This window comes from Periplaneta americana, chromosome 2, assembly GCF_040183065.1.
Source record: "Periplaneta americana isolate PAMFEO1 chromosome 2, P.americana_PAMFEO1_priV1, whole genome shotgun sequence".
Taxonomy (NCBI): Eukaryota; Metazoa; Arthropoda; class Insecta; order Blattodea; family Blattidae; genus Periplaneta; species Periplaneta americana.
In genome coordinates this window covers 201,854,841-201,999,019 of record NC_091118.1, presented here as the reverse complement: position 1 = coordinate 201,999,019, position 144,179 = coordinate 201,854,841, and the positions used below count along the sequence as shown (strand labels likewise).

Genomic DNA, 144,179 nt, shown 5'->3' with positions numbered 1-144,179 from the left:
AATATGTTAGGAGAAAATCCACAAACCATTAGGGAAAACGCGGAAATTCTAGTTGAAGCAAGTAAAGCGATAGGGTTGGAAGTAAATCCCGAAAAGACTAAGTATATGATTATGTCTCGTGACCAGAATATTGTACGAAATGGAACTATAAAAATTGGAGATTTATCTTTTGAAGAGGTGGAAAAATTCAAATATCTTGGAGCAACAGTAACAAATATAAATGACACTCGGGAGGAAATTAAACGCAGAATAAATATGGGAAATGCGTGTTATTATTCGGTTGAGAAGCTTTTGTCATCTAGTCTTCTGTCAAAAAATCTGAAAGTTAGAATTTATAAAACAATTATATTACCGGTTGTGAAACTTGGACTCTCACTTTGAGAGAGGAACAGAGGTTAAGGGTGTTTGAGAATAAGGTGCTTAGGAAAATATTTGGGGCTAAGAGGGATGAAGTTACAGGAGAATGGAGAAAGTTACACAACGCAGAGCTGCACGCATTGTATTCTTCACCTGACATAATTAGGAACATAAAATCCAGACGTTTGAGATGGGCAGGACATGTAGCACGTATGGGCGAATCCAGAAATGCATATAGAGTGTTAGTTGAGAGGCCGGAGAGAAAAAGACCTTTAGGGAGGCCGAGACGTAGGTGGGAAGATAATATTAAAATGGATTTGAGGGAGGTGGGATATGATGGTAGAGACTGGATTAATCTTGCTCAGGATAGGGACCAATGGCGGGCTTATGTGAGGGCGGCAATGAACCTCCGGGTTCCTTAAATGCCAGTAAGTAAGTAAGTAAGTAAGTAAGTAAGTATAATAATAATAATAATAATAATAATAATAATAATAATAGTAATATTAGCCAAGTCTCCTTATATTTTAGAGAGCTTCGATACTGAAGGATTGCCTGTATTGTAGTCACCTTTTTCCACGACCTCAAAAAATCTGTCCGGAGTTGAACCCCGGCCCTAGTTGCCCGAACCCACACACAATGGTGTTTTGTAACGGCAGTGAATGGGAAACATTCAATTGTGCGAATGAAACGATTATCCAATTAGAGCTGCTTGCTATAACATAAAATGTAATGGACGCTGCATTGTTGTCATCTTTTTAATGGCCATACTGCGGTTGCCTTGACTACCGGATTATCATTACAAATATCTTCTCTTTAAACTGGTGTGATGCAGTTTCCGCTCATCTTACTGCTCGATAAATATCGATTCCCGCGTTACGTTGTCAAGCCGTGGTGGGCGTTGAAGACCGCAACACACACTGCGGAAATACGCACAGGCGTGGGAGGAAGTAGTGTGGGGGGGTTAAGGGGGTTGCAGACGCCCACGGGGACATGTGGAAGAAAGTTCACAGCTTTAATTAAACCCTTGCGTTTTATGTCTGGAATGTGTAATAACTTTTATGCAGGAACCCATTACAAACTCCGAGGAGCTAGGTTCAATTACCGACATGGGAGGAGAGATTTAGTAGTAGTAATATAATATGGTGATAGTGATAAAAGTAAAATAATTTATAGTTATAAATTAACAATTTTAGATAGTAGATAATCCGTAGAAAATCGCAGTTAATTTTAGTTTGATTCTCAAAATGGAAATGAAGATTGGAGAGGATGGTCTTTTTTAAAACTTTTTTCCTATTTGGTGTAAAATATTAATTTTTTGTATGTAGAGAGCTCATAGCTGTAGCAACTCAACAAAATATAAATATTTTGAAAAAAAAATATTTGGGGACCCAGATTTAAAAAAAAAATATACCCAATGTAGGATTTTACTAAAAACGATATGTCTAAACCATTTTTAAAGATAGATTCAAACAATTTTTTACAATGTACTTGCAAAAGCATGCTCTGCAATCTGTTTGTAACAGAATTTTGATATTAGTCCCTACGTTTGTAAAATAAACAATTAAAATTTAATAACACTTTTTTTATTTCCTTTTCGCAAACAAACGGGCATATTTTAAAAATGAAATCTATTAACAAAATTCTGTTACAGAGAAACGTTTCCTAATAGTCTAAAGAATGTGTGTTCTAAATTTCATGCATGTATCTTTAATAGTTCATAAATTATATCCATTTTTATCTGGCAATGTGGCAAAAAAAAAGAAGTTACCGGAAATACCGATAAAGGGGTCGTGTGACTTAAAAATCCATAGCGCAGATAGTTTAAAAATTGCGTTTCAACATCCGATAAGGGCACAAATACCCATAAAATGTTATGCAATGCATTCCATACATATTAAAGAGTATTTTAAAGACTTTTTTCTTTTTTGAAAATTTAATTTACCGGAAACAACAATGAAAAGGGACGTGTGATTTAAAAATTCATAGCGCAGGAAGTTTAAAAATGGCGTCTCAACATCCGATAAGGGCACAAATACCCACAAAATGATATGCCATGCATTCCACACATATCACAGAGTATTCTAAGGATTTTTTTTTTAATTTACTCATTTTTCACCAAAAAATATCGAACTCTCCCTTTAATAGAAATAATAATCATGAACAATAATACTGCGAGAAAAATTATGACCATAGAGAGGATACTTGAGGCGTGTAGTTGCAAAATCACATACATCACTTTTTTTTCGAAATGAGTTAATGTTACATTTCATATCTTCATATGATTCTACAACTGCCATAGCACTGTTATGCTCCAAAGCCAGATATATCACATGGATTTGTATGATGAAAGAATAGTATTGGTTGCAAATCCTTGGTTCCCTACAAACGATTTTCCTTCATAGTGAAATATTATGTTTAGTGATGTATCTGATTTTGCAACTAAACGCCTAACTTATCCACTGCAAATCAAACGAACCTGTGTGTTAAATTTCTGACACAAAGAGAAAGATGCAATAATAATGATGATAATAATAGTAATAATAATAATAATAATAATAATAATAATAATAATAATAATAATATTGCGAGAAAAATTAAGTCCTTAGAGAGAATATTTCTTTGAGCGCAAACCCAGCCAGTTTGTGTTAAATTCCTGACAAAATTTTCTTTTTATATTTTTTTAGTTGGTTATTTAACGACGCTGTATCAACTACGAGGTTATTTAGCGTCGATGAGATTGGTGATAGCGAGATGGTATTTGGCGAGATGATGCCGAGAATTCGCCATAGATTATCTGGCATTCACCTTACGGTTGGAGAAACCTCGGAAAAAACCTCAACTAGGTAATCAGCCCAAGCGGGGATCGAACCCGCGCCCGAGCGCAACTTCAGACCGTCAGGCAAGCAGCTTAACCGACTGAGCCACACCGGTGGCTCCTTACACAAAGAGGGAAATATAATAATAATAATAATAATAATAATAATAATAATAATAATAAATATGGCGATAAAATTTAAGTCCTTAGAATATTATCCGAATACAAACCGAGCAAGTTTGTGTTAAATTACTGACAGAATGAGGAAGATATAGTAAAAATAATAATAATAATGATAATAATAATAATAGTAATAATAATAATAATAACAATAATAATAAATATGGCGATAAAATTTAGATCCTGAGAATATTATCCGAAAACAAACCCAGCGGGTTTGTGTTAAATTACTGATAGAATGAGGGAGATATAATAGTAGTAGTAATAATAATAATAATAACAGTAATAATGATAATAATAAGGGGAAATTAAATCCTTAGAGATAATACTTATCCGGGTACAAACCCAGGCGGTTTGTCTTAAATTCATGAGAGAAAAGTGAAGATATAATAATAATAATAATAATAATAATAATAATAATAATAATAATGATAATAATAATAGTAGTAGGTGTAGTAGTAGTAGTAGTAGTAGTAGTAGTAGTAGTAGTAGTAGTAAATTTGTGGCATGAAGTTAAGTTTACGAGTTACATTTCTAATTGGAAGTAAAGATAGGCTATATCTGCCTTTCATAGTGGCACCAGGTGTGCGTTCCTCAGTCTTAAGACGTAGCCTTTCGCCGTGTTGACCACAGGATCACTTCTTATGAATGTTTAATTTTGGTTCAATAATTTAGTACTGGATCCATTCTCTGGAGAGAGAAAGAAGGCATTGAAAGTCCAGCCGTAACTATGAAATAACGGGACGGAGGTAGAACGCAGTTGTTGCTATGGCAATAATTTTCCTTGAAGCTGCTGAAATCAGGAAAGAGCACATGACAAAAGACGATAGCTGATCTAAAATTAAGACGAGAGCCGATCAAATATATGACTCAGGGACGGTCTAAGTTTATGGCGGTAGCTTCAGGGAACCCACTCGCGTACCCTTGAACTGAATTCCGCTACTACAGGGAAGGGGAGCGTGAAGTATTTATGTGTGCAGCTGCAATTACCCTGCTAGAGGAGAGAAGGCGCAGCTTAGAGACCCACAGTGGCTATTAATGTAAGAGAAAGTAATTAATAGTAGGCCTAAACATAGATTCTGGAGCTATGAATACTGAGTCTGAGCTCATATCAATGCCTGTGTCTTGTACAGAAAATCTGCGTCGTGTTGACCCCATGTCAGGCAGTCCTGCCATGTATTTGTCATACGAGGCTAAAATTATACCAAAACTAGTGGCTTGTGCAGCAAATGCTGCGAACTAAGTTCATTAATCGTTCAAATAAACATTTTGCAGATTTATTTTCAATGAAGAATACCAGACATTCTGAAAGTTATTTGCTTCCATAATAATGAAAGATACTCTCTCTCGAGCCAATACTGAAGAGAACCAAGCATATAAATATCTACACCACACCGCTATTAAATATATGAAAAAGACCCAACCCCACTTGATTAATAACTATAAAAATATTTTATTTTTAATAATATTATTATCTTACGTAAGTTTTATAGCTTTCAGTAACATATACTATATATACTATATAGCCGCCACTCAGTAAAATATAGAAATCAAAATCTAATTTAAGTTATTCTCTCCATCTACTTATATAACCCCAAAACATTTCACTTTCATATCATGAATATAGCATTAATATGTATAATTAATGAAAAATAGTCACATCATGGCATTAACTACAATAATATTTCATTTCTAATAGTAATAATTTCATCAAACCATCTCAAGTTTTGTAGTTTTTAATATCCAATACACAGCTGTACCCAGAAAATTACATACCACAGAATCGAACCTGTAAATTATTTTAGTAAGTTAAGTTTTTAATAACCAATTAATTTGAGCTCTAAATACGTAAGCATTCTTGCAGAGCATGGCCTTCGTGTAATATTGTTTACTGTAGTGTGTGTTTTGTTTTATTCTGAAATGCAATTAGCTAGTTCTCAAAACTGACGACAGATGGGTTTTGGAAAATACGAAAATTATGTTGAAAAATTGACGTTTCACTGAAAACTACTATTTTTCTGAAAAACTTTGAGTTCCAAGCTTCAAAATGAGGGGTCATTTATTAAAATCCGTTCAGCCGTTTTCCCGTAATTTCCATTACCAGTTCAAATTATATATATAGATGTTAAAGCTAAGAATTTTTGTAACATTTAAAGGCTGCAGAAAAGGTAGAAAAGGAAGCTAGGAAGGAAGGCAGGGAAATGAAGAATCAGAAAGAAAAAGTTTACAAGTGCATAGCTTTACTATTCAGCATTTCTTTACGTAGAATTACGTGTAGTTGCGATCACCTGTCGAAAGTGCTTAGTTTATTCTTTTTCTAGTCCACTTCTTCGCCTTGTGGTCTTTTTGTTCTCCTGGTTTTCCTCTCGTTTTCCTTCTATTCCACTAGTTCTCCTCGTATTCCCTTGTTCGCCTAATGGTCCTTTTATTCTCCTTCTCTTCTCCTTGTTCTCCATGTGTTCTCCTTTTCCTTATGGTCCCCTTGTTCTTTTTATCTTCCTCTCGTTCTCCTACTGTTCCTATCGATATCCTTGTCTTTCTCTTATTTTCCTTGTATTACTCTTATTATCCTTGTTTTTCTTATCTTTCTCTTATTTTCCTTGTACTCCCCATGTTCACCTTATGGCCCTTTTATTCTCTATATATTTCCTTTCTTTTCCTTGTGTTCCCTTATTCTCGTCTTTCTCTTGTTTTCCATGTAATCCCCTTGTTTTCCTTATCTTTTCCTTGTTCTCCTATTATACCCAGTATTCGCATCGTTGTCCTTGTCTCCCCTTATTTTCGTTGTATTGTCCTTGTTTTCCTTGTATTCACCTTAGTTTCCTTGTCTTCATCTTGTTTTCCTTGTATTCATCTTGTTTTCCTAGTATTCCACTTCTTCGCCTTGTTGTCCATTTATCCTCTATATATTCCCTTTGTTCCCCTTATGTTCCTTTGTTATCCTTGGCTTTCTCTCGTTTTCCTTGTAATCCCCCTGTTCTCCTTGTATTCCTCTTGTTCTCTTTGTAGTCCCCTTGTTCTTCTTGTATTCCCCTTGTTCACCTTGTGGTCTTATTATTATTATTTACTTGCTTATAAATGGCTTTTAGGGAACCCGGAGGTTTGTTGCCGCCCTCACATAAGCCCGCCATCGGTCCCTATCCTAAGCAAGATTAATCCAGTTTCTATCATCATATCCCACCTCCCTCAAATCCATTTAATATTATCCTCCCATGTACGTCTCTGCCTCCCCAAAGGTCTTTTTCCCTCCGGTCTCCCAACTAACATTCTATATGCATTTCTGGATTCGCCCATACGTGCTACATGCCCTGTCCATCTCAAACGTCTGGATTTAATGTTCCTAATTATGTTAGGTGAAGAATACAATGCGTGCAGTTCTGTGTTGTGTAACTTTCTCCATTCTCCTGTAACTTCATCCCTCTTAGCCCCAAATATTTTGCTAAGCACCTTATTCTCAAACACCTTTAATCTCTGTTCCTCTCTCAAAGTGAGAGTCCAAGTTTTACAACCATAAAAACAACCGGTAATATAACTGTTTTATAAATTCTGACTTTCAGATTTTTGGACAGCAGACTAGATGATAAAAGCTTCTCAACCGAATAATAACAGGCATTTCCCATATTTATTCTGCGTTTAATATCCTCCCGAGTGTCATTTATATTTGTTACTGTTGGTCCAAGATATTATTATTATTATTATTATTATTATTATTATTATTATTATTATTATTATGACTATACAGAATAAATATGGGAAATGCGTGTTATTATTCGGTTGAGAAGCTTTTATCATCCAGTCTGCTGTCAAAAAATCTGAAAGTTAGAATTTATAAAACAGTTATATTACCGGTTGTTCTTAATGGTTCTGAGACTCGGACTCTCACTTTGAGAGAGGAACATAGGTTAAGGGTGTTTGACAATAAGGTGCTTAGGAAAATATTTGGGGCTAGGAGGGATGAAGTTACAGGAGAATGGAGAAAGTTACACAACACAGAACTGCACGCATTGTATTCTTCACCTGACATAATTAGGAACATTAAATCCAGACGTTTGAGATGGACAGGGCATGTAGCACGTATGGGCAAATACAGAAATGCATATAGAGTGTTAGTTGGGAGGCCGGAGGGGAAAAGACCTTTAGGGAGGCCTAGACGTAGATGGGAAGATAATGTTAAAATGGATTTGAGGGAGGTGGGATGTGATGGTAGAGACTGGATTAATCTTGCTCAGGATAGGGACCAATGGCGGGCTTATGTGAGGGCGGCAATGAACCTCCGGGTTCCTTAAAAGCCAGTAAGTAAGTAGGTATTATTATTATTACTACTACTACTTCATTATCTGTTAATGAAATTTTCGTATTAAAATTTTCTGCTAGGTACATTTTGAAACTTGAGTGGAGAATAAGTTCCTTCTTGTAGCAAGCCCTTCCATGAGCGAATCTGTTTTGGCACGCACAAATAAGTAAGCCGCTGAGAGCGTAAAATGTGATTACGAACGCGCCCCAGTACTCACACGTCAGTGCGCGGCGCTAATCCGAAAGGACGTCGATCTCTTCACGGAGAAAGCTTCGAGTATGAAAGCATGTCGGAAGGCCGAACAGGCATCCTTCAGAGCCCCTCGCACTTCGCAACTGTTTGCGATCCACCTATTTTTAAACAGGTTAGGCGTAGCTCAGTCAGTCTGGTTACCGAAGCTGACAGGAGTTCGATTCTAGGGAGATCCTATGAGTTGCAAACCGCCGAAAAGGAAGGCTTTTTTCTCTGCTACTGTGATTCTAGCATAGGGTTACCGGACATCCGTGTTGTCCTTGGAGGTTCCCTAGTTTTTCATGCGTTCGAGCACGTCCCGGGGGGATTTTACTAGACCGACGGATTATTTTTTTCCATCTATTAGTCCCCATTTATTAGAGGCCACGAAATGGGACTGTCTTCGCACGCAGGCCGCTCGGTTGGATCCATTGTACTACCTTGGATGGAATGGTGTGCATGCCCAATACCCCTCGCGTTACAGATTCCCCTATGCGCCGCCTCCGAACTGCCCAACAGCCTACATGATCCCCTTACTTTTCCACGTAGGCCTCATCACGGTCTCTCAACCCCGGTTCCACGAGATACCATGAGCCCAGGGGAAATACCACGCACATTTTTATACCACATCATATAGGGGAGACTCGGCTAATTCCGCAATATTAAGAAGTAAATCTATCATAGTTTTATCAAAATGTTTATTGAAAAATATTATCAAGGTATGTAGACGTGGACGAAACCTTTCATTACCAAATGAGATAAAGAGACCTATTAAAATGCAAATACATTTAGTTGTACATACATTACAGTGGAACGGAAGACTATCTCCTAGGGGTTTGGATGACTCAGAGAATGAAGTACGGAAGACCGTCACCAGGGAATTATGTTAGGATATAGATGTCTGGAGAGGAACATGTGATATGGCGCTGGAAGAACCAGCTAATAAACCAGATGCACACAACTAACATGCAGCTCATTGCACACGCGTGTACAATAAGCCTACTTGGATTATTGTAGTAGGTAAAGGATGGTCACGTCGAGGTCTGTAATGTCATAGGTCACGAGAGAATGTGAAGAAAAGAAAGAATGGGAAAGGAATGAGGAATAAGTACAGGGAAAGGAGAGTATAAAATGGAAGAGTAAGTGGAAGGATGTGAACGAGAAGAAACAAAAGTAAACGAGGTTATAGTAAAAGAGAAGAGAACGAAAAGGATGAAGAAGAAGAAGAAGAAGAAAAAGAGAATGTAGGAAAGAGAAAGGAGCAAGGAAAATAAAAATAAATGAAGATACGGAGAAACTGGGATGGAAGAACAGGAAAGAAATCAACATGAGATGAAGATGAAAGGATGAGAAGAGAAAGAAAGAACAAAAAGAAGAGGAAGAAGAGGTAAAACAAGAATAAAGAAAGAGGTACAAAGAAATAACAAGAAGAGAGGTGAAAGGCTAGAGAAGATAAATAGGAGGATAGAAATACAAATAAGAACAAAGACAAGATAGAAATTTGTTAAATGTTATGTTTTATTCAACGACGCTCGCAACTGCAGAGGTTATATCAGCGTCGCCGGTGTGCCGGAATTTTTTTGTCCCGCAGGAGTTCTTTTACATGCCAGTAAATCTACTGACATGACCCTGTCGCATTTAAACACATTTAAATGCCATCCACCTCGGCCGGGATCGAACCCGCAATCTCGAGCATAGAAGACCAGTGCTATACCGACTACGCTAGCGAGGGCGACTCACGAGAGAATGTGCAGAAAAGAAAGAGTGGGGAAGGAAGAAGTACAGGGAAAGAAAGGAGTAGAAAATGGAAGAGTAAGTGGAAGGATGTGAATAGAAGAAACAAAAGTAAAAGAGGGAATAACAAAAGATAAGAGAACGGAAAGGATGAAGAAGAACAAGAAGGAGAAGAAGAAAGAGAGAAAGAAGAGAATGTAGGAAAGAGAAAGGAAGAAGGAAAATAAAAATAAATGAAGAGACGGAGAAACAGAGGGAAGAACAGGAAGGAAATCAACAAGATTTGAAGAAGAAATAGGAAAGGATGAGAAGAAAAAGAAAAAATAAAGGAAAGAGAAAGAAGAAGGGTAAGACAATAATAAAGAAAGGGGTACAAGGAAATAACAAGAAGAGAGATGAAAGGCTAGAGAAGAGAAGTAAGAGGATAGAAATACAAATAAGAACAAAGAAAAGATAGAAAGGCCACCGGCGTGGCTCAGTCGGTTAAGGCGCTTGTCTGCCGGTCTCAAATTGCGCTCAGGCGCGGGTTCGATCCCAGCTTGGGCTGAGTTGGGGTTTTTTCCGAGGTTTTCCCAACCGTAAGGTGAATGACAGGTAATCTATGGCGAATCCTCGGCCTCATCTCGCTATCACCAATTTCATCGACGCTAAATAACCTCATAGTTGATACAACGTCGTTAAATAACCAACTTAAAAAAATAAAAAAAATAGAAAGAAATACAAATTGGTATAAAGGAATAGAATGGGCTGGAAGAAACCTACGATAGAGAAGAAGGGAAGGAAAAACAATAAAGAAAATGTAGGAGAGAATAAGGAATGGAAAAGAAGAGCTCGGGATAGGAGAGTAAATTTAATAATAAAGACAAGGAAAGACAACAGGATATGTTGAGGAGTAAGAGAAAGGAAAAGATGAGAAATAATGAGAATAGAAAAGAAAGGGATAATAACAGAGCAAGGAAAGAATCAGCATCAGATTAGAAAGAACAAGTTACTGCGATTTACTACTGTGACGTCATGATTATATTTTCTGAATGATGGAATTAAATAAAATGTCACAGGATTATTTGTCGGTGTTCAGATCAATTGAAATATCAAATTAATAAACACTCATTCTGGTGCAGGCTTCCTGTGTGACAGGGAGCTTGTCATGTTATGGAGGTACCCGGTTCGAAACAATGGGGATCATCAGACGTGCTGACAGCGATAATTGCCTGACAAGCGTCACTGCTGATGCTAAACTTCCCTCCTCGCTATTCACGTGTCATTCATTCCGCCCGCCTGTGGGCAGAACTGCGTCCTTAAAAGTGAAAGAATCAATCAAGTTACTGCATATTGTAGCAGTTAGGCCTTCTAAATTGCTATTGTGCGTGTACAGTTTGTGAAGAATAGGGGAAATGTAATGTTTGTAACGCCAAAGATCAGTTCCGTAAAAGAGATGACAACAACAGTACTAGCCGAATATAATGACATTATTGTAAACGCAAATTATATTTGTTCAAAGAGGTGAAGTAATAGTACTAATGACATATTTATTTATTTATTTATTTATTTATTTATTTAATCTGACAGGATTAAGGCCATAAAGCCTTCTCTTTCATCCTATCATATAGCACATATAAATACAAAAAATAAATATAAACACTAATGAAAATAATACAAATTAAGTTAAAGCCCTGTAGAGGGTCAACAGAGTCAAAAGAACACTATAGAGCTCTCATCGAGCTAATACAAGAAAAAAGAAAGAAAACAGAGATAGCAATGATGATAGTGATAACTGATAACTGATAATGATAATAATAATAATAATAATAATAATAATAATAATAATAATAAATGCATTACATATTAATTGTCAATTTTAGAACAGCATAGTTACAATATTTACTATATTACATGGGTTAAGTCGAAGTTGCCAAACCTGACAGGTGTTCAACAAGCAATTCCATGAACTAGAATGTGATTTTTTAATTTAAATTTGAATTTGAATAATCAATTTCATGAATATTATATCTAATATGTCATTTTCATAAGAAATTTTCATGGTTCGTTATGTAGCTATATGAGATTTATTGCCTGATATGTCTAGCACATAACCCTGTTTGCATTAGCTGTTATAGTTCTGGATTGAAGAATTAAAAAAAAATCATATCTCGAAAACTAGGCCCTTTCCTTATGTAAAAATTTATAGGAAGGTTTCTTATTTCAAATGAAACGTATGGGGGAAAAATCGTTGTGAAAATCCATTATCACTTGGTGAACCTTCCTTGTCAGTAATTCTTTGCTGTCTTGCAATTAGTAGCATCACTGATGAATGAAATGTTTTCATTACAGGTTATATAACAACAAACGTTTCTTTTCACCCATAACAACACTGCAGGTGAATTTATAATGTCACCATCCAAAACTTATTTCCAGGATTGCAGATAATAGCTACGAACAGTATAGTAAATTCATTTAGACTTCCTTCCGTCACCGATGCATTAGTTTCTCTTTGAGTGGAATCTGATAGGGACGGAACACTGCATAAAAAACGTTCTGTATTTTAATAGCACAACTTTCTATGTAAGGTGGGTACTCCTGTTATGGCCATGTTCCTGATATGGCCACCCCCCTATTCTGAGTTAGTTAACCAAAAAATCCGCTAAATTGCAGCAGCATTCAGTGAAAGGGCATCCTGGTATGTCACTTGATCGTTTTCCATCCAGTCAGGTTGAGCAATATGGCGTCAGTTGCCTGTTTTGCGGTTTTCATGTGACCTCTTCTTATTTTTCTCTGTTAAGTCTTCTTTGTTTTATGCATGTGTTTCAAAAACTTGTTTCATGAAAACCATCGTACTCCATTCAGTTTTTAATGTTCTGTTGATTGGTGTTGTCATTGATGGCGTATCTTTTACGAGTTCATAATCAAACGATTTTCGTGAAAGCTTACCTGCTCCTGATATGGCCATATCAAATGCACCATGGCCATATCAAGTTCATTTCACTTTTATTTTTTCACCTGACAAATTTACATGCCTTATAACTGGGATTACGCAAAAATGTTGTATTTGAAGAAAAACAACTTAATTTTTTATGGAAAAACCTGTTTTGACTACACTTTTGAATTATAAAAAAGATTATTAAGTGCCATTTTTATTAATTTCACACCAAAATTATTTAATTTTAGCACAACTGCGCTATCAAACTGAAAACAATCACGATTTGTAGAACATGGAACAAGGGTGACCATATCATGTGCACATGTTCCTGATATGGCCACTAGGTAGACTTTTGGAATTTGGGACTTTTTGGACAATTAAAGCTATTTTTATGGGGAAAGGAAATTGTTTTAAGAAAGTCCATTAGACTGAGAACGAGTAAGAAAAAAGTGGTTTACATTTTTTTTTAAATGGCGGCTAGAAAAATTCTCAAACCTTAGCATGGCCACATCAGGGACACCTACCTTAGTATAATAGTTTGTAACTACTTTCCATCGTGATGACAAATAAACAAATGTAACTGGTATTATTTTATAACCGTTACATTGGTGAGCTTGGAACAGGCAAAAGATTGCAGTTCGTATAAGCAAATGATGATACTGTAATTAATATTCAAACGTAGTGCTGTCGTATATGCAAAGAGAAAGTTTCTAACGGCACTAAATAGTTTCGAAGATAAATAGAAGGTCAGGATCTACAAACACGTGATGAATTTTTTAAAATGGACGAGCGTCAATGCAAAGAAACAGTACGTTCGGTTGTTTTGTACGAATTAGCAATGAAACTGTATATTTCATCACGCGTTGCCTAGCAACGAGCTGAATAGAGATTCAACTGTCAACTGTCTTAGATTTCCGCAGTGTAGCATAAACGTTGTATGTAAACCACGAATGTGGGTCTCACTCTCGCCTAAGGATGAGTGTTTGTTAGTTCTATGATGTTCTGTATTGTTTTCGATGGAGGCTAACTCCACAACATGGGAGATTCTGACCAAGTGTGCGTTCAGTTACGGGTTGAAAGATTCCAAGTAATAGAAGTGTGATATATTCGATGCATATTAATTATCAACTGCTTTAATATGAAGTACTAGAGAAGATAGTACATTTATTTACTCAAATTGGGAGTGGACTTTCGAAACTTGTAACCAATCATCTCATTACATGTTTCACGTATTTTAAATTGTTCAACATGTTAAGGGGAGGCAGAGGTGAAATTTTCGAACAAAACTGAAGAAAAAATGAAAATTTGGTTTTTTCCATTTTTATTATCTTTATTTTCATATTCAGTTGTTAGTTTTTGATTTTGTGCCCTTAAAAGTATGAAATTAAAACCAAGATAACTGTATTACTATATTATTCCCATAATAAACTAATACTTATCATTATTTATATACCTTCTCTGAACATATAAATAAAAAGAAATATTGAAAATTTCTTACAGTATGGTGCATGGAGCATTTTATATCAAACGATATAAAGTTTTATAAAATTATTAATATTTACAGAACTATTGTACTTGGAAAGTTGAAACTTGGTTTGTCCTTTACTAATAACATACTTAGTATCCATGATCAATTTCAAAGAAATCGGATATATTTTGTGGATTTTGAAATATTCACCTCTGCCTCCCCATAACTTCCATTGACAAAATACGATCTCGCTGTTGATATAGCATCGTTAAATAACGGATTAAGATGAGAGATACACCTTTTCAATTGTAAATTTAAGTGTAATTTAACATTTTATGAATGAATCATTCTTTTTTTTCAAATGTTATCGAACAGAAATCAAGTAGACCTACTTTATAAATCCATTGTTTTTTTATGTTAACATCTTGACCTTGTAAACAACTGTTCAAAGTGTTTAAATGTTAGAAAAAATGTAAAATATCAGCAAGGAAGTCCAGTCTAAGAAGCTAAGAAGATTTTTGTAAAATAGATTTGCATATTGCCAACTCTCTTCTTGCAGATACCGGTACATTTAGGAGTTGGATGATTTCTAATGATTTGGGGTAAAATTATCGTTGGTTTCGATTTTATACGGATTTGTATTTTTCGAGGAGGGTTAAGTACCGGTACGGTAATGGGAGATCGCAAACAAATGCCTCTCTCAAAAGTGGTTTGCGTCTTAAAAGGTTTGTAAAAGTAAATAAAAACCTGTTTAAAATAATTCAATAATAAATGTCGAAGAGCGAAAAGAATGTTGACAATATGCAGTATATCCTGTTTATGAAAATGAATGAAACCTAGATACTGTACTGATCTAATCTCCTTGTAAAATGACACCTGAAAGTTGTCATTGTGAATGTACAGGGTGGGCAAAATAAAACTGACCCGGAAAATCTGTAATATTTACATTTATATATATTTATAGTTATAAGACTGTCTAACACTGGCGTTTGTTAATAAACATCACAGAAGATGCATCAAAATCACGGTTTCCTGCATTGTCAGGGTCATTTCCGCTTCAGTCTTATACATATAAATACATATATTTCATATATATTTTCTACGGGCCAGTTTTATTTTGACCACCCTGTACAATTGAAGAATGTATTGTTATCCCAAAATTCGCTCAGTCCATTTGGCAATTTTTATGATTTATACACATAATATATGATAATATTTGAGACCTCTATCATATGTTTTTAGGCTCGTTTTCTTCTAAAACAACCCCAATCCCTGTCCAAAAGTTTGTGTTATTGTGCATTGTGTACTTGAAGCTCAGTTCGTAGACCTGTGGATGAAAAAAACTAGCCCAGTCCTTTCACAAAAATGGACTTAAGGAAGTCTGTAGACCGAATTTTGGCAAAAAAAAAAGAAGAAGAAATTTTGGTTTTTACAGTTTTTTGGTAGTTTAATATGTGTAAAATGGTAATATGATTTTATTTATTCTTTTAGTTCTATCTTCAGGAGAAATAAAAATATAATTTTTAGTAATTCGTAATGCAAAAGAACTATTTTTTTCTACATCTGTATCTTTCATAACTCCTGAGAAAAATGCGCCCAAAATTGAGAAATTTAACATTGTAAGATATGGAAACTTTGACACCTTTTTTCCGCACTTTCTTATTTTTGTGACTTTACATTTACTATGATCGTAATAAATGTAAAGTAATAACGCCAAATTTCGTACTGACACAGTTTTTGACTGGGCATGGAAAATTCGGGGAATACTTAAATAGATTCTATATTAAAGACGATGCAACTTGCATTTGTGGGGAGGAATCTCAAGATGTCAAACATGTATTATATGATTGTCCAGTCTTTTGCCGTGAAAGATACGAGCTTGAGTTGTAAGTCTTCAATTTCACATATTAAAATATTGTACTATTGGTTTTAATTTTTATTTTAATTATGCATTTGATTTCTAATTTTGAGCCATTTCTTGTAATACCTGATTACTGCCAATTGTTGTTACTAAATAATGTATTTAATTCTTAAATTTTAAGCCATCTCTTAGTATAGCTATTTATTGCTTCTAAAATAATATGTTCAATAGCTATTTTATATATATATATGTACATAAAAATATTTCTTCCTATAACCATTAGATATAAATATAGAGACATGCATTGAGGCTTTATGAAACGATCCATTCTTTCATTAAGGTGCATTCTTGTACAAAATTCATGTGAATTGTAACCTTGACAACAATTTTGTATTATAATTTTATTATTGTTTGTTACTTATAAAATATATTTTGATGCCAACTACAACCCTAATATACCTCAGGGTGAAATAGGGGTTATTAAATTGGATAATAAAAAAAAAAGAAATGTTATCAAATACTTCTTTTTGCCAACCTCTGAGTGGAATTTTAAATTTATTTTGTCGGTTGTGTACATAAAGGTATGTTACATATGCCCTCTTTTTTTTACACCTATATCTTTCATAACTTCTGAGAAAAATGCGCCCAAAATTGAGGAATTTAACATTGTAAGATATGGAAACGTTGACACCTTTTTTTTTTTGCACTTTCTTATTTTTGTGATATTGGTGTGCCTTTTCTCAGAACGTATTGTACCCAGGAGGCTGAAATTAATATACAATATCAATGTGATGGCATTTTAGACTATAGGCTAAAAAAAATTAAGATTATTTCCATCTTCAGCAAAAAAAAAAAAAAAAAAAATTGTAGTGATTCTTAATGGATAAAATTTTATCAATGATTATTTTTTGCCAACCACTGAATGGAATTTTAAATTTATTTAGCCGGTTGCATACATAATGACATGTTACATCTGCTCTATTTTTTTCTACATCTGTATCTTTCATAATTCCTGAGAAAAATGCGCCCAAAATTGAGAAATTTAACATTGTAAGATATGGAAACGTTGACACCTTTTTTTTGCACTTTCTTATTTTTGTGATATTGGTGTGCCTTTTCTCAGAACGTATTGTACCCAGGAGGCTGAAATTAATATACAGTATCAATGTGATGGCATTTTACATTGTAGTCTAAAAACATTAAGATTATTTCCATCGTCAGCAGAAATAACAAATTATTTATTTATTTAACTAGCTAGCTAGCTAGTGCGTACAAATTAAAATTATAAAACAAAAATGTTCCTAGCCACTACCGTAAAAGCCAGGCTCGTGTACGGTGTGGTCTTAGTCAATAATATAACACAAAATTTACAAGGAAAGTTTACTAAATACAATAACTAATTTAATTCAGAGCAATAAATAACACACAAGAGCAAAAAAAAAAAAAAGGAGAGAAAAACACATCTATATATATAATTTGAACTGGTAATGGAAATTATGGGAAAACGGCTGAACGGATTTTAATAATTGGCCCCTCATTTTGAAGCTTGGAACCCAAAGTTTTTCGGAAAAGTAGTAGTTTTCAGTGAAATGTCAATTTTCCCACATAATTTTCATATTTTCCAAAATCCATCTGTTGTCAGTTTTGAGAACTAATTTTATCGAATCACGGCCGGCTTGATTGAATTTCAGAACAAAACACACACTACAATAAACAATAGGCTATTACACGAAGGCCATGACCTGCAGGATTGCCGACATATTTAGAGCTCAATTCAATTTGTTATTAAAAACTGATTCTGCAGTGTATAATAATTTTGAGTACAGCTATGTATTGGATATTCAAATCTACGAAACTTGAGGTGGTTTGATGACATTATCATCATTAGAAATTAAATATTATTATAGTTAATATCATGATGCATCTATTTTTCATTAATTGTACATAATACTGATGCTATATTGATGAAACGAAAGTGAAAAGTTTTGAGGTTATGTAAGTAAATGTAGAGATTATCTTAATTTAGATTTTCATTTTTATAATTTACTGAGTGGCTGCTATATATAACTACAAAACTTAAGTAAGATAATAATATTGTTATTAAAAAGCAAATATTTTTATACTTATTAGCCCAGTGGGGTTGGGTCTTTTTCATATACTTAATGCCGGTGTAGTGTAGATATTGATATGTGTCGTTGTCTTCAGTATTGGCTCGACAGAGCGCAAAAATTACAGTTCCTAAGGAAAGATCAAAAGGTATTACTTATTGATAAAATAAGAGGCCTAGAAAATTTTGTAGTCTCCAGATCATTTCAGCAAGATCTCTTAGTAGGATAAAATGATTTTACGTTCTACATTTCAAGTTCTACATGCAGCAGCTATACGAAAATTCTACTGTTCGAAAGCTTAGCAAACCTGACATTTTTTTAACTTCTGCCTACAATCCACAATGACCTGAAATAGCTACTGCTATCGTCCTGACATTGATACTTGCGTTTTCGCGTTGAAACTCAAAAACGGAAGTTGGATAGGTTCAAGAGAAGTATTTGGCCTAAAAAAATCCATTCAGAGGGAGTATGTTTCATTATTATGGAAGCAAATAACTATTAAAAAGACGAGTATTCTTCATTGAAAATAAATCTGAAAAAATTTTATTTGAACGTCTAATGAATTTAGTTTGCAGCATTTGCTGCACAAGCCACTAGTTTAATATAAATTGACAATCCGACAGAAGCCAGTGATATTCAATAAAAACATGAATATAGTCGACAGAAATAAAAAGTAAAGAAATACACAAAAATAGTAATTCTTAATGCATAAAATTTTATCAATTATTTTTTTTGCCAACCGCTGAATATAATTTTAAATTTACTTTTAGTAGGTTATTTTACGACGCTTTATCAACATCTTAGGCTATTTAGCGTCTGAATGAGATGAAGGTGATAATGCTGGTGAAGTGAGTCCAAGGTCCAACACCGAAAGTTACCCAGCATTTGCTCATATTTGGTTGAGGGAAAACCCCGGAAAAAACCTTAACCAGGTAACTTGCCCCGACCGGGAATCGAATCCGGGCCACCTGGTTTCGCGGATAGACGCGCTAACCGTTACTCCACATGTGTGAACTTTTAAATTTATTTAGCCGGTTGTATACATAAACGTATGTTACATATACCCTATTTTTTTCTACATCTGTATTTTTTATAACTTCTGAGAAAAATGCGCCCAAAATTGAGGAATTTAACATTGTAAGATAGAGAAGTACAGATTCCCATGTTTTCGGATCACACTTTTCAATTGTATTTTATGTATATCATTCCCGAAAGCACATATTAGTAATCATATATACTGAACATCAACAAAACCCGTCTAATAAATAATTTATAAGGAATCGTTGTAAGCATTGTCTTGCTGCACGTAGAACCCTCCTTTTTTTTAATTAATTAAAGCCAAAAACTTGTATTTCCATTAAAATCTCGAAATGTAATTTTTAAAATCGCTAAAATTTCTTTTGATACACCGTGCAATTAGACGTGATGGGGTGTTAACCCCCCTGGAATGTGCGCTACTGCAGCATGTGTTGAATGTCATTACTCCAGACATGCGCGAGTGATCACTTATGAATAATTCCTAAAGAAAATGTTTTGTACACAGCAAAGGAGGCGTGGGTACCTTACCTTGTGTGCGCCTGGCGTTATTCCACACACACGATCACACACACTAGCACTCAAACAAAACAAAACAGAATCACCTTGCGCGACACACGAGGGGGTGTAGCACTACTGAAATGGTTCGCAGCAACGGACCCCGACGACGACGTCGTTCAATTTTCTGCGGCACCAATGCGCAGACGCCATGTTTGTGACGTCAGAGGAGGGTGGGACGGCCAGACTGCATGGCGCCCAGGCGCCACCTCGGAGGTAGAGTCAGGTGAACTGTAAGGTAAGACTGAGACCGGAAGTGTGAAGGAGGTGCTCTTTGTTACGGGAAGCGAGTGTACAGGTGCATCTGTGATGCGAAGAAAATCGAGCAAAGGCGGCGAGTTGTTCCATTGCCTACCTCAAGTGCAAGTCTGTGGGGCTGTACCGCCCGGCAGCCTGACAAATGGGATGACGGATCAGTGACACGAACCCACGGCTGCCGTGTACAATTATTAAAAAAACAACAACGAAATCCGTACACACGTTTTGAGTTTCATGGGGAAATGTCTATTCTTATCCTTCTACTGAAGAATTTTTATAAAATTCGTCTTCTTTATTATACAGGATGAATCAAAAGTTTGGAACCATATAAATATCTTCCATATGCTTGATTTTCGATTACTATAGGTAATACATGGGCACAATTTTCGGTTACGTGAGGAACTCGATTTGAAATAGTTTGTTTACTAGGAGAGGAGACTGCAGAGTAGGATGGGAAATATAAACAGCTGTGACCTGCGTCACCTTATCGTAATCGCTAAGGCGGTCAGTGGCGAACTATTAGGAAAGCGCTTGGTTATTTACATGGGCACAAGTTTCGGTTACGTGAGGCACTCGATTTGGAATAGTTTGTATACTAGGAGAGGAGACTGCAGAGTAGGATGGGAAATATAAACTGCTGTGACCTGCGTCACCTTATCGTAATCGCTAAGGCGGTCAGTGGCGAATTATTAGGAAAGCGCGTGGTTATTTACATGGGCACAATTTTCGGTTACGTGAGGCACTGGATTTAAAATAGTTTGTTTACTAGGAGAGGAGACTGCAGAGTAGGATGGGAAATATAAACTGCTGTGACCTGCGTCACCTTATCGTAATCGCTAAGGCGGTCAGTGGCGAATTATTAGGAAAGCGCGTGGTTATTTACATGGGCACAATTTTCGGTTACGTGAGGCACTGGATTTAAAATAGTTTGTGTACTAGGAGAGGAGACTGCAGAGTAGGATGGGAAATATAAACTGCTGTGACCTGCGTCACCTTATCGTAATGGCTAAGGCGGTCAGTGGCGAATTATTAGGAAAGCGCGTGGTTATTTACATGGGCACAATTTTCGGTTACGTGAGGCACTGGATTTAAAATAGTTTGTTTACTAGGAGAGGAGACTGCAGAGTAGGATGGGAAATATAAACAGCTGTGACCTGCGTCACCTTATCGTAATCGCTAAGGCGGTCAGTGGCGAACTATTAGGAAAGCGCTTGGTTATTTACATGGGCACAAGTTTCGGTTACGTGAGGCACTCGATTTGGAATAGTTTGTATACTAGGAGAGGAGACTGCAGAGTAGGATGGGAAATATAAACTGCTGTGACCTGCGTCACCTTATCGTAATCGCTAAGGCGGTCAGTGGCGAATTATTAGGAAAGCGCGTGGTTATTTACATGGGCACAATTTTCGGTTACGTGAGGCACTGGATTTAAAATAGTTTGTTTACTAGGAGAGGAGACTGCAGAGTAGGATGGGAAATATAAACAGCTGTGACCTGCGTCACCTTATCGTAATCGCTAAGGCGGTCAGTGGCGAACTATTAGGAAAGCGCTTGGTTATTTACATGGGCACAATTTTCGGTTACGTGAGGCACTGGATTTAAAATAGTTTGTTTACTAGGAGAGGAGACTGCAGAGTAGGATGGGAAATATAAACAGCTGTGACCTGCGTCACCTTATCGTAATCGCTAAGGCGGTCAGTGGCGAACTATTAGGAAAGCGCTTGGTTATTTACATGGACACAATTTTCGGTTACGTGAGGCACTGGATTTAAAATAGTTTGTTTACTAGGAGAGGAGACTGCAGAGTAGGATGGGAAATATAAACTGCTGTGACCTGCGTCACCTTATCGTAATCGCTAAGGCGGTCAGTGGCGAACTATTAGGAAAGCGCTTGGTTAACGTGAGACTCTCGAAAACTTTTATTCAATTTGGCAAATTAATTCGGCAGCTTTAATTGTAAACCTCTTTACTATTTCTCCATCATTGAATTGATTTAAATCACAGGCGAGAAATTGCGTAACTGGCCAATAATATTCCATCACGTTGTCTACGTTTATTTTGTTGAATATTCTGGCGTTTATCACGATTACTTAATAGATTTGCACGTTCTTGACCTAAAATAATTTCAGAAAATCATATTTCGTTTTCTACGCACATTTGATAATTTTTTTTATAAATTTCTTTTGGAAATAATACGTACAAACAACATTTAATTCCTCGTACCTTTTAATGCAGCGTGTTTAAGGTATAATGTCGTATTTAGTATGCTATGCAAATGTTAAGATCATAAATTTTCTTCGGAATAGTACGAAAAATAACATTTAATTTGTCTTACCTTCTAATTCAGCATGTTCTTTATGACATAAGGAGTAATGTCGTTGTATATTAAATTTATTAATGCCTAATAGGATTTTCGAGCATAACATACATCGTATGTTTTCCCATTCTAAACAGCAAAAAAAAAAACTCTTCCTCCCATTTCTCATGAAATAATCGTTTTCTAACGCGTACACACTGCTTTGATAATGTCATTATGCCACCACTGATATTGCTTATGGAAGTGATATAGAACTTGCTCACGCCTAGGAGCTGCGTGAGGGAGGAAAGGGGTCTGTGAAGATGATGTCACTCAGAGCGATAAGCTCTGTGAAGGTCACTGAGGCACTAATTCTCAAGTGAGGCACGATGCCCATCTATGCTATAGGTGTTACCAGTATTTGTAACACCAAATGCTCTATCAGTGACACATTCGATTCTAGCCCTCAGCTATCTCAAAAGCCGCCATTTTGGATGCAACTTTGACATTTTAAATGGAAAGGTGGTAATGTAGATACTCAAAATCATGTGAAATTTTCTGAAAAAAAAAAAAAAACAAAAACAAAAACAATAGTGCAATCTGTTTTGAGATATCTCTAATCGTTTTCAATGCATTAAATGATAACTTTCATAATGACAAAATGAAAATTCTACAAAATATGCTTAATATGTTGTCCATTTTCGACGATGCACATTTGTAGACGGATTTTCCAGTCAGAGAGAACATTTTGTAGCATTCCGGGGTGACTTTAGCACAGGCTTCAATGATACGGTTCTTTAAATGTTCCATATTCTCAATTTTCTCTTCATATACCAAGCTCTTTATGTAACCCTAAAAGAAAAAATCAAGGAGTGTTAAATCTGGAGACCTGGCCGGCCATTCTACTGGTCCACACCGACCAATCCAATGTCCAGGGAACTGTTATTCCAGTCTGCTGCAATATTTCTGTGGCTTAACTCACCAGAATGAAGAATGATATCAATTTTTTCCTCTTTGATAATGTCATCACGAAAATCAAGAAATTTGTCATAGGAAAGCTTCAAATAATCACAACAATGCATTGAAACTGCTACAGGTTAACCAAACAGTAAAGCAGGAAAAGTTAATTACCAGAATTGCATAAAAATACCTTTTCCAAAGCCTCCTTAGTACTGTACCATGTTACAAAATATCTGTAGATGCAGTAACTAAAGTTTATGTCATTATGACAGTTATGTTTAAATAATTTGAAAACGATTAGAGATATCTCAAAACGGATTGCACCATTGTTTTTCTCAGAAAATTTCACATGATTTTGAGTACCTACATGACCCACTTTCCATTTAAAATTTCAAAGTTGCATCCAAAATGGCTGCTTTTGAGATAGCTGAGAACTAGAATCGAATGTGTCACTGGCAGAACTTTTGGGTTTACAAATACTGGTAACACCTATAGTAATCGAAAATCATGAATATGGAACATACTGCATTTATATGGTTCCAGACTTTTGATTCACCCTGTACAAACAAGGATGTATCTGCTATAATTTAATATTAGTCTCTGTTAGAGTTGTAGACTACCATAGAATACGAAATTGCAGCGTAGAATGCGATAGTTTTTCCTAGCAGCATTCGTAGAATACAATGCAACTAAAGATGCACCAAGGCACTGCTAGTTGCATATACAACAGGCGATGTTATCTGTCAGTGGTATTAAACATGACGATATAATAAGCAGATTCTATAACACACGGCTTCGTGGTCTAGCGGTCAGAGTTCGTGGCATTCGTGACTAAAAAACGTGAGATCTCCGGTTCGATTCTCGTCCTGAGGGTGGAAATTTGTCCTTAACGAGACATTTTAATACTTTCACTCGTAAAGATCTGGAAGCTAAGTGAGTGTATATAAAACGTTTCTGTAGACAGGAGCACCTCACTGTTCAAGAAAAGTTTAGTAAAAGTTCTCAGAATGCGTCCTACGTTTGAAGTATGAGAACTGTACGATACAAAAACCATCAACAACAAGAAAGCCAAATGCAAATATTGCGTATCGATTTACCATAATGTATTAACAACTAAACACTTAAGTTATTATTTAAAAAATGTAATAAAAAATTTAAGAAAGTTAATTTGAACGTTAAATCAAATTATGGGGCTGAGATTGAAAGTAAAATAAATCCAACCAAACAAATAAAATTACATGGAACATTTTTGTCACGATCCAAAGTATAATGTGTATAAATTTAAGTCTTCAGTTAAATGAAATTGAATATTAATTCGTATAATTTAAGCTGAAGGGTCTCCCAACAAGATCGTCGAATTCAATAATTTCAATAAATGTTATGTAAGGTTTGTGAAAAGTCAATCACGAAAAAAAGTATTTTATGCTCGACCATGCCGAAATGTAGTAATTATACACCTGGTAGCAGCCCTTTAATGGACCTCATTAAAGTACACCTGTTCATTAAAGTTCAGGTGTTCCACCAATCAGAAAATACCATTGTAGCAATTTGAAAGCGCAAGTATCGATTATTCTCGGATATGCAATCGAAAGACAACTAGCGCGATATTAGACAATATTAAACTCAGTCGAAAAAAAAAAAACACACAAATTAACATCAATTCACTGTCATCTTCCAGCCTTTCACAAAGCACATTCCCGCAGATTCATTTCACCAATTGCCGGAAAAAATCAATATGGTCGAGCATAAAAAGTCATATGAAACTTGACTATAACGGTAATTAAGACGCTCGTATGAAAATTATGAAACTCGCTTGCGCTCGTTTCATAAAGATACTCGCATCTTAATTACTACCATTATAGGCTCGTTGCATAATGTACTAATATAAGTCAACGTGCGTGACCTAAGAAGTAAATATGTGGTATAATTAAAATTTATTGCTAAAATATAATATGCCTGTTTAAAATTTATAATGCCTTTTTCAAAATTTATTGTGCTTTTTTTTACGTTTTATTGTCTTTTTTGCCTGCCTATTTTAACTGTTGTAAATGCCTAAACCCCCGGGCTCTAGTGATGATGATGATGATGATGATGATGATGAAGATGAAGTTGAATTCTCCTATTGATTTTATACTCCTTCTCTTCTTCTTTTTCTTTCCATCGTCTTAATATTTTCGTTCTTCTTGAAAATTATTCTTTCCGGTCTTTTGCTTCCAGTTCTAACATCCCTTACCCTTCTTTTTGTCTCATTTTTGCACCAATTCAGCTTTTCCCTTTATTATCAATTGTGCAAGTCTCTGAATTTTTAACTGAGCTTTCTACAGCTACTATGAACGTTTCAAGCGCCACATTTCTTTTTTGTCTTACCGCTCATTTTCCTTCAGCTCTCTCTGTTTTTTTATGGCGTCACTATATCTCTATTCCAGCATTCCATTTTCTGTTGTCTCAAGGGAAAAAAGTGTAATAAAATATTGAACATTATTATTGCCTGTTCTCCGCTGTGACTCGAGTAATAGAAAATCTGATCGCATACTCAGCAGTCTGTAGTTCGACACCCGACAGCAGAATAGGAATCTGTCCCCCTTCCTTGCGCAGTGTCCCACTTCTCTTGTGTTGTTCTGTATTGTCTGAAGCAGTTGTCTTGTGAATTATGCCTTGCTAACCAGGAAGTCTCGGTGTTCTTTAATATCTAGTGCTGTGATATTCAACCGGGGGCCGCAGTCCTTTGGATTTTTTCCGAGGTTTTCCCCAACCATAAGGCAAATGCCAGGTACTCTTTTGGCGAATCCTCGGGCCTCACCTGATCTCCCTACATCTCGCCAAAATATTGTAAAAAATTGTAATTGTAATATTGTAAAATTTTGACTTGTTTCACATCTTAAAGCTTCATTGCTAATGTAAGATCTGTGGAATATAATAAATGAATGAATGAATGAAATATCTCACTCTCTCAAATCCACTTTTATATTATCCTCCCATCTATGTCTCGGCCTCCCCAAAGGTATTTTTCCTCCGGCTTCCTAACTAACACTCCATATGCATTTCTAGATTCGCCCATACGTGCTACATGCCCTACCCATCTGAAACGTCTGGACTTAATGTTCCTAATTATGTCAGGTGAAGGATACAATGCGTGCAGTTCTGCGTTGTGTAACTTGGATACATCGATTCTTCGTCTATCGATCGCCGTTTACTTCATTGCAATATGCCTTGTAGTTTAGAAATTATAGGCGCGAAAATGTAGGCCTACTGGTCCACTTTCTGGAATGGCATCCTAGTACTGGATCGAACTTATAGACATATTCACGATAAAAAGAATATCTTTGAGATCTCGCCCTAGGCGGAGTGGTTAGCCTCTCTCCCTTCCACCGTGGCGATCCAGGTTCAATCACGAAGGGGTTTGTGGCGTACAAAACGGATTCGAGGGCTTCCCCTCACTATTATCATCAGGGAACGGATTTATATGGACTAAAAATATATGAAATATGTAAATATATATGTAGTTATTTTTACCAAAATATGGAATTAAATATGGATTTTTACCAAAATATGGAATTAAATATGGACTTAAAATTATAAAAAAATGACTATGTACGTTAAATATTGGTACATTTTAATCAAACTAAACAAAAAATATAATGGACGTACCTTATCTTCCAATGTAGTTTCAACAAAACACAATTTTTATTGTCTGTTACCATAACAATAGGTTACAAACATTTCTTTCAAGTGCTGAAAAGTGAATCTTCTTCTATTGTCTCTGAGGATAGATTTATACTGACTAAAAGAGCGTTCGACGTCACAAGAAGTAACTGGTACATAATTCAATTTCACAATGTCTGCTGGGGATAAGTCCAAGTTAATCTTCACTGTTGATTCACCACTCATCACAGCAACAACCTTTTGTAGTTCTTCATATCCAGGGTTTTTTGAAAGTACAGTGTCCACCTTAGCTCTTACTGCATCTGCAACTTTACCTCTACCACGATTCAGTTGTTCCACAGTACTATTTATAATTTCAAAACTTTCAGATAGTGAAAGGTGCCTATTTTGGAGACTTTTGAGCGTTTTTATGATGCATGAAAATGTATGCTGAATGTGAGCTAAGTCATTCTTCACACTTATGTCACAGGTAACTGTTTTCGCAGTATCAATTGAGACTGCATCTTCAGAGTCCAATGCAAGGAGAACATTGTTAATAGAGTCTATATGTTCGGCATAATATTCAACTGCTTCTAGCCATGTACCCCATCTAGTTAAAATTGGCTTTGGTGGCAATGGAATTTCAGGGTACATTTCTTTCAACACGTTAACTCTACTGGGAGCTTTGAGAAATACTTTTTTCACTGATGAAATCAACAAATCTACTTTAGGGAAATTGTCTCTGACCACTTCTGCCACACGATGAAATGCATGCGCCACACAAGTAAAATGAGTCAATTTAGGATATACAACAGATAATGCTTGTCCAGCTTTGACCATATAAGGGGCAGCATCGCTAATAAAGAATAACACATTATCGTACATAATACCCTTTGGCCACAGGATACCCATAGCTTCGTTGAACAGTTTAACTATAGTTTTGTTATTGCACTTTTCTAGAACATCACAATGTAAAAGAATTCGTTCAGAATATTGTTCACTTAACAAACCGATAACTACATTACCAACAAGTCTACCTTCTTTGTCGGGAGTCTCATCAATGGAAACCCAAATTGAACTATCTTTAATTTCATCTCTTATCTTCTGTATTGTCTCATCGTAGATGGATGGAGCATACGTCTTCCTAAGTGTTGACTCATCCGGGATTGTATGTTGAGTATATTTTTCAAGGAATTCCCTGAAGACCTTATTCTTTAGTTTGTAGAGAGGAATATCAGCAGAGATGAGAGAACGGCACAGGTCGATGTTAAACTCAGATCTTACATTCGATGTTGTTGGTTGTGTTAAAAACAATTGTCTCTGCTTGGAATTTAGTTGTTTGTTGGCCTGATGTTTACTAGTTGTAATGTGTTGTTGCACCAGGAACTTTTGTGTAGATGATACTGCACACTGACACAAATTACAAAATAATATTTTATTGTCAGTTGATAAACCATCTTCTTTAAATTCTGAAATGTAACTTGTTAGTTTTGATTTTAAATTGACTGAATGACGTACTTTTGGCATATTTACCGTCTTTATAGTATGATTTACAAAACTGAACCTATGTGTACTCTGACTGGCATTTAACTGTTGAGCTGCACAACTGAAGTCTGTTAAAAATTTTAAATTAAATTAATACAGTTTTGTAACTTACTTTCCCATTGTTGATAGGACTGCTAATTTTCAAATAACTCTGATGTTAAAGGGATTACTGAACATGTGTTTAAATCTCTATTGTTGAAATGTATTTTTAAAAGTTAATGGAATTTTGTTTTGTTTTATTGTTAAACCTAATATAATATGGACTGTTTTATATGAAATATGGAAAATATATGGAAATTAACGAAAATATGTACTAAACTCTAAAATATGGAAAAATATGGAAAATAAAAGTAGGATTTTTCAACCCTACACATTGTGAAACATAAAGATAATGCAAAATATAAATTATATTAGCTTTATAAGTAAATATGTATTTACATATAAATCCTTTCCCTGATTATCATCATTCCATCATATTCCACAATCACCTTCACTCTACGAGATCCCGAGCCAGGTCTCCAGAACAAATAAAAAATTGGCTGAAAGTTGTACACTGTCGTTCAAAGATATCTGACCTACGATTTTATGATCGTTTAAGCGAAGTTTTCAACTACGGGATAAATCAGAACCAAAGATATAAAAAACTGACAAATTTTGGAAGAATTCCGCTAGTTCTCAATAGGTGGCACCATTATTGGGGCGGTTAAAAATGTGTCAGCGAAAATGATTATATAGATTAAGCATGAATTGTTCTCATAATTGACAATATCAGCGGTTTCCAGCTAAACCCAGTGTTGTTTTACAATCAGTAGATTGGGATGAAAAATTGAATTCTGTAATGTGGGTATATTTAAGTACGATTGATAACACTATTATCTTCGCCATCTATTCATAGAAGTAATAACTAAAGAAGCCACACTTACACCACCGCTCAAAAGTTTTCGATCACCTATCACAACTATAAATTTGTATATATTATTTAATGTACCGACTCCGGAATGGTATCCGGTGTGGCTTAGTGGATAAAGCATCAGCACGTAGAGCTGAAAACCCGGGTTCAAATCCCGGCGCCGGAGAGAATTTTTCTCCGTTCCATTACTCTTACATCGTATAAATTTGTAATTCAAACAGAGATTTCCTTTTGAATATTCAATAATATCATAATGCTAGAGAGTTAAAATATTTATTTTGTTGGTCTAGTTAGTTTTTGCGATGTGTTTGTACATTGAAATAAAGTACATAGTTGGTTTCATAGCTGATCGAAAACTTTTGACCGATATTGTAAACCAGCAAATTATCTATCACTATCGATTAGTATAGCCGCCGACGTGGCTCAGTCAGTTAAGTCAGGTCTGAAGTTGCGCTCGGGCGCGGGTTCGATCCCCGCTCGGGCTGATTACCTGGTTGGTTTTTTTCCGAGGTTTTCCCCAACCGTAAGGTGAATGCCAAGTAATCTATGGCGAATCATCGGCCTCATCTCGCCAAATACCATCTCACTATCACCAATCTCATCGACACTAAATAACCTCGTAGTTGATACAGCGTTGTTAAATAACCAACTAAAAATTCGATTATTAGGGTCAGATATCTTTAAACGTCAGTGTACATATATTTCTGTTTAATAAGAAAGACTACGGATATTAAAAATATCCTTTGTGATTATTATCAGGCCAGGAGGCAGCACTAAAGTAATGTGAGGAAAAAAGGGGCCTCATTTTCAAAAAAAGTTGAGAATCACTGGATTATTGTTCGTGCACAACCTCCAAGAGTGATTATTTGCTTATCAGGTTCCAGGACTACTAAGACATGATTTACAATGTGGAATCGACACGTGGACTCTTAAAGATGAGCGCTGCCTAATTCGGAGGGACCCCGGAGATTTTGTCTGAAAACTCTTGGCGGTATCGGAAACCTCGTTAAGAGTGGCAGAGCCCCTAATCTAATCAGCAGCGGCTCGTCTCGTAGAGTGCAGTTACTTCTCCCAATTAAGAAGCCCAATTGTTTCACCTCGTCACTCTCCCTCCAAACTAATACCACATCACAGCCGTACTTCGCCTCTTGCTGCCCTCACAGTCTTTCTTTTTCACTGGGCAAACAGTCCCGACCCAAATGACGACTATATTTTTAACTTTATGTAGCTAATTTTTGTGTACTTCCTCTCATACTTGCAGAATTTAATCTTCTATAATCATATTATCCATATGCTCTTGTTCACAAATTAATGTAATTTATTTTCAAAGAAACTTGCGATTCAATTGTTTCACAATTGTTGCTATGACGAAGTAAATTACAGCAATTCAAGCTATTCTTGAGTGAAGAGGATTTCACGTTAATAAAAAATAATTTCCATCAAATGACCAGTTTCCATAGAAACGTCTGCCTACTACATAGCTTCTATAATGTACTAGGCAAGGCCCACAAAATGAAAGCTTTTTTTCTTAACGTGGAATGCTTATGGTAAGAATAGAAATGAAGTAGCCTACTTTGTCAAGGTTTGTACTCATGAGTGCCAACTTTTGACCAAATATCATATCTTAACAAAAATGACGAGTGACGAATTTTGGAGACCTGGCGAACTTAGAATTATTAGTTTATCAGAATATGCTAGAGTTTTATTTACAAGTAGTCTATATTTAAATAGTGTCACTTTTCATTAATATTATTGCTTTGTTTTCACAGATTTGGCATCTGTTATGTCTGCACAATAAATTGTCGATTCCAACCTTCATGAATTGTCAGCGTCTCTTTAACCGGTGAGTTGTATTTCAATCTTGACTTTATTATTTACATTTGTGGTATTGCTTAAAGTTTCATTTAGATTTTAATGTCCGTGATGATAGTACACTAATGTTTCAAAGTCCAGGTTTTGGCTCTACCTATCTGGCTTGTCTTCGCTTTTTGAGGGTGAGACGCGACAAGGATCCGTACACTTAGCCGTGCGATGATTATCCAAGTTCGACAATTGCCCTGGGTGGCATTCGTAAATCCGACGCTGACAGGTGGGCCATTATGCCTTAGCCCCTATTAGAGCTAGATCCCATTTCGTAGACGAGTAACCTGATAAGTCCAAGGAGTCTGGAATTCTATGCATTTCTTATATTAGTACCGGAAACCCATACTATCCTCAAGACTTCACCCCAGTATATTTTTTTACTATTACAGATGATAGATGAAATAAGAGGGAGGTGGAGAGTGTTGGTGGAATGGTAGAAGGTAATTTGAGCACCCCGAAAAAAAAACCCTCTGCAATCTCTGCTTTGTCCACCACAAATTCCCTCATGACTTGGTCGGGAATTGGACTCTGGTTGCTTGGATGGAAGACTAACGATCTAGTACTTGAATCATAGAAGAGATTTTTGGTTTTATTACTGATGCACGTGGCTGTACACCTGCGTAAAGCTTTTTTTTAGTTGATTATTTAACGACGCTGCGTCAGCTACTCGGTTATTTAACATCGGTGGTATTGGCGATAGCGAGATGATTTTTTTTTTAGATGAGGCCGAGAATTCGCCATAGATTACCTGACATTCGCATTACTGTTGTGGAAAACCTCGGGGAAAACCCAACACGTAAAAGGCTGGTTCATAATAAACCGATAACGGAAACGAGAAGGCGGACGAGTACGAAAATATTGTTAAAATAAATGTATTTACAAGTGAGCATTCACAATTAATTTTCACCTTCCCGATTCCGGGCTTCTCATTAATTGCGAATGCTCACATTCAAATACATTTATTTTAACAAAATTTCCGTTGTCGTTTCCGTTTCCGATTTATTATGAACCAGCCTTAATCAGCCCAAGCGGGAATCGAACTCGCGCCTGAGAGCAACTCTGGATCGGCAAGCAAGCGCCTCAACAAAGAAAGACGCAGAAATTGCAACCCCATCTTCACCTCTGTTTGAGATTTTTTAGTTGTTTTATTTTACGACGTTTTATCAACTGCGATTTTTATCTAGCGTCTAAATGAGATCAAGGTGATAATGCCAGCGCCCAAAGTTACCCAGCATTTGCCCTTAATGAGTTGACGAAAAAAAACCAGGAAAAAACCTAAACCAGGTAACTTGTACCAACCAGGATATGAACTTAGGTCCGCTCAATTAATGGGTGAGTTTAATACAGTCAATACTTAACAATATTAAATACATTAAATATTTATGTTACTACATGACATAACATTTACACATAATGACAAACGTTTTCACCAAATAAATTGGCATCTTCAGGTCAAAGTAAAACATGTTGACAAAAAATGAACACTTGAGCTAATCTAGTTAAAAACAGTAGTAAAAAAATTAAAATGGTATAATAGGCATCTAAATAATATGCCATTAAAAACAAGTTGCAAGATAAAATTATCCAGGTATTATAGAATCTAGTGGGGACGATGTATTAACATGGAAGAATATGTGACGAAGAAAGAAGGCAAGACCTCTTCTAGTATTGCAGGTACAGTTCCAAAAAGATGAAAAATGCTACAAAATAGGATAATCGTGTTTCTGAATATGGATGTATGGAATAAAGCCCTGTAAAGTATAAAGGGTGGTGTAAAAGAAAGTTTTTGATAACAATTAATTTTTTTAAAGTCTTAAAATTACGATACTTACAGAAAGTTAAGAAGAGGTTGACATGAGTCCTATCTTGTAGCATTTTTCATCTTTTTGGAACTGTACCTGCAATACTAGAAGAGGTCTTGCCTTCTTTCTTCGTCACATATTCTTCCATGTTAATACATCGTCCCCAGTAGATTCTATGATACCTGGATAATTTTATCTTGCCACTTGTTTTTAATGGCATATTATTTAGATGCCTATTATACCATTTTAATTTTTTAACTACTGTTTTTAACTAGATTAGCTCAAGTGTTCATTTTTTGTCAACATGTTTTACTTTGACCTGAAGATGCCAGTTTATTTGGTGAAAACGTTTGTCATTATGTGTAAATGTTATCCCATGTATTAACATGAAGATTTAATGTATTTAATATTGTTAAGTATTGACTGTATTAAATTCACCCATTAATTGATATTGTACTTAACGGACCAACATGCCTTTAAAATTAGGTCCGCTCGTTTCACGGTTAGACATGTTGTTACTTCAAAGTAGTTAAAAATCGATGGAAAAAAATACACATTTCCAAGTAATTTGTAATGAAAATGTGTTAGTGTTTCATTCCTCTGAAAGTTTCTAGGTCCTGTGAATCTTGCTCATTTACATTTTGTATAGACCCACACATAATGGCGACTTAGAGCGCTCTTGCAGACCGGGATTCTCTCCAAGTAAGCTATAATTACAGGGTATAATTTAGCTGCTCTGGACACGGAATGTTCCCATAGGTCATGGATGCTGGCACGAAGATGCCGGACACTTTTTTGGGTAAATTCGCGTAGATAATAGCGAGATAGGAAGGAAGTCTGGAGAAGTATCGATCCCTGGGGGAAGGCCTGAGATCGACGCTCTATCGCTTGAACTACAGCAACCCGGCCCTCAAGCTGCGCTCCTCCCTAACCTATCTTACTTTCCTCAGTTAATAGAACTCGCTATCAGATGCAAACTTCAGACAAAGGCACAGATTAACTACTTGATTTAAACAGTAAGTTCGCTTATTACAAACTGAAAGAGAAAGAGACAACATGAAAAGGTATGTATATAAACGGAGTAAGGAAACAACTGAAAAAGAAAATACATAGAGAGGAAAATCCAAAATGAAGAGACAGAAAATAAAGAGAAAACATGGAGAAGGTAAAAACTAGAGAGAAAGTGAAATAAAAATAAAAAGATACTACAAGAAAGAGAAAGACAAAAATTAAACCATCCCTGCATGCTAGAGACTAGCCAACTGTATAGTTATTATATCATTATTAATTACTAACGACAAACAACCTTCAATTTAAAGTACTTACTTACTTACTGGCTTTTAAGGAACCCGGAGGTTCATTGCCGCCCTCACATAAGCCCGCCGTCGTTCCCTATCCTGTGCAAGATTAATCCAGTCTCTACCATCATATCCCACCTCCCTCAAATCCATTTTAATATTATCTTCCCATCTATTCTCGGCCTCCCTAAAGGTCTTTTTCCCTCCGGCCTCCCAACTAACACTCTATATGCATTTCTGGATTCGCCCATACGTGCTACATGCCCTGCCCATCTCAAGCGTCTGGATTTAATGTTCCTAATTATGTCAGGTGAAGAATACAATGCGTGCTATTCTGCGTTGTGTAACTTTCTCCATTCTCCTGTAACTTCATCCATCTTAGCCCCAAATATTTTCCTAAGCACCTTATTCTCTAACACCCTTAATCTCTGTTCCTCTCTCAAATTGAGAGTCCAAGTTTCACAACCATACAGAACAACCGGTAATATAACTGTTTTATAAATTCTAACTTTCAGATTTTTCGACAGCAGACTGGATGATAAAAGCTTCTCAACCGAATAATAACAGGCATTTCCCATATTTATTATGTGTTTAAGTTCCTCCCGAGTGTCATTTATAATTGTTACTGTTGCTCCCAGATACTTGAACTTCTCCACCTCTTCAAAAGATAAATTTCCAAGTTTTATATTTCCATTTCATACAATATTCTCGTCACGAGATATAATCATATACTTTGTCTTTTCGGGATTTACTCCCAACCCTATCTCTTCACTTGCTTCAAGTAGAATTTCCGTGTTTTCCTTAATCGTTTGTGGATTTTCTCCTAAAATATTCACGTCATCCGCATAGACAAGCAGCTGATGTAACCCGTTCAATTCCAAACCCTCTCTGTTATCCTGGACTTTCCTAATGGCATACTCTAGAGTAAAGTTAAAAAGTAAAGGTGATAGTGCATCTCCTTGCTTTAGCCCACCGTGAATTGGAAACGCATGACAGAAACTGACCTATACGAACTCTGCTATACGTTTCACTGAGACACATTTTAATTAATCGAACTAGTTTCTTGGGAATACCAAATTCAATAAGAATATCATATAAAACTTCTCTCTTAACCGAGTCATATGCCTTTTTGAAATCTATGAATAACTGATGCACTGTACCCTTATACTCCCATTTTTTCTCCATTATCTGTCGAATACAAAATATCTGGTCACTAGTCGATCTATTACGCCTAAAACCACACTGATGATCCCCAATAATTTCATCTACATATGGAGTTAATCTTCTCAAAAGAATATTGGACAAAATTTTGTACGACGTCAACAAAAGTTACTACAGTTAGTCTTGTCCCCCTTCTTAAAGATAGGTACGATTATGGACTCCTTCCATTGTTCTGGTACAATTTCCTTTTCCCAAATAGCAAGTACAAGCTTATAAATTTCGTTACATAATGCGCTTCCACCCTCTAGTATTAATTCTGCTGGAATTTGATCGATACCTGGAGACTTATAATTTTTCAGATTTTCTATCGCAATTTCGACTTCAGAAAGTGTGGGTTCGGGTATAAATGGCTCAGTAGTTTGTATTTCAATTTTGTCCCAATCATTTCTATTTGGCCTATGTATATTTAGTAATAATAATAATAATAATAATAATAATAATAATGATAATAATAAATTAATAATAATAACAAAAATACTAATAATAATAATAATAATAATAATAATAATAATATTAACCCTGGTAGAAATGCTCATTTTTTGGTCTTGTTTAATAGAAATATTACTGCCGAAAATTATTTTCAAGTTCTACAAATGATGAGCATGAGTTTCAGCGCTCGCTACCATGAAAGTGTAAAATCTCTTAGATCGCTGCCTAATATTAAAATAATAAAAATAAAATGTGTAATACTACAGGGTGTTTAAAAAATACGGGGCATAATTTCAGGTATATACGAGGGGGATCCAGGAAATAACGACCGTTCGCGCATACCCGCCGCGCAGCTGACTCCCCTTCCTTGTTTGAAGGTCAACTGGCTTCCATAACATGTGTTCTCATAATGTTGTGAGTACTGGTTGCAACAAGTCGCCATTGTGCATTTTGTGTTACTTCAAAATGAACGACGTGATTGATAATCCCGCCGACTGTGAGGTGAGGAATGTGATTCGATTTTTGAATGCCCGATATTTGAAACCTGCAGAAATTTACCGGCAATTTAAAGAAGTGTATGGTGGTACTGTAATGAATGAAAGAAATGTGAGAAAACGGTGCGAAATGTTCAACAATGGGCGAACAAATGTCCGCGATGAAACTCGACCCGGACGCCCATCACTCATCACAGAAGACCTGAAGACTAAAGTGAACGACAGAATCTTGCAAGACAGGCGCACACCGCTCGACGAATTGCATATTGCCTTTCCTGACATTTCTCGTTCTTTGCTTGGTGAAATTGTGTCGCAACAACTTGGCTACCACAAAATCTGTGCACGATGGTTCCACGGCAACTGAGTGACCAACACAAAACTCAGAGAATGGCCTCAGCATTGACATTCTTGATGCGATATCACACAGATGGAGACGCCTTTCTTGATCAAATTGTGACTGGTGATGAGACCTGGGTGTCTCACAACACCCCAGAGACCAAGTGCCAATCACGTCAGTGGCATCATCCCTCATCACCCAAGAAACCGAGAAAATTTAAACAGACTCTCTCAACACAAAAAGTCATGGCTACTGCCTTTTGGGATCGCAAAGGTGTTCTTTTGCTGGATTTCATGCCAAAAGGCACTACGATCAATGCAAATCGTTGTTGTGAGACTTTACGAAAACTACGGCGAGCCATCCAAAACAAGAGGCGAGGAATGCTTTCGAGAGGAGTTGTGCTTCTTTACGACAACGCCCGCCCGCACACTGCTGCTTCAACTCGAGAATTGCTGGATCAATTCGGTTGGGAAATCTTTGATCATCCGCCCTATAGTCCAGACCTTGCTCCTAGCGATTTTCACCTTTTCACTAAGCTGAAAGACTTTCTGGGTGGTACGCGTTTTGGAAATGATGAAGAGTTGAAGAAGACAGTGAACACCTGGCTTAATGAACTGGCGGCAGAGGAGTATAACACGGGAATTCTAAAGCTAGTGAACAGATACGACAAATGTTTAAATGTAGGTGGTGATTATGTGGAGAAGTAAAGGAAGCTTCAGTTATGTAACAGACTTTGTTTTTTCAAATAATTTTTTTTTAATTATTACAACAAAACGGTCGTTATTTCCTGGATCCCCCTCGTATTTCCCACATGTAGGCAATCAAAATAGTTCATTACAACATGTGTCCAGAAATGCTTTATTTCCGAGTTATGGCCTTCACAACATTGAAATTCACCGGAACGTTTTTCTTTCCGCAGGTCGTTGCCTTCAAAGGAGACATTAAGAGGGCACTCTGACAGTTCATTTCGAGGCGAAGGTTACATTCAGTGTTGTGTAGGCGTTGGACTGTGCGGCATGTATTCAAATCAAGAGCTGGCAGAGATACACTTCATGTACGGTAAGGCGGACGGCAATGCTGCGCTGGCTCGTCGTTTGTACCAGGAGAGGTACCCACAGCGACAATGTCCAGATCGGAAGACATTTGTACGTCTCCATTACCGTCTGTGCGAGTATGGAAAATGTAACTCTCCTGGTTGGGAAAGGGGACGACCAAGATCTACAACTCCAGAAGTACAGGAGGAGATTCTGGAGGCTGTGAACATGACTCCTTCTATCAGCACACGAAGGGTAGCGTTGCAAGTCAATGTTCCTCATACGACTGTCTGGAGACTGTTGAAAGAGTATCAATTGTATCCTTATCATTTGCAACGTGTACAGGCCCTGTCACCAGCAGATTACCCTGCACGAGTTAGGTTCTGTCAGTGGTTCTTGCAGCAGTGTGGTGTAAATCCGAACTTTCCTGCCTTAGTATTATTTACAGATGAAGCACAGTTCACACGACATGGCATAATAAATTTCCACAATCAGCATGTATGGGCGTATGAAAACCCACGTGCAACTGTTCCATCTCATCACCAGGTGCGGTTCTCCCTCAACATGTGGGCCGGTATCATTGGTGATCGATTAGTTGGACCCCATGTACTTGTAAACAGACTTACGGGGCAGGCGTACACAAACTTCCTGGAAAACACCATACCTCATGTTTTAGAAGACACTCCACTGATCAATCGTCAACACATTCACTTCTTGCATGATGGCGCTCCTGCACACTTCAGTCGTACGGCTCGCCGGTACTTGGATCGAAGGTTTCCTGATCGATGGATAGGTAGAGGTGGCCCAATTGCTTGGCCTCCATGCTCACCTGAAGTGAACCCTCTCGATATCTGCTTGTGGGGCCATTGAAAATCATTGGTTTATTCGTCTCCGGTACCTGATTTGGAATCCCTTCGGAATCGAATTGTGGCATGTTCTGAGGACATACGCAATACTCCTGGAGTTTGGGATCGTGTTCGCAGGTCAATGGTATGGTATGGTTTATTCTCACTCCAACCTTTGGTCCTGCTGGCCCTTCACATTATAGTATTCGGGCCAGCAGTCCCTTCCATATACTATTTACAACTTGCACAATACTCGATGTTAATGACCGACATCTCTTCATCATTTAATGTTCACCCACTAAGTCTTTCATGTTCGTTCACCACACTTCCTATATTTCTGCGTTTATTAAATATTCCTTCTTTCCCTCTACTCCTACCTTCTACTATTTCCTATTCCTAATAACAACGTAACAATTACTTTTTGTATTCATCATTTTCACAGACTAACTTATTTAACATATCACTACAATCATTTACTGTACTATAGTCTTAACTAAGCCTACCCTCTATTATTTGCTTTACATCTATCTATATTACTTTTTTGTCCTATTGATACCTATCTAGTCTAGTCCTACTTTTAGCTCCTCTACTCTTCCTATATTTACAATACGTCCTACTCATTCCTACTAATTAAATAACTCATCATGACCCTTCTCATACTAAAACACTATTCACGCATATTCACTGCACCCTTAGTTAATCCTTCATTCCACTGACACACCATTTCCTTAGATTGTATGCTGGTTTATCCTTGCTGCTCTCCGCCTTATCCCTATCGACTTTCTTTTGCACATTAACCTTTCCCAGCTGTTGTCTCACGTTGCCTTCATTTCTTTCGCTGACACCACACACGTCTACATTACCGCTCCTATTCGTTTGACACATTACACTCTTGTTGTGACCGCAGGTCAATGAGACATCGATGTGAGGTCTGTATTCAAGCAGGAGGTGGACATTTTGAACATATTCTGTAATGACAACGACCTGCGGAAAGAAAAACGTTCCGGTGAATTTCAATCTTGTGAAGGCCATAACTCGGAAATGAAGCATTTCCGGACACATGTTGTAATGAACTATTTTGATTTTCTACATGTGGGAAATACATAGACTAGAGCTGAGACGAGATGTTATGGCACCAACCTGCGCGAAGTTTTAAATTGCCGGCCAGCAGGGTGGAGGAGTGGGGGTTGTTTGGGTTACGGTTCTCAAGCTCAGAGCGGCAGGCATATCCGTTTCATCTCTTTCAGAAAACATTCGTCTTACCGTAGTATCACCACTTTCCTACTCAAGAGTCCGAAGGTACCTAATGGAATTACGCCCGCTATTCCATCTTTATATTCTTATTCTCCGTCCGAATCAGACGACTGATCTGTGCTGGAATCAGATGTCCCTAAGTTTATGGAAATGTTCTCCAAAATACTGTCCATCGCGTGCTCACTTTCAATGTAATTGTTCTCTACTTTCTTCACATAATCATACACTGATATCAATTTTCGGAAGAAGCAATTGCAGAGTCGGCCTCTGCTTATGAGTAGCGTAGAAATTATAGATGAGTCTTCTTAGGACTTCCTCATCAAAACTGTCTACAGCTGTAACAATCTTCTTCTTCGGCTGTGATTTTTCCGGACTGGAGAAAGAATCTGCTGTTCCTGCGTCAATATTTTTCCCTTCTTTCCTGATTCTTGCCAAGGTTCGCTTTGAAATACCAGTGGCACCAGTACTCATGCACACACGCTTTTCAATGGAATTAATATTCCGTTTACAGACTCTTCTGACATGAATTTTCATACATTGTATGCTATTTCATGTCCTTGGCTATGAACTACTCTATGATTTCACACCTTAGACAATGCCATAATGAGGGCGCTCAGAAGGACAATGTTTTCAGTATTAGCAATAGCGGTAGTAGCAGAACGATCTGAACACTCGGAATGCTAGTAACCAACTAACCCAACACCCCTCCATTTGAGTGTGAGGGCGAGTCCAAGCAAACGAACTAAAATGCGTCCCTCGCGCCGATGCCATAACTTCTCGTCCAGGCTCTACCTGAAATTATGCCCCGTATTTTTTAAACATCCTGTATATTGATAGTATGAGTAGCTGCCGTAATAATAATTGTAGCAGTAGTATTAGTAATGGATACCCGTGCATATTTTATGAGCACGTCTTGATGCGTGCAGCAATGTGCAGCACGTATGGGAACTGTGCTCACACGTTATCTCACATCCGGCTGTCTGCCCACAGGTTACTCACCTCTCATCACGGATGCACTCGTACATGCGCACTAACCCTGTTCACACCAGGATCAACTTTATCATTATTTGTAACAAGACAATAGAGAGCTTGCACTATATTGTTTTGTATTTTAAATAAATCCTATGATCCTAATTAAGAGGGAAATGTTCATGGTTTAATCAAAATGGCTCTATTGCAGAATTTTTTTTTTTTTTTTTTTTTGTATGAGGAACCTCAAAATGAATGACATTACAACACAAGATTAATTCTATATTATATTGTGCAGGATCGTTCTCGATGTGATTGCTATCAGATTGTACCTGTCCATCTGTCAGAACTCAATGTTCTGGGTACACATAATTTTGTTTCAACAGTTTACAACACTGAAATCTATACTAATAATAAATCTGTAGCCGAAATTTTTCTGGTAAACTTCGGTTTTCCAAAAATAATTGGTCCTAACATATATAATCAACCACCCTGAAACCGAAAATCGTTTTTTTGAAATTTTTGTTTGTATGTCTGTCTGTATGTTTGTTACCTTTTCACGCGATAATGGATGAACGGATTTCGATGAAAATTGGAATATAAATTAAGTTCGTTGTAACTTAGATTTTAGGCTATATGGCATTAAAAATACATTATTTAAAAGGGGGGTTATAAGGTGGCCTGAATTAAATAAATCGAAATATCTCGCTTATTATTGATTTTTGTGAAAAATCTTACATAACAAAAGTTTCTTTAAAAATAATTTTCGATAAGTTTTATTCCTTCAAAAATTTTGATAGGACTGATATTTAATGAGATAAATGAGTTTTAAAATTAAAATAACTGCCATCTAAGGCCGTGTAATGAATTAAAAAAAAAATACTTCATCTATAAGGGCCTTGGACAGCAACAATCGAAAGCTATGAATGACAGCCTACAGAGAGTGTTTCTGTGTTTGTATGAAGTAATATCGGAAGCTAAATTAACCGATTTGTATAGTTAATTATTATTTCAACATTGGAAAGTGTAGTTTCTCTAGATGGACATAATGATATAATGTTATTACAGTAACTTCTGATATAATATAATATAATATAATATAATATAATATAATATAATATAATATAATATAATATAATATAATATATGTAATATTATATAATATAATTTAAGTTATTTGAAGGGTTCAGAACCATAGTGGGTCAAGCGCTATTTACCGAATACGTAGAAAACAAGGGTTAAAACTGAGTTATTACCATAATTCAATGGAAACCTGTAACAAGTAAAATAAAATATACACATTAAATCTAAATGATGTCAATGTTCATTAAAATATGTTTGCATGTAATAAAAATTAGAAACATGTTAAAGGAATTGTAATTGCACCAAATGAGTGTCTCTGGACCAAAATGATCGCATTTTAATTATTTGGATGGAATTTAAATTAAGTAACATATTAAACGATTTATCCTTCTATCAAACACGAATGTTCCCTGGATCAAACGTCCTATTTTAATTATGTAATTACTTTATATTTATTTGTATTTATTTGTAACGGGTGCAGCGGAGCGCACGGGTACGGCTAGTATTTAATAAAATCACATTAATATGATATTATTTATGTCTCTGCGTAAATTATACAATGATAATATTTTATAATTTAATAACACCAATGTTTATTACCCGACGATGAACCATAAACTATCAAGAAATTTCTCCAGTCAGAAAGCCCTTTCACTGGAATCGAAGCGGATATCCCCGAGAGAAAAGCAGTAATACATTCAGCAGTGTATTCAATTTTGTGTCCACATGTCCGTTGTGGATTAATAACCATTTCATGCAAAGACAAGTCCACAGAGGACAGACGCTGTTACGGCGATCATTGATCAATAAATTTAATATCGGCGTGACAAACGCTGCGTGCAGGGTTGCCTACTTCCGCAACACGGACAATGCACTGTTACAAACGCATCCCCATTAATGGACCGGAGATGTAACGGGAACTTGAGTCTGCAAGAATCTGAACGCCAAAAATGGACACGGAGTAAAAAGAGTAGCAGTCCGTAGTGTTACATGTTTGACAAATACGGCATGCCGCTCTTCAGAACACGGGTTATATCTTTATGGGTAGAAAACGAATGCATTACATCTCATCGTGCAATGAACCGGTCAACTGTACTCTCTTCATAATAGACGATGCAATGTTCAAACAAATATAAAGATGTTGTAAGTAGGGACAGTATTCTGGTCCAGAGCGTACAAAGATAAGGTTAACTGACGTCATATTTGGCGCGTGCCACAGCTACTATCAGGTCACGCTAGCATCTTGTGTTGCAGTTGACGTTCTAATCATGGCTCAAAACTAGACCCCATAGACTGTTTACAATGCACTATAGTGATAAAGACTGTTATGACCATGATCTTTCCCACAATTTAAATTACTTATTCATTTATTTAATTCATTTATTTTACTGACACCTACTCTTCCACTCAACCAGTATAAAAATACATAGCAAATGAAGAGTACAGGGGAAAAACCTGATAAGGAGAGCTAGGTACTTCGTAACGATAGCTATCGATCTATGCAGAGTACGTCCAGCCAGGTGCGACGTCATCAAAACACAGCTACAGCTACTCGCATAAATAGGAACGTACAGTGGAAAGGAAAACAAACTTGTCGTCAAGGCAGTATTCCCGTTTTCTGAAAAGAAAGACCTATTGGGCATTCGTAAATACACAGCTAGTTACATAATTATGTTTATGTACAACTACTGGGTGTTCATTTAAAAGTGTGTCATGACGTCACTGTTGATGAGTCAGCGATTTGAAGCGAGTTTCAGCTTTGGTGTCAGAAAAGTTGCCTATTAATCAAGGCGTCCAATCTGAACTTCAGAACGTGTACGGTATAACTTGAACGTCGTAGCAACAGATGGCGGTCTGTACGGTCTGTGTGCTACCATAACCTCTTTCGAACTGTGTTTTGCGCCGGCAAGTCGTACGCAGGGTATTTGTTATCATCGGTTGCGTACGGTAACATTCCACAACACAAGTCAAATGCTCCGTGTCCATGTTGACCGTCGAAGTTAATGTCAACAAATACGTAAGTAATCGTCTTAACCCTCTCCCCATATCCCGACAGTACGTATTTCCAAACAGTTCACATTCCTGCCACTACCGGCGTTTTAGTACGTATCGGTACGTACTCTTCAGAATGAACGCCGTACTTGCTAGGCAACTTCTCTGCCTCATAGGTAATATACCTCTGCGGAAGTGTAGGAAGATTGAATTTTCTAGGCTCATCGGCTAGCCACATGACGGCATACAGCGAGCCATGACACACTTTGAACTGAACAGACACACGAAAACACACCCCAACGATATTCTCAACACACAATCAATTTCAAAACACATACACTCTTTGACTCTACACTACGAACGCACCCTAACAGGAAACAAGAGGCACCAAGACCAACAACAACCAGTACTGAAGATGACTCAAAATAGGTCGAAACATGTTAACACTGGTACTACGATGATCTTTCCCACGACTTAAATTATTTATTAATTTATTTTTACTGGCAGAGTTAAGATTATAAGACCTTCTCTTCCACTCAATCAGTATAAAAATACATAGCAAATGAAGAGTACAGGGAAAAAACCTGATAAGGAGATATATATTACAGTGAAACCTGTCTAAAGCGGCCATCTGAAGTTACCTTGCAAAATGGCCGTTTTATCAGGTGGCCGCTTGATTAAGGTTACGGTTTTTATGAATCGGCATGAAAATACTGAATTTCATTGACTTTTTTGTACTGTGCGCACACAACAATCGTGCATTAATATGTAAGCCTCTTCCATTCTTGCAACTAGCCTTTTCAAAACTCGCTTACGGTACCTCATTAATGAATAATACCTTGATCAAGGGATTGGACGTGTGATATTCCCTCTAACCACCCATTGCTAGCAAAAAATTGCTTACATTGAGTTCTTTGGTAATTTCAAGAGATTTCTCTTGAATTATAGGCCCGCTTACTGGCAATTTCTTCTCCCTCGCACATTTGAACCATTCGTAAACGAAATCATTCACATTACTAAACACAGATTCTCTCTTCCTTTTTTGGCCACTACGCTTATTTTTCTCTCATTCTTTTAATATTTCATCTCTATTCTTGATTATACCGTTTATTTGTGTCCTTCCACATTTGAATATTTCTGCAATTTTTCTCGCACATGTTCCCTTCTCACTTTCTTCAATCATTTTTCGTCTCGCCTCTAAACTTAACACCACTCTAGATTTATTGTTAGATGTGATTTCTCTCTCAAACTAACTTCACAATCCCTCTGAATCAACTGAATGAAAAGAAGAAAAATTCGTAAAAGCTGGCCCAAATAGAGAAAGATAGAAAGAGGAGAAAAAAAAATAAAAAAATTCGAATGGTTAACTACTGACCTAAAACATACTGTGACATTTTCGATAGAAAAAGTCCGTGTTTCAATCCTTTAAAAACGAGTAAGAATTAAAGCTGTGCAGGGTCGGAGTGAAAAGTGACAAAAGAGTCATAAAACAGTAACCAACTAATCCCAAGATATGGAGGGTGTATTGTTGTACACTTAGCTATTGTCCCCTGTCCTCTAACCATTGAAAACATAAGTCAGACAGTATCCGTGAAAATATTTTTTGTTGGACAGTGACTGTTATAGTCAGGTTCCAATCCAAATAGACCGCGGCCGCTGGCCGGCGCAAGAGGTGGCCGCTAAATAAAGGGAGAATTTGTATTGATCTTATGGAAAATCCAATTGGTTCCAGAGAAAATTGGCCTTTTGGTCAGGTGGCCGTTTAAATGAAGTGACCGCAAAGGCAGGTTTCACTTTTAATGTACCTAAGTACATATGATATTTCCATGCAGATATTCTGCGTCATCATACGATGAAAGAGTAATGGAATGGAGAAAAATTCTCTCCGGCACCGGGATTTAACCCGGGTTTTCAGCTCTACGTGCTGATGCTTTATCCACTAAGCCACACCGGGGGACCCAAGAGTTGGAACTTAAAATGAGACGATTCTGTCCGACACCGGGATGGGTATCCGGTGTGGCTTAGTGGATAAAGCATCAGCACGTAGAGCTGAAAACCCGGGTTCAAATCCCGGCGCCGGAGAGAATTTTTCTCCGTTCCATTACTCTTTCATCGTCTGATAAGGAGAGCTAGAAATTTCGTAACGATCGCTATCGACTTATGCAGAGTACGTCTAGCCAGGTGCGACGTCATCAAAACACAGCTACAGCTACTCGTATAAATAGGATCGTACAGTGGAAAGGAAAACAAACTCGTCGTCAAGGCAATATTCCCGTTTTCGGAAAAGAAATACCTATGGAAAATTCGTAAATGCACAGCTAGTTACATAATTATGTTTATGTACAACTATATATATTGTTACATACATATAGATTGGCATTGATACAATTGCTCTTTACATATTTACACCTATAAAATATAACACAGGGTGCAATGTTTACAGAAATGATGAAAAACAACAGGTTAATAGTAAAATAATATATTTCGTAAATATCTTGAAACGTTTACTAAGTAAAAACCAAAGAGGAAAACAATCTGAACATACATACATACATACATACATACATACATACATACATACATACAGTCTGCCTGGTTGGCACAGTTAGTATAGCGCTGGCCTTCTATGCCCGAGATTGCGGGTTCGACCCCGGACCAGGTCAACAGGTTAATAAAAAATAATACTTTCGTAAATATCTTGAAACGTTTACTAAGTAAAAATCAAAGAGAAAAACAATCTGAACATACATACATACATACATACATACATACATACATACATACAGTCGGCCTGGTTGGCACAGTTGGTATAGCGCTGGCCTTCTATGCTTGAGGTTGCGGGTTCGACCCCGGACCAGATCAACAGGTTAATAAAAAAAATAATACATTTCGTAAATATCTTGAAACGTTTACTAAGTAAAAACCAAAGAGGAAAACAAACTGAACATACATACATACATACAGTCGGCCTGGTTGGCGCAGTTGGTATAGCGGTGGCCTTCTATGCCCGAGGTTGCGGGTTCGATCCCGGACCAGGTTAACAGGTTAATAAAAAATAATACATTTCGTAAATATCTTGAAACGTTTACTAAGTAAAAACCAAAGAGGAAAACAAATTGAACATACATACAGTCGGCCTAGTTGGCACAGTTGGTAATAGCGCTGGCCTTCTATGCCCGAGATTGCGGGTTCGACCCCGGATCAGGTCGACGGCATTTAAGTGTACTGGTTACAGGAAAGCAGCGATTAGCGCTATCTGTTACTTTTCTTTGTACTACAATAAAGGAGTTGTCGATGGCTCTCTCGTCATGAACCATTAAAGCTAAAACTGATCAACAGTCAAAATGTATCTGCAATTATTTTTACTGATTTTTGGTCAATACAATTTAGTCCATTTTGCTTCATTGGTTTTCTCTCGAAAGGTTCACAATGCAAGAGATTTCGTACACAATTTTCGTGATATCAGACTTGTGGCAAGTTTTAGAAACAACCTGTTACAGGAGGGTGGCAGGTTTTATTGCATCTTGCCCCTTTTTATTTATCCAGAAAGGAGAGGGCGAAACCTAGCGTCACGTCCATCTGAGAAAAAATTTTACGCATACTCCCAGCAAGGCGCATTCCCAACCCCACCAGCTGGCTGTCCAGGTTCGGTTTCGTTGAGGAATTCCCCACTCGTTCCTAAACCAGCCCTCACCATGCATCGCAAGACGGTGATCAGGAAATGGTACGGAATGATAATGAAATGGAGATCGGAAGAAATTATTTTGATGCCTAACGTGGGGTAATAGGAAAATTCCGAGAAGAACCACAACTGCGATCCTGTTCGTCGGAAGTGTTACTAATAATAATAATAATAATAATAATAATAATAATAATAATTATTATTATTATTATTATTATTATTATTTATTTATATTTATTTAATGTGCTGTACAACAGCCAGTGGCCAATTACAGTAATAATAATAATAATAATAATAATAATTATTATTATTATTATTATTATTATTATTATAATTTATTTATTTAATCTGGCAGAGCTAAGGCCAGTAGGCCTTCTCTTCCGCCCAGCCAGACTATAATTCTAATTCAATACATTTGCTTACATTAATATCTAGACCATAAAACAACATGAAAGTAAATAATGTAAGTTGGATAAGTAATGTTAATGTGACAATAGTAAACACTGGTAAGAAATAGTTATAATAATAATAATAATAATAATAATAATAATAATAATAATAATAATGAGATAATTTGGATATTTATCTGTGATATATATAACCGTTAAACATTGAGAAACCTGAAACAGCTACAGTATTATTGTTAACAAGAATTGTTAGAAAAATATTTCGTTAGCCTATTCTTAAATTGGTTTGATGTCTGACAGTCCCTGACATTACTCGGTAGGGAATTCCAAAGCCGAGGAACAGCCACAGTGAAAGAAGATGAATATGAGGATGTTCGGTGGGAGGGAGATTACTAGAGATTTTAAATGAAAAATCCCAGATCTGACCGGGACTAGAACCCGGACCGCTTGCATCACAGGTCCAGGCCACCGCAGGATAACTGATACTATTCCTTACCGGCTCATTCTTTTAATAATATTTGACTTTATTAAATTACATCGTGTACAACCAAATTTTTATTTGTTCTGGAGACATTGCTCGTGTCCTAGCAAAGTAAAGGGTGAGTGTGAAATCTTAGTGAAATTATGATGATGATAATGGTGAAAAGAAGCAGGAGAAACCCTCCAAAGAAATCTCTCAACATCCGATTTATTCACCATAAATTTCACCTTTTCTCAAATGGGGATTAAACCCGGGTCGCCACGTGGAAAAGTAGTGTTGCTCCTTTTAGCAATTTTAGTAGGGCTTTTGGTTTCCATTCAGCAAACACTGTTTTTTTTTTTTTTTTGCATTGCGCAACTTAATATTTCGCTGTTTTAGAATAGATCCTACTCATAAAATTCTCTGAAATAACTACATGCTATAGGACAGAGTTTTTCAACCTTCTTACTTCAGTACGGCCCCCTGACTTAAGGTGTAGAGTAGAATGTAGAATATAGTAGGGGAGAGTTGGGTAATATCGGACATCGGATAATATCGGACAGTGAGTTTCTTTCATCTACAACCAGATGATAGTACCTGAATAACATGGTTACGTTTCTGTGATGTCGCATACAGAAACGTAACCATGTTATTCAGGTACTACCATCTGGTGGAGTCCACACCTGTGGAGTAACGGTCAGCGCGTCTGGCCGCGAAACCAGGTGGCCCGGGTTCGAATCCCGGTCGGGGCAAGTTATCTCGTTGAGGTTTTTTCCGGGGTTTTCCCTCAACCCAATACGAGCAAATGCTGGGTAACTTTCGGTGTTGGACCCCGGACTCATTTCACCGGCATTATCACCTTCATATCATTCAGACGCTAAATAACCTAGATGTTGATACAGCGTCGTAAAATAACCCAATAAGAAGTAAGAAGACCATCTGGTGGGAGATGAAAGAAACGCACTGTCCGATATTACCCGATGTCCGATACTACCCATCTCTCCCCTAATGTGGAATTTTATATCAATTTAAAAAGAAAACAAATTAATTATATTTATGCTCGACCATGCCGAAATGTAGTAATTATACACCTGGTAGCAGTCCTTTAATGCATGTCATTAAAGTACACCTATTCATTAAAGTTCAGGTTTTTTTATTATTCTCGGATATGCAATCGAAAGACAACGAGGGAAACGTCACGGAGGCTGGAAATCCAATACTGTCGCAGAAGGTTATGTTCTGTTACTATAATAATTAGCGTTAATTGTAAATAATATTCAAATAAATTCTATTTGTCATCTCGTTTTTCAATTCTAAATCAATTTCCAGGTTATATCAAAATTAGTTCATGTTATTCTCTAGATTACATCAAGGTCAATGACATTATTGTTCCTCGGAAAAAATCAATACTTTCGCGTCTGCGCACATCTCACAATTTACGAGCTATGCACAAGGTCACTTCCGATCTTCAGTCAGATACGAATAAAATGAATACTTCTGAATAATTTCAAGTTGGAAATATGGTCGAGCATAAAAAGTCGTATGAAACTTGACTATAATCGTAATTAAGACGCTCGTATGAAAATTACGAAACTCGCTTGCGCTTGTTTCATAAACAAACATACTCGCGTCTTAATTACTACCATTATAGGCTCGTTGCATAATGTAGGCCTACTATTATATTTAATGGGAAAGAATCATAATGTATGTTTAAACTGACATAGAACTTTTAAGACATTATTATTATTATTATTATTAAGTTATTATTAGTTATTATTATTATTATTATTATTATTATTATTATTATTATTATTACTTTGCTGTTGTTCGCGGCCCCCATTAACTTTTCTACCGGCCGTTATATTTGGTTTTGAAACCGGATTTCGCTACCTATCGTAGCTTCCCAAATTCATCACGATGCTGGGTGGACACTGGTCCCATACATTCGCCGACATTTCATGAGAAAATTTATTTCCCATGAAGACTCGAAACAGCGCGTATTCCGTAATGTGTATCCTAAGCATGATACCTTAGACCACGACATACATATATACATAATATTCCTGTCGTAAAGTTAAACTAAACTACGAGTATAATATGCTATATTTCATCATCATCATCATCATTATCTTCAAGGTTTAGGCCTGGTGGCCTGGTCCTTCCTCTTAGAAAGTGTCCTCTCATCTATTGCGGGGTCTTCCGACATTCCTCCTTCCTTCCGGTCTGTACTTCTGTATTTTTTTTGGGAATCTGTCTTCATTCATCCTTAATATATGTTCCTTCCAGTTTTTCTTTTGTCTTGCTAATCTGTCGTTTAAGTTGAAAATTCCCAGTTCCGTCCTTATGTCTGTGCTTCTTTTCTGGTCCAATAGAGTGCATCCTGCTACTGATCTCAGAAACCTCATCTCTGCAGCCTCTATCCTTCTTCTTTCTGATCTAGTCAATGCCCAGCTTCCACTGCCATACATAAGAACAGGGACTGCCATTACTTTATATAATTTTAGTTGGGTCTCTTTTAGTGTTTTCCGGGTTAAAGTTCTTTTTATTGTACCGCACATTCTCTGGAATTTATTTATTTTGTTGTTAACATCGTTATTTTCGCAATAGGATACGTGGCAACCCAAATAATTAAAACTACTCACCTGCTCAATTATTTTATCCTCCATTACTATTTTGGTCCTTAGATGCCTAGTCCCCATAAAGCCCATTGCTTTAGTTTTTGTTAAGGATATTTTAAGATTATAATCTTTAATAACTCTCAATAACTTATTTGTTGCTATTTGCAAACCGTCCTCTGAATTACTGAAAATCACTTGATCATCAGCAAACAAAAGAGTATCCATGCTCTCATTGCCGACTATAAAATGTTCTGTTAGAATACTTTGCCATTCTTCAATTACTGCGTCTATATATACATTAAAAATTGCTGGTGACAATGGGCATCCCTGTTTCACTCCCTGGTTTATTGCTACCCTTTTGTTCGTAATTTCTTGTCCATTTTCTATACTTATATATGTTTTCCTATACAGACTCTGAATCACCTTAAGTATATGTTTTGGGTATCCTTTATTTTCCATTATACAGAGTGATTTATATAGAACTGACACATTTCTTTCTTTAATTATTCCGTTGGAAATTCATTCAATGACCCAATTTTAGCACCCAATTAAGAAGAATGTTCTGGAGTTTCGATTCCTTGTCACTAGATACGCAGATGTTTATGTTTTATTCCTGTTGTTCGCAGCACTGACCCAATTTTAGCACCAAATTAAGCAGAATGTTCTGGAGTTTCGATTCCTTGTCACTAGATGCGCAGATGTTTATGTTTTATTCCTATTGTTGGCAGCACTAGATGCGCAGATGTTTATGTTTTATTCCTATTGTTGGCAGCTGTTTTCGACATTTTGTGTCAACGTGAAAATGCAGTACACATTAAATCAATGACTCTTCCTTGTGAAGCAATACTGGATTACGAATTCAATTACAGCTACTCAAAGGGCATACCAGAGAGAATTTGGTGTTCGCAATCCTCCCAAAAGAAACACAATACTGGGACTGGTAAACAAATTGGAAACAACTGGATCTGGTGAGTGAAAAGGGCAAGCATCGTTCATCTAGACTTCCCACGGTTGTTGTTGACCTAAGAGCACGACTGGAGCAGTCACCCAAAAAATCATTAAGACGTTTGTCTTTGAGTTTGTTGAGCAACTGGACGTTGTAGAGCTGAGTCAAGCATATTTTCAGCAAGATGGCGCTACATGCCATACATGAAATGAATCCATGGAACTAATTGCAAGTTTCTTTGACGACCGAATAATTTCCAGGAACCTGTGGCCACCGAGATCTCCGGATTTGACAACGCCGGACTTCTTTCTATGGGGTTACTTAAAAGACAGGGTTTACGCCACACGTCCCCAGACATTGGACGATCTGAAGCACAACATCACACAGGAGATTCAAGCTATTGACAACAGAGTCCTCCAACGAGTGGCCAATAACATGGAACGACGTGTTGAGTTGTGCCTTATGCAGGATGGAGGACATTTTCAACATTTGCTATAGAGGTAAATAATCTCCCAAAATTCCTCTACATTTTAGGTATAATAAGTTGTCGCTAGCACAATTCGTTTTGAAACAATTAATGAAAGAAATGTGTCAGTTCTATGTAAATCACTCTGTATTATATGCTATATTTCATGCAATAAATTCTCAAATTTCGAGGATATTAAGAACGCCTACTTCGGTCACACGGAGGACTGACATGTCTTTTTTTAACGCTTTTTAATTTTTTTTCACTTTTTCTCTTATGTAACAGTGAAAACCTTGCAGAATACCCTAATGATCTGTTTTTGTAGATAGTAAACTGAGAATGTTTTGCGCGCCACTGTTTGGGAACCGTGTTGTCTTATAGTTCGTCAGAATCGGATGCCTGTCCTGTCGTTGCAAACAGATTACGGGTGTGTAGATTTCTTAGCTGGTGAGGGGAGACATTTCTTTTAATATTCGCGTGATATTGATTCGTTTCGTTGTGAGAGTTCGCCATGGCGGAGGTGTTGGGGGGAGCTACTACACTGCGCCTATTGGATGCACGGCGATAACTGGGGGCACGGCTGACCCCAATAATAATTATGTACGTTAATTTAAACACTGTCCTCTGCTGTGTGGAAATGGAAACGTTTCTGACTACAAAGCGAGCGCACCCTGGTTCGAATCTCAGCAGGTACACGGCGATTCATTATGCTTTCACTGTACGATAGCCGTTTAGACAATTGTCACTATTTGTTGTCATCCTATTATGGATGGCGGTAGTTTACTGATAAGGGAACCGTTCAAAAACATCAGGTCGACAACCTTACTTCTAAAGTCGTATGGATATAGGCAATATAGAATGCTTTAATTCTCACTGAAAGTGTTTTTAATTCACATTAAACGGACAATGCATTTCACCAACACAAATTGAGCTTTAAGCTCCAATTAAACTACATTTAAGTTAATTGGTCAATATTTGGTCATTTAAATAATTAATCCTGCATTAACGACAACAATTTTCATCATGGTGAGGAGAATGGACTTGATAATTGAAGATGATGGTTTCTTGCCAAGACAGGCGAGAATAATTTCCGAAGCAGAAGATTATTTTAATACAATGAACGAGAGAGATTTGCAAATGCGATTTAACCTATGTAAGCAAAACATCAGCATTGTATATTTTGAATAGTATTCAAACCAAGAAATGGATTCGGAACACCTCAAAATGTGTGCTTCAGTGGCTAATCATGACAATATCTTTGAAAAATATTGGAGTGCAAGAGGTGAAATGACTTTATTGTCAAACGCTGGTATTAGAAAACAGCAACATATTTTGAACAGTATAAAAGGTGATATTTTTTAATTTCCAACTGATAGGCAAGTACTTAATAATCATTTAAATTATATTATATTTATTGAAGAAACTTTTAATCAGTCTTCGGTTACCTAAAATACAGTACCAAATTTATTATGCAGACCTAAATTGTATTTAAAGTCACTGAAATGTCGCAAATCCATCGTCTTTCCATTTTGCTTGTTGCATGATATTTCTTTGGATCTGCTTTCATACTATTTTCGATGATTTTTATATATTTTGAATTTATCTCCAGTAATGAATGTTTTTAAGTTTCTTTAAAATTATTACTCCTCGCTCTCTTCTTAACCTCAATTTCTGACGACATTTTATTGTTGTAATATAACAAATGAACTCACTATAAAGGTCAGTGCCCGCATTGACAAGGCACATGGCCTTCGGAATTACGATTTTAGTATGATTCAGAATGCCGTGATGACTTTATTGGGAGTTAAATATTAATTGACTTTATTTTAAATGCTTATTAGTTTGGGGAAATGCAAACAATTTAAATATGATTTAAATTACAATCAGTTAATTGTGGATTAGTAACGTGTTGGCCCTAAGTAAAATTAAATATCGGGTTTGCATTTCAAAACTTCCTATTTTAAATAATTGTACTTTATTTTAATTAAATTTGATTTAGATAAAAAAGACATATCAATTCAGATATTGAAGGGAAAGTTTAAATCTAGTGTTAATTTAATTTTAAGTTTCACTCCCTCATCCCCTATCTTCTACTCGCATCACTGTTAGGATAAAAACTTGGAGAGTAAAGATAGGAACGGATTCGTTCGGCGCGTTGGGATTTTCATTTTTACAATATTTTAAATTTAGCATCGTCCACTGGCCGTATCGCCTCTGTCCGCATGGCCGGATTCCTTCCATAATTCTGGACAGAAAAATCCAGACGAATTTCCATACGGACCAAGATCAAAATAAAGAAGTTATGGCAGTATATCGATTGCAAGGCTTCCGGTAATATTGAAGGCGTAAATGAAATGAATGACGCAAAGCTTATTTTATTTCTTCTTCCAAAGCTAACGCAATTAAAAATACATTCTCCTCTGAGGTACTTATTTTATTTCTAGGTTTAGTCCACAACACTACAAGGAACTAATATTCTCGCTATATACGTAAATAACAACACTATTACATGATCAATTTGGAAATGCAGAAAGTGAGCGCTACTTTAATAAAAATCCGAACGCGCCGAACAAATCCGTTCCCGTAAATGAACGCCTACCTTTAGAGAGAAAGATTTGCTAAATTATCAGCCCTCCAATGAGGGTGACCACAAGGATCCTGAGTACAGAACAATCTAGTATTTAAAAAAATAAAAAATAATTTCAGTGGTTGTGTCATATCTCTATCGTGTTTCGTTGTAATCATGTTATTTGAAACCCCACCGTGACTAGGGGAACAGTTTATTTTTAATCTTAAATCTTAATCTTAATTTACACATTTTTCTACACTCCTGTAGTGCTTCCCCTTTCATCGCAATATAATATAATTTAGATTATGGTCACTTAAAATACCCAGTGTTTGATCTTAATTATTATAGCAAATGGCTTTTCACAAAAGAAGACCGGAGTTCGAAACTAGAAATCTTTTGTCGGACTTTTGTAAATTCTCTCCAACAGCTTCTTTTCTCGCTTCATTATCGCATAATCACTTCACGACCCTCAGTAGATACGTTAAACTGTCAACACCACTACAATAAAGTTCTTTTATTTGCGTCTCGTTTTCGCTGAGCACAAAATAAGAATTAAAATCTTCAATTTCCCAACATTTATCTGAGATGTCTACGATATTGGAAAACCCTGAAGCGTGTGACGCAATTTCTAAGAGCGTCGAACAGAATTGCGACGCAGAAAATTGCTTTTGGCTGCTATTGATTTCGAGAAAAAGCTCACACAAACTTAAGTCGTTGATTTCTTTGCTGCAGACTCTGTTATATTATCTAAAACCCGATGGATTACGCGCAAAGCTGATTATTCAATAGCTGTTTTTGTTTTCGTGTCTGGTCACGTGGGATTTTATTCTTTTGTTTCTCCTTTATTCTTATAAGAAGGAAATGTAGTAATGAACTATCACACATTTGTCCTGTACAAAGTGACTACCTTCCTTTGGTGTAGACTGCAAGTAATAATTCTTCAGTCTCTCAATGAATAGAGCATTGTTTAAAATACTGGTAGGAGCTCTCTCAGTAGAATCTCGTTAATGCGATCCTTAGGTCAGTTCGCCTACAACAAACTATCGTTCTCGCAACGCTACTATCAGTTCAAAGAGTTAAGTTACCATTAAATAATCTCACATAAAATGTATTGGGATGTCTGATTTAACACAAAAATCAATTAAGAATAAATATAACATAAATCCAAATTGAGTTTAGTACTATATAGGCCTATCATATTTAAATTAATTATTATTTCTGACTACACAAGGAAATACAGTCAACTCCGAATATAGTGAACCTCTGCGGACTTGCATATTTCGTTCACTATATCCAAAGTGTCTCTTCCCTAACCTTAAATGACAGAAAAGAATGAAATTGTGAACAAGAAAATAAAATATTTATGAATGGGGATGTGTATACGTCACCAAACATCGTAAGATGGAGATTACATGTGTAAAATATTTAATTTTTGTAGAATGGATTTCATATATACTGTATACTGTTACTAACAGTTGATTTACTTAAACTATGCTGTCGACCCACGTTCGCTTGCGAAAGACCACTTTCAATGTCACTTATAATATTAACCTTATCTTCCAAAGAAAACACTTTACGCTTCGACATTTTTATACAGTAATTCACTGTTGGAACACTAGAAACAGACGATGAGGTAGAAATGACAAACGCTGTTATGGTGTGACTGTGTACTCAGCCTTGGAATTTCCCAGGTTACTTAATGGAAACTGGGAGATGGTCGATGGAATTTGAAAGCCATCTGAATCTTACCTTCATTTATACTCTGGACATAATGTCCGTCACCTTTTAATAAAAGAAGGCGATTTCATTTTCCGTAGTTTCGATGCTATCCGTTATAATAGAAATGTTTCTGAGAACAAAAGGCAACCCTTTGACGGTGGAGGATTAGAAATAACAGTAGAGTAGTGTGCCTGAGAACAGAATGTCAACCCTTCCACGGTGGTGTGAGGCAAGGTCATCATGTGTTCCCTGGATTTACAGTACAGCTCATTGTCTAGGAATCACTAATCCTACTTTTGTCCTTTGACTGAAGGAGTAAGAAACTTAGAATGTTGTTCTCAAAACATTCTTTCAATTTTATACAAGAAGATCTGACTTTAAATAAGAATTTGTCAGGATACAAGGTTCACTATAACCGAAGCAAGGGTTCACTATAAATGAAAATATTAATTTACTTTTTAATGTATGCGGGTCGGGACCAACGATTCAGGTTTACTGAAGCCGAATGTTCACTATAACCGAGTTCACTATATCCAGAGTTGACTGTATATATTTTTAGTTTTGTGCTAAATTAAACAGCCAGCTTAATCTATCAAAATACGTAATAACAAACGAATTATTAAGTTACAGTAAACTTACTAGTTTTCCCTATCAACTGCCACACATTCTTATCTAATGTCATGTTTTTATAATTATTATTCGATAAATTGTGTAATATGGGAGGATTCCGTACTAAATTTATCAATTTTTCACCCATATCTTTGCTGAACTCAGATGCCATTTTTGTAACAATCCCGCCTGTCTGCCTGTCTGTCTGTCTGTCTGTCTGTCTGTCTGTCTGTATGTTTGTTACCTTTTCACGCGATAATGGCTGAACGGATTTCGATGAAAATTGAAATATAAATTAAGTTCGTTGTAACTTAGATTTTAGGCTATATGGCATTCAAAATACATTATTTAAAAGGGGGGTTATAAGGGGGCCTGAATTAAATAAATCGAAATATCTCGCTTATTATTGATTTTTGTGAAAAATGTTACATAACAAAAGTTTCTTTAAAAATAATTTGCGATACGTTTTATTCCTTGAAAAATTTTGATAGGACTGATATTTAATGAGATAAATGAGTTTTAAAATTAAAATAACTGCCATCTAAGGCCGTGTAATGAATTAAAAAACAAATGACTTCGTCTATAAGGGGCCTTGGACAGCAACAATCGAAAGCTATGAAAGATATCCTACAGATAATCTTTCTGTGTTTGTATGAAGTAATATCAGAAGCTAAATTAACCGATTTGTATAATTAATTATTAATTCACCATTGGAAAGTGTAGTTTCTCTAGATGGACATAATGCTATAATGTTACTACAGTAACTTCTGAGTGAATCGAGGACAGGTAAGATTAAAAGAGCTTCTTATGCACAGAAAACTAGATAGGCTATTCTGTACATTCTTTTCCTGTATTTCCTAAAATAATTTTTATGACCAAATGAGTGGTCTCTGGATCAAAATGATCGCATTTTAATTATGAAAATACAATTTAAATTAAGTAACATAATAAACGATTTATCCTTATATCAAACACCAATGTTCCCTGGATCAAATGTCCTATTTTAATTATGTAATTATTTTATATTTATTTCTAACGGGTGCAGCGGAGTGCACGGGTACGGCTAGTATGCATAATAAATGTCTTTGCGTGGAAACGAAATTCCATCCCGGCATTACCTGACAGGACATGCATGGCTCTTGGAAACCAGCGCTTTACATGTAGTTTCATTTACTTGTGTGTAATGAATGAAGAGAAAACAACATTGTAATTATTTATTTAATTTTATTACAAAATTGTCCATGATAAATGAGTGAGTAGATGAGGTTTTAAATTAAATGAACAGATAACGGTAAGCAGTGATGAAGGCTGAAACATAATAAATAGCTATTAACAGACTAGATCTCACGCGTGCTTGTTTGTGTATACGAGCGTGCCTTCTTAAACCTTTTGTGTCCGATCACAAAGCATCCAATCACCACAGCCGCAGCAACAATGGATGCACAAATAATGAGAATCACAATGCTAGAACTTGCTTCCTTTTCTCTCTCTTTAGTAATAGTGGTACTATTTGTTTCAACAATGTCTTCTTCAGGGGGAATCGTAGAGTTCACAGGAATGGGCAAGACGTCATCGGACGAGTTCAACTTTGTGTTGTCATCGTCTTCGATTATAACAGGAATCTTCGGCGCTGCTGTGGTAGATTTTACTGTGTATTTGCTGGATTTAATTGGCTTTAACTTCTCCAGTTTTGGCAGGTATGATTCTAACTTCCTGAAGTATGAGAGAAGTGGACCAGTATCCAGCTCTTCTATTCCCATTATGTCTTCCAGCAGACGTAGCCAATTTACAGATTTTCCACTTTGTAGTAACAATCTGAAGAAACAAGAAATTAATCCATGTTGAATCTTTCGTACACTACTTTTAACACTTGAATATAAGTAATTGATTAATTTACGATCTTACTCGTGTTAATTTTGTAAGCATGTGCGGGTTACAGCTGTTTCGGTGCTATTCGACACCATCCTCAGAGCCTACTAGATCTCGGTGCTATCTCAACTTCGCTGCCTGTTGTGTGAGTGCGTTCGTGTGATGAAGAGTTGTGTCAAATAGCGTGTGTGTTCTGAAATTGATCTGTGTGTTGAGTATTTGATTAGGGTGTGTTTTAGTGTGTCTGTATATTTAATATTGTTCTAGTGTATTGAGTTTTTGGATTGTATGTGTAGGATTTCCATGTCTGTATTTATGTTACTGTATGTGTGGTTAGCATTAGTTATGTGTTCGGCGTATATAGATGTATTGTGTCCTCTGGATATTGCTTTAATGTGTTCTTTGTATCGAGTTTGGAATGATCTGCCTGTGTGGTTGTATTTATTTGTTTGTGTTGTTGTGTGTTGAGATGTCTTTGTAATGTTTTTTTCTGTTCTGTATGCTATGTTGTATTTCTGTTTTCTGAATGAGGATGCGATCTTGTGTGTGTTTTTGTTTTCGTATGTTAGTGTGATGTCTTTCTTGTGTTCTTGTGTTTGTGTTGTGTTTTGTGTGTTTTTGTTTTGTCTTTCTTATGCTGTTGTCTATTAAGTTTGGATTGTAACCGTTTTCTTGTGCTATGTATTTGATTGTGTTCACTTCTTCATTGTAGTGTTGTTGGCTCATGGGTATGTTGAGTAATCTGTGTACCATTGTCCTGAATGCAGCATGTTTGTGTTGTGTGGGGTGATTAGATGTGTTGTGTATGTGTGTGGTGGTGGTGGTTGGTTTTCTGAATTCTATACGACAGGCAGCGAAGTTGAGATGATGCCGATACACAGAAGGCTCTGAGGATGGTGTGAAGTAGCACCGAAACAGCTGTAAGCCGCACATGTTTACATAATTAACACGAGTAAGATCGCAATTTAATCAATTAAGATTTTAATATTTATTGTTTATTGTTAGTAAAATAACATGAACAAAAATATAGTCTTAATTCTTCCCTGAAGGAGTAGAAACTCGAAGGCAGAGATCCTATATCTTATGGTTTGTTGCATTATAACGGCCACTTTGAGCAGAAAAATTGACATTACCAGTTACTTTATATCGGCTTATACTGAATACATTAGGGATCCCAGCCATCCCGTTTTACCTGGGACAGCCCAAATTTTTAGGAATTTTGCAATGATGTCCCAACATAGTCTGGCCGGGACACTAAATGTCCTTTTTTTCATGAAAGGCGCTCAATGAACACATTGTGGACCAAAGAGAAAAACAGGCTTCAAGTAAATACCGTCAAGTCAATTTTGTTGTTTAAAACGTATTATAAGGATATAATTTATGTGAAGTTCTTTGAAATAATATGATATGCTACTCTAAAAAACTGTTCACGCTTCTGACAAATACTCTAGTCCAGGAATGTCAAAACACCTGCACTGAATGCTCTCAAGATCCTGCACAATTCCTTTAAGCGTGATGATTGTATTTTACTCCTTGTTGGATTTGTATTGTATTGTATGAGCACGTAATTCAGGTGTCTTGAAATCCCTGCCCTAGTCCCTCAACATCCAAATCAACAAATTCATCTGAAATTGAGGAGTTGGATAACTAATGTTGAGGACAAAGATAACAAGAGTTTACTTGACAAAGGTAGAATGTTATCACAATTTTTGTGAAACAGAACTTAATTAGTTTTTACTTAGTAGCTAAAGTTATAAATTAATGCTTTCATATTTAACGAATTAATTTTTATTTTAAAATATATAATCATTAGACTATTATAAAAATAAGCCTGATCAATACATTCACCTTAAAATTCCCAAAATTTAAATGTAAGCTTACATTGTTTGGAACAACAATGGTACTGTACTAAAATATTCTGTATAATACAAACAAGTGCCCAATTTTTTATTTTGAAATTCTGGGATGACTAAATAAATCTTTATGATAGGATAAAATCACTAAATATATGGTTAACACAATAATCAATACAATTATAGTACAAAATTTACACAACAGTAAATCAGCATAGGCTACTTACTTTAAGTCTTTGTTGGGGGCGAACACGTCAGTTGTGTCAAAATCATACAAGTCAATTTCTTCAAGAACTCTCTCAAGAAGTTGAAACTGTAGAATAATTCCGCTGAATTTCCTGCAAAGGTGTACAATGTGTTGTTAATAGCAATGACAAAACCTAACTTGTCCTATAAAATAATAATAAAAATTCCCATGCAAGTGACACTACAATAAGCACAGTGAAAATAGCGAAGTTGGTACCGGTAATTGTAATGAAGAGAAATACAGAATAATATATAAACACTGCTTTTATAGTACCTACTGTAGAGGAGTTATTTAACTTGCAGTCGTAAGTCTGTCTTTGAAATTTCATTTTAAATTATTTATATACGTGTGCATTGGTCGTCTGTTGCTATTACAATTGATTGAAATTTAGGCTAATTGTGATTTATTTATTTAAAATTTGATTTATCTCATATCATGTACCATAATCTGTATTGTATTATATTTATTTACATTCCATGGGATTCATACATCGCTTCACAGCTAGAATATGGAACATGTCAAAAAAAAATCTCAACAGTACTACAAAGTCTTAATCATAGTGACAGTCTAGTTGAAATATATATAAGAAGGATTTTACAATATAGTCTACTAGTACAACATAAGGGGTTAGTATATATATATATATATATATATATATATATATATATCAGATTTATAAAATAAAACCATCTGCCCTTCAATAACTGTGACCACAAGGATCCAGAAAACAAATACAAGTCCACACCTGTGGAGTAACGGTCAGCACGTCTGGCCGTGAAACCAGGTGGCCCGGGTTCGAATCCCGGTCGGGGCAAGTTACCTGGTTGAGGTTTTTTCCGGGGTTTTCCCTCAACCCAATACGAGCAAATGCTGGGTAACTTTCGGTGCTGGACCCCGGACTCATTTCACCGGCATTATCACCTTCATATCATTCAGACGCTAAATAACCTAGATGTTGATACAGCGTCGTAAAATAACCCAATTAAAAAAAAAAAAAAAACAAATACATATATATAAAAATTTACAATGAAACAATGACAATACATACAATAAATTTCAAAATAAAATTAAAGTGAAGGTAAAATCATATTACTTGAAACAGAGATAAAATTGCAAAATTTGAATTGAGTCCTTTAGAATTTCTCTAACGATTTTCTCAACATTGTAAAATGTGAATCCCTTTGATTTTAAAAGATTATAGGTGTATTTGGAGATGGTATCACGAACTCCAAAAAGAAGTCCGTGTACTGACCAACGATTAGTCTTAATGTTATACTTAATACAAGACAGAATAGAAGGCGTGAGAAATTCGGTACTTCTTTAATTTGGTCCTAAAGAATCTCATGTTTTGAGTTTTGATTTTTATATCCATAGGGAGGTGATGAAACATTTTTACTGTCATATAACGCACTTCTTTTTGACAGCACGATAGTCTTGTCAATTGAGTAAGAAAGTTATTTTTTTACGAGTATTTATGCTATGAACTGTTGAACTAGTTACAAAGTTTTCACGATTACATGATTAAAAAGAGCTAGACGCAAACAGTAAAATTGAGAAATGTCATAAGACATTTGTGGCACAATAAGATGAACTTTAGCATGAAAGAATACTCCTATACGGAAGTATGTTAACTATTAAAAATAGATAGCACAGACTGCAGAGATTAGCTTCTAAAATTCATAGAAGACTCAAGTGGTACCTATTACATTCAAAGAGGGAATTAAGAAATCTGACAAAGTTTAGAATATCTAAATAGTTTTACTAATATGATGGATAACTACCGATGTAACTGGCTTAGACACGTAGGATGAAGAGATAATACATAAATACATAAACAGGCACTATTCTATCAAACGAAACTTTCTAAGACCACACAAAAGATAATATGTCTTGATCCGAATCAGAAAAGAGTATTAATAAAAAGGAAGAGAACCACAAGGAAGATGTGTTTTCGCTATACTGGAGAATTAGCACGGTCGCTTTGAACCATGCCGTTACGTTTACCACCAAATTTAAGTAAATACACAATGTCACCAACATAAGAACATGACGTTGGTGTGTGGCGTAGTTGGCGGGAGAAATTTTTTCTCTCTCTGTCTACCTCCTTCGTTCTGAACATTATTGAGAGATAGCACCACTGTTAGCGACAATGTGTATTTGCGTAAATATTGCGAGTAAATTATGACGAGTGCCTTAGAGGAGAGGCTCGGGACAGAAACAGTTTTGCTGTAGCGCATGCGCGGACCTCTCATGCAGTGAGAGCGTGATCCTTACTTGAATTTATTTTTGTGTGTACTTGCAGATTAAATGATTGAGATCCCTTCTTGCTCTGGTTACAGGCCTTGCATTTACGAAGGTTATGTTAGGTTAGCTTAGCTTAGGTTAGGTTAGATTAGCTTTGGTTAGGTTAGCTTAGCTTTGGTTAGGTTAGGTTAGCTTTGGTTAGGTTCGCTTGATTTCATTCGTCCATGTAGTAGTTAAAATTATATAATATGACAGTTTTTGATTCGTAAAAAAATAATAGGCCTATAATGAAAGCGGTGAATAATTTCATGGTCCCTAAATTTTTTTTTCGTAAAAGGCTAGGTATTTTTCTATAGGCCAGAAATAAAACAGCAACGCCGTCTTAATTACGTACTTTACGCTTTGGCGAACATTAACCGGAAATTTACTTTCCGTCATTTTAATGGTATTCCGTGAAACACACCTTTTTTCCTGTTAATTTCCTTGTGATAACCTAGTTTATGATCTTATTACATCTTCATTTTCATTTAATGCATTAAAAAAACCGCCGTTGTACTACGTAAAACCTTGAACTTGACTAATGGAGTGAATTATTTAAGAATATAGTCGCGAATTTGACTACCACCATTTCGATTATATTTTGTTTGATACGGCTCGGTACGGCCCGGTGACTAGTGGCCAGCGAGTAGAGTCGACTATCGATATTGGTCTGCCGTGCGTATTATCCAGTTGTTCCTGTGTTTTAACATCAGATAAACATACATATCTTAATGCTTTTATTAGAAGGTCAGACTTGACTATTCAACAACATCACAAAAATTAAGTTTCTAATCTTAATCGCACAACACAATCTTAATGTACCTTGTGATCAGTATGAATGAATATTTCCTTAACTGCTGAAGGTCAATAATTGTGAGATTAAGTTTGTAGAATATGGTTTTAACCGTTCGCAGTTTAACTTAAATATAGAATATCTTCGAAACTATTTCATATGGATTAGTTATGTCTGGTTTAAAAGTCACTAATAAAAAACATATAACAGATGACATTTACAGTGGTTACAGTGATACAACCAACTAGTTAGTACACAAAAATACTTACCCCAGGTAAGGTTTGTTAGCTGCGATGTAAGGGTCTGGTAAGAAATCATATATGTTCTCTTGTTCTGGAATTGATACCAACTGCATATCTCGTCTGAAAAGGAAGTGAAGAATGGTAACTCCATGTTTTGTCAGATTTATAAGATTAGTGAAATTTCAAAGTTTTCTTCAGTAAAGTCTCATTTTACAAACCTATGGATCTTCTGACAAAGGAAAAATTTTACAGTCTGTACAAAAGAAACCAAATGACCTGGAAATGTACAAAAACTTTCCAAGACATGTTCAAACATTTTTAACAAGAGCCAGAACAGGTCACATTGTCACTCAATTGTACCTACACTGATTTCACATTTCTGATAATTCTATTTGTCTGTGGTGTAATAATCATGATGAAGATCTGAAACACATTCTTCTATACTGTCCATCCATAAACCACAAAAGAAGTCAATTAAAATCATCAGTACCAGTTGCAGAAGACACAGCCCTGCAGTATATATTGACTACACCCCCACCTCTGGCTACTAGCAACAGGCATCTATAATGAACACCAATCAAAATACCCCTCATTTCTCGTGAAAAACAACAACTGAATAGACTACAGTGGACTATAGTGGACTTTTGTTGTCAGCAAACAGCTGGATACATTAAGAAGATTGATTAATTAAGATACTCCCTCAAGGGCCATGTAAACCTGCTATTGAGATGTTCAGGTTGATAACAGGTCATAATTGTTTGGCAGCCCACTTGCACAGGACAGGAATTTCCCATACATCCGTCTGTGTATTGTGTGAAACAAATGAAGAGATGAACATTGAACACATCAAAAGAGGCACAGCATTGCTACAAGAAGATGACAGCGTACAAAAATATTGGAGTGCAAGACAGCGAATGACTTCATTGTCAAATGCGTAGGCAACTTTGAGAGAGGGAAAAATACAAAAAGTTCTGAAAAATATAAACTTGTAATTAAATCATAATACAAACCTGAATCTTCGCCATGAATTGTTCATCTCTGTCACATTTGTTACGTTGTTGTTGAGAATTTCTATTCTCCACAAGTCTGCAGCCAGGTAGTAAGGTAACTTTGGAAGAGTTTGCATAGCTGTCAGGAGTAAGAGCGATGCTTTAGCAAGTTCTACTGTTTCAGCCTCATTGTCTTTAGTTATCAGTAGTCCAAGCTGCTTAAGGTACTGTGGAGTCGTGGCTAATAGAGAAGATAATCCTCCTACTGCTTCATATATTGCTGTAAAAAGCAGGAACATAAACTTTTTAGCCGACCTATTTATGACAACAACATTGTAACAGAGTAAAAAATAATTACAATAGTTAACATGGTAATTCACCTGAAATGCCATTTCTGTACTTCAGATGTATTGTATGATACCGGTAAGTCCATTTTTATCAACTGTAAGATACAGGTAGAAAAACAAATTTCAGTTTTGTTTTCCTTTCATAGGGTTAAGGACTTTACTAATAGATGGTAGTATATTACACACACTATTTAAAGGGTGTAATTGATATTTTGTTATTTGAACTGTTGTATCGGTGAAGAAGTGTGTTATGTCAGTGAAGTGTGAAGTGAGTTTGTGTCAGTGAAGTTTTATAGTTTATAGTGGCAGTGCAAAGTATTTGAACAGTGAAATGTTTCTTAAGTGTTAGTAAAATCATTAATTGATTAACTAGTGGACTTACTCGTGTTAATTATGTAAGCCGGACAAATCTTACATAATTAACACGAGTAAGTCCACTAGTTAATCAATTAATTATATTCAAGTGTTAAAAGTAGTGTACGCAAGATTCAAAATGGATAGTAAAATCAGGATAGAATCAGTGAAATGTGTCATAGTTCCAGTGCAGTGAGTGAGTTGACAGCGAAATGAGTGTAGTGCTGAAAGGTACTTGTGCAGGTATGAACATATTATCATACTCGTGGGTTTTAGTTCGAACTTAGGGTTAAGATACAAATTAGACTTTCTTTAAATGTTATTTTAAATTCTTGTGCTTCATTTAATTTAGGATGCTCCTTGTGTTATTATTATTATTATTATTATTATTATTATTATTATTATTATTATTATTATTATTATTATTATTAATTATTATCCTTCGAAGAGGTGGAAAAATTAAAATATCTTGGAGCAACAGTAACAAATATAAATGACACTCGGGAGGAAATTAAACACAGAATAAATATGGGAAATGCGTGTTATTATTCGGTTGAGAAGCTCTTATCATCCAGTCTGCTGTCCAAAAATCTGAAAGTTAGAATTTATAAAACAGTTATATTACCGGTTCTTCTGTATGGTTGTGAAACTTGGACTCTCATTCTGAGAGAGGAACATAGGCTAAGGTTGTTTGAGAATAAGGTGCTTAGGAAAATATTTGGGGCTAAGCGGGATGAAGTTACAGGAGAATGGAGAAAGTTACACAACGCCGAACTGCACGCATTGTGTTCTTCACCTGACATAATTAGGAACATTAAATCCAGACGTTTGAGATGGGCAGGGCATGTAGCACGTATGGGCGAATCCAGAAATGCATATAGAGTGTTAGTTTGGAGACCGGAGGGAAAAAGACCTTTAGGGAGGCCGAGACGTAGATGGGAGGATAATATTAAAATGGATTTGAGGGAGGTGGGATATGATGATAGAGACTGGATTAATCTTGCACAGGATAGGGACCGATGGCGGGCTTATGTGAGGGCGGCAATGAACCTTCGGGTTCCTTAAAAGCCATTTGTAAGTAAGTAAGTAAGTATTCATTATTATCAGTATTTATTATTATTATTACCGTAATTTATTATTGATTGTATTTTTTATTAGTTGTGTTTATTAATTGTCATTATTGAGTGTAATTAGTTACCGGTACCACTGCCACCGGGTATATACCCATTTGCAGTGTGAATAAATACATACATACTTGACTTTTGTTATCTGAAAGTAATACATAGAACAGCAGCTTTAGAATCATTAACATTACCTCATTTTTTTACGTTTCATATATTTAAAATTGTTATTTTATAAAATTAGATTAATTAAAAACAGCAATACCGTACTACATTTGGGTATTCTTTGTGTATTCGACGTAAACATACCTGAATAGTGATTGTTCTGCCAGTAGATAAACGAATTCTCTTCATTTGCCAACTCAATATGTTTGATCTTCATTGCGTTTTCAAATGCATCCAGATATTCCGTCCATCCTGTTAAGTTGCAAGTAAGAACTCTGAAATATTCACACATAAATTCCGTTTTATGTCTAGATGCACTCTTGTTCTATCGTGGATCATTTAATATTTTTAAGTTAGAAAAGGTTGAATTTATTTTACCTCGCGTCGCCATCTGTACAGTAGTTTACAAGGTTGGCAGGACATGAAGAGTTGAACCAAGACTGTTTCCAGAACTTCTGAGACAGGGTTCCAAGTCCTAATTTGTCTAACATATTTTCTGCTGTTCTGTAAACGTTTTCTCCTCCTAGATTCTACGAACAAAAGCAAAAAATATTAAAGATAATGACTTAAGTATTTAATCAGCTGAAACAGGACGTATGTTTGATATGTTCTACTAATATGAAAAACTTATCAGATTACCAGGAAACAATTGGCATTCATACAGTCCTCTCTGTAAATTGAAAACTCAAAAAAGTTTCATATCCATTGTTCAAGAATTAAAAAAGGAAATCAATAACCCGAATTTAAAAGAAAACTTACAAATTAAACCAAACCCTTTAACTCTATTAAATATAGAATATAATCTAAATTTAACAGAAGAAATCCTGAAATCAGAAGTAAACACTGAAATACTGAAACAATTGTCTTTAGAGACAATTAATATTAGGTACCCTCCACAAAACTGGCTTCATTTATACACCGACGGATCCTTGATCTACAGAGAACAAGATGCCGGTGCAGGTGTTACATGCTGTCTCTTCTCCCTTTATAGATCTCTTGGATATGGAACAAGTTTTGATGGTGAAATCATTGCAATAAGTGAGACTCTCAGGAATCTTCTATGCCACATCAATAAATTTAGAAATGCAGTTATATTGTCAGACTCCAAAGCAGCTATTCTATCAATCGTCTCTAAACACACACCTTCATCTCAAACAGCAGAAATAACTAAAATGCTCTCTCAATTAATATCACTCAATAAAAGAATTGTATTCCAATGGATACCATCCCATTGTGGAATCCTGGGAAACGAGAATGCAGATGCTTTAGTAAAGAAGGGCAGCACTGCTACTTACAGACCTGTTACTAAATCTACGTATTACTCTGTGAAGAGATTTATTAAATCTACATACTTAGACTTCAACAAACAAAATTTGATAACTCAATCCCAAGGGAAAAAATGGAACTCCCTGCATCAAAATCCACAGTTAATTCCCGATTTACCACGAAAATCGTCTGTAGCTGCATTTAGATTGGCAACAGGCCATGATTGTTTGGCCAAACACCTGCATAGAATTGGAATATATCAGTCCCCTAACTGCCCATTGTGCAACTCAAACCAAGAAATGGATTCGGAACACCTCAAAATTTGTGCTTCAGTGGCTGACCATGATAATATCTTTGAAAAATATTGGAGTGCAAGAGGTCAAATGACTTTATTGTCAAACACCTGGCATTAGAAAACAACAATAACAACAACTTTGAATGTTACAAATGAAAAGAAAAGTGTTTAATATACTGTGTCTACACCTGGAGAACAGTGGCTTTATATTAAGAAATATAAGTATATGCTATTATGAACAAGAGAGATGAATTAATAGGACTAGAAAAATTATGAACATGCAGTATCAATATTATTATGAAATTGTCCCTTATGTTCTATAGACTCCTTATCCACTTTTACATTGTATGTAAGTATAGAATTGGCAGAATTATAAACTGCAATTTAATCTACAGAGAATTCCCATGTAGACCAGTCCCAGGTAGTAATGATCTATTGGCTTAATGACGGTAGTGCGAAGCGCCTGGCCCGAGGAAGCTAAGAGGTAAGGGGTGGAGTGAAAATGGCCTGCATAAGGAAGCATGCATGGACGTATCCATATACCGATGTACAATCGCTCACCGCCTCAAAAACAGAGTTTGTTAGGTAGAGGTTGGAATGGGACCGGTCTACATAGGAACTTTCTGTATTTTAATAAATACAAATTAAAACTTACATTCAGTTGTTATAGTTTTACGTACCTTCACTTTCAATGACTCCAAGATGGATTGGTAAGAATGTGAATGCAATACACGATTTGCAATATTGGTCCAGTCATTGCCAGTCACAGTTCCTACAAACAATTAAAATATTAAGCAATTAGGGTTGCTAACTAGCCAGTATTTCACCAGCTGGGCCAAAATTTTTGGCGGAGGTATCAACCCCTTACAGGTCCTATTTCTGGCCGCAATTTTTAACAAATGAGTTTAAAAACTTGTGATGAGAGCTTTTATAAAATATGCTGCAAGCGATTTTTCTCTATTTGAAGCCGTGCCCTGAATAGGGATCTGAGCGCCACAATCGTTGAAAACAAGTTATTAGTGGAATAGAAATCTATGATAGTTTCTCTATCATATGGGGACATCTGTCAGCAGCTATGGCAACTACATCAGGTTGAAATTTCAAAGCCGAAGTTCGTTCATTCATTTGTTGTCGAAGACGGATCGAGCTCCAGTTAGTTTTTCTTAAATTTCTCAAAAGAATAAAATTGGAGCTTAGATTCCTATTTGGGGCAAGGCTTCATTTCGTGAGACCTTTTAACCTTTAACTCAGAGCAGCTAAAGATGTCGGAATTCACAAGTATTTTTCAGCCTTCAAACTTGATGGTTCTACACCAAAAGTGGAAAAAATGTTTAAGTGTTTTTCAAAACCTATGGCTTCAACTAGATGAAGATACATTCTCTGACGAATTGTGCTTATTAAGTGAAGTGAAGGGACTTCTTCCTTTGTGGAAGATAAACATTTGACACTGTTGGAAAATGGTGCCTCAAAGAAATATTCATGAATAACCATGGTAACGTTCAACACAAGTCTGCTATTACTGCAAACAATGCTTTGGTGGAGCTGTATTCAGTACCATGAATAGCATATGTAATGTTCCAAGGAATCGTATAAGTGTCGAAATAGTAAAAGCTGAACTTTGTATCAGGGAAAACCTTAAATTTAGTTGTGCAGAATTTTATCGCTTTATAGCAGAAGAAAAAGTAGTTCTTAAGGATGTGGCATCAACTTTCAAACAAATTTTAAAAGTGAATTTGGAATACTGAACCAAGATTGTTTCTCAAAATTATTATTGCTCATATCAGATGTGACCAGTTTGTTTACAGGTCAATTAAAAGAAACTGTTTGTCTAGCATACTACACCAGTAAGTAATTATTATATTCATCCAAACTTGCATGTATAAGATGGACGGTAATGTTATTTACCAGAGAACACAACCTACTAGCAATACGATTAAATAGTAGGCCTAGTCATATCAAAGGTTTTCTTGTCTACGATTTTGTAATTTCAAAACTTAGCTTCTTATTTTACAATTTGAAGAGTGGAGGGGGGGGGGGGGGAGGGAGATGAATGTCTAGGGTGACCAGACGTCCTCTTTTGTCCAGACATGTCCTCTTTTTTAGGCCTTTGTCCGGAGTCTGGCGGATTTTAAAAAAATCAAGAAATGTCCTCCTTTTTGTAACTTGTATGTGTGATATTTTGAAATTATCTGATTTGATGCTTTTTTCAAGTAATTTTCCTGTAGGTGGCAGCAGCATCGACAGGATCATAACTCTCTTTGCATACAAAGTAATATTAAATTCACATTTTGTGCTGTCTTTTTATGTATTTTTATAATAATTATACCAGTAGTTTCTTTTCCTTTCATATATAGTTAACTCTAAAATCATTTTATGCTCGACCATGCCGAAATGTAGTAATTATACACTTGGTAGCGGTCCTTTAATGCATGTCATTGAAGTACACCTATTCATTAAAGTTCAGGTTTTCGATTATACTCGGATATGCAATCGAAAGACAACGAGGGAAACGTCACTGAGGCTGGAAATCCAATACTGTCGCAGAAGGTTATGTTCTGTTACTATAATAATTAGCGTTAATTGTAAATAATATTCAAATAAATTCAATTTGTCATCTCGTTTTTCTATTCTAAATCAATTTCCAGGTTATATCAAAATTAGTTCATGTTACATTACATCAAGGTCAATGACATTATCGTTCCTCGGAAAAAATCAATACTTTCGCGTCTGCGTACATCTCACAATTTAAGAGCTATGAACAAGGTCACTTCCGATCTTCTGTCAGATACAAATAAAATTAATACTTCTGAATAATTTCAAGTTAGAAATATAGTCGAGCATAAAAAGTCGTATGAAACTTGCCTATAATGGTAATTAAGACGCTCATATGAAAATTATGAAACTCGCTTGTGCTCGTTTCATAAACAAACATACTCGCGTCTTAATTACTACCATTATAGGCTCGTTGCATAATGTACTATTATATTATTAAGTTTTAACATAAGCATACTGTAATAAAATAGATATTGGCATAATTTTAAGTATAATATAGGCCTAAGCCTAAATCTAAATAGGGTAGGCCTAGATATTTTCTGTCCTGTTTAATAAATAATTACAGTTCTCTTGACTTTCATATGTAGCTAACTGTAAAAGCATTATTATTAAGTTTTATCATAATTATTTTTGTAATATTAACATACTTTTAAGTATGATGTAAACCTAAATCTGTACTGTAAATATTTTGTAATAAAATAGATATTGACGTAATTTATAGTATAATATAGGCCTAAACCTAAATCTAAGTACATGTTTTCTGTCCTCTTTTTTTGTACAATGTCCCCCTTTTTGAAGCTTTGTGTCCTCTTTTTATCGATGTGAATCTGGTCACCCTATGAATGTCACATTGCTGTTAAGGGATCTAATTCAGTAATATTAACGGAAAATTTATTAACAGCAATAAAAAATTGAGGAAAGGATGACTGTATCCATGGTGATAATTCTCTTTTTACCAGGTTTGTTAAAGCAACACTAAAGTTTGTAGTAATCTATTGAATTAGATACTGACATCACTCTTAAAAGCAATGTGACCTTCATATTTTTTCCCGTGTACTCTTCATTTGATAGTTTCAAAGCTTAAGTACCGGTACTTGTTTTATGAATGGGTAGTTTCAAAGCTTAAGTTCTTCTTTTACAATTTGGTAGTTTCAAAACTTAAGTAGTACTTGCTCTATGATTTGGTAATTTCAAAGCTTACGTACATGTTTCTGTATTGTTTCGATTAACATCAATTTCAATCACATTAAGACGGTAATCGTTTATGACTCAATGAATGTGTAAATAACTTAAAGGCAGAGGTCACTGTTTATTTTAAGGTTGTGTGTTGTATTTATACATTTTAATGACTCAGGTCAGCTTATGTTCAGAATTCTGCATAAAAAATTAACGAAGCTTGTCGTTGAGAATAAATCAGAGAACTGTGATGAGGCAAAAGCAAAATTATCAAGAAATATCACCAGTGTTCTACTAGGGGAAGAGGCTTATTGGCAAAGAAATGTGTGCAAATATTGTTATTACGTTGCAGATACCACATTCTGTATCATGAAGTGCATACTATAGGTTAACTACGATATTAGAAATATCTTACCTAAGAGATGTACTGGAATTAGACTTGTATTTGTAGCATTCAGAAGCTTATGTTGTTTAGAGAGTTGTTTCGCCACAAAAGAATGCAGCTTGTGATAGAGTGGCTCGATTTCTTTCCAGAGGAACTCAGCTTTTGTGTAACCTCCAGGATATTCATTCTGCTTTTGCCAGTACGTATCCACTTCTACTTCGCCTGTAAATAGAAATTTTTTTCAGTATTTGAGCAAATATTTGTTGGTGCAGCTTTTAGAGAACCCAGAGGTTCATTGCCACCCTCACATAAGCCCGTCATCGGTCCCTATCCTGAGCGAGATTAATCCAGTCCCTACCATCATATCCCACCTCCCTCAAATCCATTTTAATATTATCCTTCCATCTACGTCTCGGGCTCCCCAAAGGTCTTACTCCCTCCGGCCTCCCAACCAACACTCTATATGCATTTCTGGATTCACTCATAAGTGCAACATGCCCTGTCCATCTCAAACATCTGAATTTAATGTTCCTAATTATGTCAGGTGAAGAATAAAATGCATGCAGTTCTGCGTTGTGTAACTTTGTCCATTCTCCTGTAATTTCATCCCTCTTAGCCCCAAATAAGCACTGCATGGAGTTAAAAAAAAAAAAAAACCATTCTTCTGTACTTACATGTATGGGCGTTTGAATTTGTTGCAAATGTGACTTGAATTTGTTTTTCATAAATATATATGAACGGTAGGAGTATTATATTATGTACATTTAAAAAAGGAACTGTATAAGCTAATAATTTCATAAATCTGTTTTATGATTTTTAAGAACCCTCTTTTGCAATTTGGAAACCAATTTAGCATTTAGTGAATTACCCCAAAATATTATTCTATTTATTTTACTCTTGAAGCAAATTTCTGTGAAGATTGCAAGATGTAAAATTACATCATTTTTTCACATGTTTGATTATTCAATTTCTTGTAATGACACAACGATCACGATCTGCCAAAGTAAATTTTCACCTTTTGCTGTTATGAAGAATTACCAATATTCTACTATTCTGGGAATCCGAAAATATGTCGTAACATATTTTAACTTAAAGAGGAGAAAGAAATGTGTGAGATATAATGTAATGTGGTTGAATCTTACCATTTGCCTCTGCTGCAGCTTTTGTAAGTTGAAGAACATCTGGAAACTCATCTGCCTGAGAGCTGAATTTTTTTTGGTATTTTGTCCAAGTCTCAAGCAATATTTTAGCATCTCTTGAGGTTGTTAAGATGTGTTCAACACCTGGAAAATAATATTACAGTAACTTTAACTTATATGTAACCTTTTGCTTCAAATAACTGGATCAGCTTTCATGCTCGAAAATAGCATTATTTGGGTGATACTCAAGGAAATTGTTGATGTCAATGCAGAAATTACATTTAATTACGTACTTCTAAACTCCATAATATTAGATTATAAAATGTTAGTATGGTAAGGGCGTGTAGACTGTATGAATATAAGACTGACTTTATGATTACTACATTAAAAACCTGATGAAAGTAAAAGAAAAGCCTCATTCACAATGAAAATTAAACATAACGTAAGCGTTAACTTAACATTACAGTAAAATCAAGAAGTCATACCATCATTCACGATGGAAACATAAACATAACAGCAAATATACTTGGTAACCATGGAAACATAACAACGATGCCATTTCCTCATATTCTGTCGTATAATACTTCAGCGCTCCACGATTGTGTTCTGTTTGCAAATCACGTAAGCATAAGCATGAAAGTTTGGAGTTTGCAGACTTTCATGTTAACGTCTTACTGTAATGTTTATGTCAATGTTTATGTGAATCATTGTGAATGATCCCATTTGGTAGCCTGGGCGCAAACTTGTGTGTTTATGTTACAGTTATGTTTAATTTTCATTGTGAATGGGCAGACATCCAATGAAAAGACGTCATGATATATGATATGACGTCGCATCTCCTTGACGTTACTTCGTTTAACACCATGTGTTTCAATATAATTCAAATTCTTTCTTTTTCACTCTAACAACAATTTATCGCTAAGCCTCAAGGCTTTTACTCTATTGTATCATGGTACTCTTTGTCGATGGCAACCTGTAGTGGTTACAGGAAGAAATTATTAATTAATATATATATATATATATATATATATATATATGTATATGATAATAGTGATGGTGGTGGTGATATGATGATGATGATGATGATGATGATGGTTCTGCTGTTGATGATGATATGATTATGGTGTTGGTAATGGTGGTGAAGAAAAGATGGCAGAGCACTTTAATCTTGCACCATATTAAAAATATAATACAAAGGTAACCCTTTGCAGCACAAATTAATTTTTTATGTTTTTCATTTCATGGATCATAACAAAGCTTCGATCAATTTTTTTTCAACATTTTAAGCTTAACTCTGCACACAATTTCAAAACACAGATGGCACCTCTATGTATACTCAAGAGGTGGTTCCTTGGTGGAATATCTGTGCTATAAAATTTAGAAAGAAAGAAAACGGTGGTTCTTCTGAACAACTACTATATAACAAAGGATTTACCAATCGCAAATACGATTTTGAGACACTTCTGTGACACCCCTGAGCGCTGCCCCTGACCTTGGTTGGAAATCAATGCCACAGAACTAGTCTTTAATGCTGGACGTTGTTTTCCATTGAGCATATTAATGCATTGACCTGTACTATTAACTTACCTTGGCAGGCTTTTTTTGTACAGACTTTATTGTGTTTCCTTTTGATCTGTTGTATTGTGTTGAAGAACGTTACTTCCTGAAAAAAAAAATGATAGATATTAATATATCTCACATACCCATTTTAAAACAAATAAAATGCAAGAAGATTTTATATTGTATACACTTGTAGTAGCAAACAATAAACAATGCAATAATATCAGTACCAGTACCTGTACTAAACTTGTTTTGTCATAAAAATAAGGGAAGTAATAAATTACAAATTCATAAATATGAAACCACTATAATGACACCTACGATACGAGCATTGCTGCATAAACTCTAAAATCCATGCTGGACTGTTACCAAGATAAAAGAAGGCTGCAGAAATGAGCTTCTTAAGATCAGTGTAATGCTGCACACCAATACATAAAATAAGGAATGAAGAAATTGCGAACACTGATGAAGATGTAGTAGTGTTACTTATTAATTAGTACACTGCGAAAGTTATGCATTAAAAAAATATGTATGCATATATGTCATTAAAACTGCTTTAAAATGTGCTAAATAAGCAGTTAATCAGTAAATACATAATATGGAATGAAAATTATTGTTTAATCGAATTATCTTTTTGGTGCTTTATTCTGACCAAATATAAAATATTTTTGGCAAATCTGAAATGACACAGTTATAGTGTACTAATGGTAATGATATATTGTTTATGTAGGGCGCGAGAAAATACGAGAATCACTAAAATAAAGAAATAAAAATAGTTTCAGAGATCGATACCACAAAACAGGATCTATGTCCTGTAAATAATAAAAATCATATATTATTTTAATGTACCAGAAGTACATACGATGTTTCCATGCAGATATTCTGCGTCATCGTACAGCGGCCACCAGAGGGAACCCAAGAGGTGGAACTTAAACTGAGATGATTCGATCTGGCACCAGGATGGGAATCCGGTGTGGCTTAGTGGATAGAGCATCAGCACATAGAGCTGAAAACCCAGGTTCAAATCCCGGTGCTGGAAAGAATTTTTCTCCGTTCCACTACTCTTTCATCGTACGATGACGCAGAATATCTGGATGGAAACATCATATGTACTTCGGTACATTAAAATAATATATGACATGCGTAAATCACTTGTGATTTAAGACGGCGCTTATTCCGTCGGATCCCGGCCAACCAGTCACTCATAACAGGTGCACCTACGTCCTACGTTCATAGACATCTATGATGTAGTGCAGAGGGCGGCCACCAGAGGGAACCCAAGAGGTGGAACTTGAACTGAGATGATTCGGTCCTGCACCGGGATGGGAATCCGGTGTGGCTTAGTGGATAAAGCATCAGCACGTAGGGGTGAAAACCCGAGTTCAAATCCCGGTGCCGGAGAGAATTTTTCTCCGTTCCACTACTCTTTCATCGTATAATAAAAATCAGATTGTAAGCCAATCGAAGAAGAAGAAGAAGAAGAAGAAGAAGAATTATGAGAACTACAGTATGTCTTCTCAGTTTAAAACCTCACATGTTTTTCACGAAGACTTGACAGTGTACCACTTTACTATCACTAGAGAAACATTATTCCTTTACCTTTTTCCAACATTTCCATAATAAATTCTACCTTTTTTTTTAGCTTTCTTAAGCTTAAAACACATTCAGCTGCCACATAGTAACAAAGGCGAATACAGGGATATCTGGCTTGAACATTTGATGATAAAGTTAACATACAAAAACCAAACAAGCACTGTGCTGACAACCACAAGGGAAATCACTGCAAAGGTGAAATATTTTGAGTAGCAGAAACAGGCCATGGACCTGATCTTTAAGTGCTCGAAAGTAAAAAAGACAATTACCTACAAATCGTATTCATATTTTCTGGTCTCTTGTAAAGATTAAGAAAAATTTCCTTGAAAAACCTCCAGTCAGCAAAATAAAATAAAACTGGAATTCAGACGAGATCACTTGCTTTGTTTACAGAGGAATTGTCACACCCAGTGTTTATCTCACTATGCCAACAAACATGTTTAGTTGTATGCATCAGTCGGTATTCCTAGAGCAACTAAGGTGGAGAATTTCTTTGAACTGTGTCAACAAGCAAATAATTTTTTAAGTAGTGTGCTTGAAATAAATGTTGTTTGGTTGTCCAAGAGCACTGAGGGTAACATCTGAATAATTTTTATATGACCTCCCCATATAATCTGTTATGCCGTTTATATTCAGTCTTTTACATTTCCGAAAATGATTCTTTCATGTACCTAAGCAATTTATATTGCATACATTCCCAGCAGACAGTTACGCCCTTTTCCACCATAGCAAGTGCTGGCTTTCTTGGCATGTTTAGCATGTTATATTAACTTTGTCCTTACTTACTTCCTGGCTTTTAAGGAACCCGGAGGTTCATTGCCGCCCTCACATAAGCCCGCCATTGGTCCCTATCCTGAGCAAGATTAATCCATTCTTTATCATCATATCCCACCTCCCTCAAATCCATTTTAATATTATCTTCTCATCTACGTCTCGGCCTCCCTAAAGGTCTTTTTCCCTCCGGCCTTCCAACTAACACTCTATATGCATTTATGGATTCACCCATACATGCTACATGCCCTGCCCATCTCAAACGTCTGGATTTAATGTTCTTAATTATGTCAGGTGAAGAATACAATGCGTGCAGTTCTGTGTTGTGTAACTTTCTCCATTCTCCTGTAACTTCATCCCTCTTAGTCCCAAATATTTTCCTAAGCACCTTATTCTCAAACATGTTTAGTTGTATGCATCAGTTGGTACTTATTCGTAGAGCAATTAAGGTGGAGAATTTCTTTGAACTGTGTCAACAAGCAAATAATTTTTTAAGTAGTGTGCTTGAAATAAATGTTGTTTGGTTGTCCAAGAGCACTGGGAGTAACATAACTGTTCCTCTTTGAAAGTGAGAGTCCAAGTTTCACAACCATAAAGAACAACCGGTAATATAACTGTTTTATAAATTCTAATTTTCAGATTTTTTGACAACAGACTAGATGACAAAAGCTTCTCAACCGAATAATAACAGGCATTTCCCATATTTATTCTGTGTTTAATTTCCTCCCGAGTATCATTTATATTTGTTACTGTTGCTCCAAGATATTTGAACTTCTCCACCTCTTCAAAAGATAAATTTCCAATTTTTATATTTCCTAACTTTGTCCTTAATGTCAGCATATTATTTATCTTTTTTTTTTTGTTAGGAGGGAGGGAGGGAGGGAACATCCCACGCACTAGGACCTGAGGTCTATTGTGTACCCCCCTGTATGGGATGAGTTGCTTGCCCACCGATCCTCTATGTGCACAGACATAACACTTGACCCCCTTAACGACCAGTACCTACAGGCCAACAGAGTCCATGTATCACTCCTGCTTCAACAACACCCCCCCCCCTCCCAAGTCTCCCTTAACGGTCCAAGGTGGTCTGCCCTGAGTTCCATTGCAGAAGCTATCCATCATCACATGGATACAATCCACGGAGGCTGGTCGAGAGTGTCCGCAGCTTATTATTTATCTTAAAAACATTTTTGATAATTTTCTTTCATTTCCAAAGTACGTACTTCTTTCATTATTAACTGCTTCTTTTGATGTTTCAGTTTTACTGCACCATTCTTCTTTCCATTTGTTGTGTACTCATTCCTCATTGCAAGTATCTACTACAACACAACTTTGTTTATTCTTTGTTCCCATCGTTTCAGCTAAATCTTTCTTCAATTAATTCTGTTGTTTTTTTTAGTAGGTTATTTTACGATGCTTTACCAACATCTCAGGTTATTTAGCGTCTGAATGAGATGAAGGTGATAATGCCGGTGAAATGAGTCCGGGGTCCAGCATCGATAGTTACCCAGCATTTGCTCATATTGGGTTGAAGGAAAACCCCGGAAAAAACCTCAACCTGGTAACTTGCCCCAACTGGGAATCGAACCCGGGCCACCTGGTTTTGCGGCCAGATGCGCTAACCATTACTCCACAGGTGTAGACAATTCTGTTGTTATGGTTAGTAATGTCATTTAATGTTGCTTTAGAGTCAGTACAGATTACTGTAGAAGTTTTTGTTTGATGACGGTCTATAAAAATACTTTATTAGGAAAATGTTGATAAAACATGTATGTAGGTGAACATGTCTTCAAATAAAACAGCTACTTAAGAACACTGATAGTGTTTGCTAGTAATTGTTTTCATCAGTACAGTACAGTACTGTAGGACATAAAATTTCTGAGCAAATCTGTATTGGAGTAAAAGTGTTTTTTATGTTGCACAAATTATTAATTTTTATAAAACTTTATAGTCTTCAGTTTGGTAGAGAATCAGTTCTAATGGTTTCGTCTTGACTTTTCAAACATGTTTCTCTTTCCTCAGCTTTTAAATTCTTCATTAGTTGTTGCACTTCAATCTACTGAGTATGTCATCATCATCATCATCATCATCATCATCATCATCATCATCATCATCATCATCATCATCATCATCATCATCCTAACAAGTATTAGGCCAAGTGGCCTGTTACGGTCTCAAACTAGAATTTTCAGTCCATCTCTTCTTTGGACGGCCTAGAGATCTTTTGCCATATGGATGGTAATGAAGCAGTGCTTTTGGAGTTCTGCATCGATTCATTCGTTCGAGATGACCCTTCCACTGAAGTTGATATTTGCTGATGAACTGCATAATGGGTTCTATTTGAAGTTCTTGAAGTACTGAGTATGTCAAACTGAAAATGTGATGTTAGAGAATAAAATGTATACATGTATCTCTTAGAGAACAGTGATAGAATCGATATAAAAATACATAATTTCTTTAATTAGTGCAATGAAACACCTCTTATTCCGAAGACGTTTATAATAGAAAACTTACGAATATTGGTTAGATTAGATTAGATCAGATTAGATTATAAGGGGGAACGGTCAATAGCTGATACTGTGCATCGTGACCTTCAAGATCCATTGTACGTCAGGTACTTCAATACCTTAACTGTCTAGCTTCTTTACCAAATGTTGCTATGCTGCTTGGACAGCTCCCTCTCATAAATGTGAGTTCTTAAATGTGTTTGGTTCCGCATTTACAAAAGAGCTTAGAAATTTCTTCTACATATAAGCGTCAGAACAGATGCATTATAGGACCCACCCTAAATATAAGAATATGCAAAGCCACAAAAATAGGTCAATGGAAGTAGCGTTTCGATCAATTAAATTATCGATGTATATCATTTTTATTATGTTTCCAACCAACGAATATTGTTGTAATTAGTTTGATTTTAATCATGGCGGCAATTTCGAATATTATAGTTAAATATCAAAAAGAAGTGGGTCAAATTCTTCCTGTTGCCTTAAAATGTAAGCTTAGAATTTGAAATTATGGAATTATAAAGAGACCGTTTTTACTTGCTTTATCCATGAATACAAAAATGTTCTGTGGTTTTTTATGTAATTGTGGTTTATTTAAGAGTGAAATGTTCCGCGAAACATGTAATTCTGGGATGAGTTTGAAGAAATGTAAAAGTAAACAACATGCACTCATTTGGAGATAACATCGGAAATTACAAGGTATTAAATGATAAACACAGGAACGCTGTATCGTAGTACTTTGTGAAATCACTCGGATAATGGAGAAAATGAAACGGAACATCTCCACTGAGGTCCATGGTAAAATGATAATTTTTACAACAATTTTTTATTTAAATTTTTTGGCCCAGGGAAAATACTAGTAAAAATGTGTTTTTGGAAAGACTAGTATTTTCCCAGGACTAAAAATGCAGCATAAATGGAGTAAAATTAGTATTTTACGTGGACCATATTAAATTTGTGGTCAAATATTTTAAGTTTTAAGTTTAGCTTTGGTTTGTTTCTTTAACTTTATTTTGAATAAAATGTGTTGTTGTTGTTTTCTAATGCCAGGCGTTTGACAATGAAGTCATTTGACCTCTTGCACTCCAATATTTTTCAACGATATTATCATGGTCAGCCACTGAAGCACAGATTTTGAGATGTTCCGAATCCATTTCTTTGTTTGAGTTGCACAATGGGCAGTTAGGGGACTGATATATTCCAATTCTATGCAGGTGTTTGGCCAAACAATCATGGCCTGTTGCCAATCTAAATGCAGCTACAGACGATTTGCGTGGTAAATCGGGAATTAACTGTGGATTTTGATGCAGAGAGTTCCAATAAATGAATAAAATGTAATATATTATATAACAAAGGTGACTAATATGAGCTTAATTTCATTGTTGTTGGTTTTATTAAATGATACATGTTTGCAGTATGCTTTATTTTGTTAAGATGGCATACTTGATATAATACCGGTAATCGAAACTATACCAGTACCGGTACAATATATAATCAATACTATGGAATACTCAGAGTGAGTCCTATAATGCATCTGTTCCTTCCATCTTTACTTATGGCTTTTAAGGAACCATCCTGTATTGATTAATTCTGTACCTTTTAGCACTACTTTAATATAAATGAATATGTTTTATGCACAGAAGAAATGGTATGACATTTCGTGCTCCATTCTGTGTATCAGAAATTTATAAAGATAAAGATGATGGACTTAATAACCTGAATAACTAATGCAAAATGGCTGCATCTTACCTTGTCATATAAAGTCTCGTTCATCAAAGGATCTCCTGAAGTTTTGATAATCTGCAGCTTGTTGACCAGTTCATTGTCATCAATCTCTTGATCCAAGTAGAGTCTTAGTTGCTCTGCCAAGTTTCTGTACGTGCTTCCATAAAGCTGCTCTTCCTGTATCTATGGAAACAAGAATAACATTATTTGTTACATTCAACACCATAATAATAATTGTTTCAGTAGATTCAACATAAGCTCGAAGGTTCTAGTTTCAAACCCAGTTGAAGGCTTAGATTTTTTCTTGGCTTAAAAATCGATAATGTGTTAAATTGGAAAAATCACATTAAAGAAATTACCCCCAAACTAAATTCAGCTTGTTCTGCTATTAGATCTATGCAAAAGATAGTAAATATCAATACCTTAAAAACAATATACTTTGCATATTTCCACTCCGTAATGAGTTTTGGAATAATATTCTGGGGAAATTACACAGATAGTAACAATATATTTCTGTTACAAAAAAGAGTAATTAGAATAATAGTAGGTGCCAAATCTACGGAATCGTGTAGGACTATTTTCAAAAAACTACAAATAATGCCCATGGCTTGTCAGTATATATTTTCATTAATAATCTTCCTCGTATGAAATCGTGAAAACTTTGTAACTAATTCAACAGTTCATAGCATAAATACACGTCAAAAATGACTTTCATACTCCATCGGCAAGTCTATCGTGCTATCAAAAAGAAGTGCGTTATATGGCAGTTAAAATTTTTAATAGCCTCCCTATCGATATAAAAAATGAAAATCAAACCATAAAATTATTTAGGGCCAAATTAAAGAAGTACCTAATTTCTCACGCCTTCTATTCTGTAGGTGAATTCATGACATTCAATAACACTTCATGAAATTGATACTAAAACTTTGTGTTGTACTAGTAGACTATATTGTAAATCTCGTCTGTATATATATTTCATCTAGACTGTGACTATAAATTAAGATTTTATAATAATATTAAGTTTTTTGACTTGTTCCATATTCTAGCTGTAAGCATGTATGAATACCATGGAATGTTAATAAATACAATACAATACAATAAAGACAGTAAAAATTCTTGATAATGTTAGTTGGCTGCCAAATCAGACCCTGAAAATCAGCCAAACTACCTCAACGATTCGATCAATTTCTATGTTTTTAATTAGAATAATTTTATAAATCTTGATTACGCAACTTTTAATAATACTATATTCCTAAAAGAACAGTTTTCATGAAAAATTTCAACAAACATTTAATATGCATATTGTTATAGTTTTAACATTGTTTTATGCAAAGATAACACAATCTCAATTTTTATTATGTGGTATTTTTTTTTTATTTTAGTAGGTTATTTTACGATGCTTTATCAACATCTTAGGTTATTTAGCGTCTGAATGAGATGAAGGTGATAATTCCGGTGAAATGAGTTCGGGGTCCAGCACCGTAAGTTGCCCAGCATTTGCTCATATTGGATTGAGGGAAAACACCGGAAAAAACTTCAACCAGGTAACTTGCCCCGACCGAGAATCGAACCCGGGCCACCTGGTTTTCTGGCCGTTACTCCACAGGTGTGGGTATTATGTGGTATGATCACTGAAAGAAATACCTATTGAAAAATGGACTGTAAAATAATACAGAATTTTAACACCAAAATTTTTCAACAAGTGATGCGTATGTAAGAACAGGTTCAATTAAGGAAACCCACGAAATTTTCAGGGACAAGTTTCCAGATAGAAGACAACCGGCAAAGAGAGCAATACGTGGTTTGGTTAAAAAAAATGGCGCTCTACGGGATCTGTGCAAAATGGGAAAAGAGAAAGAGTTCCTTCAGTTCACACACCAGAAGTTATTGAGGCCGGATGTATCTGAACATGATTAGACGTGCACAGCTGTGTATTGATGCTACAGGGAGCCACTTTCAACATCTTCTATAAAAGGCGAGTCCATTTTCAGCACTTCGCTTCTGTATTTACTTTGTACTTAGGCAGTGGCGTAGCATGAAATTTTGAGCAGGGGAAGCTAACTCAAGTTGTCTTTCATGCAATATGAGAAAATGTATTACAAAAATACAGTCTTAAAATAAATAGTAGTCAATTTCAAGTCAGCAGTCGAAGATTGGTTGGAATATCGTAACACCAATAAGGCATGACCTCAAATGACACGTAATAAAATACGATTTCACGGTTTACACATATCTCTAACAAATAGACACGTATACGTATAACATTAGCTCACTCCCTGTCATACTTAGAGAAATCACAATATTAGTATCATTACGTAAGTATGCGTCTGTCTTTTGGTTGTGTCCACAATTGACAGCAAGGGAGTCGGTCATTTGTTTTTTAAATCACACTTTTGTTCGTAAGTCAGTCTTGATAATACAATTGTCCTAAAAAATTCAAGTAAATTAGTGTCAGGAACTGTTATTTCGCTCATTATTTATTATATCAGCCACAATGCACACTAACACTTCAACTGAACACAACTGACGAAAAGGGATAACTCGGAAACTACTTATTTTAAATGTTAAAGCTAGCTTCTTTTCGAGCCTTGCGACTAGGGTAGTTTAAAAGGGATGGAAAATCTGCGGGGTGGATTACACAGAAGAAACCGGTCTGCTTGGAAGCTGGTGTGTGCAGGCTTCTTGTTTACTGCTGCATCACAGATAATCCTGAGCTGCCGCATCACAATATTTAACGCGTAAATATAAATTCTATTAAAATTAATAAATAATTTTCTCCATAAACTGCAGGTTTATTATGAAATTATTATTAACTGGGAAAGCTAAGCTTTTTAGCTTACATTGACGCTACGCCACTGGTACTTACACGGGCTACTTTTATCTGCGCCACCATGTATAACACCAAGGAACTGAAGACGAACTATCTCGTTCATTACGTTGAAGGCCTTTTTACATTCCGTTACGGGCTATCGTGATAACAGCAGATAAAAAAGGGAAGGTTACCTGGTTTATTTTCAACATTTCTGTCCTCACTATTCTCTGCAAACCCGTGGTGTAGGCCTATTATTTTTCTTAGCAAAGCTGGAAACCTGTGGGCGTAAGCCCAACTAAAGGCTAGTTCACAATAAACCGGGAACGGAAACGAGAACGAGAACGGAAATAATGTTAAAATAAATGTATTTAAATGTGAGGATTCTCAACAGTTAATTGTGAATGCTCACATTTTTTTCCCTCGCTGTTATTTATACTCACTTTAACATCTTTGGTCATATCGCGAGTTAATCTTTGGTTGAAATCCGAAGGCCTGTGTACTATTGTTGAGACTGGTTCTATTGTTGTGAACTAGATGGCGACTGTATATATATGACTGATTTGTTATGACTATGATTTTGGTGATGAATGAGGCCGGTGATTTTCAGGGATGTTGTGGCCCGAATTTCCTCGCATTTGACTTACGATTGAGGAAAAACACTGAAAAACCTCAACCAGGAAATTCAACCCGACCGGGAATCGAACCCGGGCCCTCTGCGTAAGAGACCAGCATGCTGACCCCTACACCACAGAGGTGGTCAATGCTCACATTTAAATACATTTATTTTAACAATAATTCCGTTCTCGTTCTCGTTGTCGTTTCCGTTCCCGGTTTATTGTGAACCAGCCTTAAAATACTGTTTATAATTTCATATTGTGTAACAAAATATTATAGGCTATATGAAGAAAAAATACTTACAGTCGATCATTACGAATTTATTGGCATTTTATTTTTCTTTTAAATAAAGACTCTTACTACAAATAACTAAGGAAGAAACTAGTGAAGTGCTTTGTGTGTAGTATGGCATTGTATGGGGGGCAGAAATATGGACATTATGACGAAGTGAAGAGAAACGAATAGAAGCATTTGAAATGTGGATATGGAGAAGAATCGAGCGTATGAAATGGACGGACAGAATAAGAAATGAAGCTGTTGTAGAAAGAGTGGGTGAAGAAAAAATAATGCTGAAACTGATCAAGAAGATAAAAAAGAATTGGTTGGGTCACTGGATATGAAGGAACTGGCTACTGAAGGATGCACTGAAAGGAATGGTAACGAAAGAAAAGTTCGGGGAAGAAGAATAACATTAAAATATACGGATCGTGTGCGGAGACGAAGAGGAAGGCGGAAAAGAGAGAAGACTGGAGAATGCTGGGTTTGCAGTGAAAGACCTCCCCTTGGCGGAAATGAGCTACATAGAAATCAGCCTATCGAACTCATCAATTATTCTTAAATAAGGGAGTGCTAAGGCACAATAAGCCTGGGGCTACGATGCGAGCCTACGGGCTCTTTGTCTCTACAAAGGAAAAAGAATCCTATTCCATGAGCATCATTTCCGATTTAATGGACTCCTGTATCCTTACTTACTTACTTACAAATGGCTTTTAAGGAACCCGAAGGTTCATTGCCGCCCTCACATAAGCCCGCCATCGGTCCCTATCCTGAGCAAGATTAATCCAGTCTCTATCATCATATCCCATCTCCCTCAAATACATTTTAATATTATCCTCCCATCTACGTCTCGGTCTCCCTAAAGGTCTTTTTACCTCCGGTCTCCCAACTAACACTCTATATGCATTTCTGGATTCGCCCATACGTGCTACATGCCCTGCCCATCTCAAACGTCTGGATTTAATGTTCCTAATTATGTCAGGTGAAGAATATAATGCGTGCAGTTCTGCGTTGTGTAACTTTCTCCATTCTCCTGTAACTTCATCCCGCTTAGCCCCAAATATTTTCCTAAGAACCTTATTCTCAAACACCCTTAACCTACGTTCCTCTCTCAGAGTGAGAGTCTAAGTTTCACAACCATACAGAACAACCGGTAATATAACTGTTTTATAAATTCTAACTTTCAGATTTTTGACAGCAGACTGGATGATAAAAGCTTCTCAACGGAATAATAACACGCATTTCCCATATTTATTCTGCGTTTAATTTCCTCCCGAGTGTCATTTATATTTGTTACTGTTGCTCCAAGATATTTGAATTTTTCCACCTTTTCCACCTTTTCGAAGGATAAATTTCCAATTTTTATATTTCCATTTCGTACAATATTCAGGTCACGAGACATAATCATATACTTTGTCTTTTCGGGATTTACTTCCAAACCGATCGCTTTACTTGCTTCAAGTAAAATTTCCGTGTTTTCCCCAATCGTTTGTGTATTTTCTCCTAACATTCACGTCATCCGCATAGACAAGAAGCTGATGTAACCCGTTCAATTCCAAACCCTGCCTGTTCCTGTATCCTTAACATGAGTAAAATCTGACTGATAGGGGAAATCTTTGTACACAGACAGACAAAGCCAAAAATGACTTTCCGTGCCGTCAAAATTTCGGAATCGATTTCTTGCAGCATCGGAATTTATTCTCTTTTTATTTGTTAAAAAATTTCCGCGTGAATTCTCTGTTACTTCTATATTACAAAAACAGAGCACATGAAAGCTTCTTTCACTGAACGGTATGCATCAAAGCATGCATATTTTACAGGGGCTCTAATGGAGGGAGGGTGAAAAATGCTTAGTTGAATACGGCCTAAACTCTAGAGTCCTACAATTTAGTGGCATATCTCTCTCTCTCTGTCTTCCTTTGGACCAATGACGAGTCGCTGGCAAAAGAGAACTGCTAGTAGAGGAGAAAAGAATATATTATTTTATATTTTTTTATCTTCTCTTTTCTCAGTCTGTTTGCATTGGTGCGAAAAGCGGAGTGTAAAGTTGTGTACATAATGGAACTTCTCGGTAAAGATCAATACAATTAGGTGGGTAATTTCTGTGTCATAATATGAACAAAGCAGTAGAGTGTGATTTTTTAATTATTTTTATGCTCGACCATGCCCAAATGTAGTAATTATACACCTGGTAGTAGCCCTTTAATGCACCTCATTAAAGTACACCTATTCATTATAATTCAGTTGTTCAGCCAATGACAAATCACCTTTGTACCATTATAAAACCGCAAGTATCGATTATTCTCGGATATGCAATCGAAAGACAATTAGCGAAAAGTCACGCAGGCTGGAAATCCAATACTGTCGCAGAAGGTTATGTTCTGTTACTATAATAATTAGCGTTAATTGTAAATAATATTCAAATAAATTCAATTTGTCATCTCGTTTTTCAATTCTAAATCAATTTCCAGGTTATATCAAGACTAATGTTCATGTTATTCTCTAGATTATATCAAGGTCAATGACATTCGTCCCTCGGAAAAAATCAATACTTTCGCGTCTGCGTACATCTCACAATTCAGGTCAGTTCCGCTCCTCACTTAGATAACCATAACATGAATACTTATGAATAATTTCAAGTTAGAAATATGGTCGAGCATAAAAAGTCGTATGAAACTTGCCTATAATGGTAATTAAGACTCTCGTATGAAAATTATGAAACTCGCTTGCGCTCGTTTCATACACAAGCATACTCGCGTCTTAATTACTACCATTATAGGCTCGTTGCATAATGTACTAATATTAATTCGTTTAATCTAGAAATAAAATATTTAAAATAATTGGTATTTTATCCATCTTGAATCTTGCGTACACTACTTTTAACATTTAAATACAAATTATTGATAAAATGGCAAACTTACTAGTGTTAATTATATAAGCATGTGTGGCTTACAGCTGTTTCGGTGTATACTGTACACCATCATCAGAGCCTATTAGATCCTAGCGTCATCTAGATATCGCTGCCTGTTGTAGGGGTGTGTTTGTGATATCTAGATGACGCCAGGATCTAATAGGCTCTGATGATGGTGTACAGTATACACCGAAACAGCTGTAAGCAACACGTGCTTATGTAATTAAGACTAATAAGTTTGCCATTTTATCAGTCATTGGTATTTTATACTTAGAAAAGGCGCCCGCCTCTTGTCTGGCCACTCACCAAACACAAGGACCCATTTTATTAATTAACATTTGTTTGCATGTTTTTTTTTTCTGTGACATCATCATGCGTGCTTCAAGTTTTCCGTGGTTACATAATGCAATATAGGGATTTGTTGTTCATTATAATAAGCTACAATTCTCAAAATTTTGATCCGACATAACTTCGAAGACTAGTTCGTTATATTTGTGTCCACCCTGGAGTATATTCTCAAAATTTTAAAATTTCGATATTTTGAAACGGATAGGCTACAGTTACGAAATTATTTTCCTGACCGGGATATCGTCTAATTTATACTTACTTACAAATGGCTTCTAGAGAACCCGCAGGTTCATTGCCGCCCTCACATAAGCCCTCAATCGGTCCCTATCTTGAGCAAGATTAATCCAGTCCCTACAATCACATTCCACCTCCCTCAAATCCATTAATTTATACTAAACTGAATTAAAATATATCCATGTTGATTACACACTTTTAACATTTTATAGCTTTTTTTATTTTATTTTTTATTGGGTTATTTTACGACTCTGTATCAACATCCAGTTATTTGGCGCCTGAATGAAATGAAGGTGATAATGCCAGTGAAATGAGTCCGGGGTCCAGCACCGAAAGTTACCCAGCATTTTCTCGTAATTGGGTTGAGGGAAAACCCCGGAAAAAACCTCGATCATGCAACTTGCCCCGACCGGGATTCGAACCCGGGCATCTGGTTTCGCGGCCAGACGCGCTGACCGTTACTCCACAGGTGAGGAGCAACATTTTATATCACTTAGGAATATCCATACATAGTTAATATAACACTTTCATGTGACTAGTTCTGATGATGGCTGACATAACAAACTATTCAACTAGGTAATTAAAACTTCGTTTATTTTAACACATTTTAAGTAAAATTGATCATTTCAGTTTCGTTTAAAATCCAATCAGAGAGGCCCGAATTTATACACATATTAACTTATATTACATGTACAGAGTGTAACAGAAGTTTCTGGTACAGTGAAAATTTTAGTTCCCCCCCCCCCCCCCCAGATATTTGATGGTAAATATCACATTTCAGCCAAATTATTAATAAGGATTGCATCACACCACAATCAAGTAGTACCAACTCCTACATCATAAAATTTGCTCATGGTTCCTGAGAAATGGAAACTATAAAAGAGAATAATTTTAACATACTGTTACTGAAACTTTTGTTACACTCTGTATAGAAGGAAAACAATATTAATATTATCATTTTTTCTGACAATAACACCTTTCTTTTTCGTATAAAGCAACACAAACAAGTCCACCGCTGTGAGGTAACGGTTTTAACATGTCTGACCGTGGAACGAGAGGAACCGGTTCAAATCCTGGCTGTGACAAGTAAACTGGTTGAGGCTTTTTCCAGGGCTTTCTCTTAACCCATTAAGAACAAATGCTAGGTAACTTTAGGCGCTGGACCCTGGACTCATTTCGCTGACATTATCACCTTCATCTCACTCACACGCTAGATAACCATCTCAGTTGATAACACGTCATCGCAATGGTACACTTCAGCGGGTCACTACAACAATTATGTGAAACGCGGTAAAAAGTTTGGAAAATAAATGGAATTTACATACTATACATATGTACCATAATGAAACAAATTGTTAACTTATCTTGATCCCATTTCTTGGAATATTTGCAAGTTTTTCATATCGGTAATTAGCAAATTGAACTATTACTTAGGACTAAAGGCTGGTTCACAATAAACCGGGAACGGAAACGATAATGAGAACGGAAATATTGTTAAAATAAATGTATTTAAATGTGAGCATCACAATTATTAATATTAATAAATAATAATAATAATAATAATTTATTTGAACGATCATAATAATGGTACACTTTTGGTTCGCACTCCCGATGAAGCAAAAGCTTGTGGCCGGGAGTGGAGTTTACATCGAATAATGAAAAAGTATAATATTACAAGTTTAAGCCTTCACTAAAATAATTATTTAATTGTTTAATTTAAATTATACCAAATATATGTAAGCAAAAGAAAATGATGGATATCAAAATAATAATACAAGAAAGAATAATATAATAAATACAATGGAATTATATCAAGTATATGTAAGCAAAAGAAAGTGATGAATATCAAAATAATAATATAAGAAATACAATGAAATTATATCAGGTAAAACATGGAAGATTCAGTTAACTAGAAAGTACAAATAATAAAATGAAATGAAAAATATTAAATAATACAATTGTAAAATAAATGCAAAATATTATGCAATAATATAACTTTTTTATTTAACACATGCCACAATAGACAATAAGTAAATATTATAAAAGAATATGACATGAGTGGAGATGCTATCCCATGACAATACTCCAAAAGAAAAATAACAACGACAATAATATAATGGAGTAATAATTATTATATACATAAATGATATTTTAGTTTTAATTGATTTATTGAATTTTGAAAGATTGAAAGATTCCTAACTTAGAATTTTTTTTTAATTTCATGTAAAGAAAAAGTTAAAAATAACAAAAGTGAAAAATATATATATTGACTTTCACGTTCCCGTTCCCGGCAACCTTGTTAATTGTGAATGCTCACATTTAAATACATTTATTGCAACAATATTTCCGTTCTCGTTGTCGGTTCAGTTCCCGCTTTATTGTGAACCAGCCTTAAGCCTGAAATTATTATGGTAATTACACTTATGTTAGGATGGAAGTAATTAAAAAATAAAATAAGCAGAGGTCACAATGTAGAAGAAATGACCACCTCTGTGGTGTAGGGGTCAGCATACTGGTCTCTTACGCAGAGGGCCCGGGTTTGATTCCCGGTTGGGTTGAATTTCCTAGTTGATGTTTTTCAGGGTTTTTCCTCAACCGTAAGGCAAATGCCAGGAAATTCGGGCCACAACATACCTGAAAATCACCGGCCTCATTCCTCATTCATCACCGAAATCATATTCATAACAAATCAGTAATACATATACAGTCGCCATCTAGTTCACAACAATAGAACCAGTCTCAACAATAGTACACAGGCCTTCGGATTTCAACCAAAGATTAAAGGCTGGTTCACAATAAACCGGGAACGAGAACTAGAATGAAAACGAGAAGCAGAGGACGTGAATATGAAAATTTTTTAATCACAATAAACCGAGAACGTAGACGACTATGCATATCGATATGCATGTCAATAACGATATGTAAAGTCGATATTACGCATTCTGATGTTATCTGTGTATAATTGACCAATGGCATTCTCTCATGAGTACAAGGCAGCCAACATAAACACAGGTTAACCAACTTCGAAATTTCAATTGAAACATTTCATTATGTACGGTACTATAAATATGCCCATGCATCTTTATTATCACAACCTATTTTTAAGTCTACCATAACGTAAAATAATTAGAGAAAAAACATTTGTAATAGTACAAAAATGGACACAACAGTAGTTATTGAGTTGAAGCATGAATATGTAGTGTGTAATACAACCAATACAGTAATAAAATATGATTCGCTTACGATCGGTGTTCAAAGACGCAGCTATTGAAAGCCACGTATTCTCCTTCATTTTCTCATCTTTATACGAGGCGCGCCGCTTATCGTAAACGTGAGGATTTTCCTCAACACTCATAATTAGAATCTCATCAAATACAACTTGTTCCATGATGCACACCACATAACAAAATAATGCATAGGTTATGTCACGGTCTTCTTGCTACAAAATATACGACGACAAAATAGCTCTTAGATGGCAATATAATGAATCTAGTGGGCTGTGATCGGAAACGTGAACGCCAAAGTTGAAACTTGGCCAACTCTCCGTTTCCGATCCCGGGCTCCGGCAAGCTTTTCGTTAATTGTGAATGCTCACATTTAAATGTACACATTTTAACAATTTTACCGTTTTCGTTTTCGTTCCGATTTTCGTTTCCGGTTTATTGTGAACCAGCCTTAACTCGCGATATGACCAAAGATGTCAAAGCGAGTATAAATAACAGCGAGGGGAAAAAAAAGTAGAAGAAGAGATACATTCCATAGTTGGTGCTTGGCAAATATGAAGAAGAAAGAATGTGACAAAATGCGGGGGGATTCCCCTTGATTCATCCAAATATTTCAGTAAGCAACATTATGTTTCTGTGTAGGGTAGGCCTATATATTTTAGCGTTCTGTTCCCCATTCCTTCTTAGCCTAGGTAGCATTCCACACTATGATAGATGTTTTTTAACTTACTATTTCTGTCAGCGTTGTTTCGGACGGCTGTGAAGTAAGAAACGCCCACTCCAAGTTGGCTCTCTTGGAGCAATGGTCTTCCAAGTCGAACTCGCCCAGCGAGACGTCAGTCCTGGCTCTTTCTTCCTCATCTTCATCTGCCAGCACCAGCGCAACAATTGCAACGGCCACCACCAAGCTGCGAATGGCCTTCATCACACTGAACGACTGGCGGCCGACTGTATGCACTATCTGTCGTGCTCGCTGCTGCTATCTCCCGTAGTCATGCCTCACCTTTGTACGCCGGTTCGACTCATACTGAAAGCACGCAATCCTTTTCACATGCTTATCGATTTTCTTTACTATAATTTATTACGTGTTATTTTAAAACTACAGCCGCGACGGCTCAATTGGTAACGCGAAAGACTACAAGACTGCATTCAAAACTCAATTTATTTTCGACAATGTAATATCATTAACAACTTCAATGCCTACCAGGGTTGTCAGAATTTAGATCTACCAAAGAGGGACAGTCTTTTTTCATCATAATATACAGTTCTTACGTTTTGTTTTAAAGAATGAATTGTATGAAATTGGGCAGAGTTGACATTTTCATGACTACAAAAAAATAAAAACAAAAAACGAAATAAAAAATATTCCTTTATATACAGCTGAAGAATCTAATACGAATCTCAAAATTGAAATTTTGATTTAAAAACAAAACAGATTGTAGATACATCTTCTTGACTTAATAGTAGTTCTGACTCATAGATTTCCCCAGTTGTTTATTATTAATTCTAAAGCACAAATTCCAAAAGATGGTACGAGATGTGATAAAATGTTTAAATTTCAATGTTTATTAAATGATAACAATAGGCCCTAACATAAAATTTACTGAAACATCAATTCATATTTATTTTATGACTTAACCGTATTACTGCTCGAAATGTATAATTTAACATTCTGTTCAGTAAACATTTTCAGAGCTTCCTACATATATATATATATATATATATATATATATTACTGGACTTTAGCATTTTCAACAAGCTTTTTTCCATTCCCTCTGGCATGCATTTCGGATGAACGTCTCTTTTTAAAGGTTTAGAAAATAATCACCACTGAATTAGCTGTTACACTTGCCAAAATATTCGTTTTTTCCAATATGAAAACCTAAATTGTTAACAAAATTAATTTAAATTTGATGTAATTATTTAGTCCTAGGACAAAATAGTTACTAGGTAACGATACAATTATACAAGTTACGTTAATTTTCTAAAGGAGGGTCTTTTTGCGTCCCGCCAAGAATCTAAACAGGACTCGGGACTTTTATATGAAAATCGGGATATGTCCCGCCAAATCGGAACATCTGGCAACCCTGATGCCTACACAACTGGCTTCATAGGGGTGAATAACTAAATACGGGTCCACATTAAACCGTGAACGGGAAACAGAGGACGAGAACGTGGTGATTTTTGATTCACAATAAACCGAGAACGGAAACAGCTAAGCATATCGATATGTATGTCAATAACGATATGTAAAGCCAATATTAAACTTCGTTCACACTTTTAAAGAAACTTGAATTCAAGTCACTTCATTCGACGGACTTAAAAAGTGTGAACTATGTTTCAAGCTGACTTGAAGTCAAGTAACGGCTTGACATATAAAGTGTGAAAAATGTTTTAAGTTGACTTGAAGTCAAGTAACGGCTTGAATTCAAGTTTCAAGTGAAGTTGGATCCCTTTCTACTTTTTACTTGACTTGAAAGGACACTCGAAACAACTTGAGTGTGAACGTCACTTGATAACTTGAATTCAAGGAGAAAAGCGCGGGAATATGTAAAGCCGATATTAAGCCTCGTTCACACTTTTAAAGTAACTTGAATTCAAGTCACTTGATTCGACGGACTTAAAAAGTGTGAAAAATGTTTCAAGTTGACTTGAAGTCAAGTAACGGCTTGAATTTAAGTTTCAAGTGAAGTTGAATCCCTTTCTACTTTTTGCTCGACTTGAAAGGGCACTCGAAACAATTTGAAGAGTGTGAACGTCACTTGATAACTTGAATTCAAGGAGAAAAGCGCGGGAATTTAAATTTAAAGCTGTTTTAAGAGCGTTAAATTAACAGCTGATTGTTTTTCTGTTCTACTGGGAACGTAAAAATAATAGGGAACAGCAGTAAGTGAAATAATGACCAAATATTTTATACTTAACATATTTCATATTTAACACGAGAAAGACATATAATAGGCCTACATATTCCAAATATTTCAGTTTCTGAAGTTGTATAAAACTCACGAAGGCCTGTGGATTATATAAACTGCAGTTTCGTGACAGACATTCAAAGGAAGCTGCGAAGGAAGGAAAAGTTCATTCAAGAATTGAACAGCAGAGATTTTAACGTGGACATAGATGAGATGTGAAAGACAATTAAAAACCAGATATCAGATGATAGACGACATTGAGATAATGGAAATCCTGTGCGTAATTTTTAATGATCCTTTGTGGTATACTGGTATTTATTAGATATCCTAGTAAATTTTTATATTGTTTTTCGAGGATTCCAAGTAGCCAACTTAATTTTAATTCTTTTTTTAAGTTTTCTTTCACAATACGAGTAATTAATAAAGTAAATTCGTATAATCGCAACGACTGTATATCAAAATTATGAAAATGAAAGATAAAAATCGCCAAAAAATAATGAAACAATAGAAATAAGAAATGAAACGTTACCTTCAACTTTTTATTTAACAAATTACATCGCATGATCGAAATAAATAGGATTCATTCAATTATAATAAAATATTTTAAATTTAAATTTAATAATGATGTACAATAACTTGACTAAGAATGGGCCAATCAAAGAAACCTAGAATTTTGTTATGACCGTAAAGAAAACAACTGAGTTTACAATGTGTGAAACGATAGAAATTCACTGGGATCTCTCATGAAGGCCAGTGAACAATAGTCACAACAGTTTACTACTTTTTCATTATTGACAGACTACAAAAAATGTTAGTTAGAAAAGTAAACAGAGAGCAATGGTGGTATGGCTGTGACGAAGCAAGCAAGGACAAAAATTGGAATATATAAAATCCTGAACTCAACTGTGAACTGCTGAGGACATGTAACTTTTTCAAATCGTACCTAGCCTAGCCATAATGCTATAACTTACTCAAAATCATACTAGGAAGACGTCATTGTCAGTGTTATGAGGAAGCAAGTGAAGGCATAGCTACAGTAGCTTCCTGCCCTGAAGACGAGTAGACCTACAATGCTGAACAGTTATTTTCACAATGGACAATTGCATAACCGCCCGCTTCCTCAGTCGAACAAACGACTCACCTTAATGAAATACGAATTGAAAAAGATCTCGTGTGAGCAGCTGTGTGAAAACATATTGTGCTATTCAGCTGGATTCTTAATAAAAGTGGTTACATCAGAAAAACACAAACATTGTAAGTGTTTTATTTACTTTATCCATTCTGTTCAAATATTGAATTAGTATCGTAAGTTATTCATGTAAAAGAGACAGGAAGCAATTTCATTCTGCATTGTTAAGAAGAGGTACAGACTGAATTTTTTCCATTGCTGCAATCAATAAGGGATTCACAATGTTTCGAAAGTTCGCAATATCTTCGTCTTCTATGTCAGTCAAGCTATGTGTAACGACCCCAATGAATAGGATACCCTTCTCACCTCCCTTTTTTCCACCTGAAGACGGAGATATAACCGATATGTCCGAAACATTGTGAATTGAAGGGGTGGGAATGAGATAGTCCAAAACCGCATTTTTTAACAGAAATTGTCTTTTGTGCAAGTTCATTTCTTACGTAGGCTATTTGGGGAAGCTACTAGTAAAATATTCGGCGGCCAGGTAGCTCAGTTAGTAGAGCAGCTGGCTACGGACTGGAAGGTCCGGGGTTCGATCCCAGGTGGTGATAGGATTTTTTTCTCGTTGCCAAACTTCCAGAACGGCCCCAAGGTTCACTCAGCCTCCTATAAAATTGAGTACCAGGTCTTTCCCGGGGGTAAAAGGCGGTCAGAGCGTGGTGCCAACCACACCACCTCATTATAGTACCGAGGTCATGGAAAGCATCGGGGTCTACCTCCATGCCCCCCAAGTGCCTTCATGGCATGTTACGGGGATACCTTTACCTTTTACCTTTTTTACTAGTAAAATACAGTATTATACAATTTACTCAACAGTACGCGCTGAAGAAATTACGATACAGCACCCAATAGCATTGGACTCTAAACTTTTGATATGCTCTCATGTGAAAGTTTGTCTTTGTGGCTTAGGATTATATCATTCCCACCCCTTCAATTTCTTATTTATTACAATAATGAAAAAGTCCAATCTGTAGGCTACCTCTTTTCATCGCATTATTATCTTTTGTGATACAAGACATAATGTTTTGTACACAGAAATTCTCCCTTAAGTATTTATCAACTGGTAACTCTACTGCTCAGTAAAAGCGTTCTTCTCTACACCCAAGGGTCGTAGGTTCAAGCTCGACCGGAGTCTATGAATATTTCAGGACGCAAAAAACCGGAGCGCAAGTCCTCCGGGAGGGACTTTAAGCCGTGTGTCCTATGTCGGAGTTTTTCGCCACGTTAATCACCTCCAAGCCTAAATTAGAGCCTCTGGACTAAATTTCTCCACTGTCGCAGACTAGTTGCAGACTAGTCGGCGTGTGAGGCGATGAGCTTACCATTTGTCCCACTGGCCCCTATCAGCAAAAAACTTTAACTAAATTCCTAGTAAGTATTGATATCTCCGCTAGGGGTTGAGACTCCAGAACTGCGTGTTCAACGAATGAATGAATAAACCCTTTTGCTTCATGGGACAATATTTTTTGTATAATACAACTCACATTTCTAGAGTTGTCTTAGAGTAAATGAAATTACTGTTTTATCCAAGTTTGGTATTAATTAATTAATTCATTCATTCATACATTCACAATTTTCTGTCCAAGTGCAGGTCTTTCACTGCAAACCCAGAATTAGGGATAGAAATAATCTTACGTTGTTAGCTCAGTAAAAATAATCTAGTTTTATATGCAAAAATTTAGAGTAAGTCGACTAGAAGATCTTGATCATTAAAAAAATGTGTCCAGTAGGTAGACTAAAAGGTTATATATATATATATATATATATATATATATATATATATATATATATATATACACACACTACATAGACAATAATATAGACAGACCGCAAGTCATAAGTTACTTTTTCCGGTATGAAGACTGCTGAAAACGTCTATCTACGAAGGAATTCCGAATCGATATTTTGCATCATAAATTCTCAGTCTCTATCTCTTTCTTTCTCTCTCTCCATATACATACAGTGTTTTTCAAAACCTCTAGAAGACAGTTCAACACGATTCTGGACCTATAAATAAATTTTAAATTCATACAGACACTAAATTGGAAATTTATCTTTTGAAGAGGTGGAGAAGTTCAAATATCTTGGAGCAACAGTAACAAATATAAATGATACTCGGGAGGAAATTAAACACAGAATAAATATGGGAAATGCCTGTTATTATTCGGTTGAGAAGCTTCCATCATCCAGTCTGCTGTCAAAAAATATGAAAGTTAGAATTTATAAAACAGTTATATTACCGGTTGTTCTTTATGGTTGTGAAACTTGGACTCTCACTTTGAGAGAGGAACATTGGTTAAGGGTGTTTGAAAATAAGGTGCTTAGGAAAATATTTGGGGCTAAGAGGGATGAAGTTACAGGAGAATGGAGAAAGTTACACAACACAGAACTGCACGCATTGTATTCTTCACCTGACATAATTAGGAACATTAAATCCAGACGTTTGAGATGGGCAGGGCATGTAGCACGTATGGGCGAATGCAGAAATGCATATAGAGTGTTAGTTGGGAGGCCGGAAGGAAAAATACCTTTAGGGAGGCCGAGACGTAGATGGGAAGATAATATTAAAATGGATTTGAGGGAGGTGGGATATGATAGAGAATGGATTAATCTTACTCAGGATAGGGACCAATGGCGGGCTTATGTGAGGGCGGCAATGAACCTCCGAGTTTCTTAAAAGCCAGTAAGTAGTAGTAGTACAGACACTAATACCCGAAATCTATTTTATTCCAAGGCACAGTTGTTTTTGTGTCCCAGCAACAATAGGAGCAAGGTTTTGTAACATATATATATATATATATATATATATATATATATATATATATATATATATATATATATAATACATTTGTGCCGCAAGGAGCATCTTTTGTGTGAGTAGAGAAAAAAATAACTAAAAAAAATAATTGGTTTAGCCTACATACTTCTAGGACAGCTAGTCTCCTTTCATCAGAAGACAGAGAAGGAAATAAAACGAAGGATTTCTCTCGCGTGGAAGGCATTCTGGAGTCTCAAGTTCATCGTACTGGAGGGAACACTCAGCAAGAAACTCAGAGTAGAAATATTGGAGACCTGCGTAACTCCTGTACTGTTATATGGGTGCCAGACGTGGTCTCTTACTGCCAAACTTCGTAACAGTCTCCAAATATGCCAAAGAAAGATGCTGAGAAAGATACTAGGCTTATCACTGAGGGACAGAGTTCCAAACGAAGTGCTACAAAAGATGGCAGCAATTAAAGATCCAGCACTGCAAGCCACCAACACCAAATGGAAGTGGGGAGGCCATGTTGCACGACTTAGAGACGAAAGATGGACGCAGAAAGTCACACTATGGGATCCCCGCATTGGCAAGAGATCACCCGGAAGACCAAGACGAAGATGGGCCGACCTCTTCAGTGAACGAGTAGGAAGCCATTGGTCAAGCAGAGCAAGACATAGGGAAGACTGGAGAAACATAAGAAGACAAGTGAACAGCGACTAAAATCTCATCCTGCCTAAGGTTTTTCCGTGGTTTTCCTAAGGCGCTAAGACAAATGTCGGGATGAGCCCTAAAAGAAATGGGCCACGGACCTGCACTCATATCCCCATTAATCTCCCTATTACTTAAAATAATTAACTAATTACATCTCTCCCCCCTCTTCGTAATTGAGCCATCATATAGCCAAATGGCTTGTCTCAAAATTGAGACGATTGAACAAGGCTCAGGACAACAATCACCTCCTACTTAATAGCCAAATTGGCTAGTCTCTTATATGAGACAACTCATCCTGCCTAAGGTATTCCGTGGTTTTCCTCAGGCGTAAGACAAATGTCGGGATGAGCCCTATAAGAAATGGGCCACGGACCTATATGCCCTTCCCCATATATATTTCACCTTTTTATAAATGATATATGCCCTAGTTCAGATAATATTAATAGTCTATTAAATATACGAGGTCACTCAATAAGTCGCAAATTGAAAGGACAGGGACCTCTCAAATTGCAGATTAGATTTCACAGCACTTCTTCCGACGGCCTTCACATGCTTTGTCATCGAACAACAGATGACGGCGTCTTGCCATCCTAACGGCAAACACCAGCCAACTCCTCCTCGCCCCGTTACGTGATCAATTGATCAATCTCAGCCCCCCTCGCGTATGTGGTACCTAAGAGGTTACGTCCAATTTCGGCTTCCCCTTCAAAATTTTCTAGAGCTCCTTCAGGGGAGCAGCGTAACCCGGAGTGAGACTAGTGGCCAACAGGCTTGGAGCTCACATATTTAGTTTTGTACAGCCCCCAACCCCTTGCAAGGACGCGTTTTGCGTACCTTTTAAATTTTCCTCCCAATTCTCCTTCGATTTTTCGATTTTTTTTTTCGATTTTCGACTAAAACCAGTGCGACAGAAACAAGCGAACAATACCAAAGTGTGCAGAATGTGAACCAAGTAAACAATTCCACTCTTACGCGGAGTAGCTCACCGCGTGAGACAAATAGAGCTCTCCCTCTATAGGAGGAGGCCTTTGCCCTTAATGGGACATTTTTAGGCTAATCATTTCATTTCATTTCACATACTTGAAAATTGGTATGATATGGGCAGCAATAAGAATGAATCTCTGAGAAAAAAATTGGTGACCATATGAAAAACTATATATCAGTTGAAGATTTCACTCCTAACTCCCTTTAAAAGAGTTAATTTATTTTGCTTCAGAAGCGGTCAGCGCTAAGTAAAGTAGCACTGCCTTGCAAACTGTTCGTCTTACGACAGTTAACTGTTAATGTCCGTTATGCAGTTGTCATGGTTTTGTGCACTTTGCGTCCACATTCAAGGTTAGGCAGGAAGACATCCATTATTGCTAAGTTGGTAAGAAGTAATGATGTTCACTAACACATCACAAAGATGTTTGAGACACCGGCGTGGCTCAGGCGGTAGCGCGTTTGCCTATCTGGAGTTGCGCTCGGGCGTGGTTTCGATTCTCGCTTGGGCTGGTTATTCGGTTTATTTTTTTTTCTGAGGATTTCCCCAACTGTAAAGCGAATCCTCGGCCTCATCTCTCAATCACCAATTCCAAACACTAAATAACCTAATAGTTGATACAGCGTCGTTAAACAACCGAATAAACAAAAACATGTAAGAGTCGCTCTGGGTGGCGCAGTCGGTATAGTGCTTGCCTTTTGTGCCTGAGGTTGCGGGTTCGATCCCGGCCAGGTCGATAGCATTCAAGTGTGTTTAAGGGGTTAGGTACAGTTTACAGCAGTAAAATTTTTGGAAATATTCAACATTTTTTTTCTCCATTACTGTATCTTGTACAATAATGAAAATTGGTATGTGTGAAACACTGTCCTTGTGCTATATTAAAAAAATATTTTTACGATTTAAATAAAAAAATATTTGTGCGAGATCGTGCGTATTTGCTTGGTTTCCGCACAAGACCAATCCGCGGAAAGTCTAAAATTCCACATTCAGTATTCCCAACCTAACACACACAACAATTTCCCTCTTCTTACCGCTTAAGTGACATATTGATTTTACTGCTTTAGGCTTTTAACATATTATTTTTAGAGACGTTCAATATACCAATAATTATAAATTGGAAACTTACCACTGCAATTTCACCTAAATTGTACTCTTAATTATTGTTTTTAAATATTTGCAAAAATTAAGTAAACTCTACAACTCCACTAAACTTACTGCATTCGTGATGCAAGTAACATTAAGGAAGCCGTGAAAAAATCAACAAGATTTCATAGACTGGGGGAAAAAAAAGTCAGACGTATATCACGGCCTGCTAGAGTATAGTAAACACAGAAAACATTTTAAAGCAACAATGTTGAAGATAGATATTTTTGTTTTGCAAATTTGCCGTCATTGAACAGAAACCAAGATGGAGATTTCAGTGCAACTAATTAGAAATTCCTCTTTCAGGTATGTAATAAACGATCTTCGCACAAAATAATGTGCGATACACGAGCGGTATGTTTTCTTTCAATTCTCGGAAATTAAAAAAGCTCAACTACGTTTCGCTTTTTCAAACTTTTCCTCGAACATGAAAACTTCAACATACCGCTCTTGTAACGCATATTACTATTATTTAATTTTTCGAAAGTCAAAACGGTGGCAGTTCACTGTGCAGTGATCAAGCGTTTCTCTCGTAACTCATAAACTTGTTAACTTTTCATGTTCTCTCGCTTTTATTTTATTGCTGAAACTCATGTTTACAATATCGTGCCCTTTCATCTACATTCCTTAATAAATAATATTTTTTTTTTTATTTTGTGTTAGAAGAAAATACTGATAATTGACCATTTTTTAAATGAATTTATTTTTTTATCAGACAATCTATCAAAGCTAGAGAAGTGATCTTGCATCATATTGTAGATATGACATGCATAAATACACACAAAAAAATTTCATCACAGAATGTTGGATAGTTTTTGTCTTATATGGGAAACGCTTCATCACTGCACAGTGGACTGAATTAAAAAAAATTGTAAATAATTTTTTTTAAATCTTAAAAATATTTTTTTCATATAGCAGAAAGACAGTGCTTTACACATACTAATTTTCATTATTGTACAAGATACAGTAATGGAGGAAAAAAATGTTGAATATTTCCAAAATGTTATTGATGTAAACTGTACCTAACCTCTTAAATGAGATAGACTCATGTCAGCAGATTTACTGGCATGTCAAAGAACCCCTGGGGGACAAATTCCGGCACATCGGCGACGCTGATAAAAATAAAACATAATTTTAAAAGATATAAGAAGTGCAGGAAGGTAGAGATTCCATGCTTCCAATAACCTCGACATTACTGGAAAGTTTTGTATAAAGAAGAGTCCTAATCTAAATGAAAATTACACTTTGTATATAGCAATCTGGAACATGTTGAAAAGCAGAAAAAAAACATAAACTAGCAAGAGCTTTAAATGGCTTGGCATTTACGCCGACTCCGTACAATCACCCGCAACAACATAGACAGCGACTATCGCCGCATTCCGTAACTCCTGTCCAATCTAGGGAGGAAAGAAACGTCCACACCTGTGGAGTAACGGGTAACGTGTCTGGCCGCGAAACCAAGTGGCTTGGGTTTGATTCCCTGTCGAGGCAAGTTACCTGGTTGAGATTTTTACGGGGTTTTCCCTCAACCCAATATGAGAAAATCCTGGGTAACTTCCGGTGCTGCACCCCGGACTCATTTCACTGGCATTATCATCTTCATCTCATTCAGACGCTAAATAACCTGAGATGTTGATAAAGCGTCGTAAAATAACTACTAAAATTCACCGTCAAGCAATCCCCGCTTCCAGCCGGAGATACAAGAAGCACCCAAAGGCTCCATTGCCAGTCGAAGATAAATAAAGGCTGGTTCAGAATAAACCGGGAACGGAAACGAGAACGAGAACAGAAAATTGTTAAAATAAATATAAATAATTGTAGCATTTACAATTAACGACAAGCTTGACGGAACCCGGGAACTGGAACTTTTAACTTTGCCGTTCTCGTTTCCGATCACAACCTGCTAGATTCATTCTGCTGTCATCAGAAAGCTATTTGGTCGCCGTATATTTTGTAGCAAGGAGGCCGTGACATAATTTCTTCTTCATCCATTGTTTGTAACTAATCGATAACTTCAGTAGAATCACTTTCATATACTAGCCGTACCCGTGCGCTCCGCTGCACCTGTTAGAAATAAATGTAAAGTAATTACATAATTAAAATAGGACGTTTGATCCAGGGAACATTCGTGTTTGATAGAAGGATAAATCGTTTAATATGTTACTTAATTTAAATTGTATTTAAATAATAAAAATGCGATCATTTTGGTCAAGAGAGCACTCAGAAGTTACTGTAATAACATTATAGCATTATGTCCATCTAGAGAAACTACACTTTCCAAAGGTGAAATAATAATTAATTATACAATTCGGTTAATTTAGCTTCCGATATTACTTCATACAAACACAGAAACATTCTCTGTAGGCTATGTTTCATAGCTTTCGATTGTTGTTGTCCAAGGCCCCTTATAGACGTAGTCATTTGTTTTCATTTCATTACACCGCCTTAGATGGCATTGTATTTTAATTTTAAATCTCATTTATCTCATTAAATATCAGTCCTATCAAAACTTTTCAAAGAATAAAACTTATCGGAAATCATTTTTAAATAAACTTTTGTTATGTAACATATTTCACAAAAATCAATAGTAAGCGAGATATTTCGATTTATTTAATTCAGGCCCCCTTATAGCCTCCCTTTTAAATAACGTATTTTGAATGTCATATAGCCTAAAATCTAAGTTACAGCGAACTTAATTTATATTCCAATTTTCATATAAATCGGTTCAGCCATTATCGCGTGAAAAGGTAACAAACATCCAGACAGACTTACAAAAATTTAAAAAAAGCGATTTTCGGTTTCAGGGTGGTTAATTATATATGTTAGGACCAATTATTTTTGGAAAATCTAAAATTACCAGAAACATTTCGGCTACAGATTTATTATTAGTATAGATGTGACCAGACTACCACGTGAATTGATTTTACTCGTGAGAGAACGTCTTTGGCCAATTATATACAAAAACATCAGAATGAGTAATATCGACTTCACATATCGTTTTGACATGCTTATCGATATGCATGGCCGTTTCCGTTCTCGGTTTTTGTGAATCAAAACTGTTCACGTTCACATCCTCTGCTTCCGTTCTCGTTCCCGGTTTATTGTGGTCTAGCCTTAAGCGCCAGAATTTGGAAATACGAAATGTAAGTAATACTGGTGGGTGATAGGTGCGTGGTCCATTTCTTTTAAGGCTCGTCCCGATATGCCTTTAACCTTAGGGAACCTAGAAGGGCTAATTAATAGATTGCAGTTTAAAAGTATAATTTGTTCAATCCAATATATTCTGACTGTGTTTCAATGTTGCATGCCGTACTCCGGTTGCTTTTACATATAGTAGTGGAAGAATTTTCCGAAGTTCATTTCATAAAAGGCTATACGCGCATATAACCGAATTGGAATTTAACATTCCTCGCATATATCGGATATCGAACTCGTGCCATTGCAGTTGTATATAGTTGTGTTACCGATCCGCATAACAAAATTATTATAGTACATCGCGTCGGTAGGAATAATTAAATAACTTTTCGTCTTAAAAAAAATTTAAAATTCCATCTTGTCTAGAAACATTCAGGGTGCTATTCATACACATTTCGCAGCACGCGCTACGAGCGTACTAAGCTAGCTCCGGCTATCCACTGGTTACTAGTACAGAATTCAAATCATATCCTATAGCTAACACTGGTTTATGAATACGAAAAACGCTGATCATTCACCGGAAACCCGCGCTAAAAATGTCTATGAATACGGCCCTCAAAGACTTATAGATTCCATATCGGAACTTACAATATCACATGTGAGAAGTTCCCAATTTTAATGTGATTTTTAAATTAAAGATACAGACAGATATAAGATGAGATAGTGTGAGATAGGCAGACAGGATAGAAAATATAATTATAATTGTTTTATATATATATATATATATATATATATATATATGAGTAGTTTAATATCAAAGACGGACATCTGTCGTCTCCATAGTTTTGATCTAGAGGCACTTTTTTGTTTCACAGCGTTCTTTGTAGTATTTTAAAACAATGTATTTTTATAAATGTAGTGTTAGAGTTTGTATATAGTTTCGCCATAACTGAAAAAAGCATGAGAAAATGTATAAGAATGCACATTATCTAAATTTCATCTGAAGGTCAGATGTCCGCCTTTGATATTAAGCTACTCATATATATATATATATATATATATATATATATATATATATATATATATATATATATATATACATACATATATATATGAATTAAATAAATACAAAACTTAATGATGGAAAACAGGGTTAAAGTGCAGAGTCCGAGGCCAGACACATTTTTTGCTCTAAAGTAACTATGGAAACAAGAAAAAAGATCAGGAAAACAGACTGTACTTTCCCTTGAACCAAAAAAGAAGGGGAAAAAACAGCAAATGAAAGGCGGAATTTTTTGTTATTCTTTTTAGTAGGTTATTTTACGACGCTTCATCAACAGCGCCTGAATGAGATGAAGATGATAATGCTGGTGAAATGAGTCCGGGGTCCAGCACCGAAAGTTCCTAGCATTTGCTCTTATTGGGTGAGGAAAAACCTCAACCAGGTAACTTGCCCCGACCCGAATCGAACCCGGGCTACCTGGTTTTGCGGCCGTAACTCCACAGGTGTGCACGGCTTTTTTTAAGCCAAAAAATTTATGATCAGTATTTTCCCTGGACCAGAAAAAATTGTACCTCTAGTAGAGAAGTTTGTATTTTTAATGCTCTTTTTTTTTTCCTTTGCATATTTACTTTAGAGCAAAAAATGACATAAGTGTATCGTCTCGGAATCTGCACTTTTACTGCAAACAGGACGAAGCATGATTTATGATAATGAAAAATAATATAGAATATACTGTTGACGTTCAAGACTTGACGATGCACGTGGTCTGGAACATTGACAATAGCGCATGTTATATTGCATGGGTGAATATGAACCTCGAGACCTTACATCCATCGTCTCGTTAGGTTAAGAGTTAATTAGCCTACCCGAGAAGTCAAGACAGAAAAAGACAGACTGGGAGAGAAATAGTTATCTGGACAACAAGAGCGAAGCAATCAGAAGTTATAAGTACTATACAAATGCAGCTGTTGCTTTATGAGCAGCTGGATGTTCAGAAATATTTAATTCCTCGGAGAGAGAGAAAAAAAAGACTACAGAAAATCGTTATAACGAGAAGCATAATTATATTATCATATACTTACATATAAAAGGAAGATTCTATATCGTTAATAACATTATACTATTATTTACGAATTTGTTATGCAAGCTTTATAATTCTATATATTGAGCCAAAATGAAATGTTCAATTTCATAATAATAAAATCATTCCAGTTGTAATAATTTTATCTTCAATCTCCATATTAGGTTTAATATTATGTACATTAGTAATAAATATCTTTTAAAGGCTTTAAGTTAATTTTAAACTAATATCCTTCAAAGCTATAAATAAAGATGTTATGTTCGTTCCGAGAGCGTATTCACTTGAAGCAGCGCTTGCAATAGCATTGTTTTTGTCTGTTTATAAACGAAATACGGGTAGGCTAATGTTGATCATGCTAACATTGCAGTTTCGCGTGAATAGACTGTTAAGGCTGGTTCACAATAAACCGGAAACGAGACTCGGAACGAAAACGAAAACGGTAAAATTGTTAAAATGTCTACATTTAAATGTGAGCATTCACAATTAACGAAAAGCTTGCCGGAGCCCGAGATCGGAAACTGAGAGTTGGCCAAGTTTCAACTTTGGCATTCACGTTTCCGATCACAGCCCACTAGATTCATTATATTGCTATCTAAAAGCTATTTTGTCGTCGTATATTTTGTAGCAAGAAGACCGTGATATAACCTATGCATTATTTTGTTCTGTGCTGTGCATCATGAGCAAGTTTTATTTGATGAGATTCTAATACTGAGTGTTGAGGAAAATCCTCACGTTTACGATAAGCGGCGCACCTCGTATAAAGATGATAAAATGAAGGAGAATACGTGGCTTTCAATAGCTGCATCTTTGAACACCGATCGTAAGTGAATCATATTTTATTACTGTATTGGTTGTATTACACACTACATATTCATGCTTCAATTCAAGAACTACTGTTGTGTTCATTTTTGTTCTATTACAAATGTTTCTTCTCTAATTATTTTACGTTATGGTAGACTTAAAATATGTTGTGATAATTAAGATGCATGGGCATATTTATAGTACCGTACGTAATGAAATGTTTCAGTTGAAATTTCGAAGTTGGTTAACCTGTGTTTATGTTGGCTGCCTTGTACTCATGAGAGAACGCCATCGGTCAATTATACACAAATAACATCAGAATGCGTAATATCGACTTTACATATCGTTATTGACATGCATATCGATATGCATAGTCATCTACGTTCTCGGTTTATTGTGAATCAAAAATTTTCATATTCACGTCCTCTGCTTCTCGTTTTCATTCTGGTTCTCGTTCCCGGTTTATTGTGAACCAGCTTTTACCTGATCCTAACACTAGTCACTGCTTACTAGATTCTTAAGAAAGCGAAGTTTCTGAATCATAACGCTATCATTTCCATTGTCATCTGTTTTGATTTTACCTCAACTTGGTGAGGTTACCAAAGACAAAGAATGTTAAACAGTAACATTTAAGATAACATTAAAAATGTCTTACAAAAAATTTTTTTACAATAAATTAAAATTTACAGTAGATAATATTTCACATAATGAAAATTTGCAGTAAAATAAAAAATACAGATAAAATGGAATGAGAAAATTCAACTGTAATTTGAATTGAATTACAACTGTAGCCGTAAAATCTGCAAAGAAACCTTCAAGACTATCATAGAAATTTCCTTAATTGTTGTTGTTGGGACTCCAAATTTATGACAGAATGACATAAATTGTTTTGATATGGTCCCTCTAGCGCCCACCATTAATCCGATGACTTTCATATCCCTGAGTTTATATTAGGATGTTTTGTAATAAGGGATAGTTTGTTCATAAATTGTCCTTTTCTCTAGATTAGCCTCCTCGGGTTGATTCTGATGCGTCTCGAATCTGATGATCGGATCCAGAATATAACATTTTGTCTCTCCAGGTTTAAATGTTATAATATCAATACGCCGATGACTTCCGGTATCCGCTATTCCATGGACTTCTTCATAGGTAGTGTAGCCAATTGGACTTAAGGCATGTTGCGATTACAGACCTGATCTTGTGAAGTCTGCTGTTACGAAGAGTTTCGCCAAATGGGCATGAACCCCAGACATGCGCCTAAGATTATCTAGTAGGCACTGTTATATTCAAACAGCAGCTATTTATTTCTTTGTTGCGCGCTATTAGTAACATAATGTATACAATGTATGTGTTTGCTATGTTAGAACTTTTCATACACATTGAAACAGCAATCTCATCTTGAGATAAAGAAAATGCAACTCATTTTGTGTATATTGGAAGGATGATTTTGTTAAAAATTTTATTACCAATACTCGTAATTATTATCAGTGTTTATTGCGATATGGAATGAGGATTTTTGTGTCCTATGAAGAGCCGTGTAAGTAATGAAAATTTTATACGTTTTTAAAGTGTAAAGAAACTAAATACAAGCTCATAGGAAGTGCCAGGGAACAAAAGTTATCTATGACAAATCTCTCGTAATATATTGTCATTCATGTTATGTTTTATGGGTAATTTGGGAGAAGTCGTTACACATAGGTCAGTTTTACACTAACACAGTAGTTTAAGCAATTCATCGAAGGTGCTTGAAAAGCCTTTGGTCAAGGGCAATTTATTTGAATGTAATGAAGATAAATATTTCTTGAATTTGTGTTGCAAATAATACCTGTAGGTATAAACTGTCGACTGATTCTCAACAATGAATGCATGCGCCCTGGACCAAATAATCGAAAGCGACCTGAACAGCAAACAATCCAAATAATACCGCAAAACTACAACTACTATAAAAGGTAAAATAAAGCGCACATTATATTACTATATTTCCAATCAAAGAAACCATCTATGACAATATAACAAAATTACGTGTAAGCACATCTGCGGTGGCTGAATGGTCAGACCTTCGGCCTGTCACGCAAGCGGCTCGGGTTCGAGTCCCGGTCAGGTCTGGGATTTTTCATTTAAAAGTCCATAGTGACACTTGTGGCGGGCAAGGTCATCTAGTCCACACCTGTGGAGTAACGGTCAGCGCGTCTGGCCGCGAAACCAGGTGGCCCGGGTTCGAATCCCGGTCGGGGCAAGTTACCTGGTTGAGTTTTTTTCCGGGGTTTTTCCTCAACCCAATACGATCAAATGCTGGGTAACTTTCGGTGGTGGACCCCGGACTCATTTCACCGGCATTATCACCTTCATTTCATTCAGACGCTAAATAACCTAGATGTTGAAAAAGCGTCTTAAAATAACCCAATAAAATCAAAAGCAAGGTCATCTAAGAACATTCTTATTTGTTTTATTCTTGTGAAATGAAGTAGATGCTCAAGTTTATTCATATAACTCAATAATTCTATGGTCTGAGAAAGAATATTAAAATGTTACATTTGTTCGGATCAAATTTCTGCACATGTGAAGGACAAATTGTAATTCTTTCAGTCATATGTTATCATTAAGGTTCGGATAAAGTAACTGTATCAGGATACGATGTATAGCTGTATAGGAAAGGGCCCTGACTTGCTTCACACTAAGTAAACACTACCTCCTTTCACTAGCTAAAACCCTACCTGCTTGGAACAGCGCTTCCCACCCCTAACTAAAACATCAGTGAATGGACGGTACAGCCGATAGGAACTGAATATATGTCGCCACTACTGTCGGCTGGGAGACATACGTCAATGTTTGTAAACAAAACGCACGGACCAAGGATGCCTATCCTGATACAGCTACTTTATTCGAACCTTAGTTATCATAATACACTGATTCCTTAAATTTACTGAGCATATTCGGAATTAAATGATTAGCTTTCCTAAAACACGCCATGAAATGTTTCATATAGAACAATTTTTATCTCGAAAAGGAAGCAAGAACGAGCAAAATTGTATTAAATTTTTTGTTTGAAATATCTCAATGAATAACCGTCTGAAATTAATAACGTTCATCCTGTATATAAGGCGCACAATAGGGTCAAAGCGTGCTTCCCGGGTTCAGCCTTCAAAAACTTAAAGCCAAGCCTAAGTATATGGTGAAGAGAGGTAATCATATTAATTGTTCTTATGAGATCTTTCACAATAGGTTACAAATGTATCATTCATTCATGTTTCATAATTTTCTGCTCAAGGGCAGATATTTCATTGCAAACCCAGCATTATCCAATCTTCGCTCTCTCCCACCTTCCTCTTAGTTTCCGCATACGTTCTATGTATCTTAACGTCGTCTGTCATCTGATATCTTCTTCTCCCATTCACCATTCTTTCCAATGCATCCTTCAGGAGACAGTTTCTTCTTAAACAGTGACCCAACCAATTCCTTTTTCTCTTCCTGATCAGATGGAACATCATTCTTTCTTCACCCACTCTTTCCAAGACAGCTTAATTTCTTATTCTATCCATTTCACACTCTCCATTCTTCTCCATATCCACATTTCAAGTGCCTCTAGTCGCTTCTCTCCACTTCGATTTCCATATTTCTGCCCCATACATTGCCACACTCCATACAAAGCACTTCACTAGTCTCTTAGTTCTCTTCCCAGAGTTCCTCAGAAGATGCCACTTTTCTTATTGAAAACTTCCTTTGCCATTGCTACCCTCTTTTCGATTTCCTGACAGCAGCTCATGTTATTATTTATTGTACACCGCGAGCACCAAGTATTTGAAATGTACTATAACTACAGTAGCGTGCAAATTAATCCGAACAACGTAATTACTTATGCAAAAACACTCAAACGGGATAAAAAAAAAAGGATCTAAGACATACCTCAGTAATCTATGTGGCCTCCCTTGTTCCTAATAACAGCTCTGAGACGATTTGGCATGGATTCCACTAATTTCCCACAAATATTCATTTCTTCATCGCGAAACCATACACCAATGAGGGCAGAAATCATCTTCTCCTTTGTAGAACAATCCATTTTTTGCATTCTTCTTTTGTAAATTGACCACAAGTTCTCAATGGGGTTGATGTCGGGTGAGTTGCCTGGCCAGGGGAGTACCTGAATATTCTTCTTGTTGAAGAATTCTGTAGTTTTTCGAGAAGTATGGCATGGTACCAGGTCTTGTTGGAACACACCTCTGCCATCCGGAAATGATTTTTGCAGCTGGGGTACGATTCTGGTTTCCAATAAGTGAATATATTTGTCAGAATTCATCATTCCCTTGATAGGTATTAATGCTCCAGGTCCTTCATGTGTGAAACAACCCCAAAACATTACTTTAGGGGGATTTTGGGTGCTTGTTGGAGATGAGCTGCTGTTACTTTTTCGGATCCTTTCCGTACGTAAGAAACACGGTGGCCGTGGACCTTGAAATGAGACTCATTGGAAAAAAGTACATTCTTCCAGTCATTCACTGTCCAGTGTTGATGTAATTTTGCCCACATTAAGCGTTTTTTGCACATAACAGGGGTTAGCGGTTGCTTCTTAATAGGCTTACGAGCCCTTCGTCCGGCTTCCAAAAGCCTACGCCGCACTGTTGTGACGTTAATATTCGCCCCAGTGGTAGCCATTAACTCGCGGGTTAAGTCGACAGCAGTTAGTCTAGGATTTAATTTACTTTTCCTGACAATTAAACGATCATCTGCAGGTGAAGTCTTCCTTTTCCGGCCACAGTTTCCTTTTTTCTGGGGTGTGATGGATCCAGTCTCCCTGTATCGTTTTATGATCGAATTAACAGTAGCCAAACCGATGTGACATTCTGCAGCAATTTACCTCTGTGTCATAGAAGAATGCTCGCTAATGTTATAATTTTAGACCGTTTTCGTGGAGTTGTATCCATTTGTGAAGAAGACAGAATGTACACAGGATTGCAGTATTAAGTCTTCAACACAACTGGAATGCTTATAAGTACAAAACGACAGGCAAAATGTCACATATTATAAAAAAAAAATAATGACAGACCTTCAACAATGGAATTACACGTACTACAGATGTCAATTAAAGCGGTATGAGCAGCTGTGAGGCCAACAATGACAGAAAATGTAAAAATATGTCGTGTTCGGATTAATTTGCACGCTACTGTAGGCATAAATTATCCAATAATATGTACAATTTGGTGTCTGAAGATTGCATTTTAGGTAACATGAAGCTGTAGTAAAGAAAGAGTTGTAAAAGTTATTGTTCCTGTGGTTGGCACTACAATGCTTTAAATTGTAAGACTATATTGATTAAGTGTGTTTTTTAGAAAGATTATAGTTTTACCTCACGTGTAAGAAACAAGTACCGAATCACGTGTGCACGTAAATTACTAAGGGAAGTGGGAATCAGTTGCACAACACGATAAGTAGACACGAACGGGCCCAATTTGCAACAGTTGTGCGTAAAACTTACGTGTCTGGTATTGAGGTGAAGTAAGGAAATGTTTTCTATCGGTTATTGAAGTGGGGCTAGCCAGCGCTGAGAAGGTCTACGTGGTTGTAAGAAATCCAGCAATCTTCCTTTTTTTGTCTGTGTTTCATAGCAACCATGCCCTGATATCAAATTCAATGCTTTTATTCCGCCAATATTTTATCTTCACTTGTTTTTTTTTTTTTTTCTTTCCTGCCTCTCAGTGTGATATTGTTTCTTGGAAAGAATAGCTACATTGTACAACCTACATGTTTTATTACAAAAGTCATTTATTTTGTCCTATATAGTATTTTATGTTTATTATTTTTGCGTTTAATTTCTTATCACCATCATCATCATCATCATCATCATCTCCGTTATAGCCTTCTGAGTCATTTGTTGTTTTATTTTCAAAGTTCAATATAATTCTGCATTAAAAAAGTCGCTTACATGAGGAAAAATGCTGAAAAAATTCTGCAGGTTACAGTTAGGGCACAAATGCAGGTATATTATACAGGGACATCATTTTATTTTTACTTCAATTTTTATTTTACCTGAGTTTTTTAATGTACTTCACTCCCACCCCTTCTACTAATGAAGTTCAACCGTCCTCCACACAGATCCAAGAACGCATATGCAGTCATAGTAGTCTTATGGTCATAGTAAACAGTACGTTCCAAAAATATGTTCGCGTTTTCCAGTGACTAAAGAGCTTTCAATATTGAATCATTTTCGCACAGGTACTGTCGTCCATTTGCCTACGTCGTATCCCGGTTTCCCCCACCAGATTTTATTTGCCAGCTAGTGGCTGGGCTGTCTTAGCTCTTTTCTGAGAACATTAATTTCTGTTAGGAATTGGACGTCTAGTGTAATATTATATAACTGTTTAAAATAAATTAAATAATAAGTTAAGTAATTAACTGTCATGTGATTTCCTCCCTTTCTACGACCCTACGACATAACCACTTGGACGGACAGTAGATAGCATGTCTGAGTAATTTTATCTTTTCGGATCGGGCAGAAGTGAAGATTGAATTTACAGTACGTAAGGTACTCTTTTATGGAGTAGATACAGAATTATTTCAACATGAGTTACTAGTACGAAGAACGAAACTGGTAATTGAGATTAAGTGCAATAGTCTATAGTGCGATAATATGCATATTAGAACTGAAGCCTGTATCGAAATGAAAGGCCACCATTTTAAAAAATCAGTTTAAATATCCATATTATGATTATTTTTCAATTTAACTTCATTCTCTATATTGTACGCTAATGTGCTGTAGACAGTATAATATACACTGCATAATGAATACGTCAACATGGACAGCTCAGTTCGTGAGTAAAAACACTCATTGTTAATACTGTACTGTATTTTGATTAAACAAAAACCTAATGAAAATTATCAAACTCAAAAGCGCAATATTTCCTAGTTTACATAAGTGGATGAACTACTTTTCTTCCCTCCTATACCTAGTGTAGTGATTTGTTTGTATATTACGCCAGTATCATCGAACTCCAGTCGTGGAAGGGGGAAGCAAACGGCGTTGATCCAGAGATATTGGCAAGTTAATATTAAAAATGTTAGTAAAAATAAAATGATGTCCCTGTGCTATACTTGTGGTCTCTACACCCTACATCTTATATCATATTTTTTAAGCTTAAAATATTTAGGAATGAACTGTTGCGAAGATGTAAACTACATGAGGAAATATCACCTTTGTAATACACATTTATTTCAACTTCTGCAAACAAATCCGTTTCTAAAAAAAATACATTTGAGGGGGAATTATTACATCTAGCCGAGATAAGCAGTGCATGAGCAGGGAGGCTATGCTATTTTTGCAGTTGAAGGGGGTAAATTCCGCTCATCTTCCTTATAAATAGGGTACCATACAGTGAGAGAATATTTATGCACAACCCCTATAGAAGTTCCCTGCCTCGAATAGCTCCCCTTTATCAGGAAGGCAATGGGCGGTACGATATTATCTGCTTCATATGGGTCAATGATATACATAATCAATGTACCTGCGGTTAATGTGCTTCCATGTAATAACACGTTGGTAATTTTGTTCAAATATGATTTACCTGCTACTCCGAATATATGCTTTATCGATTTACATAACACAGGCTATATAAAGTATCGCTGCTTTGCCCTCTGATCGGTTTTTGGAGCTTTGCCTCTATTTTCCTTGCAATTGCATAAAAATGAAATACATTTGATTTCTGTGGATTTGCATGCCTCATTTCTTTCCCGTTGGCTCCTAGCACGCACAGATATTATTGTGATGTACCGAAGTACGTATATTTCCGTGCAGGAATTCTGCATTAACATATGATGAACGAAAAGTGGAGCGAAGAAAAATTCTCTCCGGCACCGGGACTCGAACCCGGGTTTTCAGCTCTACGTGCTGACGCTTTATCCACAAAGCCACATCGGTGAAAGGATTCAATCCGGCATCGGAACTGGAATCCGGCGGCCGCTTTTTTCTGGGACGTATGATAATAATAGCTTTGTGTTTAAAAATCAAACGTGTTCATCCCACCAGGTATCAATAGGTTCGTTCCAGCAACAGTCAGGAACCGTCCGTAACCATCGTGAGCATGCGCAGTACAGAAAAAGCGTTCCAACACAATCCGAACCAGTCCTGAACCGGAAACATGTACTGCAGTCGGGCGTTCCAACAAGCTTTTGACACGGGTTCGGAACGGTCAGAAATAGTCCGCGGATTGAGGCGTGTACGGAAGAGTACGCGAGACGCGCATGCGCATAAGCTCACCAACGTCTCCTGGATACTGAAGAAAGACATGATCGACTGTTCACATCAGTGAGGTTAAAGATGAAAAGTGACAGTGCAGACGAATAATAAAACTGGAGATTTAATTTAAATTTTCGCCAAAAAGAAAGGGAATGGAAATTATTTGGGTATTTAAATAGTTAATTACAATTTCAACATGCAGCTTTGATTAAAAGTATAATAAATAACGTACATACATTAATAATTTTAAAAAAAGAACTATTTTTAGATGAGAGTCCCCCAGTACACGATAATGAATTAGCGGAATTCTTGCCTTCCATATTTTTTGTCATCTTTTTATAGAAAATGATCGAAGTTCTATTTTCTGCAATTAGAATTAGCTGCGAAACGATAATAATTAAGCATCCCGTTCTTAGCAAAGATGATCACAGTTATAGCATCTCTGGATTTAGTACATAACGATCCGCGAAAGCGTTCCAACAGCGTCCAGTCCAGTTTCAATCCCATACCAGATGCTCAACTAGCGCATGCGCATAAGATGGTACAGGAACCGTACATGAACTGATCCATGAACCGCTTGTTGGAACGAACCTAATGACGACGCAATCAGTTTAGGGTTACCATCCGTCCGGCAAAAGGAGGACATGTCCTCTTTCTTAATCATTTTATCCTGTCCGGCACGCATTGTATTCTTCACCTGACATAATTAGGAACATTAAATCCAGACGTTTGAGATGGGCAGGGCATGTAGCACGTATGGGCGAATCCAGAAATGCATATAGTGTGTTAGCTGGGAGGCTGGAGGGTTAAAAGACCTTTGGGGAGGCCTAGACGTAGGTGGGAGGATAATATTAAAATGGATTTGAGGGCGGTGGGATACGATGATAGAGACTTGATTAATCTTGCTCAGGATAGGGACCGATGGCGGGCTTATGTGAGGGCGGCAATGAACCTCCGGGTTCCTTAAAAGCCAGTAAGTAAGGCAGGCATTTAAAAAAAAAGTGAAATGTCCGGCATTTCGCATTTCAACTAGAATTAATATGAATATTGAATAATGTGCGACATTATGCATAGAATATCTAAATAAACAGTGGAAACCTATGAAAGAATTTAACTGGTTTCAATGGTTGAAGCTGGAGCACACGAAACAACATAAAATATGATGACCTATTGACATGCATTGAATTCTTACACTTTAAAAATGTCACTATTTATGATTCTTAGCTATTTTTATAAATTTTATTCTTCAATGTACAAAGATATGCCAATCAAGTTAATTTGGACAAAGATTTTAGTTTAGATAAACAATGATGCAAATTCTTCAATTCCAATAGTTCTGCGAGCACTGAAACTTTCTCAGAACTCTTAAAAATATAATAATAATAATAATAATAATAATAATAATAATAATAATAATAATAATAATAATAGTTTTATTTTCCCTGGCAGAGTTAAGGCCATGAGGCCTTTTCTTCCACTCAACCAGGATCAAATCACATACAGAAAAAATACATACCGGAATACAAATATGGACTTAAAAATAATAATAAACATAATTAAGTAGAAAAGAGAGATTGAATACATATACACAATCAGTATTAATATACACAATCAATTCTATTTATTTATCCCAAGTCACAATGGAAGTGCTGAGAGAGTATTTTCCCTAATATCTGCTCAATGGACAAAATAACGAAATCGCATACTAACGGAGACAGTCAAAGGTATCATCATGGTGAAATATAATTTCAAGGCATGTCTCTTCAAGTTATTGTGCACAAAATGGGCTCCACCGATAAGCAGGGTACAGATGTAATACTGATCCAGCAACTAGTGAGAAAACTAAGGTGAACCATTGTTTTTATTTTTACTTAATTTCGTTCATATCAATTTTTAAAAAGTCTTCCTTTTTTCAGCAATGTCCTCTTATTTTAGATTCCATGTCCTCCTATAGAATTTCTTCTCATGGTAATCCTAATCAGTTGCAAAGTATAACTTAAATCCTAAGGACTTATTTTTATCAGGAAGTGTGCTCAGATAACAGCACGTGTCTGAACAAGTTGATCTACTGATAGTTCGATACTATGCATGTCCAGTGTCTGCTCAAAAGGGTGTGGTAGTTCTCTATTTCACATCTCTGAAGTCGTAAGAACTGTTTAGAGTCTATAACGTGACGCTAATGGATGAAAGGTTGAATCAGGTTGTTCTTAGAATAATCGACGTAGTCTGAATATATTATATTATATTATATTATATATTATATTATATTATATTACTTACTGGCTTTTAAGGAACCCGGAGGTTCATTGCCGCCCTCACATAAGCCCGCTATTGGAACCTATCCTGAGCAAGATTAATCCATTCTCTATCATATCCCACCTCCTTCAAATCCATTTTAATATTATCTTCCCATCTACGTCCCGGCCTCCCTAAAGGTCTTTTTCCCTCCGGCCGCCCAACTAACACTCTATATGCATTTCTGGATTCTCCCATACGTACTACATGCCCTGCCCATCTCAAACGTCTGGATTTAATGTTCCTAATTATGTCAGGTGAAGAATACAATGCGTTCAGTTCCGTGTTGTGTAACTTTCTCCATTCTCCTGTAAGTTCATCCCTTTTAGCCCCAAATATTTTCCTAAGCACCTTATTCTCAAACACCCTTAACCTATGTACCTCTCTCAAAGTGGGAGTCCAAGTTTCACAACCATACAGAACAACCGGTAATATAACTGTTTTATAAATTCTAACTTTCACATTTTTGACAGTAGACTGGATGATAAAAGCTTCTCAACCGAATAATAACACGCATTTCCCATATTTATTCTGTGTTTAATTTCCTCCCGAGTATCATTTATATTTGTTACTGTTGCTCCAAGATATTTGAACTTTTCCACCTCTTCAAAAGATAAATTTCCAATTTTTATATTTCCATTTCGTACAATATTCTGGTCACGAGACATAATCATATACTTTGTCTTTTCGGGATTTACTTCCAAACCTATCTCTTTACTTACTTCAAGTAAAATTCCCGTGTTTTCCTTAATCGTTTGTGGATTTTCTCCTAACATATTCACGTCATCCGCATAGACAAGTAGCTGATGTAACCCGTTCAATTCCAAACCCTCTCTGTTATCCTGGACTTTACTAATGGCATATTCTAGAGCAAAGTTAAAAAGTAAAGGTGATAGTGCATCTCCTTGCTTTAGCCCGCAGTGAATTGGAAATGCATGTGACAGAAACTGGCCTATACGAACTCTGCTGTACGTTTCACTGAGACACATTATATTATATTATAATATTATATTATATTATATTATATTATATTATAACTTATATGGCTGAGTCATCAGACATTACAACACAAGTCTGCTTTAATCCCGCCCGTCTCACGCGAGGTGTGCGATGGGAAACGTGGCGCGGCAAAGCCACACGCTCTTCCTTTCCTGGAAGCTCGATTCACCCGACTTGAAGGTTGTTATACGAGTACTTACAAGCTGCCTTGAGGCTTCGTTTGTGACTCGAAATTAGAATGACGGTGGAGTTTCTTCGTATCATCGCGCAAGAATGACGCAATGCAATAGCTTCCGCGATATTCATTCCAAATCTGTCGCTGAATAGACTATTCAAAATACCCTGTGTTCGTAAAAACGTACAGATCGTTTTAACGTGTTTAATGAACTGAAATATGTAAGTTCTAAATATAGTGGACATAGGTTCGATTCCCAAAAAGGAAGTGGAAGTTTATTTCCTTTCAATGGCCCATCACGACATTTTGATTGCCTTAAGGGAAGACTCCACTGAAAATCATGAAAATTTTTCCAAATTTTTTTTAGCTATTTCACTTATTCAGAATTTATATTTTCATCCCCCTAATGGATTCAGCTCAGTTCTGATTACAATTATTCGTATGTTTACACTTTTTAAATTAAGGCTGGAAGGGGGCGTGGAATTTAAAGAGCTGTCAAAATTGTTTTTCATCGAAGAATTCTTTTTTTAAATTTCTGATTACAAATCTAGTAACTTTTTGTTGCCTCCCTGAAGTTACTGGATGAATGTAGCGGAGGAGAAAATTAATTTACATAAATATTCATTTTATTTTCAAATCTATTTTTCTGTGTTCATTTTTGTTAATTCAACACCAACTTTCTTATGCCAAATATTAATCAATCTGGATGAAATTTTTACTGCAAGTATTTACGAGGTAGCTGCATGTTTCTATGCATTTATTTTGTGAGAAATGCTTCTGGTTTATTTTATTAATATTTTTCTTAAGAAAAATATTAATAAAATAAACTAGCAGCATTAAGAAAAATATTAAGAAAATAAACTAGCAGCATTTCTCACAAAATAAATGCATAGAAACATGCAGCTACCTCATAAATACTTGCAGTAAAAATTTCATCCAGATTGATATTTGGCATAAGAAAGTTGGTGTTGAATCAACAAAAATGAACACAGGAAAATAGATTTGAAAATAAAATTAATATTTACGTAAATTAATATTCTCCTCCGCTACATTCATCTAGTAACTTCAGGGAGCCAACAAAAAGTTACTAGATTTGTAATCAGAAATTTTAAAAAAGAATTCTTCGATGAAAAACAATTTTGACAGCTCTTTAAATTCCACGCCTCCTTCCAGCCTTAATTTAAAAAGTGTAAACATACGAGTATTTGTAATCAGAATTGAGCTGAATCCATTTGGGGTATGAAAATATAAATTCTGAATAAGTGAAATAGCTAAAAAAAATTTGGAAAAATTTTCATTATTTTCAGTGGAGTCTTCCCTTATATTATTATTTAACAGTTAAAGCAGTGCCAACTTGATCATTTTCCAAACTTTCGACATACGTTAAGTAAATGCAGTGACATTATCCTGGATGATCAGTGTTGGCAATACGGTGGTTTTCCCACTAAATCTAGTATTTTTCTCTCCCTGTCAATGCGGGAAAAATTATTAAACGTTGGGCAGTGGGAAATCTAGTTTTTCTCGCGCTCAGGTCGTTGGGAATTTGTTTTTTCTTTAAATAACTAAACTCAACTCTGTTAGCATTACTCTCGTCTTAGTGAAGAGGGAGCCCCCAATCATACATAACACGTGGAGGCACCACACAATGTTTTAACAGTGGTTTTAGTGTGAAGTTTTTTAGTATAAAGATGCTTCAGAAATGAACTCATTCAAAGAATTAGCTGAGTTCCGACTTTCTGTCTTCCCTGGTTTTTTATTTATTTTAGTTGGTTATTTAACGACGCTGTATCAACTACTAGGTTATTTAGCGTCGATGAAATTGGTGATAGCGTAATGATATTTGGCGAGATGAGGCCGAGGATTCACCATAGATTACCTTATATTCACATTACGGTTGGGGAAAATCTCGGAAAAAACCCAACCAGGCAATAAGTCCAAATGGGGATCGAACCCGCTCCCGAACGCAACTTCAGACAGGCAGGTAAGCGTCTTAACCGACTGAGCCATGCCGGTGGCTCTGTCTTCCCTGGTCAAATGCAGAAGTAGAAAGGCTATTTAACCAGATGAATATAATTAAAATCAAAATTATAAATGTAATGGGAACAAAGGTATCACTGTCAATTTTGACAGTTAAGGCGGCACTAAAATGGTGTGGTAAATGTTGCCATGATTATGACTTGCCTGAACACATTGTTAAAAAAATCGGAACAATGGAAACATACAACCCAGAAACTGCAGGTTCCTTAACTTCCACAAATACGGCTGAAGAAGAAGAAGAAGAAGAAGAAGAAGAAGAAGAAGAAGAAGAAGAAGACGACGACGATGATTATGTAGGATCTCTTCGTTTGTGGTTTGATAAGTGTTTAATAATTATAGCCTATTCTTACTATATTTCAAATATTATGTAATATATACATCTAAAAATCTAGTGGGTTTATGCTAGTATAAGCGTTTAGTGTATTTCTGCAAACTGGAGTTGGCAACGCCATGAATGACTAAAAATACACAACAGCTGTTACAATGTGCGAGGCAGTATCAACTCGGTTTTCCTCCTTCAAATCTCAAAAGAGTAACATAGATTTATTCATAAATCCATTTTGTATTTCAGAATCGGAGATTCATAAATACTCTCCATTTTTGCAGATTGAAATAATATAAATCCAAAGCCACTCAGGACTTTGTGCTCGATTTATAGAGCACTGGGAATCATCAACGACTCCTAATTGGATTGTTTTGAAAATATGTCCCTGTAGATATGTTTTCTGAACTTCAAGTTATGCTCTGAAGCTCATGTGCAGATTTGACTCCACATACATTTATGAGCAAACTTTGTCTGCCATTAATGTTATTTTATATACGCTAGCAAATACGTAAATAATTTACTTTACGAGTAGTTATATCACAAAGACGGGGGATGTTCGCTAAGAAAACGCCTATATACTCAATGATACTTTCTAAACTCCGGACGATGTTAATAACGATTAATTTTCTGCTGGTAAACTACTGAGACGTTAAACAAAGATGATAATTATTTTGAACTGAAATTTAGAGAAAATTTAATAAATTACAGCATAAACATTGACGGTTAATACACAACGTATTCTTTCATAAAAATGAACTTAACGCTTTTTGGGGTTACATTTTTCAATTATGTAAATGTAGTGTAATGATAGGTGATACATTTAGGCCTACTTAATTTGTGCCTTGTGTACATTTGTGAGGTTTATCCATCCCTCAGTTTAATACGATGAGTTAAAAAACGCAACAAAATGTCTTATATTGTGTGTAGCGATATCGAAGATTCAATGAAGAATGTAACCTACTTGAATAAATAGTAGAGAAATACAGGGCTCCTAGAAAAGACCTTTCCGGTTTCGAACACATGTAATTTACGTTCTATGAATCTGAGATGCATGAAAATAGCACCAATTGGAAGAGAAACTCAAAAAAGTTTAGTTCCTTAGCTTAAAGACGTTCAATGTGTCCCCCGTTGTAACACGGCACATATGAAGCCTATAGTCAAGTTCCACGTAGGTACGCGGATTTTCCGACACCCAGATTCTGAGATTATGTCAGTTCACCTTACCAGGAAAAAGTGTCTTCTTCAGAAAACACCACGGAACGAATAAATTCATCATCGTTTTCAATTAAAGTCTGCATACTTATGCAGAAATATCTTCGTAGCACTTTGTCCTCTGGTTTTAGGGCTTAAAGCGACTGTAGTCCGTACGGATAAAATCGCAACCGCTTGCGAAGAATCTTACCTTAAAATCAGTGTACCATTTACGGATTGTAAGCCCACTGGGTTGAGCTACACCAAAATTTGTTCGATAATGCCGTTGCACATTAATAACCGACTTGTTCACACGAAAATCAAGTTTTTCTGTCCTCTACAGCAGCCATTTCGCCTCAACAATGCAGAAATTTGTTTACATGAGTTATTATGAGGCAGTGTTACCAACTAAGAAAACAATGTTGCCACAGCTAATCTTTTTGAGTTCCTCTTTCCATTAGTGCTATTTTCATGCATCTCAGATTCATAGAACATGTGTTCGAAACCGGAAAGGTCTTTTATAAGAGCCCTGTATTTATGTTATGGAGCATGTTTAAAGAATTCTCGAAGTGAGGTTAGGTTCAGCAATAAAATGATCTGTAATATAATATAGGGATAGATTTCCTTACGAAAAGAAGAAGCCTGAAGAAGAACTATTGCATGCAATATGCCTATAATGAAGTACTGTACATGCGCCCACATGCACAGAGTTAGGCTTGGTTTCTGTCAGGTTACTTACGTGCGCTGTTTATCCAAGCTGCGAGTCCCGACAACTGCGGACGCTTCGCGGAACGGCCGGGCGAGTTTCCGTGCGAATGATCACGAGGTTCATACACTCGTGGCCACCGGAACCGCGCCTGCCTCCCCTCCTCGCAATTGAGCGGCGATAAGGAGGCATGTCGGTGCTCAGCTGTCAGCCCGAAGCCACTACTGGCCCTGCAGTTACTCGTGAAAACCACGAAGCTTGTCGAAAAATTGTCCGCGGACGTTTTCTGTAGTCAAGTATGGGCCCATGATAGTTACGACTATGGGAAAGGAATTTTTATTTGTTGGTCGAAATTGATACTTACTGGCTTTTAAGGAACCCGGAGGTTCATTGCCGCCCTCACATAAGCCCGCCATTGGTCCCTATCCTGAGCAAGATTAATCCAGTCCCTACCATCATATCCCACCTCCCTCAAATCCATTGTAATATTATCTCCCCATCTACGTCTTGGTCTCCCCAAAGGGCTTTTTCCCTCCGGCCTCCCAGCTAACACTCTATATGTATTTCTGGATTCGCTCATACGTGCTGCATGCCCTGCCCATCTCAAACGTCTGGATTTTATGTTCCTAATTATGTCAGGTGAAGAATACAATGCGTGCAGTTCTGTGTTGCGTAACTTTCTCCATTCTCCTGTAACTTCATCCCTCTTAGCCGCAAATATTTTCCTAAGCACCTTATTCTCAAACACCCTTAACCTATGTTCCTCTCTCAAAGTGAGAGTCCAAGTTTCACAACCATAAAGAACAACCGGTAATATAACTGTTTTATAAATTCTAATTTTCAGATTTTTTGACAGCAGACTGGATGATAAAAGCTTCTCAACCGAATAATAACACGCATTTCCCACAATAATTTTTTTTTTTTTTTTTGTTCACTGCCTCCCATTGGAGGTAGCCCAGAAGGACTCAGTATACTCTCCTACATGAATTTTAAAATATCAAATGTTTACATAAATTTGTTGACAGAAGATTAAAATAAACATATATGAATTATAAAGTGAAGAAAGAGAAATTAAACAGAGTGAATATGGTGACTCAGAATTTGACAAGAGCGTTTCAAAACTGAAGTTATGATGTCAGTAGTAAGTGTCAGTGGTAGTTCAAAAGTCTTCCTGAAGCTTTCAAAGAACTTGGGAATCACACCACGAGCTCTGTGTTTAACCTCCTGCCGAATATCATATTCATCAGATTTTATTTTAGTTATATTTTTTTAATTTAATACAATTTTAATTACTAGATCTCTAAATAATGAATTGATTACAATTTCAAGCAACTGTAGTTCCTATATGCAAGGTGGGTCAAAAGTCGCTTTCCCCAATATTCCTTCATAGGTTTCATACTTGTACACATACACAGATGTCATAACTTGAATAAACGAATAGTTGGTGTAATAAGTGGTGGGTTGACAACCATGTTCGTGCGTCAACTGTTTTTCCGATGTCATGTCTTATTGTTGTTTTGTTTTATTGTGTTGGGTCGCATCTCTATGCAATAACTACTATTTTCTTTCAATAAATCTCAATTCCGTGAATGGATTGCCCGTCGCGGCACAACAGAATGGCCACCCAAATCATGCGACCTGACGCCATGTGATTTTTCGCTGTGGAGTATATTGAAAAATGATGTTTTTGCTCAGAAACCGCAGGATCTGCATCGATTGTGACAGATGATCGAACAATCATTCGTGGAAATCGTGAGTGGAACAGATGCATTATAGGACCCACTGCCATCGTGATCTAATACAGGCCGTAAGGCAGACCACGTGACTCGCTTAACAGCTGATCGCGAAAGGCGGTCTTTCAACCATATGAATTAGTTGCAGTGCATAAAGAATAACATATATTTCTCTGAAATGCAGTGTAATTGCGTCAGTAAAATTTTAAACAGTGATTGTGAGACACTTGAGACACAATTTACTTGCAATTTAAGGTATAATATTATTTTTGGTGTGAAAATTACGTTGTTGCAGGCAAAGTTCGTATGTGTAATACCTGCCTTTATTTCGATTAAATATTGCGTCCTTATGTGGTTAAGTGAATTTTTGGTCTTATAAACAGTAGGCTAAATATGTGTAATAATATATACGTGAAAGTGAAACATTGACTGGCATGTGAAGTAAGTTGTGATTAGGCCTAAGTGCAGCGTTACCGATGTTACTCTTGTCTAATCCATTATTGCTAGTTTACCGTATTTGTCTTATTAAATTTAAATTATTGCGCCCTTTTTATTTGTGAACAACCTACATTATACGAGTAAATAATACGATGTTTGATAATATACACAATTTGAACTAAAAACGAGATACATATAGTATATTACGAAAAATTATACCCTATAGTTTTCATTACTGTTACAGTATCTAGAATTGTAATTAGTTGAAATAAAGCACTCATGCTTCATTACGAAATTCTTGCACATTCATTTATGCACGTTTCAACAATTTTCAGTTGCATCGCACGCATATTTTAATGTGTTGAAGTTATAGGTTATGTTTATTCTATCAGTAATATTCGCAATTATGCATTATAATTAAGCATAACGCTACGTATAACTTATAAATGCAATTTGTCTACACTTCAATTGTATTTATTCGTTTCAGACGGTACTCCAGTCTGAAGTCTGATTAGTTTAATATGTTACTAGGGCTAAACTAGCGCTGAGGTAGTTCCCTTCGTATTCATACATCTTGCATATACAAATTAGTTCGGTTCGTTCAGGATTTTAATAAGTTATGCCTTGCTTATAGGATCAAATGCATCTCCACAAAAAATAAATTCAACTGTTTTCAGTTCAGAAATTACCGGAACTATACCTCAGCGCTACTAAGTAATATAACGTATGTACATATCATAGGAGGGACTGTGGTGAATTTTCTACCTATAAGTAAGGACGGTAACCGTGTTCTGAAGTTTATCCTAAAATATATTCTTCTTTATTAAATCTCAAAACAGTCTTCGTTCTCAACTTTAACCTAAAATGTCGACGCAGATAGGTTATGTTAACATGGTAAATTCTCTTCACATAAAAATAACACAGTTTTATTTATTATTCCTGCCACATTATGCAACACATAAATGGAACTTATGCACATATTACATTGAATAAAAATTTAATTGTATTATTTATTTGTTCCCTACTATACTGGGTTGTAATGAATTGTATTTATCTAATCTACCAGGTTAACACACAACTGTACATACACTAATTTCATAGGAGGGACTGTGGTAAATTTTGTACCTACAAGTAAGGAAGGTAGATGTGCTAAATTAAAATCACAATATAAATAATTCTTCTTTATTAAATCTCAAAATAGCTTCCATTCCAAACTTAAAATGTTGATGCAACCAGGTTATGTTAACATGTAAAACTCCGTTCACATTAAAATAACACAGTTTTGTAATTATTTCTGCAACATATTATGCAATAAGAAGTGTGAAGGGGTCTTATACACACATTACACTAAATAAAATTGAGCGCCGACACGCTATAAAGTAATATATTTCACTCAGCTCCGTATACTCAAATAGAAAAGCCCGACTCATCGAGTGACGTCACACAACCTGCATTACGGCCTGGTCTAGATCACGATGGCAGTGGACCCACCCCGAGTATTCCATAATATCGATTATACATTGTATATTTTCGATTATTATATCAAGTATGCCATCTCAACAATACTAAATACATAGTACTATAAACATGTATAACTTAATAAAACCAACGGCATTGAAATTAAGCTCATATTAGTCACCTTTGTTATACAATATATTACATTTTATTCAAAATAAAGCTAAAGAAACAAACCAAAGCTAAACTTAAAACACAGTAACATTAAACTTTCAAACAATACAACATTGGTATTAATACAACAATAAAATTAAGTTCATATTAGTCATCTTTACAATATATTATAAAATACTAATTCTACTCCATTTATAGCCTACTGCATTTTTTGTCCAGGGAAAATACTAGTCTTTCACAAAAACACATTTTTAATAGTATTTTCCCTGGACCAAAGAATTAAAAAACAAAATTGGTGTAAAATTACCATTTTACCATGGACCTCACTGGAGATGTTCCGTTTTATCTTCTCCATTATCCGAGTGACTTCACAAAGTGCTACGATACGGCGTTCCTGTGTCTATCATTTAATAGCTTGTAATTTCCAATGACATCTCCATAGGAGTTCATCTCGTTTACTTTTAAATTTCTTCAGTCTCATCCCAGGATTGCATGTTTCGCAAAACATTTCACTTCTAAGTAAACCACAGTCGCATAAAAAAACATAAACATAGCCTACATGTCTTTATTCATGGATAAAGCTACTAAAAAGTTTACAACTTATTTATAATTCCATAATTTCCATTTCGAGGCCTACATTTTACATCAAGAGGGAGAATTTGATCCACTTCTTTTTTATATTTAACTATAGCATTCGAAATTGCCGCCATGATTATGACCAAACTAATTTACAACAATATTGATTGGTTGGCAACATAATGAAAACAATATATATCGATCACTTAATTGATCGAAACTCAACTTCCGTTGACCTTTTTTCGTGGCTTTGCATATTTTTATATTTAGGGTGGGTCCTATAATGCATCTGTTCCTCGTGAGTTAAGTTCTACCATCTGTAAATCAGTGTCTAAACGTTGTGAATTGTGTATCGAGAAACAGAGCCTCCATTTTGAACAAAATCTGCAAAGGAATGTGTAGTCAAATGTAAATTGAATGTAATTAAATATAAGGAAGTGTTTAGGGAAAGCGACTTTTAACCCACCTGCATTATCTGCTATTTTCAATTTGTCTTTCTCATTTATAATATTCCTTGAGTGTTTTTTATTATTTCAAGGAATAGCTCGTAATTGTTTCTTTCTAAAATCATAACACTTTCTTAGGTCTACAGTTCATACAATGAGTAACTAAGAGAAGAAAAAGAAGAGAATCCGAAGCATACGTAAATCTGTTCCTCGATGGCATGACGCAGAGTCTTCCAACTGCGTCCTCTCCCAGCATTACTAATAACTTCGGATTTATTGCCCAGACACGTTCACGGCTACTCCACGATTCTTTACAATGTTTTATATACCTAATCTTTTTCACTTCTGTGACGTAACTAGCATAATTTCCATACTATTGTCCCAGGCGGAGTGACGTCAATGCCTCTGTTTTCTATGACTTCAATGTTATTGACTATGCATTATTTAAACCTGGTCTTCAGTTCCAGAATTGATTGATTGAACTTTTTGAAGCCTGCGTGGAGTCAGGGATGACTTCAGGGAACTAACAATTAGTTCAAGGAATGAATCAGCAACATTGCATTTCATAAAATTGCTGCCATGGAGATAAAAAGAACGTGCTTAACACATGTTTCAGGAATTCCGTTTTTAATCGATTATTCAACAACGTTAATCTCGATAGAACAATTCAATCGATAGTCGAAACGATTCACACATATTGAATTGTTTGAAATGAATAAAAATATGTCGTTACAAAGAATTGGATTCATTTGAAAATTAATACTACAGTTAAGTATTGTATCATGTTAAATTAACAATTTCTGTCTTTACACTTCCATCATTTAAAATCTAACATGGCGGAGTCTTCTCGCTAATTACTTCATAAATGCTTCCTCATTCCATGAGGCCTAATCTCGATACAACAATGCAATTGACAGTCGAAACAATTCACACATCAATATGACGCCAATGAGTTATTTGAAATTTTAATGAATAATAAATAATATGCCATTACAGAGAATTGGATTTAATTGGAAATTAATACCACAGACACCACAGAATCAGGTCCATGATTGCCGAAGCCTTGAGGAAGAAAGGTCTCACTGTGCACGAAGAAGTCCATGGCATCTCTCAAGAGGGATCCTGTCGGCGAATTGACATGCTTGCCATTCCACCAGGCTCTACATCCGCCTACATTATCGACCCGACAGTCAGGTTCGAGACACAGGAACAACAGCCCGCTGACGTCCACGCAGAAAAATGCAGAATTTATGAGCCCACAGCTCCATTCTATTTGGAGAAATATCACCTCACCTCCATTGAAGTAGTTGGGCTAATGGTTGGCGCTAGGGGCACAATACCTCGCCTCTTTGCCAGTTTCTGCAAGAAGTTCCAGCTGAACAACGACTTCATTCGTGATGTTTCCCTTGCCGCTATCAGAGGATCACTTGCCATTTTAAAATACCATCTGTACTTTGTTTCCTAAAAAGGGATACTTTTCATCGAATGTCTAATCTGTTTGTTTACTATGTTTAGGCCTGTTATATGCATGCTATTATCTTTCTTGTACTTAATTTTCCCTTTTGTTCGTTCCCCTCATTTCTCTTTTGTGGTCTGTTTTTTGTTTTCACTCAATATGTTTATTGTGACAGCGACGTGAGATTCGAACTCACGACCAGCGTCCCGCAAGAGAGAAGATCGCGCGGGCTCCACGGAGCACTGAGGGACGGCGCGCGGCGGAGAGAAGAGAGGGGAAAGGGCCTACGCGGCGAGGGAGTGTGCGCGCGCAACTGCTGCGTGCGGAGTGAAGTGGGGACGGACCCTCCCGACTCTTCGAGAAGTCCGTCGAAGTGGAAAAATCGGGAATTCGAACTTTCTAGGCTACGTCGCTGTGATTATAAAAGAAGAAGCGCGAGGGAACTCGGACAGTGTGTGATTCAGCAGTTTTCAGTTTATTCAGTCAATGAGTAAGCCAGAGTTGTGTACCGGAGTTCGACTCGAGTGTGCGTCCGCAACTGTGTCAGCATCCGAAGGCCTGAGTTCGAGTGCAGTGGACCGCAGTTGGAGGGACCTGAGTTCGAGTACAGTGAACTGTCTCTGAAGGTCTGTGGTTCGAGATACTGTGAACTCGAGTGACTGAGCTAGAAGAACTGTGAACTGAGAACTGATAGTTCTGATTTATAAATAGTGCTTTGTAAATATTAGTTAAGATTAACAGTTCATTGTTGTTCGTAATAGTCCAAGTAAATTGTCATTGCCGTCAGTGGAGTTCTATAACGAATACTGTGTTGAGTGAAAATCCTATTGTTGACGAGAGCGTTTAAGGTGAATTGTAGAAAGGAATTATTGTTGGAAGAATAAAATCCTATTGTTGAGTTGAAATAAAATTCACATTATTATGCTTTGTCCAATGAGGCAGTCCAGTCATTGGGAAAGCTGAAAGAGTGTCTTTCAATGTGTGAAAGCAATCTTTCAATGTGTATACTTCAGAATAATGTTGAATTAACAATTTCTGTCCTTATACTCCCAGCAATTAAAATTTAACAGGGCGTAGTACTTCATAATCGCTTCCTCATTCTCGATACAACGGTGCAATTGATAGTCGAAACGTTTCACACATCAATATGACTCGAATGAGCTGTTTGAAATGAAAATTACAGAGAATTAGATTCATTTGGAAATTAATATCACAGTTAAGTACTTTAGAATTAGATTATGATGAATGAACTATTTCTGTCTTTATACTTCCCACATTTGTTAACCATCCCCATTTGTGTATGAATAATAATAGTCAAAAATTTGTTCTGAGCTGAGACTAAATGTCATAATGTCGCCTCATATGAAGAGAAAATGTATTACATGCCCTTCATTAATTATTATTACCGCCATTATCATAAATCCACATGCCTACTCTCCATTTCTATACAGAAACAAAAATAAAACTTTCAAACCAACGGAACTGTAGTTTCATTTCCGAAACTGGGTGACGTATTGTACTCTATTTCTCTAAACATATTTAACGTTACGTAGGTATATATAAACACTTGTGGAATTTTACTTGAAGCAAGTAAAGAGATAGGTTTGGAAGTAAATCCCGAAAAGACAAAGTATATGATTATGTATCGTGACCAGAACATAGTACGAAATGGAAATATAAAAATTGGAAATTTATCCTTTGAAGAGGTGGAAAAATGCAAATGTCTTGGAACAACAGTAACAATTAATATAAATGACACTCGAGAGGAATTAAATGCAGAATAAGTATGGGAAATGCCTGCTATTGTTCGGTTGAGAAGCTTGAGGTGGAGGAAGAGGCAAAGGGGCATTGAATACAAGATAGGAATCTTTACGTGCCTTCAAGAAACGCCATGATATTGAACGGAAGCCTCGAAGAAACCGAATCGATGAAGAATATCAAATTACACGAGTCAAGACCTACTCAATACCCCCACATCGCATAGCTATGACGTCATGCCCAGTATTAATACACGTCTAATGTGTTTTAATGAGACACGAAGTCGTAAATTTTCCCGACATGCAGGCGAGAGGTGTTGGGAATTGAACGCATGTCCTTTTTTTTAACATATTTTAGGTCATGCGATACTTTTGATTGTTCTAATTGTTACGCTTAACGAAGGAAAGTCTGGAAGAAACTGTTCTGCAATCGAACAAGACTAGGATGTATGTACTAAAGCAATAAATAACATAATAATAATAATAATAATAATGGTTTATTTTAACTGGCAGAGTCAAAGCCATCAGGCCTTCTCTTCCACTCAACCAGTATGATAGAAAATTACTACATTGCTATGAATATAACATAATTAATACAATATAATACATAATTAATATAATACAATGACAATTCTTTTTATCTTCACAACACCAATAAAATAATTATGTAATAATAATAATAATAATAATAATAATAATAATAATAATGGTTTAACTGGCAGAGTTAAGGCCATTAGGCCTTCTCTTCCACTCAACCAGTATGATAGAAAATTACTACATTGCTATGAATATAACATAATTAATACAATATAATACATAATTAATATAATACAATGGCAATTCTTTTTATCTTCACAACACCAATAAAATAATTATGTAATAATAATAATAATAATAATAATAATAATAATAATAATAATGGTTTATTTTAACTGGCAGACTTAAGGCCATTAGGCCTTTTCTTCCACTCAACCAGTATGATAGAAAATTACTACATTGCTATGAATATAACATAATTAATACAATATAATACATAATTAATATAATACAATGACAATTCTTTTTATCTTCACAACACCAATAAAATAATTATGTAATAATAATAATAATAATAATAATAATAATAATAATGGTTTATTTTAACTGGCAGAGTCAAAGCCATTAGGCCTTCTCTTCCCTCAACCAGTATGATAGAAAATTACTACATTGCTATGAATATAACATAATTAATACAATATAATACATAATTAATATAATACAATGACAATTCTTTTTATCTTCACAACACCAATAAAATAATTATGTAATAATAATAATAATAATAATAATAATAATAATAAGGTCTCTGAGCCAAATAACGCCACCCTATTAAAATTTGTTAACGACACAAGTTTTCGGTAGTGCACTACTGTAGTCTGCATTCGCTTGCAATCTAGTGATGAAATGAGTTACTAGCTGTCCGCTGACATTTACGAGTGACATTATATTCCATCATTTTGCTGTTGTGTGTTAATACTGTAGTGAATGGCTTTTCTTATATCAAGGTAAGAGGCAATATATTATTTTGTGTGTTAAGCAAATAATAGTTATATTAAACTATATATTTTCGTGATCCTTAAACATTCTTCTATGTATAGAAAGTATTTGCTATCTATAAAATTTGAAAATGTTAGAGAAACAGGCATGTCATGTTATCAAGTACTCAGTAGCGCTTTAACGCCATGTGGCGTTAAAGGTCTACAGACAAAATTTTAGGTTATGTTAGTACTAAGGCTGACAGTACAGCATCAGTGTGAAAACATCAGGAAAATTACTAAGCTTTCAACTTACAAATGTTCAGAATGTGCAGTGATTACATGGGTTCAATTGCTTATCAAACTCTTAATTTTTTTATTTTACATAACTTAATGTTTTTGTTTTACTTATTGGAAAACATTCATATTAAACTAAGGTAAATGCTTTTGTGTTTAATAACTTTCTACTGTGTCACATTGTCTCTTTTTTTTAAGTAAGGAGTCACTGGAAAACATATTTTCCTAATCCATCTGGTGTTTCAGTTTCAGATCAATAATCTTTCATTAATATTGAGTGATTTTGTATCTTTTGTTAACAGAAACTCAAATTTAGTCGCTTAGTTCAATTTGTGTTGCTTAGGAAAAATAATTCATTAACAATTATAAGTGTATAGGTTACTAGAAAATAGGTGGCCTTAATCGGACAACCTGTTCCTAAGAGCGCCAGTTTACAAAGTTTTTCTGTTTGAGTTCTAATTCTTGTTCGCTATATAATATATCCATTTTCATTGATCTATTTTGTAAAGATAATATTACAGTTTGTATTTCATAATTTTCGTATTTGTACATAATTTATTTCCAGAGCAAAAGTGACTGAAATGTTAAGGTGGCGTTATTTGGTACGTGTACCTTAGTCATACCTAAATTAAATTAAATTATTAAACTCGATCACAATTACAACTTCAATTTGACTGCGTCCGTAAGAAATCGTTTAGCCTCTTCTTGAAATTAGTTATTGTCTGGCAGCCCCTAATCTTCTGAGGTAGAGAATCCCATTCACGGGCGACTGAGACAGTAAAAGAGGATGAATAGTGGGATGTTCTATGGGCAGGAATTGCTAGGATTTGGCTCTCCTGTGACCCGGTGTATAGATTGTGATTGGAGGATAAGTAGTTAAACCGGGAACGAAGATAATATGGAGTAGAAGTGTGGAGAACTCGAAACAGAAGAGACAGCGAATGAAGTGTTATACGATTATTAAGTTGCAGCCAGGATAAAGATTTGAACGAGGGTGTGAGGTTAATAAATTGAAGTGCAAAATAATATATCATCTATACCTTTTCAATCACAATTTGAGAAAATGTCAGTTATATTAGGAAAAAGTGTACGGTATACAATTTCGGAGAAAATAATTTGAATTTCGGAAATAGTAATATTAAGTTCGGAAGATGTAAAAAAGGAAATTCAATTTCGGAAAAGATAAATGTAATTTCGGAAAGCTTTAATATATATATTTTTTAAACTAATGGCGGGTACTTGACTTTTCGTCATTCATCCATATGAAGCCAGTTGTGTAGACCAATTTACCGACAGAGTCGTTGCCCAGGGTGCGCCATAGGAGGCTGGTCTACGCTACACCCACAATGAGATGAGCATGATTATAGAGGTTTGTTGGGATGCCACAGAGAAACCGGAGCTCTATATGATAAACCTACGTAGCTATACATACATACATTCATACATACATACATACATACATACATACATACAGGTCGACCTGGTTGGAAAGTTGGTATAGCGCTGGCCTTCTATGCTGGCCTTCTATGCCCAAGGTTGCGGGTTCGATCCCGGGCCAGATCGATGGCATTTAAGTGTGCTTAAATGCGACAGGCTCATGTCAGTAGATTTATTGGCATGTAAAAGATCTCCTGCGGGACAAAATTCCGGCACATCCGGCGACGCTTATATAACCTCTGCAGTTGCGAGCGTCGTTAAATAAAACATATTTATATACATACATACATACATACATACACACACACACACACGTCCACATCTGTGGAGTAACTGTTAGCGCGTCTGGCCGCGAAACCAGGTGGCCCGGATTCGATTCCCTATCGGGACGAGTTAAGTCTGGTTCACAATAAACCGGGAACGGAAACGACAACAAAAACGAGAACGGAAATATTGTTAAAATAAATGTATTTAAATGTGAGCATTCACAATTAACTATTGTGAATACTCACATTTAAATACATATATTTTAACATTATTTCCGTTCTCGTTCTCGTTATCGTTTCCGTTCCCGGTTTATTGTGAATCAGCCTTTACCTGGTTGAGATTTTTTCCGGCGTTTTCCCTCAACCAAATATAAGCAAATGTTGGGTAACTTTCGGTGCTGGACCCCGAACTCATTTCACCGGCATTATCACCTTCATCTCATTCAGACGCTAAATAACCTAAGATGTTGATAAAGCGTCGTAAAATAACCTACTACTACATATACACGCACATACATAGCTATGTACATACATAATACATGGCTGGAGGTTAAAATGTCCATTTAAATACGTCCGCAAACAGAAATGTCCATTTACATAAATGTCCATAAAAATTAAATATTCACAAATACAATGTCCACTTACATAAATGTCCATAAAATAAAATGTTCGCTTGATTTATCTACATGTAAGTTATCCATAACAGCATTGGTCACACATATCGCATCACAGGTGCTTCTTTCCACAAGCCTCCAATATAATTTATTACCACTTTTGCTCCTTGAATAAAAGTGATATGAAAAGCCATTGTGTAGTAGAATATTCTTCCTTTTTTGTGAACGTATAATTTCAGTCATTCTGTAACTCTTGATTTAAAATTTGGTACGTCGCGTAGCAATCTCAATAAAACATATTTTACATTGTAGTCTTTCCCTGGTTACTGCTTCTATAAAGATATTATGGATTTTTTTTCCAATTATGGACTTCTTATGGGCATTTTTGAATGCGGACTTTTTTATACTGGACATTTTGTTGTGGACATTTTTGTATGTGGACATTTTGCTAGTAAACACTTTTTATACTGGACATTCTGTTGTGGACATTTTGCTAGTAAACACTTTTTATACTGGACTTTTATTGTGGACATTTTTGTATGTGGACATTTTGCTAGTAAACATTTTTTATACTGGACATTTTGTTGTGGACTTTTTGTATGCGGAAATTTTGCTAGGAAACATTTTTTATACCGGACATTTTGTTGTGGACATTTGTGTATGTGGACATTTTGCTAGTAAGCATTTTTTATACTGGACATTTTATTGTGGACATTTTTGTATGTGGACATTTTGCTAGTAAACATTTTTATACTGGACATTTTGTTGTGGACATTTTTGTATGTGGACATTTTGCTAGTAAACATTTTTATACTGGACATTTTGTTGTGGACATTTTTGTATGTGGACATTTTGCTAGTAAACATTTTTTATACTGGACATTTTGTTGTGGACATTTTGCTAGTAAACATTTTTATACTGGACATTTTATTGTGGACATTTTGCTAGTAAACATTTTTTATACTGGACATTTTGTTGTGGACATTTTTGTATGTGGACATTTTGCTAGTAAACATTTTTTATACTGGACATTTTATTGTGGACATTTTGCTAGTAAACATTTTTTATACTGGACATTTTGTTGTGGACATTTTTGTATGCGGAAATTTTGCTAGTAAACATTTTTTATACTGGACATTTTGTTGTGGACATTTTTGTATGTGGACCTTTTTTACTGGACTTTTTCCCTTGGACATTTTGTTCTGGACATTTTTGTTTGTGACCATTTTTCCTCTGATCGTTTTGAAGTGGACAATTTAACCTGGAAGCGCACACATACATACATACATACATACATACATACATACATATATTCATACATACATATACATACATACATACATACATACATACATACATACATACATACATACATACATACATACATACATACATACTGTACACATATTTGCTAATTTACGTTGGCCTATACTTATATTAATTATCTCATTAATTTAATTAATTAATTCATTCATCCATTCTTTTACTGTAGGCCTAGGTCTACATATACATATCGGTTGTTGGACGTGTAACTACATCTTCCGAATTCCCAACTCCAATCTTCTTGATCCTCCGATGAATCACAGGATACATTCATGCTCTCCATTTCTTCATTCATACCATTCTGCCACTTTCTTCTTTGTCTTCTACCTTTCTTCCTTCCAAGAAGTTTCTTTGGAAGTCTTGTAGTGGGCAATCTTTGAATATGACGACAACAAATTAGTTGTTTTGCCATTATTTCTTCCATTTTACCTCCATTTCTTCCCATATTTTTTCATTTATAACGCTCTCTAATCTTGATATTCTGTTTGCCAGACTCGAATAATCCTTTTAATCATTTTTTGAAGCCCATGTCGTCGTCTATTTCTTCTTTATTCCGAGGCTGGATAGTGGGATTTTTAGCATTCTAGAATAGAGAGCTGGCCTACCGCTACAACCCCTAACCAGGAGGGTCAGATAATTTACATGTACACGTCATAATCAGTCAATCAATCATATATTAATTAATTCGTTCTTTCAGTTCGGTAAGTCGAATAAGTCCAGCCAACTCATGATTAAAAGATCAATCAATCAATCGACTATTCAACCAATCCATCAACTAACAAACTTGTTTTATTCGATCAAGCTCAATTAAATAAATCAATGGATATATCGAGTCAGTTAAGACAGTAAGGTTCAAAGAATGTCAATTCAGTGAAGAATTCCGACATGGAAGAGAGGAATTTTAGTCACTAATACGGAAGCATCGAAAATGATTGCGACTAGTCCCTAACATATACTATGTAGCTTGAATAACGAGTCATGCATTATGTAACTGAATTAGTCACAGGTGAGGAGCGTACTGGACTCCGGACGGTCCTTGTAATATGAACTCTTGAAGGGTCGGCAAAGACATGCATTTCTATCATTCAGACAGACAACCCTGGAATTTCCGACGTCACGGTACTTGTCTTGTACTTGAAGCACTAAATCTGATATGTCACAACAAATATTTACTATCTCCTACAAAAGTAGGAAGTGGATAAATATCCTTAGGACACGTCGTGTGACATCGCAAACCGTCGGTTCGAGTTCAGGTGAATTACTGAATTAGCACGTCATGTGCGTCTGATCGATTAATTATAGCCATACTCTTTCATATAGACCTATTGATGATATTATAACCTTAATAACTGAATGACGGCACTTGTTCTGTGGAGTGATTATTTGATGTTATTTTGGGTCTTATAGGATATTTTATATAGACCGAAGAAGAAAATAAGAGCAAAAATAAAAATACTGATGGATCAAAGAGAGACTTGAAGGAGATGGCGGAAAGAAGTCAATAAAAACAAAGAAAGATGGAAAATGAAAGGCGGATGCAAATAAAGACATATAGAAAGATACAGTTAATAAGAAACAATAAAAAAATGTGACAAAACGCAGAATAACGACACAAAGAAACAAAAGAAGAGAAAATAAGAAAATTAGGAGACAGAAAGGAAAAAAAATAAAATCAAGGAACGTATGCACAAAAGGAAAGGGAAAGAAAAAATAAAGAAAAGTACTTGGGTATGAAAGAGAGAGAAACAAGAAAGAAGGGCGAAATAAATGGCAGAGCAAAGGGAGAAAGAAGGAAGAAAGTAGAGTGAATAAGTGAAAGAGTGCGTGAGTAAATGAATGGATGAATTGATGAATGGTTGGATGGGTTGATGGATGAATGGATGAATGAATGGTTGGATGTATTGATGGATGAATGGATGGATGTATAGGACCTATATGGATGGATGAATGATTGGTTGGATGGATTGATGGATGGATGAATGTGTGGATGTATATATGTAATGGATGAATTAATGGTTGGATGGATTGATGGATGGATGACTATATGTATGTATGGACGGATGGATGGATGAATATATGTACGGATGGATGAATGAATGGATTGATGGATGTATATATGGATGGATGAATGAATGGTTGGATGGATTGATGGATGTATATATGGATGGATGAATGAAGGGTTGGATGGATTGATGGATGTATATATGGATGGATGAATGAATGGTTGGATGAATTGATGGATTGATGGATGTATATATGGATGGATGAATGAATGGTTGGATGGATTGATGGATGGGTGAATGAATGGTTGGATGAATTGATGGATGTATATATGGATGGATGAATGAATGGTTGGATGAATTGATGGATATATATATGGATGGATGAATGAATGGTTGGATGAATTGATGGATGTATATATGGATGGATGAATGAATGGTTGGATGGATTGATGGATATATATATGGATGGGTTAATGAATGGTTGGATGATGAATGAATGGTTGGATGGATTGATGGATGTATATATGGATAGATGAATGAATGGTTGGATGAATTGATGGATGTATATATGGATGGATGAATGAATGGTTGGATGGATTAATGGATGTATATATGGATGGGTGAATGAATGGTTGGATGATGAATGAATGGTTTGATGGATTGATGGATGTATATATGGATGGATGAATGAATGGTTGGATGAATTGATGGATTGATGGATCTATATATGGATGGATGAATGAATGGTTGGATGGATTGATGGATGTATATATGGATGGGTGAATGAATGGTTGAATGATGAATGAATGGTTGGATGAATTGATGGATGTATATATGGATGGATGAATGAATGGTTGGATGGATTGATGGATGTATATATGGATGGGTGAATGAATGGTTGGATGATGAATGAATGGTTGGATGAATTGATGGATTGATGGATGTAGCCTATATATGGATGGATGAATGAATGGTTGGATGGATGGATTGATGGATGAATGTATGGATATATATATATATATATATATATATATATGGTATGATGGATTGATGGATGGATGACTATATGTATGGACGGATGGATGGATGGATGGATATATGTATGGATGGATGAATGAATGCTTGGATGGATTGATGGATGAATGGATGAATGGATTGATTGATGGATGAATGAATGGTTGTATGGGTTGATGGATGGAGACCATATGTATGGATGGATGAATGTATGGATATATATACGGAAGGATGAATAAATGGTTCTATGGATTGATGGATGGATACTATATATATATATATATACTATATATATATATATATATATATATATATATATATATATATATATATATATGGATATATGTATGAATGGACGGATGAATGGATTATTGTATAGATGAATATACGTATGTACGGGTGAATTTATAGATGGGTGGATGAGTGAATGAATGGATGGATAACGGAATGAATGAATAAATGAATGAATGAACGAATGAATGTAGGTATGACTGGATGGATAAATGGATCAATGAATGAGTAAATGAACGTATGAATGGATGGATGGATCAATGAACGAATGTATGCATCTATGAATGGATGAATAAATGGATCGATAAATGAGTAAATGTATGTATGGATGGATGCGTCGATCATTGAATGAGTGAGTGAATTAATGTATGAATGTATAGATGGATCAATGAATGGATGGAGGGCTGGATGGATGGATCAATAAATGAATGGATGAATGAATGAGTAAGTGAATGAAGTTTGAATGTATCGATGAATTAATGAGTGATTGTATAAATAGGTGGCTGGATGAATGCATCAATAAATGACTGAATGAATGTAAGATCAATGAGTGAATGAGTGAATTAATGAATGTGTGAATGAATGGATTGAACAATGAATAAGTTAGGGAATTATTGTAAGAATGGATGGTTCGATGGATGGATAGATGAATGAATGAATAAATGAATGAATGAATGAATTATTGAATTAATGAATTAGTGAATTATTGTATGAATGGATGACTGGATGCATGGTTGGATGGATGGGTGGCTGAATGAGTGAATGAATGTATTATGGATGAATGAATTAATGGATGGGTGGACGGATCAATGAATGAGTGAAAGAATGTATGAAGAAATGGATGGATGGATGAATGAATTAATTAATTAATGACTAAGTGAATAAATGTATGAATGTGTGGATGGATGAGCAATTCGAGGCGAGAAAATTAAGAATAAAATAAGAAAATGGTGGAAGGAAAAGAAAATAAAATAAGGGAGAAGAAAGTGTGAATAACTGAAGAAGAAAAGAAAACGAGATAATAGGCCTAGTTTGTCTTAGCATTTTGTGTATGCGCAAGTTCGCCTAGAACCCATTTGGCGCGCCCCATATCTTAAGAACGCTAATACAGTTATCGGATATAACATAACCTTGTCCCACTGTAGATAACAAAGTGTTTTCCCAAGGCTTTGTATCGGTGTAGAAGCTTTTAGTAAATGTCTTTTGTTTAAGAGTAGAATATGAAATAATATTCATTAGGTAGCATAATAAAACTCCAACATTTAATTCAATCTTGATCTTTACATACAAAATTTAAATATAATATCTAAACCAATTCAAATTGTACTGCATAACGTGTATTCAACAAAGAAGATCGCTCATGCATTATCAGGTAATTAGCTAAGTCAGTGAACTTAGCCCAAGTCGATAGGGTTTCTCACAGATGTGTACGCAAAGTGCTAAAGTTCACTGAGATATGACGTATCAGCATAGCAGATAATTTTACGTCAGATGTGATAACAACGGAATTTATGGAGCAAGAGATAGCATTCTCTCCTTATCTGGGAAGTCCATTGATCAATTTTTGTCGTAAAATATTCAGACCTGTAATCCTAGCGGATTTTCTCAGTCGCACTTCCGAAATGTTGCGGTAGTTGTAGTTCTTTTTATTGCACTACTAGTGCTACCACCGCTCGTCTACTGCTAGCGGGAGATGGGGTTAGTGTGGACACTATTTTATATAGACAATTGAAATCACAATAAACAATAAAATAAATCGTTTCACTCTGAAATAGCTACTGTATACTAAAAATGATCTTTCCGATTACAAACTTGAATAACTATCGCTAGGAGACACTTAGGCCCGATTGTATAAACCATTTAATCTTAGATCAGAGGTTAAATTGATCCTTGTTTCAGCTGAACTTGGAATTTTGTGTTGTATAAAGGTTGCATGGTAGTAGAAAGAAGGAAACAGGCAAAATTGAAATTCTTACAGGATCCAGTTGAGGAGAAGAGAGATAATTATTTCAATGAAAGACGGGAAGCAAGTCGTACACTTAGGAATAAAAAGAGAGGTTACTTGAAGGAAAAACTGAATGAGGTAGAAACAAATAGTAAGAATAAAAACATTCGAGATTTATATAAGGGTATAAAGGAATTTAAGAACGGATATCAGCCAAGGGTAAACGTGATCAAGGATGAGAATGGTGACTTGCTTGCAGACTCTCCATCAATCCTAAACAGATGGAAAAACTATTTTGCGCAACTACTAAATGTACATAGGCCAAATAGAAATGATCGGGACGAAATTGAAATACAAACTGCTGAGCCATTTATACCCGAACCCACGCTTTCAGAAGTCGAAATTGCGATAGAAAATCTGAAAAAGTACAAGTCTCCAGGTATCGATCAGATTCCAGCAGAATTAATACAAGAGGGTGGAAGTGCATTACATAGCGAAATTTATAAACTTGTACTTGCTATTTGGGAAAAGGAAATTGTACCAGATCAATGGAAGGAGTCCATAATTGTACCTATTTTTAAAAAGGGGGACAAAACCAACTGTGGTAACTTTCGAGGAATATCACTTCTGTTGACGTCGTACAAAATTTTGTCCAATATTCTTTTGAGGAGATTAACTCCGTACGTAGATGAAATTATTGGGGATCATCAGTGCGGTTTTCGGCGTAATAGATCGACTATTGATCAGATTTTTTGTATTCGGCAGATAATGGAGAAAAAATGGGAGTATAAGGGTACAGTACATCAGTTATTCATAGATTTCAAAAAGGCATATGACTCGGTTAAGAGGGAAGT

General features: G+C 35.9%; 2 protein-coding genes across 3 annotated transcripts in view; both read right to left on the bottom strand.

Annotated features, from left to right (window-relative positions):
* The window catches only part of LOC138695049 (uncharacterized), a 466,263-nt gene extending 446,649 nt beyond the window's left edge, over positions 1-19,614 (bottom strand). Inside the window, exon 1 of the mRNA XM_069819389.1 lies at positions 19,532-19,614. The gene's annotated coding sequence lies outside the window, so the exon portion shown is untranslated. The remainder of the gene's footprint in view (positions 1-19,531) is intronic.
* A 38,852-nt stretch (positions 19,615-58,466) lies between these two features.
* Positions 58,467-124,775, bottom strand: LOC138695048 (angiotensin-converting enzyme-like protein Ace3). Of its 2 annotated transcripts, none has more exons than XM_069819383.1 (13): positions 124,620-124,775; positions 93,647-93,943; positions 82,521-82,679; positions 75,931-76,006; positions 74,347-74,487; positions 73,235-73,426; positions 69,771-69,862; positions 67,908-68,059; positions 67,674-67,804; positions 65,564-65,822; positions 64,581-64,673; positions 61,216-61,326; positions 58,467-59,081 (listed from the first exon to the last, which is right to left on the bottom strand). In XM_069819383.1, exons 2-13 carry the CDS (start codon positions 93,839-93,841, stop codon positions 58,604-58,606), a joined length of 2,079 nt encoding a protein of 692 aa, XP_069675484.1. In that variant the 5' UTR covers positions 93,842-93,943; positions 124,620-124,775; the 3' UTR covers positions 58,467-58,603. The 2 variants fall into 2 exon arrangements, with proteins under 2 accessions (XP_069675484.1, XP_069675485.1); XM_069819384.1 differs by lacking the exon at positions 124,620-124,775 and adding an exon at positions 124,092-124,205.
* Positions 124,776-144,179: the final 19,404 nt, after the last annotated feature.

Excerpts from the sequence above, each read along its gene's own strand:
- LOC138695048 (XM_069819383.1), bottom strand. The coding sequence starts at position 93,841 with ATGAAGGCCATTCGCAGCTTGGTGGTGGCCGTTGCAATTGTTGCGCTG. Across the intron at positions 65,823-67,673 it reads GCAGAACAATCACTATTCAG|CAATATATGAAGCAGTAGGA; the intron begins GTATGTTTACGT and ends TGCTTTTTACAG. Across the intron at positions 59,082-61,215 it reads GCCCCCAACAAAGACTTAAA|ATTGTTACTACAAAGTGGAA; the intron begins GTAAGTAGCCTA and ends TTGTTTCTTCAG.